Consider the following 116,651-nt stretch of genomic DNA (forward strand, 5'->3'; position numbering starts at 1 on the left):
TGGTGGCAGCGGGCCATGTGGAGGAGACGAGCGGAGCAGCCGCCCAGACCTGACCTGAGGGAGCCCACTGCACTGCACGCAGCAGTGAGCAGTGTAGGAGCGCTAGCGCGCCGCGCCGAGGCTGGCAGCTCTGACTCTGACCCACACACGCCCGATAAAGGCCTCGTTTACTTCCCAAAAAATTTTGCAAAATTTTTCAGATTTTTCGTCACATTGAATCTTTAGACGTATGCATAAAGTATTAAATATAGATAAAAATAAAAACTAATTGTACAGTTTGGTCGAAATTGACGAGACGAATCTTTTCAGCCTAGTTAGTCCATAATTAGATAACATTTGTCAAATACAAACGAAAGTGTTACTATTTCAATTTTACGATTTTTTTTAAGTAAACAAGGCCAAAAGCGAGGAGAAAGTTGGGGTGGGAGTGGGACGTTTCGGTCTCTCACTGCCGTGTTGCCACTCTCCTCGCAGCGCACCTCCACGCCCTGCCACCCGTTTCCATCGCCTGGCGCACTCTCGTACTCCTACGCGTCTGACCGCCCTGACGAGTAGGGTCTTGTTTATGAGTAGTAGTTCAGAATTTTTTTTAGTTTTTCACATTATAATATTTTTATTTTTATTTAACTTAATAATTATTGTAGATTAGCTAAGCTTAGAAAATTCATCTCATAAAACTACAAGACCAGCATCCCGTTACAGTACAGTAGAGCGATCGATCTCTATCGCATCGCCTGAGGCTCTGGCATTGGCATGGGCTACGGGCGTTGGGCCATGGCGTGGGCGTGGATGGCCGTGTACGCATGGGTGCCTGCCTGTACACTCCTGCTATCTGGCGTGGTGACTGTGCGCTGCTTTTGGTGGTTTCCGCACGACGCCCGTTGTTTCATGTTTGTACACTGGCAGGTCCGAGCCGGAGCGGTGGCACGTGGCAGCGACAGCACCATCAACAGCTTGTTCGTTTGACCGTATGGCACTCACAATATTATACAAGACTGTATCAGAGTTTAAGATAAGTAATTACATATTATTTATAATATTTCACTGAAGTGACAACATATTTATTAAAAAAAAAGATAGCAAAAATAAGACTTCAAGTCTTATCTAAACTCTAAGTCTATATTGTTCGATATAATAAATAACTTTAAACTTTAGGATAGAGTCTACATGCTGTGCATGCGGAAGACATAAATATTATTCTCTCAACCAATAATATTTTCTTCTCTCAGTTATCGAGAAGCTGCGCGACCGTAGGGCAGTCGCGTCAATAGTCACATGCTGTGCATGCGGAAGACATAAATATTATTCTCTTTATGTCAAATTATAAGTTATTATAAAAACTTTAGAGAATTAAATTATTTTAAATTTGACTAAATTTATATAATAAAATAATAACATATATGATTTTAACTTAGTATCATTAGGTTATTTATTAATTATATTTTCATCATATAACTATTTGGTGTTATAAATTTTTATTATTTTTTTCTATAATTTTGGTCAAACTTTAGGTACTTGACTTATAATTTGGATGGAAGAAGTACTATAGAAGTACTGCTACTCGTATCTGTTTCACTTCTACCGTTCTAGTACTACTCCTATAATATATACCATAGCTTGTTCGTTTATATTATCAACCGTACTTTGTACTTTTTTCTGTCAGTTAACAATATTTTTTCTCAAACATTAATCAGCCAACAGTAATGACTTTTCAACCCTCACATTTGCACGTTTCAAATAATAGTAGTAACTTTCTATATTTATCTCTCCTCGGAGGATTTCAGGCTCCAACCCTCACATTTGCACGTTTCGCGAACAAGTACTGTACTGCTACCACCACACCTGAAATTCGTGCCAAGCGACGGGCGTGCACGTGATTGTTGATCCACTCATTTTCTACTCCACCATTCCAAATTTGCAGTGAACAGAGTACTGCCTACTTGAATTGAACCGTGTCATCTGTTACGGTTAACATTTATCACATCTTTGGCGAGGGTTGGTGTACCGTGTCGAAACCACTTTTGAGCAACATTGTCACTCTCCCGAATTTTAGAATCTTCATACACAACGGATCTAATTAGTCCCATGTATTCGTTTTTTTACGATTTTGCAATACAGAGTCTATCCGTATTTGGTTATCTGCAATACTGTTCAAAGTAGACCTAATACCAAGTTAGCTACGATGTTTTTTTTCAAAATCGTGCGTGGCACGTTTTTCATTAAGAGATGTTAGGAAAAGTAATCAGTCTTAGCATTCAATGGTGAGATGCCATTGAAACGCTAAGTAACACTACACAATAATCGTCGGCTCAAACGGCACCGCTATTGAATTGGACCTGAAGCTAAAAACGGATTTGCTACACGTATTGCACAGACATTAGCTACGATGTCAGATCTCGTGATATTAGACAATGAAGATTAGCATAAGTTGATCCACACACAAAATGAAATATTCACATTCCTTGTATCCCTACTAGAAACATGAGATATGAACTACTCTCTCCATCCCAAATTGTAAGTCATTCTAAGAATTTTGGAGAGTCAAACTTTTCTAAGTTTGACCAAATTTATAAGATAAAATAATAATTATTATGATACCAACTAAGTATTATTAGATTATTTTTTAATTATATTTTCATAATATACTCACTTTATGTTACAAATCTTAGTATTTTTCTTTATAAATTTGGTCAAATATGAAAATGTTGTGACTCTCCAAAATTTTTGGAATGACTTACAATTTGGGATGGAGGGAGTACAACACACCGGTGACTACACGCTACAAAATGTGAACAACAAAACACTATTTATCAAAATCCAGCTTGTTTGTGTAGAACAACTAAATACTAGGAATCACAGATTGGCCCAATCATACAAGAGGCAAGAGGTTTCACTCGGCTAATGAACGACAGGAAGTTGCCCTGTTTAGATGCAGCCAAATAGCCAAAACTTTTAGAGAAATGAGTATTTTTTAGAAGAATTGATCTAAACAGGGGTTTGTAAAACTTGACTGTAAAGATTTAGAATTTGGGATCTTGGAGTCCCAAAACTGTGTAAATTTGCTTAGGGACCCGTGTCGTGTAAATTAGAAAGCATATAAACACCTATTTGGGTCTTGTTGAGTTCCGAAAACTGAAAAGTTTTCGGAACTGTAGCACTTTCGTTTCTTTGTGGGAAATATTGTCCAATCATATACTAAATAGGGTCAAAAGATTCGTCTCGTGATTTACAGTCAAACTGTGTGATTAGTTTTTATTTTCGTTTATATTTAATGCTTCATGCATGTGCCACAAGATTCGATGTGAGAGGAAATCTTGAAAACTTTTTGGATTTCGGGGTGAACTAAACAAGGCCTTGAATGTAAAGTTTACAGCTAAAAGTTTTGAGATGTAAATATTTGGCATCTAAACAAGCCCTTAGTTTGGAGAGATTGCAATTAAGTAGCAAATGCTTTAGCTTTATTAGCTAGATGTAGTAAACACTTTGCGGTGTGCGCTTCGCCCTTTCTAAATGTTGATTGTAATTTGCCTATAGCTAGCTAATAAAGTCTCTCTTTGCTTGAAAGAAAACTAAACACCGGTATACGTTTATGTTAGCTTCAATTGTGTTGAGTAGGGTCTAAAAATATTTTTAATTGAAGAAATGTCAACAAGTGTACTTTTAAATTTTAAATTGGTAAACTAAATTATAGAAATCAGAAATACAAAACTTATAGGTATATAATCTGTAATTTATAAAATTTAATTCGATCAGAACTTTGATACTATAATCCCGTGCCGTGCGGTGTAAAACGATACTGTGTAGGATATCGATTCTCCAAACCCTGCATGGCGGTAGTAAGGCCTTGTTTGGTTAGCCGAAAAATTTGCAAATTTTTTTAGATTCTCCGTAACATCAAATCTTTAAACGCATGCATGAAGTATTAAATATATAGGAAAATAAAAACCAATTGTGCAGTTTAGTCGGAATCGACGAGACGAATCTTTTAAGCATAGTTAGTACATGTTTAGATAATATTTGTCAAATACAAACGAAAGTGATACTATTTCTGTTTTGCAAAAATTTTTGGAACTAAACAAGGTCTAATGCAAATCAATAAGGTTAGTTTCGGATACTGTAACCGACATATTCATTCATCAATCGTACTTATTTTGCGAATAGAAAACTTTATTAATTATCAAATAGTATCTTTAGAAGCAAGCGACACGACAATCTCTAAAAAAAAGAAAAAAAAGACCTGACTACTACTCTACCTAGGCCTTGTTTAGTTCACTCCGAAAACTAAAAACTTTTCAAAATTCTCCGTCACATTAAATTTTAGAGCACATGCATGAAACATTAGATATAGACGAAAATAAAAACTAATTGCACAGATTGCCTGTAAATTACAAGATGAATCTTTTGAGTCTAGTTAGTCTATAATTGAATAATATTTGTCAAATAAAAACGAAAATGCTACAATGCCGAAATCCGAAATTTTTTTGCAACTAAACGAGGCCCTAATATAGATACCAGGAATTTGAGGTTTCGATGATTTAGGTTTAGCCGAGGCCGAAACAAGCATACATCTACAGCAATGTCAACCGGATTTTACTTCGGACTGGACGGGTAGTACGGAGTAAAAGTTCACTATCGCTGTGTAAACTTACATGATGGTGTCTTTGGATCCTTAACTCTTGATTTTTGATATTTTAGTCCATAAACTTATATCGTGGCTTTGCTCGTGTCACTAACTCTCGAATTTTGATATTTTATTCTCATAGTCGAAACAAGCAAACTAATTGTTTGTTGATCCGCGAGTTGAGATGATGCTATTCTACTTTGTTTTAGGATAGTATAAATATAAAAAATCAAGAGTTAAAGACAAGTGTGTGAAGGTTTACGGACTCAAATATATCAAAAATCAAGAGTTATAAACCCAGGTTAAGTCACCGCGCAAGTTTAGGTACTGGTGTAAATTTTAGTCGGCATCAAGAATGAATGGTGGTGCGGTCGTACTAAAAACGCGACAAATTGGATCGTCGCCTCTACAACGATTACACCAGATGCGGTGCGCGGAGGCGTGTGGACCCCCTCGGCGAGGCGACACCATCAATAATGGTGAGGTGTCGTGTTGGCGCAGACATTAACCTCGCCGTCAACCGCAACCAGAGGCTGGCTGGCGATTTTGTTTGAGCAAAAAAGGAGTCCTGAACTGAGGCCTTGTTTAGTTTCTATCAAAATTTAAAAAGTTTTTAAGATTTTTTATCCCATCGAATTTTACGCCACATGCATTGAGCACTGAATATAGATGAAAAAATAACTAATCGCACAATTTTTCTGTAAATCGCGAGACAAATTTTTAAGCCTAGTCAGTACGTAATTGAACAATATTTATCAAATACAAACAAAAATATTAAAATAGTAAAATTCAAAAAGTTTTTCACAACTAAACAAGGCCTGAAAACGCAAAAAAAGGACGGAATGCAAGTACAAAGGGCATCCTTTAACCGTACAAACCAGGATGGATAGCAAAAAAATGATGTGGCCATAGAACAAGGCCTTGTTTACTTCTACCAAAAAATCCAAAATTTTTAAAGATTTTATATCATATCGAATCTTTAAACGCATGCATGAAGTATTAAATATAGACGAAAATAAAAACTAATTGCACAGTTTGGTCGGAATTGACGATACACATCTTTTGAGCCTAGTTAGTTCATAGTTAGACAATAATTATTACAAACAAACGAAAGTGCTACAGTATCCTAAAAATTTTTTTCTTCAGGAACAAGGCCCAAAGAAAGAGAGAAATGTAAAGTTTTTCATATAAAATATTTCTACATGAGAATCCGGTTCGAAGGAGATGTGAGTAGATGATAAGAGAGACAAGAGGTGTGGTTGCATAAATTCTACTTTTAAGAAACATTCTATTAGTAAAAAGAAATGCTTTCATCATGTAGTGTCTATATATGCCTTTGATAAACATGGAAACTCTGTATGACTTTCTTAATATAGAAACTATCTCATGATTTCACGGTCGTGACTGCCCCTATAGGTTGTCTTGTTTCTTATCATCTAGGAGTACCTATGTGGCTTTATATCTTAGTGACCGGTGACCGTGTAGACATAGCTTGTTGTGTGAAAACATTTCCTTCTCTTTTTCTTTAATTACAATACCACATTATTATCTAGTTGATATTGTGAGTGTAAAAATTATCATGGTTTTTTAGTTGGGACTACAGTAAGCTGACACATCAATTCTATAATGAGACAGATAAAGAAACAAAATAAATATAGGTCTTGTTTAGATGCGAAAAGATATTGGATTACGTTACTGCATCACTTTCGTTTGTTTATGGCAAATATTGTCCTATCATGGACTGAACTGGATTAAAAGATTTGTCTCGCCATTTACAGTTAAACTGTGTAATTAGTTTTTATTTTTGTCTATATTTAGTGTTTCATGCAAATGTCGAAAGATTCGATGTGACTAGAAATCTTAAAAACTTTTTAATTTTTAGAGTGAACTAAACAAGGCCATACCATAAATTTATAGCCAGCTGAGGCATGGGCGAAAAGAACAATTCATCACATAGCTTCTCGTACCTAACAGGCGGTGTTTAGTTGACTCAAAAAACTCAAAACTTTTCAAGATTTATTGTCGTATCAAATTTTACGACATATGCATGGAACACTAAATATAGACGAAAATAAAAATTAATGGTACATTTTATCTATAAATCGCAAGTTGAATCTTTTAAGACTAGTTATACATAATTGGACAATGTTTATCAAATAAAAACGAAAGTGTTATCATTTTGAAATTCAAAAAGTTTTCGAAATTAAACAAGGACTAAACTAAGACTATTATTATGTGGATGAATTAAAATTGAGACTATTATTGCGTGGGTGAACTACTTGTTTAGATGCACCCAAAAATCCAAAACTTTACAAGATTCATCATCACATCGAATCTTGCGGCACATGCATGGAGTATTAAATATAGATAAAAATAAAAACTAATTACACAGTTTGTCTGTAAATCGCGAGACGAATCTTTTAAGCCTAGTTACTCCATAATTGGACAATATTTGTCAAATAAAAACAAAAGTGCTACGGTAGCACTTTCGTTTGTATTTGACAAATGTTGTCCAATTATAGACTAACTAGGCTCAAAAGATTTGTCTCGTCAATTTCGACCAAACTGTGTAATTAGTTTTTATTTTCGTCTATATTTAATACTCCATGCATGTGTTTAAAGATTCGATGTGACGGGGAATGTGAAAAATTTTGCAAAATTTTCTGAGAACTAAACAAGGCCAAAGGCGAAATAACAGAGTAGTGTCCGGAAATAACACCCAGCGCGGCCGGAAATAACAGAGTAGTACAATGCTTGTCTGTGTATAATTGTACATGGACTACTATTACAGTAATAGTGTACTACTACTGCTGCTACTACTACTACCGTACGTCTATGAATGAATGCATGCATGAATAATGGATGAACTGACGGAGTATTAAACTTGAGCACGGTACATGTGTTGATGTCACATTTTTATCTCGGAGCCTAGGGCCTTGTTTAGTTCATCCAAAAAGCAAAAAGTTTTCAAGATTCTCCGTCACATCGAATCTTGTGGCACATGCATGAAGCATTAAATATAGACGAAAGCAAAAACTAATTATACAGTTTAGCTGGAAATCGCGAGACGAATCTTTTGATCCTAATTAGCCTATAATTGGATAATATTTTAGTGGATGAGGCCGGGTCTGGTTTATTTCTTTTTTTTTTTTGCAAAATGGACCTGCTAACATTTTCGTTTGTATTTGATAAATATTGTTTAATTATAAACTAATTAGGCTCAAAAAATTCGTCTCTCATAAATACAGGCAAACTATACAATTAGTTAGTTTTTTATCTATATTTAATGTTATATGTATGTTTTTTATATATATATTTAATGTTATATGTATATGCCGTAAGATTCGTTATGACGATAAACTGAAAAAATTTACAAAATTTCCTACGAACTAAACAAGGATAGTTTACTCCAAAATCCAAAAACTTTTTAAAGTTTTCTATCACATAGATAAAGAAAATAATTAATTGCACAATTTGTCTATTGTTTGCGAGACGGACATTTTGAGCCTAAGTAATCCATGGTTGGATAATAATTACCAAATAAAAATAAAAGTGCTACAGTACCCAAAAACTTTTCACCTCTTCAACTAAGGCCTTGTTTAGTTCCGAAAAGATTTCGGATTTTTGGTACTGTAGCATTTTCGTTTGTTTGTGGCAAATATTGTCTAATCATAAACTAATTAGGCTCAAAAGATTCGTCTCGTAAATTACAGATAAACTGTGTAATTAGTTTTTGTTTTCTTCTATATTTAGTGTTTAATGTATGTGCCATAAGATTTGATGTGACGGGGAATCTTGAAAAGTTTTTGAATTTCGGGGTGAACTAAACAAGGCCTAAAACAATGTTTAGTTGCGTCCAAAATCTAAAAACTTTCAAGATTTACTATTAAATAGAATCCTGTGACACATGCATAGAGTATTAATATAAATAAAAAATAACTAATTATATAGTTTGCGTGTAATTTGCAAGATATTTTTTTTGAAGTTAGTTAATCTATGATTAGATAATAATTACTAAATACAAACAAAAGTTCTATTCTATGCAGATCCAAAAAGTTCTTGGATCTAAACAAGACCGAAATGCTCGCATCGGCGGTATGGTGTTTTAGTTTTGAAAAGTTTTTGTCAAGAATTTCGTTTGTATTTTATAATTATTATCTAATTTTTAATTAATTAGGCTTAAAAGATTCATTTTGTAAATTACAGTAAAAAAATGTACAACTACTTATTTTTTATTTATATTTAATGTATTATGCACGTGCCCCAAGATTGATATAATAAAAAATCTTAAAATATTTTTAAATTTTGGTTGCAACTAAACAAGGTTCAGTTAACATAACCAATATGACTATTGCCCACTTAGGCCATGTTTAGTTCTTTTTTTTCAAATTGGACACTGTAGCACTTTTGCTTGTATTTAACAATTATTGTCCAATTATAGACTAACTAGCCTCAAAAGATTTGTCTCGCAAATTATAGGTAAACTGTGTAATTAGTTATTTTTTTATCTATATTTAGCACATTATGCTTGGCCGCAAGATTTAATATGACTAGAAATCTGAAAAATTTTGTAAATTTTTTGAACCAAGGCCTTGTTTAGATCTGATTTTTTTGGATTTGACACTGTAGCACTTTTATTTTTATTTAACAAATATTATTCAATTATAGAGTAACTAGGCTTAAAAGATTCGTCTCGCGATTTACAGCCAAACTGTGCAATTAGTTTTTGTTTTCATATATATATTTAGTGCTCTATGAATATGCCGCAAGATTCGATGTGACGGGAATCTTCAAAAATTTTTCGTTTTTTCGTTTTTGGGTGAACTAAACATTGCCTAAACAAGGTCTATTGTACCCATACTACTGCTCTACAATACGGAGTATACTCCGTAGGTACAGTACCGTATGGTGATGCGCAGAGCACGCTACACTCTCTGTCCGCATCCATCCATCCATCCATCCACGTCTCTCTCCTCTGCCGCCCGCCTGCATGCCTGCGCTGCGCCAGCCATCACTGTTCGCGTCTCCCGCATCGTCCGCTCTCTTTTTTCACCTGCAGCGGCAGGCCGGCAGCTGACCGGTGACCACCGCTCCGGCGCTCTCCCCATTTTTTTACTACTGTACACGTACTACTACTCCACGATCGCCAAAGGCAAGAATGCAGCGCGCAAGTGTTACTGGCACGGGCACGGGCGCACAGGCGTCCCCCTCACGCACGCACCCTTCTTTTGCGTTCGCTGCCCCTGCTGGCTGGCTGGCTCACACAGCTACAGTGACAGCCACGGAACCCCCGCCCTCTCTGTCCTCGTCTCCCTCTCCTAGCTCTAGCTGGATAGGTGGGCTGGGCTGTGGGTAGGGAGGAGGAGTAGGAGGGTAGCTGCCTATAGCCTCGGCCTCCATAACCCCCCATTCATGGCCATTACCACGATGTGTCACCCCACCACACCGCCCTCTCCGATGCTGCCTCCCTGCTAACCATCTCCTCTCCCTGGTGGCCTGGTGGTTCTTTCTTTCTTGGCCTTCTTGCCCTGCAGCCTCCTCCACCCCCACCCTCCTCATTAATCACTTGCTAGCTCCCTGCCTCCTTCCCGCTCCCCGCCTGCCGCTCCCCTTCTCGTGCTCCGCGCCCGTGCCTCGCCCGGCGCCGCCCGCCCGCCCGCCCGCCCGCAGTAGCCATGGCGGGGATCGACCTCAACGACACCGTGGAGGAGGACGAGGAGGAGGCGGAGCCCGGCAACCCCGCCTGCTCCCAGCAAAGCCGGACCAGCTCCGCGGCCACGCCCCCACCCCCGCCGCTGACCCCGCTGCTCCAGCCGAGGCCGGGCGCCGCGGTGTGCCTCGAGCTCTGGCACGCCTGCGCCGGCCCCGTCGCGCCGCTGCCGCGGAAAGGGACCGTCGTCGTCTACCTCCCGCAGGGACACCTGGAGCACCTCGGTGACGCCGCCGCGGCCGCAGCCGGAGGCGCGCCGGCGCCCGCCGCCCTGCCGCCCCACGTCTTCTGCCGCGTCGTCGACGTCACTCTCCATGTGCGTGCGCCGGTTCTTGCTCCCGCGAGCTCCTCAATGTGTGTGTTTGTGTGTCCGCGTGCGTGGGTGGGTTGCCCCGTGCGGGTGTGCGGCTTCCATTGACTTGTCGTCCTCTTGCGCTCGTTGCAGGCGGACGCGTCCACGGACGAGGTGTACGCCCAGCTCGCCCTCGTCGCCGAGAACGAGGTTCGCGGAAGCTACAGTGCTCCACCGGAATTGGATTCGGTTTGGTTTCTCCGTTGCGTCCATTAAGATGACATTTTTGGGCTGATTTGCGTTTCTTGTGGCGCTTGCTTCCGACGCGTCGTGCAGGATGTCGCGAGGCGGCTGCGCGGAGGGTCCGAGGACGGGAGCGCTGGGGACGGCGACGACGGGGAGGCCGTGAAGCAGCGGTTCTCGCGGATGCCGCACATGTTCTGCAAGACGCTCACGGCCTCCGACACCAGCACGCACGGCGGCTTCTCCGTGCCGCGCCGCGCCGCCGAGGACTGCTTCCCGCCTCTGGTTCGCTTGCGCTGGGCTTTCATCTTTTGGGTGCCCGGTTGGTGCTCTCAGCTGCGATTCTGAATCATGTGGTCTTGGGGCGTGCAGGACTACAGCCAGCAGCGGCCGTCGCAGGAGCTTGTCGCCAAGGATTTGCACGGAACCGAGTGGAGGTTCCGCCACATTTATCGAGGTACATGAACAGATACTGAGATATGAGCTGTGCACATATACCTATTTTTCAGCAGGCTTCTGTGCCTGTTCACCCTGAATCATTCATCAGTATCGGTGAATGATGTTGAATGGTTGCACTTCATTCGGTGACTAGTGTTTTACAGGACTTGCATTTCTTATTTGGATTGAGCACTTGGGAATGTTCATCTTTGCTCACTTAAGTCCTGGATTTGCAGTCATGATTCTTCAGTCATCCTTTTGCTATATATGTCACCATTATATGATCACAACTAATAATGATTACATGTGGGGGTTGTACAAACTATGCCAATGTTTCCTGCTCTCTGCATTGCTATCTTGTGTGCTATTCTCAGCATTTCTCATGTCATTGGTTAGTTATTGCGGTTGTACTTAAAATTTACCGTTTTGCTCATGAAAATCATCTGTTTTTTTTGTTTGGAAAGTTATGGTCCCGTTTTAAGGAATGTAAAGGACAAACACGAGAAGTTATGTCATGTGTGTGGTCCTTGATTTCTCATGAATCTGCATCTGAATGGGATGCAGGCCAGCCCCGCAGGCACCTTTTAACCACTGGATGGAGTGCATTTGTCAACAAGAAGAAGCTTGTCTCAGGGGACGCTGTACTATTTTTGAGGTAGGCCACCGCTAACATGGAGATAATTATCACATATTGGTGTTGGTCCTTTCTGAAGATTCCTCATAATTTTCAGAGGTGATGATGGGGAGCTAAGACTTGGAGTGCGCCGTGCAGCTCAGCTTAAAAATGGATCTGCTTTTCCAGCTCTTTATAATCAGTGTTCTAATCTTGGTTCACTAGCTAACGTAGCACATGCTGTGGCCACAAAAAGCGTGTTCCACATCTACTACAACCCCAGGTGATGATGAATATAGCTGTTTCTCTTTAATGATTTGCACATTCATGTTGATGCTGATCTTTAAGATGATATGAACTAAAATGTGCTTTTTAGCTACAATGCAATTACAATTTACTGGTTGATGAGGATTTGAAATCTTGTGTGATCATTTCTTAAGCTGTTTCATGTAACACAGCAAGTCCTATTACATTAGTTTCAAGAGCTACCCATTTACCATGACATAATTTATCTAGTAATTCAGGACTCTTAGTGGAATCCAACATTAAGTGATATTATTAATCTTTGAATTGATGTATGTTGCCACTTGCATTTGGACCTTTTCAATCAAAAATCTAGTTCGACATCTCTTTTTTTAGATATCATGATCATGACAAGTACACAAGTAGCGAGTGACCTTTGGTTCTTATGTATGTCGTGTCCATTTTTACCTTCTTGGACCCTGACGTGGTAAATTAGAAAGTTTTGTTAATAAATATTCTCTAAAAAATGGAACTATAAATGAGTTTTGCTGCAAGCCTTACCTTTTTATCTACCAACAACTATGACCCTGATGGCAATTACTGCTTTCCAAAAACCTTACAGATTAAGCCAATCTGAATTCATTATACCGTATTCAAAGTTTATGAAGAGCTTCAGTCAACAATTTTCTGCTGGTTTGAGGTTCAAAATGAGATATGAGAGTGATGATGCTTCTGAAAGAAGGTTGGTGTTCTCCAAAACGTTGTTCTTATCTTACATGGATTTATTAAGGTTGACACATGAGAGTATTATGCAGATGCACTGGGGTAATAGCAGGAATTGGTGATGCTGACCCCATGTGGCGTGGTTCGAAGTGGAAATGTTTGATGGTATGTTGCCTTTAAGTTTTAGTGCTTCACTTTCTGTATAACTTTTCAGGTGGTAAATTTTAGATACATAAGAAAATAACCTATGTAAGATACATATAGAATATAACCTGTATCTGTTCATACAGGACACTACACATTTGCGTCATATAGTTGCCTCTGCTACCTAGCACTATTTGCTTGCTAATAAGCCAATAAGCAATCTTGCACATCTATCCACTAATACAATGCACAATGAATGTTGAGGATTGCAACTGACAGCCTACTATGCATCCTGTGCTCCCTCAGCTGTTTGATGTATTAGGTTGATCGTGACATGTCTTTATCTAAAAAAGAGGCTTGCCTTGTGCCAGCCTGGTTTCCTTAACCGGGTCACTACTAAGTAAATTGTTGAATTATGAAATGTAAATGGAATAATAGAATTGGTAGATGTTGTGATTTGCATTGATCTGATCATGGAAATATATACATGGTGAAGTAGTTTGGTGAAACGGTGTCTTGGCCTGATAGGATAGGGCAACCTTTTCCACTCTCTGTGCCAAAGGACATGCCCCTTTGGTGGTTATGGTAACCACCTAATAATACAATTACTGGTGCCTACTCTCATCTCGATGAAATTGATGAGATCGTTTTTCACAAAATAAATCGGTTTATTTCACTTTGGTTTCTTATTACCCTGAGTGCACATTGTGGAGGCACATAATACTCTCTTGACTTAGTAAGCCAGGTCTAAATTGCTGCAATCTTAATCCTCTTGATGATCTTACATAATTTTTATATTAACCAATGATTCATTTTTGCAGGTCCGATGGGATGATGATGTAGATTTTCGTCGACCGAACAGGATTTCTCCTTGGGAGATTGAGCTGACTAGTTCAGTTTCAGGATCCCATCTGTCTGCACCAAATGCAAAGAGACTCAAACCATGTCTTCCCCCGGACTACCTAGTTCCAAGTATGTTCTCACCCCCCTCACCCCCCAAAAAATAATAATAAAACTGCCCACTTAATGATTATGTTGTTATCTTCCATCATGAGTAATATTTTCATTTTTGTAGATGGAAGTGGTTGTCCTGATTTTGCGGAATCTGCCCAATTCCACAAGGTCTTGCAAGGTCAAGAATTATTGGGTTATAGAACTCGTGACAATGCTGCTGTTGCAACTTCTCAGCCATGTGAAGCAAGGAACATGCAGTACATTGATGAGCGAAGTTGCTCCAATAATGTGAGTAACAGTATCCCAGGGGTTCCTAGAATTGGTGTCAGAACACCACTAGGAAACCCTAGGTTTTCCTACCATTGCTCAGGCTTTGGGGAGTCTCCAAGATTCCAAAAGGTCTTGCAAGGTCAAGAAGTATTTCAACCCTACCGAGGAACTCTAGTCGATCCAAGTTTGAGAAATAGTGGCTTTCATCAGCAAGATGGTTCTCATGTGCCTACTCAAGCGAATAAGTGGCATCCACAGCTTCATGGGTGTGCTTTTCGTGGGACACAAGCACCAGCTATTCCATCTCAATCCTCATCGCCACCATCTGTCCTAATGTTTCAACGAGATAATCCAAAGATGTCCCCTTTTGAATTTGGGCATTGTCACATGGATAAGAATGAGGATATGCGTGCAATGTTTGGCCATGCTGGAGGTATTGGAAGAACTGAGCAAACAATGATGCTCCAGGCTCATAATGTTTCTGGAGGAATGGGAAATAGAGATGTGACCGTTGAGAAATTTCAGCCCACTGTTGCTGTTGGAAGGGATGGATCAGACAACAGGGAAGTTACCAAAAATAGTTGCAAAATATTTGGCATATCTTTGACTGAGAAGGTTCCAGCAATCAAAGAAAAGGACTGTGGTGATACCAACTATCCATCCCCCTTCCTGTCTTTGAAGCAACACGTGCCAAAATCGCTGGGCAACAGTTGTGCCACTGTGAGTGTTCTACACCCTGTAACCTTGATGTCATTCTAGAGTAAACTTCCTTTTGACTATATAATCCTGCAGATTCATGAGCAGAGGCCTGTTGTTGGTAGGGTGATTGATGTTTCAACAGTGGATATGATGATCTGATCTGTTGGAAAAGTTGTCCTGAAGGTGAAGACATGCTAGCACCGCTTTCGTCTTCATGTTTGTTACATTCGCAGCATCAAAGCATATAGGTTGGTTGTTCTTGAGCTCATGCTTTTATTGTTGTGATGTATTTTTGCAGGCTGTATTGTGTAGTGTGGATAGTCAGGTGGTTGATGATCCGGTATGATGAAGGTGGATGGATCAACGACGCTGATCAAACATGTATCCTAGTTGTAGCTGTTAGAGCACTTTGTATGACAACCGTGAGTGCTCCATGTTATCAGCATTTGTTGCTGCTTACAACTTGCCTCTATGTTTATAAGCCGTATGCTATGACAAACCCATTTATAGAGTGTTTATTTGCATTGGCATAGTTCTAGTAGACTATGAATGTGTGAGAACAAATTTGCTTGGGGCCGCTTAAGATCCACGGCTTTGCCTTATAAGAACGTAACAAAAAAAAAGCAAAGATGGAAAAAAGAGCGTAAAAATGCAGAAGGATAAACATTGGTTGTAAAAATTGGAATAGGTTGGACAGGGTGCACCTCAGGTCCCACCCCCGTGAGGAAGGCGTTCAGGTTGGTTATGTGTTGTCCGCAGCGAGCGAGTGCTTGCACTTGCAAGCTGTGAACTTCCTCGACGGTCGAGGCATCGTTCTCGACGAGAAGCCCGGACAGATCGTGCTGATTCTGCATTCCTTGCATAGTTGCCTGCGTCCGTGCCAACTTCTTGGACTTTGGTCGTACGCTCGTGACCGTGCGCCCGAGGTCCGCCAACTTCTTGGAAAGCATGTCGCCAACACCTCTTTCTCACGAGAGTTGCCGTCGCGACACCGCCCCCATACGATCCTTGACCCAGTGCGTCCAGTCTCCGTCGCTTTCTGAAAAATAATTTTGATTAAATATATATTAAAAATATTAATATTTATGTTATATAATTAGTATTATTAGAAAAATCTTTAAATCTAGTTTTTAAATAAATTTATTTAGAGATATAAATACTGTACATATTTCCTATAAATCAAATTAAATTAAAGAAACGCAAATAAAAAACGACATTTAATTTAGGACAGAGCGAGTAGGCGTGTTGCTGCGATCCTTGACCTCCGTGGTATTTCTGTTTCTGTTTCTTTCCTCCGAATACCTGAAATTTGGAGCAAGGTGTCACCACGTAACGTAATCATGGGCTAAAAAACTAATGAAGACTGAATAAACATGTTTTTAACGAAAAATATGGTACACGGTTTCCCGACGCAATGGGTCTTCCCTGATCGCTGATCATGTCAACCATCACATCCGGAAGGCAACATTCGCATTCGCATTTCCTGGGGGCAGTCAATCCAAATAGGGCAAAAACAGTTTGACAGAGGAGAATATATTGACATAAAGTGCGTAATTAGTCTGTCAGCAACCAGCATGACTCCATTACTACTCCAATAGTCCAATGTTAGCTTACTTCACCCAAACACTAAAGTCACATTTGCCATGGAATATATCAAAGTCATCAGATGCATAACCCAACAAGACAAAAGAGTGCATCCTGATTCCTGAGCATACTAAAACTCATTCTCCTACAGAATCACACAAGACAGTGTATCCTCATTCCTGAACATACTAAACCCTATCCTCCTAAACATTAATAAGTCTGCCACCAGCCCACCACACCTTTACCAGGCCTTCTCCTCACTCCTCGTCATCGTCAAGTAGATCGGTCAAGTCGTCTATATTTGTAGCATTTGGAGCACCGGTCTCTGATGAACGCAGCTCTTCAATTTCAATACGGAGGAGGGGATCGCAGATAACCTTCCCTCTTTCTAGGACTCTAGGACAGCCTGATTGATGAAGAAAAAACAAAGTGAGGGTCTCATGAAAAGGAAGCACCAAGGAATGGCCAGGGAGTAATGATATACCTGCAATAGGGCACTGTGGTGGTTTTTTGGTCCTTATATATTGCATTACTGGGTCCTTTTCATATATGTGCTTGCAATCCACACTACATAGGAAATTATCATCAGTTCAATGAATTATATATCTACATGTATACTGAACAGATAACATCCAAATGCCTAAGTACTACCACCGTTTCAAATTATAGTTCTATAACTGACTCAATTTTTAGAAAAGTGTAGTATATCATTTACAAATTCAAATAAATGCATTATCAAAACAAATTACAAGGAGAATTTAATGACGAAAAAATGACGTTGTGGATGTTAATGCTTTTTTAAGACTTGGTCAAAGTTAGATACGTTTGATTAAGGACAAAGCTAAAGTGAACTATAATTTGTAATAGAGAAAGTAGTTAACTAGCAATCCCCTTAATTCAGTAGAACAAATGTTATTCCGTCTGTCCATTTGTACAAGGCATATTTCTTTTCATTAAGGCTATGACCCCCCCCCCCCCCCCAAAAAAAAACCCATTATTAATGCATAACTTTTGTGACACCGAATTCATCCTATTATATTCATATAACAATTTTTATGATTTTGTATCACATAAATAAAAAACCAATGGATTAATTGTCACTCAAATCCTTATACAATCATCCTATTATATTCATATAACAATTTTTATGATGTTGTATCACATAAATAAAAAACAAATGGATTAATTGTCACTCAAATCCATATACTAAAGAAACAAAGCATGTTATGGAGTAATAACCAATTGGGGATTTATCAGCCAAGATGGCACAGTGTTGTATCAAAGTATACCATGGTGACAGAAAGGAAATTATTACTTTTGGGCTGTCTCAAAGTAAGTCAGGTTGCTAGAAAGGGTTGTATAAGTAGCACCAGATATCTGGTGTAAAGACTGTTACACTATTGACAAGGGCAAACTAGTAGCTCCCTCAGGGAGACAGAGAGCTGAGAAGAAATCATTCTACTGACATGAATACCATATCAAATGAGGCCAGGAAAATCCAGATTTCATTAAATCACCGAAAGGATACAGACCAAATATAGTACTCAACAAACATAATTCAAAGTGCTGTTGAAACATGTTGTTTGTGCCTACAACTTTCGCTCCATCTTTATCAGTTGTGAATGATCATTCTCTTTTTAGCATGACAGGACTTAAAAAATTCTGTAAATTTCACCAGGTTGAACAATTTCCGCACAACCATCACTTATTGAGTTAGAAAACCCCACTAAGAATATTCAAAGAGATACAGAAGTACAGAACAGAATTATAATCATACCAGCGAACTGGATCTATCAGTTCAATCACAGGCTTTCCAGTTAATGGGCATGTGACATTTAAGATGCTCATCTGAGTGCTAGTCATGACAATGTCCTCCTGTTCCTCACCAGGCATAGGCTGACCAGCATGGTGAACATTCTGCAGAAAAAAAAACACAAGACATCAGAAGATAAGACATTTTGCGAAATTACACAAACATATCCTTTCTGTTTCCAAATTCACATTCTAGCTATTGTAATCACATGCGAGCAACTAGCTAATGCAGGGAGCACGGGTACAATGCATAATCCTGAAAGATCATCAAATGACCATTAGCATGCTACTCTGTAACACATACCCAGACAGACTCCCTGAACTGCCGTAGGAGTGGGTGGTTCTGTTGTGATGCTGATGACGCTCCTTTAATCTTGCTAACCTCCACCTCGATCAATGTTTTGAAATCCGTTGGCTTTGAGTGGAGACCGAACCAAAACAACAAGACTAAGAAGACTTAGACATAATTATTCCAAATCCGCCCTAAATTGCTTCAATTCGGACTGCAGGCAGCACCCCTACCTGATCAGATGGCTGATACACCACAGGCACCGCCTTAATCGCCTGGGCCATGGCCGCGCAGTCCTCGTACGAAGCCACCATCTCCTGAACCATCTCCTCAAGCTTGTTCACCTGAAATGAAAAAAAAAAAGCCCGTGCCATTGGAGGTGTGAGAGGGAGGGGGTTAGAGGCGATGTCAGATAGAGATTAAACAGTCGCGTTCGCTTGCCTTGTCGGACTTGCCGTTCCTCTCGAAGTCTACGGCGAGGGACTTCATGGTGTTGATTGCCTTCCGCATGTCCTGCGGGGAATCATTGACGGAGGGTTAGGGTTTTGCGGGCGGCGGAGGTGCGGAAGGGGAGGAAGAGAGGTGGGCGGCGGAGGGGGTTTACCGCGACTAGGGTTTGCGCCTCCGATGAGGCGACCTCGGCGGTGTTCACGAGCTTCGTGGCCATCGACGTCATCTCCGGCGATGTCTTTCGAACTTCCGTTCAACGAGAGCGCGGGTCAGAAGAAGCTACAGAAACTTTTAGACCGAGCTGGAAGACAGAGGACAAGGGTGACTCGCGTTGGGCCGCACAGGCGTGAGTTGGGCTGTGGCCCGTTGTGCTGTATCGCCCGCTGTGGCCCTATCCCTATCCCAATCTTCATCTGTTATCTGTAACTAGCCAATGCCCGTACGTTGCTACGGACAACAAAAGTATGTTAATCTAATTTGTTGCTCTCATAAGAAGAATTTTTGAAATAATATTGGCGCCAATAATGAAGTTAATGAAACACATAATGTATTGATTTGCATCACTGGTATAAGTGGAAATGAAATGTTAAATGCACCTTGTCGAAATCCACCAAAATGAACATCTGCCAAACTCTATTACGGTTCGCTGCACCGCTTTGCTGCAACAACAAGCCAACAATGACACCAATCAACATTCCAAGAAATGCGGCCTTCTCAAGCTCCTAAACCCTGGCTATGGTAGTCCCTGTAGGTGAAGTGATCTAAAACTTTCAGTTTCAGGATATGATTGGTTAGGTGGATCAGCATGGGCCTAGCTGAGGAGAAGAACCAGGCCGAGCATGACTAGCTTGTCCACGTGTGTTTGGTTTGCAGCCAGGCTACACTGTGCTACTAATTGGTTGGCTGACTTGTTGGTTGGATTGCTATGAGTGCACGGTGAGGTTATGACTGCCGTGAGCATTTTTTTCACGCGTCTGAATAACAGAGAATACAATCAAAACAACGAAGAATTGAGCTACCATTACTGCATACTTTCATGTCCCAAAACGGCAAAATCATTGTCCCCACACAACATAATTTCATTGGCTAAAACAAAGATTAGTGTCTATGTGCCTAAACAATAGTTATAACATAGTATTGCATACATCCAGTTGAAAGCACACTTTCTTCATGTAGTGTCAGCGCATCCTCTCGATCTTAGCCATTTTTAGATGAGCTTATCCATCTTAACCATAGTATGCTTCCCTAGCTTTATTTGTTGTTATGTGCTATAACAAGCTCATATTTGGACCCCTTATAAAAATACACCCTGTGCACAGCAACCACTCAACTCCTATTGTAAATTTTCTTACCTAAATTTAGAGAACTGCCGGTGCTCGCGATGAATAGGCGCCTTTTATTAGACTTTTTCCCCAATCGAAGATGCAAAGAAATCATGCCCCTTCGAAGTAGGTTTCTCCAACTTAACCTGTAAAAAGACGGCAAAATCATGAGGAAAAATATCTCAGGCATACTGTAAATATATGTTTAATGTAATTGTGAAGAAAAATATCTCTAGATGAGTAGAAAATTCCAACTCTCATACTACCACTATTAGTATCAAGGACTAAACTCGCTTGTGGTAATTGTTAATTCTTTTAGCTACTACCAAAAATAGAAAATACACCGATGCTTGAATGTCAGCTAAGGCCTTGTTTAGTTGATCCCAAGATTCCTTGTCACATCGAATCTTGCGGCATATGCATGAAGCATTAAATATAAATAAAAACAAAAACTAATTGCATAACGAGACGAATCTTTTAAGCCTAGTTACTTTATGTTAGACAATGTTTGTCAAATAAAAATAAAAGTGTTGCAGTGTCAAAATCCAAAAACTTTTCAAAACTAAACAAGGCTTAAGAACTACATTCTAAATCGAACGATTCATGAATGTCATCTACGAACTGCACATGAACACATCTTGGTACAAGCAACGCAGCGCCACCAAACACATCGTTGGGCGCAATGTCCGCGCGCTGAATTAAAGATCCCATTGTGAATCCGTTGGTTTTCACACGGAGAGTGTTGCCGATCTGTATCTTGGACCATACTCCCTCCTTATCCTAATTAGATGGCGTTAAGGACATGAATATAATTACAACAATCAATTGTAGCTTAGCTGGCCAAGACTCTGCAACCCTGAGCCCAGAGGGTGACGTTTCAAATCCTGGCAGCAGCAGCCCAAGGATACTTGCATCCAAAACAGGCCTCACAAACATAAACGGTGTTCGCTCCAGAATGTGGCGGCAACCCAAGGATACTTGCGTCCAAAACAGGTCTCACAAACATAAATGGTGTTTGCTCTAGAACATCTTCTATTTAGGATACGAAGGGAGTATATAGCTTGATATCAATTCTATTCTATGCTCGAGGGGAGTGGGACCAAGTTGCTTATGGAATACTTCCTTCGTCTCAAAATAAGTGTTGTTTGTGCTTTCCGAGAAATAACTTTAACTAAACATATAGTAAAAATATTAATATTTATAGTACATAATTAGTATCATTAGAAAGATCTTTAAGTCTAGTTTTTTAACAAATTTATTTTGAGACACAAATATTATATGTATTTTTTATAAATCTAGTCAAACTTGTGATACAAAAACCTAAAACAACACTCTCTTGGACGGAGGGAGTACACTGCTACGCCATCACATCGTTTCACCAACCTAAGGCCTTATTTAATTCCTAATTTTTTTTAAGATTCTCTGTCAAATCGAATCTTTAGACGCATGCATAGAGCATTAAATATAGATAAAAAAAATAAATAATTACATAGTTTGTCGATGAATCTTTTGAGCCTACATAGTCCATGATTGGATAATAATTACCAAATACAAACAAAAATGTTACAGTAGCCAAAACCAAAAAAATTTTCCCTAGAAGTTGTACTATCTTCTGTGCACAGCACACCATGTTGAGTTTTCTCCTAGAAAAAGGAAAAATAGAAGTAAAATACAAATCATGAAATAAAATATCATGAAAAGAATAATAAAAATACATGAAATAAAAATAAATAAATAAAACTAAAAGATATATTGAAGGTAAGAAATAAAAAATAATAAGTAATAAGAAAAGAAAACTAAAAAACTAAAAGAAACAAAAAATGAAAAGAATAATAAAAAATAACAGAAAAAGGAGAAAAATGAAATATAGAAATAAAATGAAGCACATAAAAGAAAAAGAGAAAAAGAAAAGAAAATTAAAAGAAAAAGAATAAAGAATAAAAACTAACGTATCTAGCTCCCGTGCGCATGAAGCACATAAAGGGAAAAAAAGAAAAACAGAAAAAGAGAAGGTGCTGTCGTTCACTCGCGGACCAGGTGGCGGGAACCCGAGCCTGAGCCGGCCGGGCGCGCTGGCGCCCCGCTCTCCGCTCACACGCGACACACACGGCTCGTCCTCGTAGCGAGCGAAAACGTCGTGCACTCGTGCTCGACGTGCGGTTCGTCACTTTGTACTTAGCCTCGGCCCGCGGCAGGCAATTCGCCAACTTCGCAGTCCATGCGCTGCGGTGGGGTGGTGACGGGCGCCGCGTGTCGGCTTGCGCGGCGCGCCAGTCGCCACGACGGAGACATGGGGGCGGGGCGAGGCGTCCACGTCGACTTCGCTTGCGGACTCGGCGTGAACGTGAAGCTGCCAAGGGCGCCAGAGCATCATGCGTCGTCCGCTGCCGACGTCACTACGCTCGCGCCCCGGTGGGAACGGTGCGCCGTGGAGCCCGTGGGTCGCCGTCGGGTACCGGTAGAAAGCCGAGCGCGGAGCGGAAACTCCAAACCGCTTCGGCTTGCGGCCGCAGCCTTTATCTTTCACCGTTCAACTTGCTTTAAGATTTGTGCGCCGGCTAATACACCCAAAAACCCAAAACTTTACAAGATTTCCCATCACATCATATCTTGCGGCACATGCATGAAACATTAAATAGAAATAAAAAAGATAACTAATTGCACAGTTTACCTGTAAATCACGAGACGAATCTTTTAAGTCTAGTTACTCCATAATTGGACAATGTTTGTGAAATAAAAACGAAAATGCTACGGTGTCAAAATCCAAAAAGTTTTTAGATCTAAACAAGGCCTAACTCCCGCTTCACACTCTTCCCATTCTCATGCTGTATGTTTCTGATTTCCCATTCCCATGTTGTACTCCTTCCTTCTCACTCATCCCAAGCTGGTCGCCGCTCCCATCCAATGAAAAGACGACAGCACCTGCCACCTGCCTGCGTGTGCGTCCAGATCGTAAAATTTCTGGGGAGTCAGAGGCACGTTGAAGAAGTTGACGTCCCCACTTCCATCTTTTTATGTGTAGAGATTGTAACTGAGAATTTGTATACCTATCTAAGGCCTTTTATATTCGGAAAAAAAATCCTTTTTTGAGTCCCTCGCTTGTAAAAGGGGTGGCAGGGCTCCCTTATTTCTTCAACTCATGAGGGCTACTTTGGCAGCAGCCGATCTCGAAGGGTTCCCCGCGCCTTCCCCGGGCCGAGAAAGCACGTGCCAATTTTTCCCGAGCCAATCTGCGGCGCTCTTTGGAAGCCGATTCACGCCGCGACACAGACCCGCTTTCCTTCGTTTTCCACGCGAAAGAAATCCACGAGCCAGGACGCCGGGAGCATTTCCCCGATCAGCCACGCTCGCGCAACTGCACTGCTGCTGCAGTTGAGACGCGCCGACAGCAGTTAGGAACTCCCCTGACAGCAATCTGCCAAGTAACAGCAGAGAAATTCTCCCATACGTGGACACCTCCCCCGAAGTGTATGCGGGAATTAGAAATCCAAAAAAATCCACGTCGGGGGCAAACTTACCGGGGCTAATTTGCTGCTGCTGCCAAAGTAACCCTGAGTGGTGAGATGTAGGTCAGTCACCCGAACAATTCACTAGTTGACACTACAAATGGTCGACACATTGCATACAACATACTCCCTCCCTCCCGTCTTAAATGTCGTTCGCTGAAGTATATCGTCTACATTCACAGCTCCTGGTATGCACCTGGACACAGCTGCATGACGCATTCAAAGATTCCTTGTTGCACCTTGTTAAAAGCTAAAACGTCAGACAAACTGGGACAGAGGGAGTATATAAGAGTGAAATAGTTATATGTATGGTAGGGACTAAAGCAATCCGTACAACTCTTTGTATAACAATGCCAAACCAAGCAGCAAGCAAAGCTACCCAGTCTTTTGGAGCCTTTACCAATTCTAGATCAAGCTTGGAAGATCAAACAGGCATCTCGGTAGTGATAGACAAAATCTTTAAGTATGGGCAATTTCATTGCTATCGCACACCTTTTTCTGTATTCCAGATTGCATAGTTATACCTCAACAATGTGTACAAGTTACATTGCCTGCCAAAAGCAATAATCTGTGACAGAATTTGGAAGGAATTATTCAAACTATTAGACACAAAACTACTAATGACTCATGAGCTCTTCTTACCATCCCCACACTCAGAAAAACTGAATCAATTCCTAGAAGGCCTTCTTAGATGCATTGTTCACTACTGCCCAAGAAAATGGAGCAAGTGGATTTCAATATGGTACAACACATGAGGTTTGTGAAAGTTTCCTTTTGGTGTTGTGTGGTCACAAACCAAGAGAAACTGTGCACTGTTCCTATATGGAACAATGGTTTAAAGAACGCGAACGGTTGTCTCAGGTGTTTGAAATGGGAGAATTTGTCACTTAAAAGTTGCACCAATAGTATAAGTCACCAACTAATAAATCAGAAGCAGGCCTTCAGATAATATGTACCCTACAAGCTTGACCGCAGTTGAAAAATAGTCTGACCTTTCGTTGTACATGTCTCGCAGTTGAAGAAACATAGATTACCTTCAACCAGATGCCAAGATCTATCATGTCTCGCAGTTGAGGAAACATGTGGTGCCAGGCATCGATGGAATTTATAACACTGCACAAGTTACTGAATTTAGACCGAACTGTTAGGACAGTGTGCTGTCAAAATTTATCTCACATACCATACCAGCGTATATCAGGAACCACACGGAAAACTTTCCACGAAAACATTGTCCAAACATCTTTCATCAACTACATAATAGGTAAATACAAAAAGATCTGCGTCGGAGGCGACACAATGCCACGCACTACTCTTCCATAGCATTATCTTCTGTCTGCTGCTGAACAACTTTGACCTTGATCTTTGGTTTCTCGACTGCGAGCTCATTGCTAATAAGCTTCTTCGGAAGCAAGCCGATGTCCTGATCCAGCTCCTTAGAATCTTTCTCCATCTCCTTGCGTTTACCAGGTTTATGTCTGTCAAAAGATGTACTCCATGTTAGACAGGAAAATCCTTGCAAAAATCAAACAGATTACAAAATGGAGTACAAGAACAAACCTGTTTGAAATGTGCTTCTCCAGGCGGTCATGCCTAATCTTTGTAATAAGTGGGATGGCCTTCAGAGTTTGCTCCGTCAAATTGCGGTCATAGCGCTCAGGCCTGTTCCTCTTCCTCTCAAACTCAAAGGTAGCATCCTGGTAAATTTCAAAAAATATCAGTCATGGTTTGAATAGGAAGAAATATGACCTCCTCGATTATTACATGATATCAGAAACAACAAAGTGGTTACTAACCTTTGTCATGTCCTTGCCATGCAATTGCCTGTATGCTTTTGTCCACTTAACCTTACGAGGATTTCTCTTCATCTTAAAATTTTTATGACACTTTGACCGGCAAAAGCGGAAGATCTGGCAAGAAGAAATATCCAATCACTCTTACAAGGTACCAACAAGATACAAAATAGAAACTACAAAATTTACTTTAAAGGTAAGAAAAGCATATGCATTGCCTTATTTTGCTCTGAAGTATTCATGCAAAACAATTTTCAAAATAATCACTTAAACAGACTAGAAAGAAGATAAATTTAAACATTAAACTAAAAATCATAATTCATGAGGGCAGACATAACATATCAGTCAAAAGAAAAATACAACAGCATATTTTACCTTTCAATTTTAATCCAGAAGAAAAATAGAAACCCTAACATCAATAATCATCAATCAACAAAAGAATGTAAAACTGAAAGGTCATATTTAAACACGGTTAATGAAGAATATTTGTGAAGTACATAAACAAAGCAGTTTCATTTACATATAGCCAGAATACAAAAGATCCATTTTTACATTCTAGGCCCATAAAATTTTCAAAGGTGTTGTTGTCGCAACTCGCAAGTACCAAAATACCATATTGTTCCTTAAAGAACAGTGGACACTACAAACAGATACACATTACATAGATCTAACAAGCAAGCCTACATGTTCTTCCATTGCAGACCAAGCAATGCGGTATTTTATATTTTCCTTGAATTCATCAAGGAGGCCACCGTCAACAGAATACAATAAATAACATTTATGAGAATCAGAAGCAGTACGTATAATCTTCGTTGTATTTCCGTTATCTTGGTAATCGAAATGGGGTTAACCCTCGGTTCGAAAAAAAAAGAAGCAGTACGTATAAGCATTACTGAATAACCAGGAATCCAGGATAACACAAACGAATTAGAAATTACATGCAAAATGATATAGAAAACAGAATTATGCATGCTGGAACAGTACAGAACATACAAACGAATTTAGTTAGATCTTAGTTTTCTTTAAAGTAAAGTTAAATAGTCTAAGTCTACAAAACATTGAGTTATTGTAAGAATTATGCCACAATTGCATATCTTCTAGTAGATTCTGAATCTGAAATTGAACAGATAAAAATACAGTCTAGTGCTCTGTTTGTCACTATACAGTATTAAACTCACTGACTACATCCACCAAGAAACAACAACAGTAGTAGGGAAAACCCCATTGGACAAGGAGCAAATAACTCTTATGCCAAACTATCTCACAAATAAAGCAGGTAACTAAGGAGTTATAGCTGGTAGTCCCTACATTGCAAAACTTAAGGCATTGATAGACTTTGAGGCATGGTCTCAAAAACTAGATACTTAATTTCTTATAATGCAGTCCTTGCAGAAACAAAATTATAACCATTAGAAAATGCAGTCAAACATGAATCCAAATCCAATTATATCATTTTCACACCAACGAAATGAAAATCTGTTGAGTTCGGCTTAATGCACACAAGCCTGAGTTTAATGTGCACGAGGGCTTTATAAAATGAAGTGGAGACAATAGCTAAAACCACAAATCAATGCTGCAGTTACCATGCATGTAAGCTGCAGCCTGTAAGCCAAATAATTAGGTCAAGTTCCTCAAGTGAAGACCATATTTTGGTTCTAACATCTTTTATGCCAGGTTCAGTCCTTACAACAAGGCAATTCTATGCACTAAGCAATGCCATGCAATGTGATTTACATTTACATCTATTTTTTTCGACGCGAGGTCAAACCCCATTTCCATTTCAGATAAAACGGAAATACAAGAGTCCAACTGAGCTGAAAGAACAGATAGCGACAGCTAGAATCATAGACAACTAGAGGACCTATACTCTAACTCAGAGAAAAAGGACCATTAGATGAAGAAGATTACAGACGACTAGGAAAACAGATCCAACAACGTAGACGAAGCAAATGCAATACAGTTTTTCGTTCCAGCTGCTCTTAACAGACAAACACAAAAGAGACCGTCATCCAGAACAGGTTTCATGCAAAGATCTTGGCGATTCACTTACATCTAATTAGCACCATTAACCTTTTTTTTCCTACTAACATATCTAACTGGGTGACAGTATCAATTCTCTGAAGAGGGACACAGGCACCATTTGCCTAATTTCCTGTTTGACTCCCGCACAAACAAGATGATCACATTATCAGCTCATCCCTAAACTTCCTTTGCAGTAGAAGGTTCATTTCATAATAAATGAACTCGAAAAACAAAAAGGGGAAAAGGTTCTCTAACTTGCTTAGCAGTTCTACAGAAGATAAGGAAATGCTAAGGAGCCAGTTCTTGACAGGAAGACAGGACAATCCATTATTTATATCTTTATACATTAGTAAGTAATAGCTTATAGCTCAAACCAGCTGACCAGTCAAAGACAAACCGTAAGATTTTTATAGGAAACATATTTCCATTAACCTGTAGTGCTGCATATGTCCCCAGACAACACCAGATACAAAGTCAGAGGCATGGCCCATCCAACGTTGTGAACCAGAAACTAAAATATGCGATTGGGCACCAGAATCTAACACGGTCTCCAAATATAACCCAGGCAAGAAATTCATTCAACACAAGCAACTAACAGTTTGGATTCAGTAATGGCTCCATGACACGACCAAACAAATCAAATATAGCATATAAGAAGTTGTACAAAGTAATTGAATTCCAGGATAATGAAACCCAGGGCGCGCTCCTTGTGCTAATCAATCAAGGAAACCTACGAGGAAACAAGAAGAAGAGAAGTACCTTGGCGTCGTTGCGGACGAACTGGATTCCATGGCCGGGGTAGATGGTGGAGGAGCAGAACCAGCACTTCTCCAACCTCATGATGCCGCCTTCCTTGGTAACGTCTTACGGGTCTCCCGATTGGCAGCAAAAATAAGAGGTTGGGTGATACGCGACTGCGGGCGGGCGGCCGACGAGCGGCGTTGGGTGAGCCGGCGGCTGGGGTGAGCGGCGGAGAGCACGCGCAACTGGCCGACTGCGGCCGCTAGGGTTTGGGCGAAGGAGGTGGAGAGCGAAGCTTATGTTGCTCTCTTGGTGGGCCGTAACTTTGGGCTGCCCCTTTGGGCCAGGCCGATACCGCAACGTGAAGGCCAGGAGGAACGCGGCTGGCTGGTATTCCCTTGACCACTTTTTGTTGAAACGTATAGAAAAGGCGAAAACCGACCACCGAACAGTTTGCCAGTTTTGTGACAGTTAAATTAAGAATGAATTTATAGAAAAAAATACCAATGTTTGCTACACAAGTTAGATATATGAAACTATATTACATGGTAAATTGAACTGTATTGATTCGATATCATAAATGTCGGTACGTTTTCTATGAATTTAATCAATTTTGCAGTAGTTTGAGTCTAACTGAATTATATGTCTTATTTTCTATGACGGAGGGAGTATAAATTTAAATGGACATATGACTGATTTACATAACTTTTTATTAAATAAGTTTGGTTTGGTTAATTATTTAGGTATAACTTTAACCTTAGTCCTACTTCCATCCCTAGGTAAGGACGGGAATATAGGGTGAACCCTAGGTAAGGAGCCACAAAACTTGGGTTGCATGAGCTTGGAGCATCTCTAATAGTTCCTTTTAAAAAATATCAATTGATAAATTAATGAGTTTCTCTCAACTGACTAAAAAGAGCTGGGAGCACATTTGTTGAGTTTCTCCAACAAATTTTAAAATCTCGCTCCTTAATGTAGAATGCAATTTTAAATAAAAATTCCAAACTATTTCTAAATCACTCTAATCACTTTTATACTTTCATTCTTTCTTAGACATTTGTATTGGAAACTCTATCCTATTCTTTAATCTTCTTCATGTTCTTCCACCTCTAGATTGACCGATCGATAAGCGCGTGTATATTTTTGCGTGATCAATCGATTTTCCTAACAAGTACAAAAAGATCGAGAGATGATATATGGAGTTGTTGGAGACATTTTTTTTATAAATCTTGCGAAAAAACAACAAGATTGGAAGTGGGTTTGACAACTCTTGGAGACGTTCTTACACTGAAAAAGCAACACCACATGACTATGGGAAGAAATTACATACAAAGGTCACTCTAGCTTTCTCATATGTTCGTTTCCTCGAGACTCATATCACAAGTAGACTTTTTTTTGAAACCATACGGCAAAACTTTATTCATTTAAGATAGTGTTGGGTACCATCAGTAAGGATATCCAAATTAGAGCAATAAAAAACGCAAAGGACAAAGCAAATTAACCACAATCACCCGGGCATGGGCCCCAGCTCGTCTGACTCCTGGGCCTCAGGTCCAAACCCCGACTCGCCCGACCCCTCAGGGCCTCGGACGCAAGTTCCGACTCGCCCGACCCCTCAGGGCCTCAGGTCCAAACCCCGACTCGCCCGACCCTTCAGGGCCTCGGACGCAAGTTCCGACTCACCCGACCCCTCAGGGTCTCGGACGCAAGTTCCGTCTCGCCCGACCCCTCAGGGCCTCGGACGCTGACACCGCCTCGCCCGATCCCCTCGGCCTCGGGCGTAAATCCCGCCTCGCCCGACCCCTTCAGGGCTCGGGCGCCGGACGCCGCTCCACCGGATCATCAAGACTTCCAACGCACGGCGCCCGTACCCACGACATGACAGGCGCGGTGACTCCCATACCGCAGCAGGGCAGGGTGACGACTGTTCCAACCACCCTGGGCACTGCAACCTTACCTCTTTCACTGTGCGACCTTACCACTTTCACTGTGGTGTACTGCCTCACAGTAAAAGAGGAATGGGGAGATTAATCAGCATCACTATTTGCTGTCTTCTCCCACTGTAAACAAGACAAGCAGCAGTATCGTCGACCCGACCCCCACGACTCCTACAGGGTTCGGTAACCCTCCACAGGAGCAGCCATGCTGTCAGCCATGCTACAAGGACGGGGTGGACAGGCTCCTACAGGGTCGGGACTGTAACTCGTCCACTCGGCGGAAGAAGATCTGCTCTTGTAAATCTCTGTCTCCCCTTGAGGCTATAAAAGGGGAGCCAGGGTTCACAAATAGGCTCAGGTTCACACATGCACAACCACTCTACTCATTCACAGAGCAGCGACCAGCACTCTGTCCACCACAAAGTCGAGACCTGGGACTTAGCCCTCTCTCGCAACCTACTTGTATCCCCCTACTACAAGCACCTTTGGGTGCAAGGCTATACAGACCCCGATCTCACTGGACGTAGGGCATTCCAGGCCCGAACCAGTATAAACCCTCTGTGTCTCACTTGCATCACCATTCAGACCTGGGTAGTCACGCAAACTTATACTTGTTTGTGTCTAGACCACGAGTCTAGACGCCGACAGATAGTTACATTGTTCATCAAAGAATTTAGAATAAAGCTAGGGGGCTCATCGACCTATGTACAATTTTGCTTATACTGTCGAGTTCTTTTAGCTAAATTATGAGCCCACCTGATTCTACCAAACCTCGCCCGCTCCGCTCACCTTATTAGACAGAACCTCGACAGAGGTTTTGCTGTTACGGTAAAAGTTTAACCTAAAACATTGTCTTTTTAGGAGAACATTAATTTTATTCTCGGCCGAAATATATTGGCCCGGACCTGCCCGGTTGGCCTTTTTGTAGGCTCGGCCCAAACACGTCGTGGGCTGACTTTTGCTCAGGTCTAACTAATCACAACTTCACGAGGCTGTAACTGGTCACAGGATGGCTGGATAACTTGGGTAGACAACTAGACATGGCAACGTGCTCCCCAGATATGCTGAGCACTGGATCTGAAACGTCCAGAGCTGACGTGTCGTTCATGTGACCGACCACCTGATCCTGCCCGGCGCAAGCCTGGACGTACATGGCTTGAATTGAAGGCATATGGATCAAGCTGCACTGCACAGCTAGGACAGTGGGGTCTTCTCCTACTGCGGAACATGCCATGGGATCTCCATGCCTCCAGACATCGCACAAGCTGCCTGAGCCCTGCGGATGAACCACCATGCATGCAATTCGCGCCACAGCCTCATGTCTGCATTTCTCCAGAATCTGCAATTCGCTGTTCGCTTAAACTTATCTGCCGAATTAGTTATTTATTTAATAATGTTTTTTTCTCACAATAAATTAAAGAATAATATTTTCAGTCATAACTTTTAAGGCAAACGAACAAGCTCACGTCTTGAAGAGTGAAACCCATCCAAAGCTAGCAGCCATCGATTGATCGCCGTACAGCACAGATGAACTAGCTGCCGCTTCACGCATACGAAAGGCACACACCCCACACACCAGTGAGAGACACCCTGAGTCCCTGACTGAGCCTTTCATCAGCAGGGTTCCAAGAAAAGGTCATAACAGTACAAGCTGCCTGCTCATTTTTAAAGTTTCAGACAAAGAGATGATGATCACTAATCTGGAGCTCTTCACTCCCTGTACTACAGCTGTGATTCTGCACACAGCATGGTACACCTCAGTTAACAAGTGACGAGCAAAGTTGCTCTGAAGACAGAATCATGACACATTTCAAGTCTAGCGCAACTTGGCACATGGATATATGCCGGCCAACAAGGCGTCCGTCCGACCCTGCTTTTGCCGTGGGGTCAACAACAACTAGCTTGCAACTTGCTGGCACAGCAAGTGCTGCTACACTACACTGATGCCGCTAGCTCTAGCTACCTCCAGCACCAGCTTTGAATAAATCAAGGACTAATAATATACTCCCAAATACAGGCCGTTGTAAGGTTGTATTGTACTATGCATATGGCGATCCAAAATTCCAAATGATCTAGTACTTCGTATTTTATCCATAGAGTTCAGTTAAGTGATCGTTACGTTGGAGTACTAACCGCACAATCAATTGCTTCGACCGATTACCCATGCATAAACTATCGCCGGGAACGGCTACCTTCATCCCTGCACTGCCAAGGCAACGGCTACTACTTTCTGCCGTTGTCGTATGCTCTCGTACGTATTCAGAAGAACACAGATCACTGATGCTGCTTTCTCTATGCTCGCTACTGCTACTAGTATAATAGTAAGTAGTTTACGCGAGTCAATGAGAGATCTCGCAAGAGGCGGCCAAGTCCACATGTTGCGCTCTTCTTAATCTCAAGCCGTGGACGCGATCAGACCTGACTAACTAAACAATGCGGCAGTTCATGGTCCCGAAAATCCGAAATCGCGTCGCACCAATAGAATTAAACCTTATTTAGTTCGTGAAAAGAAAAATATTTTAGGCACTGTAGCACATTTGTAACTATAGCAACTAATATCTAATGCTTAAAGAATTTTTCTTGTAAAATACATATAAACTGTACAATTAGTTATTTTTTAATCTTCCGTACATTTATCCAAATATTCGACTGCTGGGGAGATGAGATTAACTAGCTGTATAGGAACCCAAAAAAGATTAACACTAAAAGTCAACACATATTTGCTTTTTTTTTTCTGGCTGCCCTTCTTCTTCCCACGGTCCCATTTGTGTTAAAAACGCAGAAGCCTATGGACTATGGTGGTCTATATTTCTGTTTCCTGGGGTTATGTATGTAAATAAGTATGTCAGTATGTGCTCAAATCATGGCCCACCCCAACGGCATACTGACGAGCACACATTTGTCGGTGGAACGACAACGAGTGGCATACGTTGGTGGCCAAGCACGAAACGGATTTCTCCGACAGCTATCTGAGCTGAACTTTTGGCGTGCTCTTTCTTGATGCCAGAGTTTGGAGTCGTGCAAACACGAATGCCTTTTTCTTCTCAAGCAAACCAAGTCTGGGTTCAGGTGACCGTTGTTCAGACCTCGCAGAAAATAGTACAGTATTACGATAATCTCCCGTACTTATTATCCCACTGCGCAGCAATTTGTGCTTTGTTTTTTTTTCTTCCCTGACGGGTCATGCGGTTGCCATTCTTCAGTGTTCTGCAGAGAACAGAGAGCTGTTCGTTCGTCCATGTGATTGCATTGATTTCAGTAATAACCTGTAAAAAACTGGAATCCATGTAACAAGACTTGGAAAACCGATCTTGCCAGCACCGCAAGCAAATCCATTCTGCATCTCGATCAATGCTGCGACCTAGAGCAGGAGGAACTAAACAAATTGAGTTCGTACTCGCAATTTGCTGTTAGTACTTAACTATGCGCGCCTCCACTACGAGATCTCCGAATCATCCGGTCAATGCCTCCCTCCTGCCAGACTGTTCCCTCTCACGTGCTGACAACTCCAAAGCCGATCCATCCACGGCCGGTGGTATATATCGCCATCAGAGCCATCATCCCGACGGATCCCTGCGCTCCGTGCTCAGCTGACACTAACAGCAGTGACCGTGAGCACCGCCACCGCCACCACCCACCACCTCATCAATGGCGGCGTTGGCGTTGGCGTTCCTAGCGCTGACGGCGGTGCCGGCGGTGCTGTGCCAGGCGCCGGGGCCGGCGGCGCCCAAGGGCCCGCCGAACGTGACGGCGATCCTGGAGAAAGGCGGTCAGTACACCACCTTCATCCGGCTGATGAAGTCGACGCAGCAGGACACGCAGCTCAACAGCCAGCTGAACAACTCGTTCGGGAGCGGGTACACGGTGTTCGCGCCCACCGACAACGCCTTCGCCAGCCTGAAGCCGGGGACGCTGAACAAGCTGTCGCAGCAGGAGCAGGTGTCGCTGGTGCAGTTCCACGTCCTGCCGCAGTTCTACTCCCTCGACTCCTTCGAGACCGCCAGCAACCCCGTCCGCACGCAGGCGTCGGGATCCGATGGCCCCTACACGCTCAACATCACCGCCGACAGCAACAGCCAGGTGAACGTGTCCACGGGCGTCGTCGCCACCCGCCTCGGCACCGCGCTGCGCGCCACGCAGCCGCTCGCCGTCTACTCCGTCGACACCGTGCTGCTGCCCAACGACCTGTTCGGCGTCAAGCCCCCCTCGGCGGCGCCGCCCGCACCCGCCAAGAAGAAGCCGGCCAAGGGGGGATCCGTCGCCGAGGCGCCCTCCGCCGGCGACTCGGCCGACGCGCCGCCCTCCGGCGCGGCCGCCGCGCGTGCCGGATGGAGCTCGCTGGCCGCTCTGCTCCTCGGTGCCGCGGCCTGCTCCACCCTGTTGTGATTGTGAGAATGTAAACATGGTTCGAGTCGTGCACAAGAGCCGTGCATGTGCATGAGTAGTTCTTGTTCTTGCAGTTTGCTTCTCTTCTCCTCTTCTAGTAACTTGGATTTGTCCGTTGCTTCACCTGGTTTGGAGAAACCAGGCCATGTGATTCTTTCCGATGCCTGAACGTTGATGATGCGAGCTGTTAATTTCTACGTATTTTTCTCCTCTTGATTCATCGATCTTGGATCTCATTGTTCATGACTAGAATTAGTTTTTTTTAGCAAAATCAGTAGTACTCTGTTTGCTTCAGTGCTCTTTCAGTTCAGTATGCATTTTGAAAAATTTCTCTTGCAGCGGGGCCTGGCGCCCCTCTTACGATCCAGTGATTCTCAAAGTAGAATAGCAGGCCATGTAATTAAAAAAGCATGCTGAGCCCGGCCCCAGAGCCCATACAAGGCCCAGCGAGGGAAGCTACGCAAGCCCAGCCCTGTCCAGACCCAGAGCCCAAAGCTTCCGTTTAACTCGTGTGTGGGATTCGCGTGAGCGAGCGACAAAGCGACGAGGGGTTTGGTGGTGGTGGTGCTGCTGCCGCCGCAGAGCACGCACGGCACGGGCACGGCGTAGCGCATTCTAGAGGTGATGGAGATGGTGGCCGGGAGAGGTGAGAGCGACGGCATGTCTGTCGGCGTGTGGTTGCCCTGCCATCCATTGCCAAGCAGCTCTCGTTGAGCCGTCGGTTTCGCCTCTTCTCCCGGCCTCTGCTCAGCTCTCTCAAGCAAGGAGGCTTGTGCAGGGCAGCTGTGCGGCGCAGCCTTGCGAGCTGGTGGAAGAAAAACTCAAGTGGCGACGGGTGCTCTGCTCACCTGTCGCCGACGCTATTTTATTCTCGCACGCACCGTCCGTCCAGGGTCTCGCATACTGTCACTCATACGCACATGGGTGGGTACATTACATTATATGAGATCTGCAGGAGCGGGCGAAGACCCGGACTTAACCGCCAAGAAACGAGCTTGTTTTGTATAATGTGAGAACCATCACACTACTGAAAGTCTGAAACCTGAGATCTCACATTCACATATGCATATCGTGTCCAGTTGAGATTTCAGGGTTCAGACAAGTTCCGGGTCGTCAGTTCAGAACTTGGCAACTTCAGAATTTCAGAATTATGTTCAGAACTTCAGATCAGGCGTTGCCGTGTGGGTAGGTGGCTCGGCACTTCTGCGAGTGTTCCCGTCTGGTGTGTCGCTGAAGAGTGAAGACGAAGAGACTGTTCGTGCCTTGCCGATCGGCCGTCGGTTTCCCGGTCGCTGCCGTGTCGCCGTCGCCGATATCTCCTCGTCTTCGTCAGCCTACTGCCACCTCCGCTGCTCTCTATGGCTGCCCCTGCAGAAGTGCAGATCCACCCGGGCAAGGCCATACCAGAACGGACGCCATTCACATTTTTCACACCGTTGCAGTTGCACTGCCATAGCCTTTTTTTTTTCTCTCTGAAAAGAATGTTGCACCACTGCCAGCCCACGAATTTTCACAGCAGCACGTTCAGAAAAACAAGCAAATTTCGAGCTTCAGTAAGTTTTTTTTTTGAACGAAAACCTTCAGTAAGATTTCACTGACCGAATACATACAGTTACGACCTTCAGTAAGAATTCACCGCAATTCAGGGGGAGAAAAAAACAATGCTGTGTGGTTTTCACTGCTGCATCGTAGTCTACAGTCTACTGCTGTATTCAGGGGGACCCAAAAAAAAGAAGAGTATGTGTGTACGCTGAACGGGTTTCAGGCTTTCAGCACGCACGTCGTCGCGGCGTTGCGCGGACGCTGTCATTGCATTTACAGCTATGGTCTGAAGTTGACACGCAGCTTGCAGTGTGGTAGAACACTAGACACTACTACAGGAGGCATGGACTGTCGGTGGGATTCGTCTCTGCCCAGTTGCATCAATGCGTGAATGATTAGTTTCATTACCATATTATTCTTTTCTCTCTCTTTGTTTAGCGGAGGCGTGATCAAGAGACAAATCAGCATATGTACGTATGAAAAGCTTATTCGCGTTGTTTTTTTTGAGGGAAATATTCGCATTGTTTATTTGCGATTGCATAATGCATTGGTACATATACTCCGTAATTGGCAGGCACCACTTTGGGGGTTTTTTTTTGCCCCCCACTGAATATACAACACCTAGCCGACACAACTGTTGCGTTGCGGCCACCGTCACCATGTACATTCAGATCTCAGGCCAGGGTGTAATACTAATATAAATAAACACATTAAAAAAACCTATTGTATTGTATCGATACCTACTCATCACAGAGGAAAAAAAAAGAAAAAAAATGGAGATATTCGGAGGTTCCCTTGCATTGCATTGCATTGCAGCAGGTAGAACATCGCTCTCTGGCAAGCTGGCAAGCCTGACTCGCCGCCACATGCGGCAGCCTGGAAGTACGTACTTACATGCACATACGACTAGTACAGTACAAAGTTACAAACATACCTACCTGTCTGGGCGTCTGGCACCACCAACGCGCACGCATACGTGTTTGCAAGCTTCCAAAATCCGCTGTCATCCACGGCAAGGCACGATACACATAGATCTTCCCATTTGTTTCCGCTAGCTGCTACAACTGCAAAACACGCATGAATTTGATTCCTCACAAAATTTGTTCAAAATAAAAGGTTCAAACGTATGCATGCGGTTGTAGATCCACGGCAACGTACTAGATGGCGTGTACACGAGTACTTGTAAGAAGTAGTAGTAGCTTGTTGAGCTCAACCAAGCTCAGGTGGTTCGCGGATCACATCGCGGCGCACGTAAAAAGAGGAAAAGGGACGCGCTGGTTGGGTTGCCGTGACACCTGACTTGCCACGGTCGCAATGGCCTATAAGGGCCTGGCCCGTCCAGCTCAAACGTGCCGGTGCCGGTGCTGGTGCGCCCTCCCCTCCCCCTCCTCCCGCGCCACCACGCACACTCTGGACGCGCGCTGGCTGGCAGTCGTGGCAGCGGCAGGGCGTCGCCACCAACCGCTGCTATAATAAGTCTATTAAACACACACACACCGCAGGCTCCATCAGATCCACCACTCTAGCAGCAAGCAGCTAGCATCATGGCACGCCTCGCCATCCTGTTGGTGCTCCTGGCGTCGTCGTCGGCGCTGTCCGCGGCGCAGAAAGCCGCGACGACCAAGGCGCCGGCGACGGCGAAGGCCGCGCCAGGTCCAGCAGCGTCGTCGTCGGGCGGCGGCGCGGCGGACGCGGCGCCACCGACGGACATCAACAAGGCGCTCAAGGACGAGCAGTTCAGCGAGTTCAAGCAGCTGCTCCACGACACGCGCGTGGACACGCAGATCAACGCGCAGCTGACGGACAGCTACAACGGGCTGACCATCATGGCGCCCACCAACACGGCGTTCGACAAGATGAAGGCCGGCGTGCTCAACGGGCTGTCGCCGCAGGAGCAGATCCAGATGGTGCTCTACTGCGTGCTGCCGCGCTTCTACAGCCTCTCCATGCTCGGCACCCTCGACGGCAAGGTCAACACGCAGGGCTCCGGCCACGACGGGCCTTACAAGTACGACATCAAGCGGTCGGGCAACAACGTCAACATGTCCACGGGCGTCAACTGGATGCTGCTGGGCAGCCCCGTCAGCAAGGAATTCCCGCTCGCCATCTACCCCGTCGACAAGGTGCCGCTCCCCTACGAGCTGTTCGGCCCCAAGCCGCCCACGCCGGCGCCCGCGCCCGCACCCGCGCCGGCCAAGTCCAAGACCAAGAAGAAGAAGAAGTCCGCGGGCATCGCCGAGCCGCCCACCGCCGACGACGACACCTCTACCTCCGACGACCAGAAGGCGGCGGCCGCGCCCGGCGTTGGCGCGCCCACCAGGTGGGTCACTGCCGCGCTCTCCGTGCTCGGCGCCGCTGTCCTCGGCGGCGGCCTCTTCTAATGGGAAGAGGAGGAGGAGGATAGAATCAATGCATCATCAGATCACACGGCGGCGCGCGGTACGGCGGTGGCGGTGGCGCGGTGGTGGCGTGTGATCCATGGCGATCTCACCTGCGCCGTGCATTGCCATGCATCTTGCACGCACGGTCGATATGATCATAGAGTTGGTGTGCCCGGCCGTACAATCTCAGCCCATTCATCCATCCATTATTGATCCCTGTACCCCATCCATGCATTTGTGCTGCTGCGTGTGCGTGCGTTTGTCCACCATCGGCTTTATTCTTTCTCCTCTCTTTTTCTTTTCTTCTGGGGGATTTTTCTTGGTGATTTGTATTTGTAACTTAATGTGATATACACTAGTAGTGCTTCTTCTTTCATTTCATTGGATTGGATCTTGCATTAGCCTCCGTGATCTGGATCTGCTTTTGTTTGGACGTAAGTACGTGTAGTTGCTGGTTGTCTGTAGTAGCTGCGGTCACTGTCGCTTGAGTTTTAAGCATTTTCTGGCAGTGAAAAGAAAACAAGGATATGCAGACAATGCAAGGGCGAGGTTCACAAACATCGAAGGCATCAGATCAGACTTGGGTGGTAGCAGTGCGTTGGACACTCCACAAGAACACATCTTGCACTGCTGTCTCCTGTTCTGAACAAAAAAAAAAAAGCCCCTTGACACTGACAGCACTGAATCATATTCCCAAACCTGCATGTCTTTGCCTGAAACACACACAAAGTTCCCTCCTTTGAGATCAGGGCTGGGTCTGACAGCCAGCGAGGTAATTGTATTTTGTGTTTAAGTTCGCATCACCATCAGCATCAGGGGGAACGCATTATACTATTGGTGGGTGCGCCGTTGGGTTTAAAGTATTTTTAGGGTACGCACCGGGAGGCGGGAGGGAGAGGGGGAGGGCGGCATCGTGATCCCCTTTTGCGCTGCCTCATCACAATCACGTGCAGCCTACCTACTCTGGATCTGGTGGCCTCCCGGTGTTCTTGCGGTGGATTCAAACCGGCCGGTGGTGAGCAGGGGCATGTGATCCTAGTCATGGAGCAGATTATTATTCTCTAAGTTTTAAGACGGCAGATCTCGACCGGTGTTTTTTTTTTCTTGAGAAAGAAATATAGTAACTGTAGCTTGTTCATCCACTGTTCTTGTGGACCCGTATTGCTTTGTCAGTTAGTCACCGTATTGAGCGACCAAATTTGTGTGATCGAGGTCGTGTTCCGGATTCCTTGTGCATTTTCTTAGAAGAGACTCTACTTGTGTATTACTTGTACTTGTTGAATAACATATGTTTTGGGTGGCGCTAATGGCTTCTCTGGAAACTCAAATTCCCTTAGAATCTATAACTTTTTTCACAGTGAGAAATTTGTGGAGATATAATTTTAATCACCTATTTAGTTATTGATTTATGGAGGGTTTTATTCTAGGTGTGCCTTCCCCTTGCTTCCAAGTTAGGTCTAAGTTTTTTTATAACAAGTTCGATTTGTTTGGTCATCTAAACTCCCATGACCCCACTTAAAAACTATATGTTTTTACCCCGTTGAACTATGTTCGTAGTCTATTTTTTCTTCCTACAAACACTTAAATCCATTCAAATTACCTCACTGGCCAATTTGGAGTGGCTTTGAAGATGGTTTGTCCTCTTATCTTAGTTATAAAAATGATAAATACTTGGTATGGTTTTTAAACCACAAAAGAATTCTCCAAGCTTTTAAAAATTCTAACAAATAGAGATAGACTAAGATATGACAAATCTAAATAACGCATTTATGGTTCAACAAAATATATCTTTTTTTGAACCTAACAAAATATATCTACATGCATAACAAAAACAAATTTATCTCTTGGAAATAGAAAAATATCTAAAAATTTTCCAAAGCATTCCAATCAATATGCAAACATCTTTTGTAAACTTCAAGAAAAATATAATATGCAACCGACATGAATGCAAGATTAATGTGCATTGCATTCAAGTTGGTCGCATCTCATATTTCGCCCATGGTTTTTTAAAACATATTTATGCTGCAATTAGGATATTTTAGGGATTTTCTAGATCTTTTCTCATTTTTCTAGGGATAAACCAATTTTTAAAAGTTTCTATAGAAGTTTTCATGAGTTATTGATATTTTATTTAAAATTGTTGTATCTCAATCTATCTCTAGCTTTTTTTATATAAAAGGTAAAAATCTTAGAGACATTTTAATAGTTTAAAAACCATATCAAGTTTTTTTGAATTTTTCATTACAAAGGAATAAACTATTAAGAGTTAATCTTTAGCTCTGGGCTAAAGATTAGCTTAGAGGATCAAATAGCGCCTAAGCCTCAAGTATGGATCCAACCAAAAATCGGCCCAATCAATGACAGTGGATCAACTCGGGCTTCGCTTCTATCCCCTACAAAATAAAATAGGTGGGCTCGAGCACCCAATTTTACCCTTTTTGTTTATTTATATACTAAAGCCTCAAGATGCTAGGCCATGGCCCAAGGAAATGCAAGTCAGCACCCCTCTCCGAGAGTTCGAGGTCACTGCGGTTCTTAATGAGACAACGATGGACAGTAGATGGGCTGAAACTGAGACAACAACCGCAATACCACACGGACAAATGGCCCGAAATGGAGACAATAACAATGACGGGTAGCAAATTGGCCCAAGAACAACGTTCTAATCAGGGTTCTTGTGCACATGCACGTTTCTCGCAATGAATCCTGATCCTGACCATCCAAACCCAACTGAAATGGTTATAAAAAAAGCAACTGAAATCAGAGCAATCCTTAGTCGACTGCTATTTAGGAATTTCGTTTCTATTTTGACCCATTTTCTTAATTGATTATGGTCATGAGGCCCGTAACTAAATAGTGATAGCAAGTGCAAAGTTACTAGTCTTAAAAATGACTATGCCGCGTATGATTTTTGACTAGCAAAGTAGCAATGGTGATAGCCGCTCGAATGTTAATATGCATGAGTATTTTAGTTGGACCAAAAGAAATGTATATTTTTTTTTTAAAAAAAAAGGTGCAGAGATAGGGATAGCGTTTTGTATGAAGGGATAGCGTTTTTGTTTTTCTTTTTCGTTGCCCATATATATATATATCAGAAGAGAAGATAAACGAACAGAAGAAAGGCGAGACGTGCATGCGTGGCGTGACCACCCATCCAAGCCCAACACACAAACGAAAAAATCGTGCCGGCGCCGTGGCCGACGCGGACCTCACAAGACGGGTTTGGCCGGACGCGCTCAGCTCCCGCACGCGTACGGCCGATTGCCCAGTTGGTTGCCTCGGTCTCGCCGCCGCGCGTGTGGCGGCCGAGCGGGCACGCGACCGACTCCCGAGCAAATGCCGGCGCGCGTCGGGTCGTCGCTGCCCGAGCCCGAGCCCGAGCCCGAGCCCGAGCGAGCCGTGCCGTGCCGACCTGCCGCCTCGCGCCCGCAGGCCGCAGCTAGTGGATCAGATATTTTTCTCGCCTGCGGCTATAGCAGCCAAGCATGACGTGATCATGAGTGGCCATTGCGAGGACGTGACTCGAGGCTCTCTGGCCTCTGGTCGTTGGTATCTCCGCCGACGGCGTCCTATGCAGTAGTCACGGCCGCGAAAGTGACTACTGTAGGTCTAATTTATTTGGCTGATAAATTTAAAAAATATTATTAATTGATTTATTGTTAAAAAATACTGTTAGATAATTAATAGATTTGATTGATAAGCTAAACCGAATAAGGTCATAATCCCTCGCCCATCGATCGATCGAGTTGGCAGTCGTAGGATGTAGATGTATGTATATCCATCCACCATCCTCCAACGTGAGACTTTTCTCCGGTGTTTAAACCGGAAATCTAACTTGTAAGCCGGATGACAAAGATTAGATATTTTCTAAAATGCTGCACGTTAAAAGTGAGAGATTACGACTGAGTAGAGCAGCTCATTTAATCTCTTCTACTACGTACTCTTTGTACACACGCTAGCTGCAAATTTTGATTTGATCAACAATTACTTAAACTAACTACATGCTCAGAACATAAAAGTTGCATAAATATATTCACGTTTTTCGTGCATCTTTTATTAACAAGCTGACTGATTTTGAAGCAATTGATGATACCCTGCGGTATAAGCATCGTTTACTGTACAGTACTAGTAGTTAGTTATAGCTAGTGTTCAATATATATACACTGTTTTTGTCTTTATAATGACATGTCTACTCGTGTCTCCGTCATCACGTCCGTCTGATGCAGGCGGTTGAGACACGACACCCAATTTGCCGGACCGTGACGTGGCAGTTGTGCGTCGTGCATGCACGTAGTACTCCACACTGCACGCTTCGGTGACGTACATGTTAATATGGACGCTTACGCTTTCGTGTACATGTCCAATTTCTAAACGGCGTGTTTGGTCGTCCGCGCAGGTTCAGTGATTCTGAAGGAAACGCAGAGGCGAATTAATGATTTGTTGGAAATTCTTTTCTAAAAATATTGAAGCTAGCTAGGAGCTGTGCTAACGTGAAACCCGTTGTTTCTAGAAGGCAGAAGCTACCGCGCGCACGTCCGCACCGCACCTACTGCTTGTACTCCTATGCCGGTACGAAATTAGCCGATCGATCGGTCGATGACGTCACGGTGTCAGGCTGTCAGCAAGCACATTAAAGAGAAGGTTATGCAAAGAAGAAAAGCTTAATCTACTATTAATCTCGAAATTACGAAATTTTGGCCCCAAGACATGCAGCAGTTTTCACGGGAACCAAATCCTTCCAAATTCATACACGTAATATGCACCTGTGCATGCAGCGCCGAACGCAATGACTACATCTTTTTTGCTTGGTTTTGCTAGTTATAAGGATGAATGCCCCTGGCCGAGTCGTAATCACACACAGTCTTATCCGCTGGACGAGAGAAACCGGCCAACCGATCCAACGCACGCAACGGGCGCGACGACGTCACGCGTGATCGCCGCACGTATGCATGATATGCTGCCATGCACACAGCGTCAGCGATCTGCTAATAAATTAGTAGTTGATCTGGTCCATTTCCATCGTAATCGAGGCCTTGTTTAGTTTGAGAAAAATTTTAGATTTCGCTACTGTAGCAATTTCGTTTGTTTGTGAGTTGTGACAAATATTATCCAACAATAGACTAACTAGGATCAAAAGATTCGTCTCGCGATTTACAGGTAAACTGCGGAATTAGTTTTTGTTTTCGTCTATATTTAATGCTTCATGCATGTGCCGCAAGATTCGATGTGACGGGAAATCTTGAAAAATTTTGTAAACTAAACAAGGCCCGAGTCGAGGTGGAGTAGTCCACAGCTACCTCAAATTCTGACTTCAGAAACACGTATACTGTACATGTACGTACTCCCTCCATCTTTTTTTAATAATAAATAAAATAGTCATATCATTTTCCAAAAAACAACTTACAAAAGTTAGCTAAATATATAAAAAAATACCAATATTTATGATACTAAACAACTGCAATTTTTATTCACTGCGAAGTTATTTGGAGCTATAAATGCTTCTATACAGATCTAGTCTAACTTAGAATTGATTAACTCCTAAAAGTAATATATATACTCTCCCTGATTCTAAAATAACTGTATACCGTATCTTGTTTAGAACGTAGGAATATACTCTTTTTTTTAAAAAAAAAACGGATGGAATACAGAAGAAGCGAGAGACCGCGAAGAGAGCGCTCGGTCAGCAGTGAAGAATTTGGAAATGTCCAGCCAGCAAATCACGCGCGGCCGGCCGGCGACCAACGGGGGAGACGTGGGCGCCGCTTTCTGATCTGATCTGCCGACGCCATCACTTTTGTGCGAGGAAAAAGTCTGGTGCCCCCCCCCCCCCCCCCCCCCCCCCCCCCCCGCGCTGATCTCACCGCCAGGTCATCTTTGCCTGGACCAAATTTAAAATTTTCATATGCATGCATTTCCAGGTGATTCGTCCTTTTCTTCGAGTTGTTAGTTCCTCCAAAAAAGCCAACAATTTTTAAAATTTTTCGTCACGTCGAATTTTGCGACATATGCACATAACATTTAATATAGATAAAAATAACTAATTGCACAATTTGTCTGTAATTTAGAAGACGGATTTTTTGAGGCTAGTTAGTCCATGGTTGGACAATAATTGCCAAATACAAACGAAAGTGTTATTGCAAAGTTAACTATGCATTCAATAAAATAAGAAGTATAATGAAACATACTAAGTATTTTAATAAACCAAAACTTTAATAGATATATTCAAATATGGTAGACAAACAAATTTATATAAATCAAAATATATTATTCTAATTATTATGTGTGATTTTATTATCTAAAATATATCAATAAACATTAGAACAATTTTTTCTTTATTGTAATCTTTTAATATAAATAAAAACTATTTACTACTCATATTTTTAATAAAATTTTTGTATTGTTAGGGCCATGCCCTCCCCTACCCTCACCCAACACCTCTTGGCTCTACGAGTTGGCCTATTTGATTGGTTGTATGATCTAAATATGGCTATGAGCAAAGCTAGGTTGGATGTATACGAGGATGTATCTTGTAGTATTTATGGTCTATCTAAAAAATACTCTGGTTGGTTGCTGGTACAGAGGCATAACATGTAAGATAAAATGTCCTAAGCGAGCATCACTATTACATTTATTTTTGTGAATGATTATTTTAATATCTCTTAGTTTACTCTTGGACTTTAATCAAATTTAAAGCAACTATCAAACCAATATTATCGTTATAGTTATAAACAACGAGCTAGAACTACAGAGTTAGAAATAATTCCCCTATTCTAGGGTGCTATACTAAGATGGATTTTCTGGGTCTTGTCAGACAACCAAAATAGACTATGGAGGTTTTGGTTTTCAAGACTAAGGGCATATTCGGTTTAAAGCATCCAACAACGGTCGTGTGAAAATAGATTAAACATAGGCTAATAAGAGTTATGAGCTCTAACCATCAAATAATCCTTATTGGCTACTATTGGCCCATAATGATACTACTCAATGTTATCTTTGCTTGAGGAAACTTTAAGTTATGACAATTAGCTCCCAGACACTTTACCTACTAAATGAATAGTTTTTAGAAACAATTATTCTACCCAACACCTGGCTATTCTACCTAATCCATACCAGTCGTTGTGGTTAAAAAATCATAACTTATATATGCACATGGAATTGGATGAGGATGGTACTCACATCGAATTCTAGATCACGTTAAGATCTACAACTTTTATAGTTGACATGCTTTTCTTTTAAAATCATTTAGAATAACATCATTTTAGTTCTCATATTTTGAAATTTTAAATTTTTAATTTTTGAATGAACTCAAAAGTTATCATGATTTATACAAAAGTTATAGTTATCATGTGATTCTATAATAGTAGTTGATAAATATTGTACTCCTATATGAATTCATTTAGAGCCCTGAACATTAGTTTTATTTTCTTAGATACCAAAATTCAAGATTTTCAAATGGCGAATATCAATTTTAAAATGTCCTTGCAGCGGAGTCAGAGCACTGTATTTGTATACTTGTCCTTATCCTGACGAGTCACAGTAGACAGCACTGCTGACATACAACTCCAAAGCACCATTCGTCCATTCCAAAGCTTCCACGACTCCCCTGTTACCAGTTGCCGGCGGCCGCCGTCACGGTGGGCCCACGTCATGGCCGCAGTATCGTCACCAACCACGTCACCTCCCACGCGCTGCGCGTTTGGCCGCGCCCCCGTCAGACTCCCGCTCACCCACGTGCTGCCGTCACGGACCGGCCGTCCCGACCAGGGGACCCGGGGCGCGTGATGGGCCCACCGAACCACCTCAACCGCGGCTGACGCCCCGCCACGCCACCCACGGCCCGCGCGCCGCGGTTGGCGCGAACCCCGCGGTCGCCGTCGTCCTCTCCGGCGCCCCCCTCCCCCCCCACCAGATGACGCCATCCTCTCCACCCGCTGACCTCATCGCCCTTTATATATCCGGCTACTCCTCCTGCCCGCCCAGCCCATCACAACGACGACGCCCACAAGTCTCAGCTACTACTCCTAGCTCCCAACCGAACCGAGGAGAAGGACGCCGTGCAGGTGCAGCTCGGGCGCGCGCGCGGCGAGCGCCAGGAAGGAGAAGAAGAATGTACCAGGCCATCCCGTACAGCGCCGGCCGGCCGTGGCCGCAGCCCGCGCCGGCGATGGGCGTCGAGGCGACGACGGCAGCAGCGGAGGAGAGGCTGCTGGCGGCTGTGCGGCAGCAGCAGCCGGCGCCGGAGGCGGAGGCGGCGGCGAGGGAGGAGGAGGTGCGGCGTGCGGTGGCGGAGTGCCCCGTGCTCGTGGTGGGCAGGCGCGGGTGCTGCCTGAGCCACGTGGTGAAGCGGCTGCTGCAGGGGCTCGGGGTCAACCCCGCCGTGCACGAGGTCGCCGACGCCGAGGCGGAGCTCGCCGGGGTCGTTGACGGCGGCGACGTCGCGCTTCCGGCGGTGTTCGTCGGGGGCAGGCTCCTCGGCGGCCTCGACCGGCTCATGGCCGTGCACATCTCCGGCGACCTCGTGCCCATACTCAAGGACGCCGGCGCGCTGTGGCTCTGATGTGAAGACCAAGCCGTTGTTGTTGCCTCTCCATCGTCAGCACTTCTTTCTTTTTTGGTTTCCCTGTCCTTGCTTGGAATTAAACGATGATGTGTTGTTAACTTATTTTTATTTACTCCTAGATCGACTAGATAGACAGGCATGCACATAGGACTTTAATTCTTTTAGTTGAAAAAAAAAGGTTATTACTAGGAGAAATGGAGTGCGCATGTAAGCGATTTCCTATAATATAGTATATATATTTGTATTTTCCGCATCATGTGAATATGAAAGAGTGTTAAAATAGCTGAGCTTCTATTCTGACGTGTCATATATGCACAGTAAGTCAGTACAGTTCATGAACGGTACAGGTCGTCGGCAGCCGGCTGTTGGATATTGATGAGATTTTCCTCCATACAAACATTTTTTTTTTTAAAAAAGAAAAAAATATAACATAGGTGTTCGACAAGGACGTGCGTGTGAATGTGTGATCATCATATTTGCAGTGCACAGTACACGGCAGCTCAACATGAGTACAGATGAATTTCGTGTGAATTCCCTAATCCAGACATCATTTGCCGACAACACCTGAGACCATATACTGTCTGTCGTCGTCGCTTGTTCTAAAAATCCACATCAAGTCTAAATTCTAGCCACACAGTACAGGGAATAATATATGGTATTATTATCAGCTGGCATGCAGTCCAAATTTCAGTAATGTGCAGAGGACAAGTAATCTTTGCACGTTAGCGCACGTCGCACGCACCAACAGCGCAGCAGCATTTGCATCAGCGACAGGAGATACTACACGAACCTCTCCAAAACTAACCGGACATGAAGCACCAAGTCCAACGGCTGCTCCGTGGCCTTGTTTAGTTCTAAATTTTTTTTTATAAAATTTATCAGTAAATCTTGCGGTATATGTATGGAGTCTTAAATATACATAAAAAATAACTAATTTGTCTGTAATTTGCGAGGTGAATCTTTTGAGTCTAGTCATCCATAATTAGATAATATTTGTCAAATATAAACGAAAATGCTACAATGTCTATTTTGCCAAAAATTTTAGAACTAAACAAGACGTAATCATGCATCACTAGAGAACAAAGGCTAGTGTTCACGCACAGTAGTACAATGCAAGCACGCTATAGTCAGTAAAAGTTAAAATCATATATAAATAAACTTATTAGTTTCGTGATGAGTAACCTAGCGATAAAGATAACCGGTAAAACTAATAGTCTTGTTCGTTTAAGTTTATCAGCTGAATCTACCCGTCATTCAGTAATGTTTTTTTCTCTCATAATAAATCAGCTGATAGTACTTTCGGCCATGAAAAAGACGCTGTTTCGTTTGGAACAAAAGAATTTTTTTTCTGTAAAAGGTTTCTATACTGTAAAATTCTTGGGTTCCAAACATAGAGCAGGAACAAATTGGTAGTACCCGGAACTGGAAAGGAACATGCATGCATTTCTCTTTGCTGGTGCGAAAATAGCAGCGCGGATGAGTTGTCACGGGACAAAACTTTCACGAAATGAACACCTGGCCTGTGTACCGGCCGGGGCCGTTTACGTTCCAATGGGCTGTCAGACGATCCTATAGATGCATGCAGTACCAAACAGATCGTGCGTCACGCTGTCCAGAATGCTACTCGCCAACTACCTAGTAGCATGTGTGTAGTGTCCCTTTACTCGATCCGAATGAAATGGTACGCTCGCTTTCATTTTTCCCATTAGGCCTTGTTTAGTTCCCTATAAATTTTACAAAATTTTTTAGATTTTCCGTCACATCGAATCTTTAGACGTATGCATAAAGTATTAAATATAGATGAAAATAAAAAATAATTACACAATTTGATCGAAATTGACGAGACGAATTTTTTGAGCCTAGTTAGCCCATGATTGGACAATATTTGTCAAATACAAACGAAAGTGGTACTGTTCACATTTTGCAAATTTTTTTGAAACTAAACAAGACCTTAGTTGGTGTTAAAAAACCAGTTTTTTTATTTTTGCTCGAATTATAAACCAAAGTACTGAAAGGAACTGAACTACTGAAGGATAACCTGTAGCTGTTGAATAAAACAGTTGAGATATACTGGACGGGACACGATTGCACAAATCAAATGGAAGCATGCTGATATGACTTCGCTTCGAAACGGTGGGAAATTACTAGTAAAAAAGAAAAAGAGTTAAAGTGTCAGGCTCACCGCAGTGAGGTCAGCATGAACACATCGCACATCGGCAGAGCAAGCAACTCCCAACAAACCGAGAAGCACGTGGCCCGGAAGAAACTGAGAAAACGACTCGAGGCTGAAAAGTGAGGAATTTCACACAACCAATCCGAGTATCAATGAAGCACCAGTCCGGTCCATAGTCTAGATTCTAGAAGCTGAAATGAGCTCATCGCGCAGTTCTTCGATAACCGGCAGAGGTGGAGACGAACCGATAACAATTATGCATGATATAAAATACTATACATAACAATCAAAAAAATATTTTTGCAATATAATGATAAAAAACTAGTAACTACTAAAAATAGCAATATTATAAAGAAAAAGAGAACAAAATTAACTAGTAGGTCTCAAACCTTCACCCAATCAGTCTAATTCTTAGGCTAGAACAAAGATAATGGTAATAATAGAAACAAATGAGATAAGCAAGATCACAAGAAGGTTAATCCAAAATAATATTGATATATTATTTGGGATCAATTTGAAGAGAGCAAACAAGAAAAACACTAATTTATGATTTAACTAGGTGTATTGTGCGTTACATATTTAATAAAAGGCACAAAAAGCATCATTAACTAGGAAATTGTATAAGATGCTAATAGAGATTATAATAGGAAGGGACAAACAGAATGAGAAAAAAGTAGAATATATATATATATATATATATATATATATATATATATATATATATATATATATATATATATATATATAAAAGATGTTATTATTAATATGGGGGAAGAACACGGAACCAAAACACAAATAATATTTTTAGCTAGTTGATGAAACTATTAATGAGCTGATTAATAAGTGGTTACATTATTGGATGCATAAAATTGGTAGGGGTGCTTGTGCCCCCTCTGCCACCGACTTCTAGCTAACACTGCATCGATTCTACTCCCTCTTCCCTTAGTCCCTAGATAATATAATTTTACATATGAAATCATAGAAACATTTGTCTTAACTATAACAAGAATTGCATGCTTTTGGAATAAAAAAAGTTATTGTGCGGTCATCGACTCATCGCACTCCAACATGATGGTGCGACCATAGTCCCTCTCCCTCCCGAGCCCGCACACCATCGGAGACCGAGCCCACGCCTACTCTGACGACACACCACTAGTTAGGGTTCTAGCGACGGGAGGAGGGGGGTTAGGGAGCGGCATCCGCGACACACCGGTGGTGGCGGGTTGAAGGGCGCCGAGCGAGGTGGCGGGGCGCCGCCAAGCAGGCGGTGGTGGACAACCGATTGGGTATGGTAGGTGAAAGGGGGAGGCGTGGGAGGAGGAGGGTTGGGGATTTGTTCCCCACGAGCTTCTAGAACAGCTAACACTGTATCAATTCTACTCCTTGTGCCCGTAGTCCTAGTACTTAGGGGATATTTGGTTGGGGTGTTAAAATTTAATAGATATTATAGTATTTTTGTTTTATCTGACAATTAATGTCCAATCATTGACTAATTAGACTCAAAAGATTGGTCTCGTAAATTATTCTATAGCCGTCTTTTTAATTTTGTAAATAATATATTTTTAGTATTCTATGTATATGTCCAAACATTCGATATGATGATAATTTAATAAAATCACCCGAAACCAAACATGGTCTTAGGAAATACTACGAATTTGCAGAAACATCTATCTGAACTAGATTTACGTAGAATTCCAGGCTTTTGTGAATGAGCGCAAGTCCCACCAAACTTGGTGGCAGTTCACGTCCAGAACATCCGGGCAAGAGACGCGCGGACACTCCAGCCGGTGGCAGTGCCAAGGGAGGGCGTCAAGATGAGACGAGCAGTTTACGTAGCAGGGGATTCCGGGATTGAAAAAAAAAAAAACACGCACGCCCATGGCCGGCCATGTGAGCATCCCCAACCGTTTTGTAAATAAGCTTTGTATTTATGTATTTGCGAAAAAGTCTTAAAAACACTTATCCAACGGTTTGGCATTTATATTTTGTAATTTTGTTAACTTGGCAAAAAGAGAGGAAGGATTGGCATATATGCCAAACCTGTTCACACTTGGCATTGGAAAATTGGCGCGAAGTGATTAATGCCAAACCATTGGAGATTGCCTCTTTTCACCTTTGCCAGATTTTTTTGAGACTTGGCAAACTCCCTCATTTGCCAAACCAATTATACAAAACGGTTGAGATGCTCTAAGGCCCTGTTTAGTTCCCTACCTAAAAATTTTTCATCCATCCCATCGAATCTTTGAACACATGCATTAAACATTAAATGTAGATAAAAAAATAAACTAATTACGCAGTTTGTTTGAAAATCGCGAGACGAATCTTTTAAACCTAGTTACTCCATGATTAGCCTTAAGTGCTACAGTAACCCACATGTACTAACGATGGATTAATTATGCTTAATAGATTTGTCTTGCAGTTTCCTGACGAGATATGTAATTTGTTTTTTTATTAGTTTCTAAAAACCCCTCCCGACATCCTCTTCCGACACATCTGATGTGACACCCAGAAAATTTTCATCCCCAGTCCAAGGGCTTTGCAAATAGACTTTGTATTGACATATTTGCAAAAAAGACTAGAAAATACCCCTCCAACGGTTTTGCAATTGAGGTTTGCAATTTGGTAAACTTGGCAAATAGAGGTTGAGGCTTTGTATATATGGCTACCTCATCCTCGCTTTGCATCCAGGAATCGCGTCGGTCCATGTTGGACTCCTGGCGCGCGCGCGATCTCCCCTTCCCTCCTGGCGCGCGCGATCTCTCCTTTTGCCTGGCGCGCGCGAAGCCCATCCTATCTGTGTTGTCCCTGGATGATCTTGTAACGAAGACACAAGGAACTGGCAGCGAATTGTGACCACGCGAGTGGCTTCCAGCAATTTCTACGAATTCCAAGCGAGTGGCTTCCAGCGATTACCTTCCAGCGAGTGGCAAACAGCCACATACGAACTGGTGGCGGCAACCTGTTCGCGACGACGCGGGCACGAAGATATGGCGGCAACGAAGGAATGGCGCGCGAAAACAGAAATATTTACGAAAAATGGGACTTGGCAAAATGCAAAACGGTTGGAAATCACATCTTTTACGACTTTGCAATTTTATTTGGGACTTTACAAATTCTCTTAAATGCAAAACTGAAAATGCATAACCCTTGGAGATGAAACAGAGCCTAAATAATCTGGTGACGTGACGACGCCCGCCTGCGTGGCGCGGCCACGGCCACGGTCCGACGTCGCAGATCCGCGGAGATCGCGCTCCGACGTCAACAGCTTTGACAAGTACTCGTTGCAGTGCTACCAACAAGTGGTGGATTGGATGCATGGCCCGCGACGGGATGACATCACGCTGCCGGCTGCCGCTAGCCCTGTTTACATGGAGGATGAAAATTTTTTTAATGTCACATCGGATGTGTCAGAAGAATACATATCGGGAGGGGTTTTTAGAAACTAATAAAAAAACAAATTATATAGCTCGTCAGGAAACTGTAAGACAAATCTATTAACTATAATTAATCTGTCATTAGCACATGTTGGTTACTGTAGCACTTAAAGCTAATCATAGAGTAACTAGGTTTAAAAGATTGGTCTCGCGATTCTCAACTAAACTGTGTAATTAGTTTATTTTTTATCTATATTTAATGTTTCATATATGTGTCTAAAGATTCGATAGGATGTATGAAAAATTTTTGAGTGGAGAACTATACAGGGCCTAAACGCTTTCTCACTCAACCCAAGCGCTCTTGCCTGACGTCACATAAGTACGTCAGTTCATTTGTGCGTGAGCGTGACCAACGAACTAACCGCCGCCGCCGCCGCCTGAGGTTTTTACGTATTTCCAGCGCGACGCACCATGAATGAATTCATGATGATGGTGGAGGATGACTTTGGGTGCGATTAGGACCGGGTCTTTTGTTCACTCAGCGTTGGTTGTTGTTGTCAGCAACTGTTGGCGACGGGCAGAAAAAAAAAATCTTGCAGCGTTCCATCTCTCGTTGTTTCTGGACTAGACACGAGGAAACAGTGTTCTCGAAGTGCAGCTGGCAGCCTGGCACAAGAGAGGTTGATGCAAGAATACCTGAAAGCTGAAACGAAGATCGATCGAGTAGAAATTAGACGCTGACGATTGACGCTGTCAAGCATATATCTAGCGTCATGGTCGTGGTGCCATCGTTCCACTTTTACCGCGCGTAACTAGTTGCTATCCGTAGTTTGGACCGAGTTCCGGTGCAATCGCACTCGTGGGAAGAGGAGATCGAGGAGAGGCGCGGTTCATCGTTGTACGTTATACTCGTGTACTTATCACTGTAGCAACAAATCTGAACCACTCATTATGAAAATGGACGGCCGATGTTCTTGTCCATGATTTTGGGTGGGTTACAGATTTCGTAGCAGGTGACAATGCAAATAAGTTGGGTTCTATGTACTTGTAAGCAGCCCGTTCGCTTGGCTCGCTAAAAGTATTATTGACTGATTTGGTATATGAGAGAAACATTGTTGAATGACTGATAGATTCGACGAATAAACTTAAAGCTGGCTGGCCCATGAAAGTAACTAGTTTTTGGCTCTAAGTCTAGCCCACGTAACCCCTGGGATGATGCAAGAGCCACATCGTTCCCAGCCACTTGATAATAATATACTAGTATATTATTACGACAATACTACCACCAGGATTTTTTCCGACGTGGGCAGCACATCAATATATACGCTCAGGTGATCAAACAATGATCTTGAGCTACGAAATCAAACACCCCGGCCGCACACCGGAAACGATAAAAGCCATTAAGCCTGCAGTCTAATCGAATCTTTGTAGTAGTACCAATAATTGCATTTTTTTACCCTTTCCAAAAACAAAATCAACATATCAAAAGCAACCTTCCATCGAACTCTTTTTCTTTTCATGATGATCAGTTTCGCGGTGACAACCGGGCAAAGGACAATAGATCACGGTTCAGTTCAGGTGTCGTACGTACCTTTTCCACAATGATTTAGTTTTTTTTTCCTTTTTTTTCCAGACGCCTTTGGTCCACAAAGATTAAGCATGAGTGACGCTTCTCAAGCGGTGGTGTTCAACAAAACCAGTGGCTACCTACGAAGCAGCAGCACACAGGATAAACATCTGAATCAGGGAGCAGGGCTAGTAGTAAGGGCAGCAGCAACGCAGGCTGCTAGGGGCGTTAGCCACGTAGGTGTAGCAGTGTCTAGCTATCGATTTTTCTAACGCTAAGAGGTGTACAAGTGCTCTAGCTTCGGACCTGTGATCCCATGAAAAATCATTGTGAGGTTGTGCTGCTCGAGTCCATTCGCTTGTCTTATTGTACTTTTTTCAGCCAGCCAATAGTATTTTTCTTTTACAATAAATTAGTCAATAATAATTTCAGTTATAGTTTTTCAGACCAGCGAACATGCTGTGGAGAAGTTTCTGACCAAGCATACTGGTTTTGACCCTGCCAGGCACTTGAAGAATATGAGATGGACAACAAATATATACATAGAGGTTAGGGCTAACATCCATCGTGTAGCGTCAGGGAAGCTCTAAGAATCATGCACACCACACATGTGTTAAAGTTGGGCGATTTGAGTCCCATATGGCTCCTATGAGTTATCTTGTTTGTTTCCGCGTATACTGTTTTATCTACCGAATAAATCACTCATTTAATATTTTTTTTCTCTAACAACAAATCAACATCCAACTATGGTTTTTCAGACAGATGAAACATTGTATTGCATGGACTTTTTTGTCTCTTGATTTTGTTGGCTCAAAAAAGTTCGGTGGGACCGTGGGATTTCTCGCGTCGTTCACTGAAAATTTGATTACATGAGAGGAAAATAAACAGGGCCTTAAAGTTGGCTCAACATCTAAAATTCTGAATTGGGAAACAGATGTAGCCAAGAAGCAAGAAAAGTCACTTTTCATAAAGAGTTAGGAACTGTCACTGGAAAAGAACATTTGCCCCGAGCGAGTGCGTCGAATCTCGCCAACGCCAAAGGAACTCCCGGCGCCGTGAACGACGACGGGTGGCAGTCCGGCGGGCGCCCGCCACTACGTCGTGCTCGCGCCAACGTCGTTTCACCATCACACACGGACGCGGCTATGAGCAGAGCAAAGGGGACGCCGCGCCGCGCGCGCGCACAGGCGCCCAAGCTGCTAACGTCGGCCCGTCGGGCCCAAACACACGGGAGTTCTTGCCACTTCGGCCCGCGACGCGGCGCCGTGGCACAGCCGCTCCACGGCTGCAGCTGCTGGAGGACTGCGTGCCAGTTGCCACAGCTTGAGCTTGTTTGGAACATGTCTATTATCTTTAGCATACATTGGCCTTGTTTAGTTCGAATTTTTTTTTGTTTTTTGGGTACTGTAGCATTTCGTTTTAATTTGACAAACATTATCCAATCACGGAGTAACTAGACTCAAAAGATTCATCTCACAAATTACAGGTAAACTGTGTAGTTAGTTTTTATTTTCGTCTATATTTAATACTCCATGCATGCGACCAAAGATTCGATGTGACGGAGAATCTTGAAAATTTTTGCGAACTAAACAAGGCCATAAAAAATTGTAAGACACATGTCTATTATCTTTAGCATACATGAAATTTAGAACTTGTTTTGAATGTTCTTAAATTTAATTTCAAAACAGAGCCTAGTTCTGAGCATGCACTTTGTTGAGAAAATTTGAATTTTACTTGCACATGTATGCTAAGAAATTACGTGAAAAGGGGGTCGTGCTTGATTTGTCCTTTTTGCATCTATTAAAAAAAAAGATACAAGATTCTTGAAGGTCCCTAGGTCTTTTGTTTTAGATCGATAAAAAAAACATTCAAAAAAGACTGTATAATGACTTATACAATGGGGTACATCGAGAAGGAATTGGGGGGAGAAGTTGAACGACAGAGCTCTTGTCATCTCTTGATAAAAAGAGAGAGAGATTGTTCTCGTAATGTTACAAAGTTTAATTCAGTAATGGAGTACATAAAGGCCCAAGATTCCCTGAAGACAGCCATCACTTTCTCGCCTAACCAACCTTTTCTGTCCTATAGAGAATCAAACCATGAATCAAAATCATCCGACGCAGATGTATTTAAGGGACCAGGATGAAGGGGTGCACTATCAAGTGGGGTGCTGTTCGATACTTGTGCAGTTGTAATTTGCTTTGGCTCATTTAAGGATGATGAAGTGTCTTCAAGCAAATCATCCACTGAATCATCAATTGATGGCGTCACATCCATTTTCTTAGCATATCTGAAGCCAATGTTCTGACCATAATTAGCAGTAGGCTGAGAAGTTGTACTTCGCATAGCGAAACCTTCACTCTGTACATCAAGGGAACTCTCTGAAAGCAAGTCATCTAGAGCATCGTCGAGAGGTGCAAGCAAAGGCGGTTTGGAAGACAAGCTAGGTTCAACCTTCTCATTCGACAAACTGACCTCCTGCAAAGTTGAAGCGTGTTCAAATGGTTCGTCCAAATTGGCGCTGGAAAGGTGAGTTCCGCTAAATGAATTGAGGAGCATGTCAAGTTCTTCTTCTGCAGCACCCACCTCAAACTTCAACCCTTTGCCATGGCTCGTACCAGGATCAGTATCCATGATTCGCTTGCAGCTCTTATCTTCTTCACTATCTGAATTCACTGAATGAGTACTAATCTTCAGAGATGTTGTAGTTTCTTGTGCAAAACATTGCGACTGGCTTTGTGTTTGCATTTGATCATCAGAACAGATGTTGCTGCCATACTCATGATGACTTGTATCTTTCCTGGGTTCAAAGTTCAAGTTATGTCCAACTGAACTGCCTTTAGCATCAATTTCCACAGAGGTGTCAGGTTCAATCGCTATTTCACTGTCTTCTGGTGCATCAGCCTAGAAATAATAAGACAGATCAAAGGATACAAAGTCAAGCTGAATGGAAGCTTTGAGTATGCTAAGCATGTTAAACTGATAAAATTAATACAGTGTTACTTTAAGCCTGTAAACTGCAACGAGAAACTTAATAAAAGGGAGGGCGACACCTTGGTTCTTAAGGTACCTCCTAATTGCCTAGGTGACACCTGGTGCTAAGGTGACACCCTAACAATATGAGAAACAGCAAGGCAGCAGCATAGAGGATGAAGAAAAAGAAAAAAAATGGAGAAGGGGGGAGGAGACGTAAGGGGCTGGTCCAGGCCACCAGCCAACCTGTATAACCACCCCTGACTTGCATATAGGTTTCCCCGAACTCCTCTCATCCCGATTCATCCGCGCCACCTCTCACTTCCCCTCCTACCTCTCTCCTTGTGCAGTTGCACCACTGAGGTTAGGAAGCATCAGAATTCTTGTGTTTGAAGGTTCTCTGCCAAATGTCCATGGGTTGCTACATACCATTAAGGATGAGTGTAGCCTCTAGTTCATGGCAGGGGCATCTTTAAGCTTGGAGTTTTTCTCTCTTATTAGTCACTGACTCTAGCAACTTAGGCGCTGGGCCCTTTGGTGTTTGATCGTTTTGTGCCCTTTTGGTACTTTTTTTACAGGTGTGTTTGTAGCTGAGCTGGGTTTCTTTTCCCCAGCCCATTGTACTCCATTTTTATCCTAACTTAAAGAAATGACAATACAGCTCTCCTGCATTGTTTGAGAAAAAAAGAACTCCTCCAGTCCAACTTCCAAGTTCCTATCGCTTCTATGCTCCTCATTGAGCTGCGCCCTCTCAGATCGACAGCACTGCTGCTCCCTTCCAGATCTATCGCAACTCAGGCCTTGTTTAGTTCCCAAAAATTTTCAAGATTCCCCATCACATTGAATCTTTGTATGCATGCATGAAGTATTAAATATAGATGAAAATAAAAACTAATTGCACAGTTTGCCTGTAATATACGAGACGAATCTTTTGAGCCTAATTACTCCGTAATTGGACAGTAATCGTCACATACAAACGAAAGTGCTACAGTAGCCAAAACCAAAATTTTTCGCGAACTGAACAAGGCCTCAGCTGAACAGAACAAGTTCCGCGCAGGCCACGGGCGCTGGAGTTAGAGGAAATGGCAATAACGACAGCTGCTGGATTTTTTATAACATGGATGCCTAGGTGCTGCCTTAAAAACCATGATACTTACCATGCACAAAACAAGCTAAACATAGAGATTTAATAAAAAAAACGAAATGAGCCAGATAGTGTAACACTGTTGTGATATAACAGCAAAAAGAAGCCGAACAGAAGTTCTTGGAAGTTAGAATAAGCTTTGCTTGAGTGTGCAGGCAATTGCCCTGTTAGCTAGTGTTGCTGAAAGAATTGCGCTGTGGCCAAAATGGCAAGAAATGCATCTGTAGATGCATAAGAGGCAGAGCATCAAAGCACCCTGTCACTACTGAATAGTGAAGAAGGTAGTGACGGGTTTAAGGACTGATTGAGACAGAAAGCCGACGCAAATCAGTAACACAAGTAACGAGATTCCTCGTTCAGGCACTCATAACATTTTCAAAATAAGGCTCCCAAGGAAATGTGAATGGATGATTATACCTTTACTAGAAAAAATGAAGACAATAATAGTGTTATTTTCAATGTTTAGAAACCTGACAAATGTAAACAGATATAATGAAGAACATACCATATCCTCAGGAAATAGATCTTCTTCTATAAAAAGTCTCCGAGAAAGCTTAATCTTTGAAAGGTGATTGGCCAATGCATTCAAATCCATGGAGAGAAAAGGCACCTGAAAGTTGGGGAGAAGAACTGTTGTTATGTGAATATGCATTGTAAGACCACAATCAAAAGAAGCTCTAAAAGTGAAGAATTTCTACATGCAGAGTAATAAGCCCACACCAATCAAATCAAAAGCCTTAATTGCTTCACATATCCTATTCCCACTGATATTCAAATAGGATACCATTGTCTAGTTAACCCCAACAGATTCCACAAAATGCACAGCAAGAAGCACAAAGTATGGTCACCACCATGATCAATTCATTTTTTTCCCAACAATCTAACATCTATTAGTACATTATATATGATAACATTTAAGATAAGACTGAATCTTATAGTAGGTCTGTGTTGCCCAACACAAAACAATTTACAAAGTTGATACATCGTACCTCAAAATCTGGTGCTAGGTCATCCTCTAAAATAAAGTTATCATCAGCACACCAGGACAATATTCCTTCACTTTTAGCTTCGAACATAGAGGTAGAAGCCTGCATAAAATCTAGAAAACCACAAATCAACAGTCTTAAAAGCGACAACAGAAATAAAGGGCAATCCTCAATTAACACATCCCAAACACGTCTATCATGAAGTTTCCAGATTATGCATATCATTTGTGGGACTATTCAACAAAGGAATATGCAGTTACAATGAGCTAACTCAGCTCGCTACGAATTACCAACAATATATCAATTCATCCAGTCTAGGAGATTTGAGCTGAGCAACACAAATGTTCATATGAGGACAACACCAAATAACTAAAAGAATACCCTAGGGTGTTTGGAGAACTTAAATTTGTTCAGAATCAGTATGACTAGAATTTGCCTAGGTACCAGTATCTAATGCCATTTCTTTTTGCGAGGTATCTAATGCAAATTTATGGGATGATAGCATCGCAACTTCTGCTTAAACGAAAATGTCAATGAGCTACTCAATGTACAACTCAATGAGCTTACTCAATGTACTGATAGTGGCAGAGCAGGAGGAAAGTGGCAGCCGAAACGAAAGACAGCGGCACTCACTCACCAAATGGCAAGTCCTGGGAGGGGAGACACGGCGCGCTGAGGTCCCGGGCCCCGGGGGGCTGCGCTCGGGCCTGCTCTAGCAGGAATCCGAAGTCGGCACCCTTGCTGCGCGGAGCCACCTCGCCTGTCCATTCCCCGACGGCCGCGGACTCCTCCGCCTCGCCCTCGTCGTCGTAGCGATCCCAGTTCGAGGGGAGGTTGCGGCTGCGGGGGCCGGACGAGGTGTTGGCGGCGGCGGCACGCTTCTGCCTGTGCGCTGCCGCGGCGGCGGGGGTCTGGTGGACGCGGCGGCCGTGCACCGTGTGCGAGCGCTTCGACTTCGCCGCCGCCTTGGGATCCATCAGGGAGGACCGGAAGAGGGGCGACCGTGCGGGGAGAGACAAGGCGGAGCCGCGGAGGGGAGGTCTCGGCGGTGCGCTGTTGATTCTTTTGCACTTATGCCCTGTATGTGTTTCGTAATTACATTTGTGTCCCTAAGGTACTTTGCTCCTGTGCTCCATGAAGTTTAAGGGGATTATATTCAAATATTTAAATTTGACAAGGGTCTCGCGCCTAAGATTCTCTCCACTGTCGCCTCCACCGGGGGAGGATCGGCCTGGCACGGAATCGCAGCCGTCCAAAACCCTTCCCTTCCCTTCGCAGTGGCTTGACGGGCCGGCGCCGGCGGCGGCGGCGGCGGCGGAGAGGCGGAGATGCGGTTCACTGCGTCTCCGGTGGTGGAGCTTCCGGTGGGCGGCGCGGTGCTGACGTTCGAGCAGGACAACGACTCATTCGAGGTGGGCACCTCTGTGTGGCCCTCGTCCCTGGTCCTCGTCAAGTTCGTCGAGCGCTGCCTCCGCGACCCGGCCCTCCCGTTCGCCGACGTGCTCCGCTTCCCCGGAACCCGGGCCGTGGAGCTCGGCGCCGGGTGCGGCCCGGCAGGGCTCGGCCTCTCCCGCCTCGGCCTCACCGACCTCGTCCTCACCGACATCGCCGCCGTGCTCCCGGCGCTCCGTCGCAACCTGCGCCGCAACCGAGTCCACCTCCCCCGCGCGCCTCGCCTCGCCCAGCTCCACTGGAACTGCCCCGCGCATCTCGCCACGCTAGCCACCCCGCGCCGCTTCGACCTCGTCGTCGCCGCAGACGTGGTCTACGTCCAGGAGTCCGTGCCGCACCTCATTGCGGCCATGGATGCGCTCGCCGACGCTGATCGCGGCGTGGTGCTGCTCGGCTACCAGATCCGGTCGCCCGAGGCGCACCAGGCGTTCTGGGACTCTGTTCCGGCTGCCTTCCCGGTGATCGAGAAGGTGGCACGGGAGCACCTCGACCCTGAGTACGCCTACGAGGAATCCGATGTATACATACTTCGAAGGAGCCCGCGTCAGTGAGGTCAGGTGGTGAACAATTGCTGACAATTTACTCGCCAAAGTTGTGTTTATTCAGCTCAGAAGTTATGAGCTTCTAGTCATGGTGACTAGTGAGGATATGTAATAGAAATTCTGTAGTTGTTTCTTGATGAATCGATGCATCGTGTGGGTTAGTAGACAACTCTAATAATGAGATTATCAGTTAAAGTCGATCGGCTTTTTTCCTCCACAAAAAATTCGATCGGCTTGCCAATATACTAAGTTATGAAGAACAGAAGAAGTCCTTGCTTTATGTGTTGGGTTGCAGTATCAGCATACCACTATTAATATGCTAGGCACTTAGGCAGAAGTTCATGTTTTATTGTTTGTTTTGTTCAGATAAGAGTTATGTGGTTATAAGGATTTTTTTCTTTTCTTTTTCTTTAGAAGCTGAGAGTTTACTGCCAGTCTATGTATTGATATACATAGAAGGTTTAAGGGTGTTTGTTTGCTAGCATTCTCAGCTTCGCATATTTGTGATCAACTTCTCTTCATTACACTGTGATTGACAAGTAAGAACTAAGTTGTACACTTAAGGTCCCTAGTCATCTTAATGATGATAACCTTGTGGCAGAACTGAGCATTTTCTGTGAGTAACAACCATCCTTGTGTAGTTTTATGCTTTTCTGGTTGTTTGATGGGCTAGTGGAGATCTACAAATGCTTCACTTCCTGGCTAGCATAAATGTGACTCCAGCTTTAACCTGCCTCAATTACGCAAATCGAAACTGAACATGTTAGTAGCATTATGTCTTCCATTGTTTCAGGTAAACAAGGCCTGAATCTTGGATGAGACCTGGACTGATCGGATTCAACTGAGGCCTTGTTTAGTTCCCACAAAATTTTGTAAAATTTTTCAGATTCTCCGTCACATCGAATCTTTAGACACATGCATGAAGTATTAAATATAGACAAAAATAAAAACTAATTGCACAGTTTGGTCGAAATTGACGAGACGAATCTTTTGAGCCTAGTTAGTCCATGATTGGACAATATTTGTCAAATACAAACGAAAAAGCTACAGTGTCGATTTTGCAAAATATTTTGGAACTAAACAAGGCCTGAATTTGTAATACAACTGACTATATAGCCACCCATATTTCTGGTAGGTAGTTGAACCTTTGAATCAAACGCACATTGGACTTGCTCTATGATTCATAGCCTGCAGTCTTAACGTATCTCTTTGCGTAGGGAGTTGAATTGCTCGGGCGCATAATGCTCGACACTTTTGCTTCTGAGGAATTGTGCTTAGCATGCCTATCATACTTTGCTCTCAGGTTGTTAGGACAGCATGGTATTTTAACATCGCGTATTATGCCTTATGATGATACATGTCCCGTAATCTCCAAAGGTGGTTGTTTTTATTAGTCATGTGTTCCATCCTGAGAATCAACCAGGGGTTCTCGCCCTGGGGGTTTATTCCTCGTCTTTGTCTGCAGCCTCTCTCATGCGGAGTCACATCATTGAAAGTGGTATGGATAATTTTCCGCTCCGATTCACTCCGAATTTGAATTTTAAATACATGGATAAATGTTTTTAATATCCATGCGGATATGGATAATCTGATTATAGGCGGATGCAGTGTAGGATATGGGATTGGTGAAATCCGATAATTGAACGCGGATGATCCGACGCTTATAATAGGATAATCCGGATATTTTAAGAAGTCGAAGTGAAAAGAATATAAGTTAGTCTAGCCCATGACACAAACATAATTATATTGTAGCTCACAATAAAGCTCGTCTGATGAAAGAATTCTACCAAAGTGAAGAACTAGTACAAGGCAAAGAGTGAAAGCAAAGTTTTGCCTAATTAAGAATATTTACTTATTCTACACACTTTTTATACTCTTAAATGCAAACCGCTAACATGTATTAAATTTTTGAGATCTTAAATCGAAGTGGTGGATCGATGGTGATTATTTTTAGTTGCATAACCGCTTTATGACTTTGGTTAACGAATTGTTTCTCATCATAAAAAATTACACGTAAGCACATATTATCCGACTTTAAAAAGTCCGCTTCCGATCCGATACCGGCCCGAATCCGTACTATTTCCGATATCTAAAAAATCTGTATTCGTATCCGAATCCGCATGATATCTGATTCGCTCCGAATCTGATAAAAAAAGAATTAGGATGTGGAGAAGCTATTATCCGCTCTGATCCGATCCATTTTTATCCCTACTCCCATCATCTATGGTGTCTTGATGGTCCGATAATTTCAAAAATGACATGGTCTTCTGATCTGTGTACGTGTGGTGCGTGTGGATAGTGTGGGTATACTTCGTGTATGAACATGATACTACAACTGTACTTTCTTTTTTTGAATCTGGGTACCTCTTTCATTACTCATTGGTTAACAAATCGTTAGCAACAATAACAACAATGTTTTCGGGCAAAGAGTTGGAGATCACCTCTTCACCCTCATTACACAAATTACCCAACGCGACTAACTCATGAGCGGCCCTATTACATTTTCTACCAATGAACACACACTTCCAGAAAAGGAAATTTGAAGCCAGCGATAACTTGATCTCATCTATCAAGTGTCCGACAACTGATTCATCATATGTGCAGGACTTGAAGGCCTTCACCACCTCTTGAGCGTTAGTCTCAACAATAATTCGCCCAATTCCCAAATCTACCACCAACTGAATCGCTTGCAGGCAAGCTATCATTTCAGCATGGAAGTGACTGAGGAGATGATTAACTTTACCTCTTCCTGGGACCAACTGTACTTAATTTTGAGAGACTTAAAAGAAAACATCGCTAGTTGGCTTCTGCAAGGAGAGAGCAGTTGGAGAAGGATCTCCGTCCACTTGCGATCGCACGTCCGTGCGCTTTGGCTCCCTGTTCCGACCCTGCCTCTCCGGTTCCCGGCCCAATACGCGTGACGCGGCCCAATCCATCACAGGGCAATATATACACAGAAACATCGCTAGTGGACGGAGATCCTTCTCCAACGCGCGGCGTCCGACCTCTGCAGCCCCGGGTGTCCCCGCGACCGCCGCTGCTGCCCTACTTCGCCGCTTGCCACCTTGGCCGGCGACGAGCACCACCAGGACGCCAGGTATTCCCTCCCCTTGGTCCTCCCTTCCTGCTGTGCGAAGCCATGCGCCCAAACCCTAACGTAATTTGTAGGTAAAATCGTGCGCCCGCCCAAACCCTAACATATCATTCGTAATCAGATCTGAATATAATTACAGGCGTATATGCATGTATCATGACTACTAACTTCGATTGCTTTGCAAAAATTATTGGGTGTACATGCTTACACCCATGTCCTTTACTAGGTCCGCCCCTGCTACTGGGTCCGCATATATGCAGGAATTTTAGTTCCTCTTTTATCCGATTGAATCAGCTTTTAGAATCTAGGTCGGTAGCATCTGGAATTGTGTGATCTGGTAACATATTTTGCCAGATTACTGGTTATATTAACAGATATAGTAGTCTGTTAATGGATTTTGCTTTTATCGGTGGTAGCTTTAACTGTGATTTCGGTTGTTTGTTTCGTTTCCATCAGATATTAATAATAATCTAAAATGGTGTGCAGCTTAGGTTAAAATCAAAAAATATTTTGTCGGGCGAATAATACAAGGCCTACACCAGAAGGAATACCCTTGTGCGGCAGGCGAACAGCTGTCTCTATCTCTCTGCAGTGTTATTTGGTTTACTATATGCAGTTGCAGGGGAGAAAACTAAAGGGTCTGTTCACTGCAGTTAGAAGCCGCAGCTGCTGTACCTGCAGCAGGCTTCTTCTACAGTATTTACAGTTTAGAAATTGCATGCAGCTGCAGAGAACACTCCTAAACATTATAGTGGAGAGAGACTTTCGTGTTGTTTTCATTTAGTTGATCTATGGGCACTAACCTGCAGATATATATTATAGGTCAAGAATGTATTATCAGGGGCAAGAACTTGCCCTGATGACAACTATTTTTTTGTCTTTTTATTCACTTCTCCTAATATTTAACTTTTTTGAGTAAGTGTGCAGATTAGGTCTTAAAAAGGGATTGGGATTAAGATTTTATTGCCAGAGCTCGAGCTGTATAATTATCCATTTACACAGTGGGCTGTACAGGGGGTAAATTCACAGGAATATTACTTGATGATCGTATAAGATACATATGCTGTGAACTCTCTGGTTTGTTTTAGCTGCTTGTGTTTGTTTTTGTCTACTTAATCTTGCACACTGAGGACCTTATTGAGGTATTCCTTGATCCCCATGGTTCTAGATAACAGACAATGAGTTTATACCCCCTCTAATTCATCTTACATTGAAGATGGTTTCTGATACTATTCTTGCTTATGTTTGAAGGTTGTCAGTCTGCGAGTTGAAGCATGGCGGAGCACTTGGCTTCAATCTTCGGCACTGAGAAGGACAGGGTCAACTGCCCTTTTTACTTCAAGATTGGGGCTTGTCGTCATGGGGATCGCTGCTCTCGTCTGCACAACAGGCCAACTATATCGCCAACTCTTGTGCTTGCTAACATGTATCAGCGCCCTGATATGATAACCCCTGGAGTTGATGCTCAAGGCCAACCAATTGATCCTGAGAAGATGCAGGAGCATTTTGAGGACTTCTATGAGGACATTTATGAGGAGTTGGGAAAGTTTGGTGAGATTGAGAATCTGAATGTCTGTGATAACCTTGCTGACCACATGATTGGGAATGTCTATGTCCAATTCAGGGAGGAAGAACAGGCAGCTGCAGCTTACAATGCTCTTCAGGGTCGCTTTTACTCTGGGCGCCCTATAATTGTTGAGTATTCTCCTGTGACCGACTTCCGTGAAGCAACCTGTAGGCAGTTTGAGGAGAACAGCTGCAACCGTGGTGGCTACTGTAATTTCATGCATGTGAAGCAAATTGGCAGGGATCTCAGGAGGAAGCTGTATGGGCGTTCTGCTTCCAGGAGGTACCATGGGAGAAGCCGAAGCCGAAGCCCCCCACCACAAAGGAGGGGTCATCGTGACCGTGATGACTACCATCACCGTGACCGTGATGATTACCGTGGCGGCGGTGGCGGTGGACGGGGAAGAGGTAGCAGGCATGACAGGTATGATGATGGAGCAGGCAGAGGCGGCAGGCATGACAGGTATGATGATGGAGCAGGCAGAGGTGGCAGGCATGAGAGGTATGATGATGGAGGAAGGCGCAGGCATGGTAGCCCCCCAAGGCGTGCAAGGAGCCCAGTCAGGGAAAGCAGTGAGGAGCGAAGGGCCAAGATTGAGCAGTGGAACCGCGAACGGGAGGCAAAACAGTGAGCTCTCTGTGGCAACTGTTCTGGGACGAGTGTTATGCTATGGACTTGTTGCTTAGCTCGTCTTTCACCGCCATATTCTAAGTATGCTCGTGTGGCTGATATTCTGCCTGTCTAAGTAAACCTCAGTTTGTTTTATGGTTAAATGAGACATGTAAACTCGATTTATTTCCATCTGTACTGTTTTGGATCATTTGGCATTATGTTATGTTGACAATTGGTATCGAAACTTTTGTGGTGTGCTATTAGCTTATGATAATGTCAGTTGTGGTTTGTCATTAGAATTCCATCTGGCTTACACACATGTGGTATGATGTCCTTGGTGGATTCTCTTCTGATTTCTGAATGCTCCTAGACGTGCTGAGCTGCGGCATTTGGCATTTAACTCTGTGCCGTAGCATGCAGCAGGTTTGTTTAGTTTCAGATGTCCTCTTTTGTGCAGTAGATTGCAGCAAATTTGCTTCTTTTGTCTTGGGCTCATGGCCGCCCCTGGTTTCGAGTTGCCCTTGTGAGCCTGTCAACTCGAGTTGCCCTCCTCCAGTAGTTCTGTTTTTTTTTTTGACAATTGCAAAGAAATTTATTATCCGCAGCAAGAAGCTGCTAAAATGGATACAGAGTCCTCCAGTAGTTCTGTTGTGAACCTGTTAACTCCTCCAGTAGTTCTGTTGTGAACCTGTTAAGGACTGTAGCTTAGCAGTGACGGTAGCCTTTTCTTGTTTCAATTTCAATATTTCTGCATGTTGTCGGTGTCAATCCTGTGAGATTAGATCTGCGCTTTAAACAAACTTCGTTTGACACTCGCGTGCCGTTGACTTTGTACGGTGTAGCCCGACTCGCTGAAAAAATTCATCTCAGTGGTAAATGACTGTTTGGATTTTCTATATACGTGTATATATTGTTTTTTACTTAGATAAATATTGTTTCTACACAGAAAAGTAATGTTCAAAGAAATAGAAAACGTATTGTACTAATTTGGAGAGGGTACTTTTCCACAATACACATGGCATCTTCCTCGAGAAATGTCCTGCTCGAGGGATATCCTCCTAATATTGTTCCCGTGAACTCGATCGGCCGCCGCCCCGCCTTGTTCGTTTCAACCTCTATTTAGTAGTATTTTTCTTTTACAACAAATCAGCCAATAGTATTTTTTGTCTGACGTTGTTCATTTAGCTGATAAGTCATGACAGAAGTACTGTTGGTTAATTTATTTTAAAAAAAATACTGCTAAATGTCTGGTAGATTCGACTAATAAAATCAAACAGCGTAGGCACATGGCATCTTCCTCGGAAAATATCCTGCTCTCATGTTCGATTTTGCTCTACGGTTCTACTCTCTCAACAAATCCATCACGTAACACCAAGTAAAAAAAAAAAGAGCAGCTCGCGTCGCGCCAGGCAGAGCGCGGCGGTGACGGAGGGCATAACAGAACCTGAACACAAACAAATCGAGAGCGAGCACGTGAAAGGCGACGCGCTGTGGCGCCCGCGCAGCCCCGTGTTCCACTTCCACCACCTACCTTGATCCTCCTCGGTGGTCGGTTCCTCGCAGAGTCGCAGCCGCGGGGACGCGGGGAAACCAGGCGCTAGCGTCGAGACCACACACACACCCGCGCTGCGGTTTCGCCGTCCACCCCTTTTGACTTTTGACGGACGGGCTGCGGCCTGCGGGGCGGGCGAAGTCGCGTGACCAGAGAAAGGAAACCATCGGCAGAAGTAGAACCACGTGCCGCACGAGGCCGTTGGGTCTCGCGGCGACGGGAGCGTTTCTCGTGCCGTTGCGTTGCGTGGCCACGGCGCCGGACTCTACCGGCCCTGGCTCCTGGTGCACGTACGAGGCGTCGAGGCCCCAAACAAGACGGACGTGCGCACCGTCGCGCTTATCCGGAAGGGAGAGGAGAGGTCGGGGGCCAACCTTCTCTTGTCGTCATTCGCTGGAGCATCATGCTACGGGTCTAAAGCGACATGACCGTAGACGACGATATGTGTGGCCCGGCATGTCTAGGCCATACCCATACGCAATGACGCAACGATCTCATGTTCATCTTCCGTTTTTTTTTTTTAAAAAAATGTTCATCTTCCTCCCCATAATCTGACGTCGTTACTGGCTTCTGGCGAGTGGCGACGGACAAGCCAAGCGGTGCGTGTGTGACTAGGACAGAATAGAACGAACGAACGAACGAACGACCGGCCAATGTGGTAAAGCGTATTTGCACAGGAGCCACTTGCAAAGGACAGCCAAGAAGAGCCTTGTAGAGGAACGAAGAGCGAGTGGCGTCCATATCTAGAGCTCGTCGCCATCAGAGAATGCCCTTTTCTGTGAGGTGGAGGATGCGACATAACATACTACGTAGTACGTACTGGATACTTATGCCAGGGCAGGGATGATTCGAGCTGGTGGAATCATGATTTGCCGTGCAAGCAAGCAAAAACGATTTACCGTCTCGTTTGGATCCTGCGAGAGGACGACTCTTGCCCTGCAGGCACACGAGAATGAGACCTAGGCCAAAAAGTGGTAGCACCGTGCCACCTTAGCTCGGAATATATAGGAACTAACGTGGCACGACACGATCATCACAAACCATTTGAGTTTTGACACAGGAATAGAGACGAACAGATAAGCACAGCGCTAAAAAAAGATGGCCGCCGCGCTGTCCGAGCCCCGATTCAAAAGCGGCCGAGACAGAAAACGTGACCACGGGATTGAAATCACCGCATCCTTTTTGTCCAAAAAAACCATTCAAAAAGCGAGGAGACAACAGCCCCCCCTCGGTCTATTTTTTCTTCTTCTCTATAATGCCCCGTTCCGTCCCTGAAAAGCGAAAAGCTCCTCGTCGTGCTTATAAATACGCAACCCGCCCGTACCGTCGCCCCCTTCCGCCGATCGATCCTCCCCCCCCCCCCCGGCCCCCCCCCCCCCCCCCACACACACCGGATACGACCGCCTCCACCAACCGATTCCGTCCAACTCCCCACCTCGTCACCACCACCGGCCTCGCTCGAGCGCGAGGCTTCTCTCCCCGCGCGGATTCCGCCAGCTCCCGCGCCCGATCGCGGACCCGTCCTGCTGAGGTGATGCTTCCTGAATCCTCGCGCGGCTCGTTTCCCCCCCTTCCTCGTCGAATTGTCTGGGCGGCGGGTCAGCTCGCTGTGCTCCCGCCCGTGGTCCGTGTGACTGTATCTGTGTGCGCGCGGTGGGCCGGGGAAGGAATCGGATCCCCGAGCGCCGCGATTCGGGCCGCGATTGGGCGTTTGGTTAGCTGCTCGGAGCTGTCTGTGAGGGGTATCGTTCGAACGCCCTCAGGCGCGTTTGGTTGGGGGCTGGGGAGCATTCCTGCTGCAAAACCGCGCCGGTCGCGGGAAGCTACTGGTGACGAGATTTTGGCTGTCCCGTTCGTGCGTGGGTTATTTATTTATTTTTTCAGACGGAGGATTCTGTGCTGTAGCTGTGTGCTTCGCTCGATTTTTAGTGCATCGAAGCTCATCTCAGAATTCGGAATGTGGACTATCGAGCTTAGAGTCAACATTGCCGGTGATGGAGCAGCAGACTTGGACTTCTGGTGGATCGTGGACCTATATGGTTTGAAATTTGTGCTGCGTAGTGTGTTTATTTTTTTTTTTCATTTGGGGTGGCTGTGCAGATTGAGACTGTACTAACCACGGTCAGAATAAGCGTTAGGTAGACGCGGAGAATTTTGCTTGGGAATGAGAAACTCTTAGACTCTTAGTTGAATGTGGTCAGGAGATAGCTGTGCTGATTCATTGTCATGCTCATTTCTGATTAGCAATGATACTTGGTTCTAAAGGTCAGGAAATGACTTGGACTTTAAACTGTTTTATCTGTGGTTTGGAGAATTTAGTTACTGTACGGTACTACGTTCTTTGTTTTGGTTTGAAAACTCAGTAGTTTTCAGTTATTCGGTACTTGGGCATAGAATTTTTCAGCTGCTAGCATGTGGATCTTGGTAGTTTTTGGCGGGCTTTTTTAGGGTCAACAGAAGGGAAAGGCTTTTCCTACCTGCTATATTGCACTGGAGGACAATGCAAATTGCTGCACAAGCACAGCTGAGCTTACAACACTAGCCGCCAAGAGTTTTTGTCAGGGTTGTCGTGCTTCCAATCATATATCCATATAGCCTCTTGTTGAAGTTAGTGTCATTAATATATCCTTTTGTCGTTGCTTTAGATTTATGAGACTCGACAACTTAACTTTTCAATGTAAGTTCTGTAACAAGGGCACGGGTGGGCAGAGAGGAACAGAAACGGCAAGCTCCAAGAAAGTCGCAAACTCGCTAACGGACGAGTAAATAAATGTGCTACATTGCTAAATTTGTCGAGCCCATCTCACATAAAAGCCTCTAATCTTCTTAAATAAGGAAAGCGACAGCTAAATCTTTTAGATAAGACAAGTTATTGGCGTTACCAATCAATTTATTCCCAACCATGGGATCTCAATGGTCGTAATTGTTATGAGTTGTCATAACTTTTTCTGCAGCTTACATTTTGCCGTTTCATTATTTGGACCTATGCCAATAATTACTCCTCACCTGAGTCAAACAACTCATCCTTGAGTTTGCGATGGACATGGTTGATGTGAGGTTATGATGTCCGCACAACACAACACGAGGGAAACCAAAAAATAATTTATTTGTTGCTTTTATAGTACTCTTCCACCCTCTTTCCACTATCTCCTCCTTTGGCAATTTCGTTCATGATGGGCCAAACTTAGATCGGCCTTTGCATTGTGTCATGTCGTTTGTTTGTAGGTGCATGGAGCAATGAGTGAACACACCCAGCTTACTTGAAACTCTGATTGCTAAGTTCTTTTCTCCTTTTCCCCATTCTACCCCTGCAATGTAGTTCCGATTTATTTTCATTCTTCCCATGCTACCTTCGCTAACTGCATGAATTTCTCTTTAGCAACTGTTTAAGTTTTTATGTACTGGAGTGCATACTCTCTTAGTATGTGTTTGAAGCTTGGGATTTGTTCAGACCAAGCATTTCTTATCCAGTGGTCCATATTGTAATTGTAGGATTTACACGTCACAAACTAGATACATTGCATCATAGCCAGCTTAGTAATTAACATCACTAGAGAGGACTTTAACTATGTGGAAGTGTAGTAATCACAAACTAGACACATTGCATCATAGCCAGCTTAGTAAATTTTTTTTTTTTTGCGAGCAAGCCAGCTTAGTAATGAACATCACTAAGAGGACTTTAACTATGTGGAAGCATAGTAATTGACTACAGGAAGATTTTTTTTGAAACAAGACTACAGGAAGATTGAAAACAATAGAAACTAGTTCACCAGGTAACTGTAAAATAGGCTTTAGAATATCACCCCAATTGCATGTTGCAAGGTTGCGACTAGTCGTCACTTATTTATCAACTAGTTGTACACTGTAGTTACCATTCTACCAAGTGATCCAGACCGTGGTTGCATCTAGAATTTCAGATTTGCGGCTCGTTGGTCGGGTTTGGATTGAAGCTTTATATTATTTTTTCTTGCCTCATTGTACCATAATAGCACTGGATTTGGAATCCTGCATTCATGTCAAATTAATATTGCCATTTAAATCAAATCACGCCGATGCTACATAGTTGGATCAAAAGATATTTTTAAAGAGGAAAATGTGTGTAATTGCACAGATAGATGGGACATGAGAGCTCAACAATTATTGTGAGGCTCTCTAGGGTTATGATGAGTAAGAGAAGTGGACAAACTGGTGCACCGCTATACTATGGCTCAATCTCAACCACATGGTTTTCACTTGCGCACACATGGTCATTAGGCAGAACATGGCCCAAATTCCAATTAGGCTTAGACTATGGTGCCTCTTTTCCCAGCATAAGTTCTCACTGCCTCTGCTGCTCCTGACTCCAATGTTATTCCAAATTGCAGCAGTGGGAATAATGCTTAGGCACCCTATCTGCACCCCTGGACCCTGGTAGATCCACTCTTGCTCAGTGCAGAGGCCTAGATTAATGCAAAATTTTCATGTGACATAAACCTCACAGCTTGTTTTGCTGAGTCTTCTATTCCTGCCTTCCTTGTTGACATTTAAATACTTCACTCAATATTCAATGTTATTCGCCTTTTAGGCGGGAAGTTGTATCGTTTCTTTTCTAACATAAATTAATCCCACCCAGTCACCTGTGAGAGTAATGCATAGCTGTACCTTGGTTGTATTATGTCATAAGTGTGGCCCCCCATTGGTGCCAACAATTTCTCATCAATTACCATACTCGCAAGTAATTATGCATAGCTTGTTATAGTGCTGATTCGACATGTCACTTAAGATGCAAACTCCATCTGCCGCATTCCAACTTGAACCAGCTATACTGTGGAGATCTAACAAACTGAAATCCGATACAGAATAATGCATATGAAGCTATGAGCTAATCTGACAAGCTGGTGTCTTGCATGGAAACCGCGTTGTAGCTACAACAGTACTACAGTATCGTGCTATAATACTTACCGTCTGGCTGCTGCTGATCAGTCTTGCGCGCATGACTGTTACTGGACAAATAAATGTGCATACAAATCATAAACTAAGAGACAGCCTTGTTCTTCTTCTTCTTCTTCTTCTTCTTCTTATTATTATTATTATGAGGAGACGGCCTTGTTCTGACAAACAAATAGAAGATCCGTCATTTTTGAGGTGCAAGATATAATGGCGCATAGTGTAGGGCCAATGGTACTGAAACTTGAATCACAGATTATATATATATTTTGCAAAATGTTGTTTGAGACAAAGTGTTAGTGCCTTCAGTAAACACAGTCCTCTTCTTCATATAACTGATGAATATTCTGTAAGGTTGTGGATCAAGTTATCAAGGCCTCTGCATATCAACAGGAATTAAACTATTTTACGTTTATCTTATATATGGACTATTCAATATCTTCTGCTACCTAGGCCCAGTCACGTGCAAGTTTCTTTTGTCAATATTTTGCTCCCACTTGCAAGCTTCAGCATGTACTGGGAATTATCTTGTCTGCTATCATCATTTACTTAAACGAGACATGCTTTACATTTTTCATCTGTACTTATCCATATTAGATTGAATGCTGACCATGTTTGGTCAATCTCGTTTGCAGGGAGAGGTGATGATAAAGGATATTTGCTGACCAAACGTGCAGTAGTTCTTCTTAAGGAAATAGAAATTGGCCTCATGTCACATAGAAATATGCTCTGGACACATCAGTCCGTTAATCCTGAATGGGAGCAAGGACATGTCCAAGTTCAACCAGGAAGTTCCTATTATGCAGGCACAAGTGATTCATCCAACCTGGGCATGCAAGTTGCTGTTGGAATTCCAGGAAATACAGCTAATGTTGGTATATGTGATCTGCGGAATCATGAGCGCCCGCATGTTCATAATTCATACCCACATGCCAGTGTTACATCGAGATTTGTCTTCCCAACTACTATGTACAACCCTAGCATGTCAGCAGCAGCTGTCAACATATATATTCCTCAGACTCAAAGCTTTGGACTGGGCAATGTGCTATCACCATCTTTACATAATCATGTTTCCACAGGAACTATTGATGAAAGTAGCAGCAGTGTCAATTTTGGTGATAGTGCTATTGGATTCATGAAAAGGAAAAATGCAGTAGTTGCTGGAAATCATCATTTTCTTCATGGATTTGCTGGCTCAAGTTCATCTGTTCATGCGCCTCAGAATCCTGTGCGCGGACCATGGAATGCTTCATCTCAATCAAATTGTTTACCCGGTTATGCTGCTTCAAACCTACCAGAATACCACAATAGCAATGGGTGGCCATTCTTAGAAGAATCTTCTGCAGATGCTTCAAATTGTTTCAGTTCTGTGGCTGCTCGCCCAGAGTTGGTACCTCATGGTAACTATTTATATCCATCTCACATAAGCCAGTGCAATACATGGGTTCCACAGGCTGCAAGTCATGGAGTGCCACAGTGGGGATATAGTAATGCCATGGTCAATCCTCCAGGTTAGTTCTGAATAAAGATATATTCATCTGATGTTTTGCTGAATGATGAATTAAGGAATCATCTCACAGTTTCCAATTTATTTGCATTGACAAAATAGATGACTATTTTTATCAGCTTTGCTGATAAGATTAGCAGTAAATTTCTGCTGTCATGTATTTGACTGGCCATTGAATGTAAATCTTTGTGTGTGAGATTTAGTTTTGTACTTGGTAACTCTTGCTTTGAACTTGTCTTGTTTGTTCATCAGGAACCGCAGACATGCCGAATGGAAATATTCAGGATTACCAAACTGGTCATTCTTCTATTCATGGGCCACTACCTCTTTTCTGCCAGAATCCTTTGCATAGTATGCAAGCACAAGCACCTCAAATACAAGTACCCCATCAACAGTTCGTCGGTAACAATGTGGTGCATGGTTTAAATCCTTCTGCCGTTGGCCATCCTTTAGATCCAAGAATTCTGGCTCTCCCATTTAATGCTGAGCACACTTTTGGGCATCCAATGCATCCACCTCTGATAAACCAAGCTAACAATGGGTCTTTAAGAATTCTGCCATATCAGGTGGCTTCATATTTCTAAATTTTTACCCGTAAAGTTCTTGCATAGTTGCATGTATCTACTAATAACAATACTGGATGCTGAAAAATATGTCTCCATGAATATTTTTCATGCGTCCACTGGAGTCTTTCTTGGTAATCACGTAAAACATATATTAGACTTTGAATTTACCATTTTGGGTGCATCATTGATCGTGCAGAGATGTCAGTGTTTCATACTCATTCTTGAAGAACAACTCATGTCATTTCGATATATAAAACTGGATGCGCTACATTTATACTCCTAGTTATGTTGGAATTTAGATACAAATGTCCACTTCACAGTCATGGGAAGCCTTGTAGCCCTTCTTCATTGAAATACTATATAATATGCATTGATCATCAAGTTCTAGAAATTCATGTCCCCTGACTTCAATTCGGCACAACTATCTGACACGCAGCAGTTGTATTATAATATGCAACTTTTCACTGCAGTCATGGTCTGCATCCATCATTGTCTGAATATATCTCGTTCTTGTTGCCAAGATGTACGAGCCATTTTATTTTATTGCCATGATATGTGAATTTCATAGCCCAACTAGGCAACTGCCTGCTGTCTTTGAGCTATACAAAGATGTGAGACAAATGTTATCACTGGCTCAGTAGTACAGCCTGTCAGCAGTGTCTGCATGAATCTGCCTCCGTGAACATTTCCTATTTCATGCAGCTACCTCAAGTAATTGATGTATCTGTGCAGAACGCTACAGTGATGGATCATTCAAGGATTTATGAAGCAGGACATGTTATTGATGAACATAGAGATATGCGTTTAGATGTGGATAACATGACTTATGAGGCATGTATCTCATTTGGATGCTTGTGAATTCTTTGTGCACCTTTTCTGGGTGTGTATATATCTGATTAAATTCATTTTCTTTGCATGTTCTGCAGGAGCTTGTAGCATTGCAAGAGCAGATAGGTGATGTCAATACTGGTTTGACAGAAAGCTATATCCAAGAAAACTTGAGGTCCACTTTTTATGTTCCAGGAGCAGCTAGCATCCCTGATCAGTTTTCTGAGCTTTCTTTGGAGAATGATGCGTGCATAATATGCCAGGTCAACCTCTTGCCATGTCTAGTACTTTCTCCGTCCCAAAATAACTGTCGTTTTGGGTTTTCGTGTCGCAAGTTTAACTGGATTTATAGAAAATACATGCAACATTTGTATCTCCAAATAATTTTGTTAAAAAAATAGATTTGAAGATCTTTCCAATGATACTAATTGTGTACCATAAATATTAATATTTTTTAATATATATTTAGTCAAAGTTGTTTCTCGGGAAGCGAGAACGATAGTTATTTTGGGATGGAGGGAGTACTGAATTATAATCTATTATTTGTACATCATTAGCCCGCTACCAGTTACGGAGTATATGGTAGATTCTGGTCACATTAGCCTAGTAAAGATAATTTGTACCCCACTGGTACTAGAAGTACTACCTTACTGAAAACAGTGAAACCATCATCGTTATCATTTGCTTGAAAGCGAGATATATGCTTCTTGTCCTTAAGGATTACTTGGTCCATGCCTTGCAGGAGGAGTATGAAGCTAAAGAACTTATAGGAACCCTTGGATGCGGTCACAAGTACCATGTGAATTGCATAAAGCAATGGTTGATGATAAAAAATTTGTGCCCCATATGCAAGACAACAGCTTTGTCATCAGATAGAAGGAATGGATGATCGTCCCCGATAACATTATTACCGCGTGGCAAATCAGCGCGATTTTGTATATAGACATGGTTGCCTTTATTTGCCGTCCCCTTTGCTGTGGACATAAACTGAGCTTCGAAAAACTGTACAGATATTTTGTAGGATATTTTAGATGTTAAATGGCACCATGGTGTGTAAAGCTCCCATGATTGCCTTGGTAGATGCCCCCTTCATTTACATTGTACATTGTATTTATCTTTACTCTTCAAAAAAAAGAAACCCGAAAACAGTAAGTTCTGTACATTTTGCAATTGAAAGAACCGAAAATTGTCCTCACTTTTGGAGCATTTTGCTAGAGCTGCATAAGATTTAGCGGTGGATCTTCCTATCGAAGGCATGCATATATGTGTATTCATTTCAATTCACATATGTTGGAGTGGATTGAAATGAAATTTAGTTTAAATTCACTCTAATCTACTTCAACATGTGGATTAAGATAAATACATGCGCATCTAAACAAGGTCTTAGGGCATGTTTGGATATACATGGTTAGTTACTACTAGTTGGGACTAAAAATTAGTCCAAATTAGTTATGGTTGGCTAAAATCTAGTTGAAGACAAGTCCAAAAAATCAGTTTATCTATTAGCCGTCTTGTCTGGATGTACTAGAACTAATTAGGTTAATTTTTAGCTAGCTAGCTATTAGCTCTCGTACCCAAACCGACCCTAGAGTCCCGTGGAATTTGCTGCAGAGGTAGGACTTAGCTTATATTTTTTTTCCCCTTCTACCTATATTCACACCGATAGTCGTGTTTGCAGTACACATACTATATACGTTCTATTTAGTTTATTAAATTAGACTAGAGAAAGAAAAACCACGGATACTAAGCACCATCCCATCCTTAATTCCGTGGTGTTCACGAGGTCTGTAAAGCGTCAGCCACGGCAGCTGGTGGCAAGCGAAGGCTGTTAAGTTACATGCCGTGCTACATCTGTTAAGTTACATGCCGTGCTACATGGGGCATCAGCATCAGTTCATACAGGGCACGTACTGACAAGAACATCTAATTACTTCACGCCTTAGCGTGCCAACTGCCAAGCATATTGATACAATTCCAACGAGTTACTCTAGTGACCAATAGGATTGCAATTAGCAGTCTAGCAAAGCAAATAGTTTGTTGAAGCAATGCACCTAGGTTGATATAAGAGAAGCGACAGTATACAGATACAAGAAATGAAAGCAACAAAATAGATAAGGCCTATATGAAAAAATAAATATGATAGCCGCACACTTCCATCCCTAAACTATACCGGCAGCTTAAGTCCTGAATGAATTAATGTATCAAATGGCAAAATCAACGACACCTGGTAACACATGAATACAGGTCGAGGACCATGACTGCAATAACGTCCTGCGCCCTCTACTGCAAAAGTATCAACCAACCCAAGTACATGTTCTATCCTTCCAAGCTAAGACGAACAGCAGGCAGACTTCTTCACCGCAGACACATCATCCTTGCCGCCAACATTGATGGTCTGGCCCTTGGGAGGCGCTGCGGGGTCGTCGCCAATGTCGAGGGCCTTCTTGCTCACGACACGGTAGATCTGGGTGAGCACCTCGGTGAAGGCGTCCTCCACGTTCATTGCCTCCAGGGCCGATGTCTCCATGAAGAAAGCATTCTCTCTCTCGGCGAAGGCCTTGGCGTCCTCGGTCGGGACGGCCCTGAGGTGGCGCAGATCCGCCTTGTTGCCGACAAGCATGATCACGATGTTGGCGTCCGTGTGGTCTTTGAGCTCCCTCATCCACCTCTCCACGTTCTCGAAGGTGACATGCCGTGTAACGTCATAGACGACGAGTGCTCCTACTGCTCCACGGTAATAGGCACTTGTGATAGCACGGTACCTGCAGAAGCATCGACCAAATGATATAAGTAATCTGCAGTGCAGCAAGTAGTTGAACGGCAAAAGCCACAAGAATAATGGCACTCCTATATCAAACACAGTAGACGTCGCCTGCATCAATCAAACAGTTCAGCACAGGGCTAGAGATATGGATTTCTATCCACAATTTCAACGTCCACAACTTCACATCTGGCAAAACAGGGCTGCCTGGCCCTGCACCTGCACAAACTGCATATTCCGATAGCTCGAAATGTGATAGATTGAAAATGGTACGTGCAGGTGCAATCACGGAAGATGTGCATTGAATGAGTGCAGATTCTTTCCGTTTTCTTTCAATGATGATCGAAGCAGTTCATTTGCGTCCATGTGTAACAGCCAATTAGGGGGTCACGGACCAAACCAAGCTACAGAGATCCATACGATACGACGCAGGCATAGCAATCGCTAACGAACGGACCAATCGGAGATCAGATACGAGGAAAGGGGTCGACGCGGCTCGCGGAGCACAGCTGGATCTGGGGATTGTATGTACCTTTCCTGGCCGGCGGTGTCCCAGATCTGGGCCTTGACGACCTTGTCGTCGACGTGGATGCTGCGGGTGGCGAACTCGACGCCGATGGTGGACTTGGACTCGAGGCTGAACTCGTTGCGCGTGAAGCGCGAGAGCAGGTTCGACTTGCCGACGCCGGAGTCCCCGATGAGCACCACCTTGAAGAGGTAGTCGTAGTCGTCGTCCGCCCGGTACGCCATCGCCACCACCACGGGCACACACGCACACAAAGGCTGGCCGGCTGGCTAGCGGGCCTTGGGCCGGCGGCGGCGGGACGGGCGGTGGATGAGGAGGGGAGCGCGGATGGGAGGGGGCGGCGAGAGAGAGAGAGAGAGAGCACCCGGACGCGGGTGCGGGTTTTTTCTCAGTTCCTAATCTCACCTCGTTTTTTTGCTCGGTTTGCCGGATTCGTGCGGTGCGGGGTCGGTGCCGTGCGGACGCGTGCGCGCGTCGTGGTCGGTTGGGTTAGTCGGGCGCACGCCGAGCCCCCAGCGGGCGGTGCCGGGGAGGTGGTGGAGGGCTGGAAAGTGGGGAAAACGAGCGAGAAAACGAGCGAAAGGGCCGTGTTTCGGCGTGGTTTGTTTTCTCGGCAGATCGGCGGTGCAGGCTCGCGTGCTGGGACTGGGAGGCGGGAGCCAGAGGGATCAGATCTGCTGGTCGTGTGGGTGGAGGCGGGCGGCTGGCGCACGTCAGGTCGTCAAGTGATATGGACAAGGCTACCTAACAAATCAAGGTTTCCGTGCCGCAGATTAAACGGTGGTTGTGACATGGACACACGCGACGCGGGTAAACTCGCTGCGTGCGTGTAGTCTCGTGCTAGAGGCTGTACGTGTGCAGTGCAGGTTCCAGGTTTTGCACTGCACGTGTGCAGGAATATGTTGCCTGTCTGCTGTCTCTTTTTCTCCCCTCGTCTCCGGTATGGCTCCATGTGAGTCCGTACAATAAGATTTCATAAGGTATGCACATTGAGTGATGCTGTGATGGCACGAGCTGGATCGGTCGGTGCTTGTCTCGTGCTAATTTAGGCCTTGTTTAGTTCTGGAAAATTTTGGGAAATGGACACTGTAGCACTTTTGTTTGTATTTGACAAATATTATCCAATCATGGACTAACTAGACTCAAAAGATTCGTCTTGTCAATTCCGACCAAACTGTGCAATTAGTTTTTATTTTCGTCTATATTTAATACTCCATGCATGCGTCTAAAGATTCGATGTGACGGAGAATGTGAAAAATTTTGCAAAATTTTCAGGGAACTAAACAAGGCCTTAGGCCGCAGCAGCTCCCAGCTGAAAAACTTATATGGCCATGTTTCCCGGAAGTATTTACTTTGGGAACAATGTGGTGGTTACTGGTTAGCAGTTGCATTGCTGCTTGTGTAGTTCTGTGGACGACTTCATGTCGATGCTTCGGTTCACAAAATCTGCCATGAAGCTAGACCGGATTCCATCTGCACATAGGAGTATTTTCATCACTTGATGAATTGCCTCTCGGCTCGATCATCATTGACAAAATGAAAGGTAGCATTGCAAATTGGATTAGCATTGCCGCCTCGGCCTGGTTCATTTATGCATGGGCCTTGTTTAGTTCCGAAAAGTGAAAAGTTTTCGGCACTGTAGCACTTTCGTTTGTTTGTGACAAATATTATCTAATTATAGACTAACTAGAATCAAAAGATCCGTCTCATGATTTACAATTAAACTGTGTAATTAGTTTTTATTTTCGTCTATATTTAATGTTTCATGCATGTGCCACAAGATTTGATGTGACGGAGAATCTTAAAAAATTTTTGGTTTTCAGGGTAAACTAAACAAGACCCATGCTCCCCAAACGTGCAACACCCTCGTTTGAGCTTTGCGCTCGTGCCTCTTGCCTGTACGTCCGTGTCTCCCCCCATAAATATTGTCGCGTTTGACACGGCAACGGCATGTAGATTCCCGAAGCGGGGAATGGCTTGAATGGCAGGGTGGCCCGCGCCGGTCATTCGCTCCGACGTCTCCGGCCGGCCTAATCCCCATGCATCTATTCAAGCACCGCCATGGCCCATGGCTGTGCTGTGGTCCTGGTCTGGTTCCCCAGAAGCCAGGAAGAAGCTCTCCCGATTCGTGCTTCACCGGCAGGGGGCAGCCACACGCTGGGAAGCCTGGCACGGGCATGACTATTGTCATTTCTGAGGAAAGCTGCCTCGCATGATCGGATCAGCTCCGTGATTACTGATTACTGAACTTTACTTACCGCTGACCGGTGATGACGGGGAAGAACGAGAGGGGTGCGTGTCGCCGTCTGGGTCGCGCGGACCATGGCATCGGGCAGGAGCGGAGGAGCGGAGGGGATCGGTGGCGTCGACGACCGCGCAATTCCAGCTGCGGCGCCGGCCGTACTACGCTCCTCTCGCGTCCTGCTCCTCTGTCTCTGCCATTACTGCGCGGTCGTTGCCGTGATCCGTGCGCGCATCAGTCGCGGCCTGCCATGCATGCATGTTTCTACGCCAGGGTGCCAGAACCCGCCGGGACCCCCCACGGGTGGAGCCGCGCCGTGGAGCACACGAATCGATCGCCCGTACGTGCACCGTGCACCACAAAGACCCACACGTACGGCCAAGCACTGCCCACTGCGCCGTGCCAATTGCATGCCAACGTAGCGCGCGTCATCGTCGCGGTCATATGTGTTTTGCCCGTGCGCGCGCGCGGCCGATCGAGACACGGGACCGGACGTCCGCCGCGTACGCGCGTCTTCACCTCTAGTGAGAGCGAGATGAGAACAGGCACGGCATGATATGAGCTACTCCACCGGCGCCGACAACACACATGCATGGGTCTGCAGAAATACCGGGGCCATGGATGCATGGGCCATTTCTTTTTTATGGGGCGTACGTGCGGCCAGCTAGCCCCCGCGGGCGCGGACTTCGGCGCACGCGGCACCATCGCCGGCCGGCACCTCCTTCCCCGCGAACGAACAACGATCGAGTCAATCCACTCGCAGTCGCAGCCACGCGCACGTACGCCGCCCGTCGGTGCCTACCGCCCGCCCGTTTTCGCTCAACTCCTAGCCTTGTTTAGCCCTAAGAACTAAAAAGTTTTCAAGATTTCCCGTCACATCGAATCTTATGGCACATGCATGAAATATTAAATATAGACGAAAACAAAAACTAATTACACGGTTTAGCTGGAAATCACGAGACGAATCTTTTGATCCTAGTTAGTCCATGATTGGATAATATTTGTCACAAACAAACGAAAGTGCTACAGTACCGAAAACTTTTCACTTTTCGGAAGACCCTAGCCAAGCTCCGCGTCATTTACTCGGCACAGTCTGCATGCGCACCGACTGTGCTGCGTTGCTCACGAGGACACACGAGCTAGAACAGAACAGTGCGAGTTCTGCTGCGATCCTCCTCGCTTGGAGCCCGGCACTTCTCCCGCCTCGTCTCCGTCGCCATTCGCCATTGAATGCCCTAGCTAGGAACAAACCGAGCAAGCGTGCGCCCGCGCGCTCGTGCGTGCATTATACGTGCTGTCACCCGTGCGTACGTGACATAGATCGGGAAAGTAGGTGATGAGTATATAGCTGGAGAAGGACGTCGATCGGTCGGTGTGTCTCGCCGTCGCGACGCTGAATTGGTTGAGTGTGCAGCCAGATCCCCTGTTATACCGAGATCATTCTTAGTGAAGAGTTGGTTGTAATTTCATACTACCGTTATCTTTAAACGTGACTCGTTACATAGAATGCAATATAAAAACATAGACCTTAATCATGCTTTTAGATAACGTGCTATAGTACCACTACGACATTTTTGGAGGACTTACCATTATAATATTACCAGTCAGGGGCGGATCCGGACTAAATAATCATTAATATTACTTGTGTTAAGAACATGATCATTAGCTTTATTTTTCCACGCTTCCTATAGTTGCGCCTAAAAACGCAAAACCAAATGCACCTGACAACTGAAGGAAACAATCGAAGAAAGAAGAAGCTCCAAAGTCATCTGATTTAGATCCAATGAATGAGAATCATTGCTCGATCAGATGCAAAATTTCAGGCACCTGATAAATAGCAGGACCCTAGATATTCATTCTATGTTCCGGATGACTAGAATCCATGCCTCTCTATTGTTCTTTACTTTTGTGGATGAACATTTGAATAACTAGTTCTGGTTGAGTGTTGAGTGAATACAAACGATGAGTATAGAAGTGAGTATGTTGATTGAATACAAACATTAATAATTGTGAAGTTATGGATCTAGTCTGTTCTAGAACCAGAAGTAACATGGTCTGGGAACAAGAGAAGAAGAAGAAGAAATGGGGCACCCTTGAGCTATCCACATGTTTTTCCATGTCCGTGTGTTGCTTCTAAGTTTCAAACAACTACGGGCTTGTTTAGATCCAAAAACTTTTTTGATTTTGACACTGTAGCGCTTTCGTTTTTATTTGACAAACATTGTCCAATCATAGAGTAACTAGGCTTAAAAGATTCATCTCGTGATTTACAGACAAACTGTGCAATTAGTTTTTATTTTTACCTATATTTAATACTCCATGCATGTGCCGCAAGATTCGATGTGATGGGGAATCTTGTAAAGTTTTGGGTTTTTAGGTGCATCTAAACAAGGCTTACATCTTATTCTCTCATGCGATCTATCCTATCACGATTCCACATACACTGCATATATTGTTGTTGAAGAAACATGGAGGTTTATCATATTTGACCCTTCTTGTCTAAAGCTTTGGTTGATTATTACTTGGGTATCCAAATTGGGATTTAGGGACCTACCAAGCATCCGGTGGGTCCATGCTAAGCGACATCAACTTGAAAGGATTAATAGGGCCTATAGGGAGTGAATAATCCTAAACTGAAAAATTAAATGAATAACTTGTAGTAGAATTAGTACATAGGACCAGATGTTAGGTTTCAATCAGATACACAATACCGGATATTGGTGGAAATGGGATGGCTGACGAATTAGCTACAAGAAGTACAAATTTGACCAACAAAATTTGAATCTACATTTTAGCAAGACCCCTAGTAGATGTGTGAAGATGTCCTCACTAGTTCTCTACACTTAAAGTTACTCAAGCAAGTAGTTCTTGTTGTTTTGTGGAGAATATTTTTGAACTAGTGAGCAAACACATCTAGTTGCTCAAGAAACATGAGAACACACAACCACAAAAGACACAAGATTTGACTAGATGTTCTGCCTATCTTCAAAGGAGTGATATGCCCTCGTTGTCGAGGAAACCGCCAAGGCTTTGGGTCTCTTTAAATGCTATCCTATTCTCCAAGCGAATCACCGAGATCAAAGATTGAGTAGATTTCACCAAGCTTATACAATCTTCCTAGAACACTCCACAAGAAGATGATGGGTGCTTCATGGGCAACTCATGGCCAGCTACGATTCCACCGAACCAAGAGTTACAAACTCATATTCATGCTTTGAAGGAGACTCCAAATGTTGAAAAGGATGAAAAACTGAACTTTGAGCACTCAGAATCTCTCAACCCAAGCAAGTCCCTTTGAAACCACACACACACACACACACACACACACACACACACACACACACACACACACACACACACACACACACACACATCAAATCCTCCAAGAATCATAGCTCTAAAGTAGGAGAGGAAGTGAGTAAATGTGCCGGTCGGTTTTGGCTCAAAGTCGATGAAAAGCATCGTTAGACCCATTATTCATATATGTTCGGAGGTTTTATGAAATAGATGTCAATATTCTTCTTTGTAAATTCAATCAAATTTAAAAGATGATTTGAGTTGGCAATCCCAAATTCCCATCACTATTTCCCCGTTGTGCTACGGATGCAGTAAACAAAAGGCCAGCAGAATGGCACCTGCCACTGCCAGCCCATGTCATCCTTGCTTGACAAACTGGAAGAAGGATCAAATCACAGTGTACTTTTCATCTACTGCAGAGTAGGAGCTACCAGCACTGTAGCTCGGCATGTCCATGTCCGGGATGTCCCCATCCATAGGCCATAGCCCTCTTCAATTTCCCCCCTTTAGGCTGTCTCCAAGGAGACCTATTTGGGAACCCAAAACTAAAATAGGTCTCAAACACAATATCTATAGCCTCCAACAGAATACATATACAGAAAACCCATTTTAGGTATCAGGAGATGCATAACCCAAATTTGGGTATTCTCTCTCCTCGAGACCCATTTGCAGAGAGTGTTTTCTTTTAGGTCTCGTTGCTGGAGAAGACTAAATATAGGTATGGAACATTTTACCTGTAGCGTTACCCAAAGAATAAATAGGTCTTGTATTTTAGGTGATGATTGTTGGAGATAGTCTTACCATGCAAGATTCAGCCCTGCTCCCCTTCCCCCCTATCTCACCAGTCACCAGTCATCACCCCTCCATTTTTACGCTCGCACAATTCCAAGCGATCTAGCAAAACAAAAGGAGGGAAGGAGGAGGAGATAGAGTGGTGGCATTAACTGTGTTATAACTCTGCTGCTCTGCACAATACTACGGTAGTAGGTGAGAAAGCTAGCCATTTATATAAGCATGCAGGGAAGAACAGGAGAAAAGCCATAGCCAAATCCATAGGGTTCTTCGTTCGTCCTCCCTCCGATCCCCACACTGTTCCTCTACAGGCTACAGGAGCAGCAACAGCTGGAGACATACAACACACACCCCTTTGCCCCTAGCCAGCCGATCGATCTGCTCTTCCTGTTCCCGACCACACCATCTCACCAGTCACCAGCAGTTCAGCACCCATCATCATCGATCGAGACGACGACGACGACCACAGCTGTCTTGCCGAAGGCAACAAAGGGAAGAAGGACCACCACCGGCCGGCCAGCAATCCGTCGATAAAAGCGCACGTCGGAGCAGCATATGGCGTCCTCGAACAGGCACTGGCCGAGCATGTACAGGTCCAGCCTCGCCTGCAACTTCCAGCAGCCGCAGCCTGACATGAACAACGGCGGCAAGTCCTCACTTATGTCCTCAAGTATGCTTGTCTCTTTAGTCTTATCTATAAGCATGTTGCACCCCCTTTACCTGCATGTTACTGTTTCTTGCTGCATGCTCGATCACCGGCAGCTTATACGTAGCTAGGGTTTCGTTTCTTGAAAAGTGGTGAGCGCTGAATCCGCCGGATCGAGGGGCTTTGCTTGAATCCGTTGAGATGTGTTGCGCTTGCTTCCCAGGGTGCGAGGAGAACGGCGGAAGGAATCCGGAGCCGAGGCCGCGGTGGAACCCGCGGCCGGAGCAGATCAGGATCCTGGAAGGGATCTTCAACTCCGGCATGGTGAACCCGTCGCGCGACGAGATCCGCCGCATCCGCCTCCAGCTGCAGGAGTACGGCCCCGTCGGTGACGCCAACGTCTTCTACTGGTTCCAGAACCGCAAGTCCCGCACCAAGCACAAGCTGCGCGCCGCGGGGCAGCTGCAGCCGTCCGCCCGCGCCGCCCTGGCGCGCGCGTGCGCGCCCCCGGCGCCCGTGACGCCACCGAGGCACCTTCAGCTCGCGGCGGCTGCTCCTCCTCCCGTGGCGCCCACGTCCTCGTCCTCGTCGTCCTCCGACCGGTCCTCGGGGTCGTCGAGCAAGTCGGTGACACCGACGACCGCCGTCGCGCTTGCGTCACCGGTTGTCGTCCAGGGCGTGATTCCGACGACGGCCATGGACCTGCTTACGCCGCTGCCGCCGTCGGCGGCGGCTCTGGCCGCACGCCAACTCTACTACCAGTACCAAAGCCAGATCATGGCGCCTGCTAACGCGCCGCCGATGCCCGATCTGATGATCGCATCCCCCGAGCCACTCCTTCCGCAGTGGCAGCAAGGCGAACAGCATTACCTGCCGGCCACCGAGCTCGGCGGCGTCCTCGGCGGCCACACCCACACGCCCCACGAGCCGCCGGCCATGCACCGGGCCGTCTCGCTCTCACCCAGCGCCCTCTTTGGCATGTGCAACGAAGCTCTAGGGCAAGACTACGCCGACATCAGCATCGTCTCCAAAGGACTCGGCCATGGCCAGTTCTGGAATAACGACACCACCTGCGGTTCTGATCTGAGCAATACCAAGACCGACGCCGTGAGCGCCGTGATCAGGGACGACGAGAAGGCCAGGCTGGGGTTATTCCACTACTACGGCTTGGCGGGCGCGACGAACGCTGCTGCGGCTGTCGCTTCGGCCCCTCTTGCCGCCGCCGCTGCTGCAGATGCCAGTACGGCCGCCATGCTGCTTCCAAGCTCTGCGCCGAGCAACGCCGCCGCGGCCACGAGCGCCGCCGTACTCACCGATCAGTTGCAAGGTGCGTGATAGTAACTTAGAATCTTAGATCATATGCAAGGCCTTGTTTACTTCCACACAAAAACTTAAAATTTTTTAAGATTTTCCATCACATCAAATCTTTAGACGCATGTATGGAGTATTAAATATAAACAAAAATAAAAACTAATTACATAGTTTGGTAAAAATTTACGAGACGAATCTTTTGAGCCTAGTTAATCCATGGTCAAACAAACGGAAGTGCTACAGTGTCGCGAAATTTTTTCCTCGGGAAAGTAAACACGGCCCAAGTTCGTTTCATGCTTGTCTCTTTTTCCCTCTTTTCTGTCCGGCTTTCACACACAAATTATTTGTTCTTGTTCGTGCAAAAGCTTGTAGTAATAGCATGCATGCGCATAGCATAGAAGGCCGGGTCTCTCCTCGTCCTGCCGTGCCTGCGCTGCACGCATCGTCCTGAGACGTCCTCGTGCCTGGCCTGCCCTGTCACGATCTACTTGCAAGCTTGGATGTAGCGAGCTTGGCAAAGGGGGAAGACATGCCACTTCGATGATAGAAATGCATGGCTCCAATTTCTTGCGATCACATCGGATGCCAATGTACGCATGCATGGTGTTGGTGTGTCGCAGGCAATGAGACAAGGTTAGGCATGCATGCATGTAAAATCGATCTACTGGTGCATGCACCGATCTTGTCACGCTGTATGTTGCACCCTGTTGATGCATAGCTAGCTAGAGATCGACATTTCCATGACAAGGTTACACTTGCACTGGGGGAACTTGTCAGCTTTTAAGCATCATATGCATACATAGGTGTAGAGGTAGAGGAAGAACCAAAAGTTGTGAGGTGTTTCCCATTTCATGCTTGGGAAAGCACTACCGTGCAATGTCGTACAGTAGAGGTACATTACACTTACACGCAGTAGAGGACTGGTGGGGAATCTATATATATGTATGCACGTTCAGGAAGAAGATTAGCTAGCAATAGCATTGTTACTCGCAGTACTATCTAGGCCTCCTTTAGACCCGAAAATTTTTTAGATCCCGACACTATAGCACTTTCGTTTGTATTTGTCAAATATGAACTAACTAGGCTTAAAAGATTTCTCTCACGATTTTCAATTTTACTGTGTATGTGCCGTAAGATTCGATGTGACAAGAAATTTCGAAATGTTTTTGAATTTTGAAGGAAAACCAAGGCCCTAGTAGGAAGATTTGAAGCATAAGATTCCAAGAGAAAACTTTATGGCATTACTAACTGCAAACATGCATGTTGATTGTTTGATTGCTATATGCATGAAGGTAGGAGTACAAGCTATTCCGTACCTGATTTAGCATGTGTGAAAAGACTTGGACTGGAAAGATTGAAATGAACCATGACACATCAGTAGACACAGTAGCAACGTGGTCATAAATGGCGCCCTTGTATAGTCTTGTCGGGGTGCTTTCTTCAAGGGGTGAAACATCTACTCCTATGTGAGTCTAGACTATGGCTTTATTTATTTCACCTTAAAATCAAAAAGTTTTCAAAGTTTCCTATTACTTCGAATCTTTCGGCACATGCATAAAGCATTAAATATAGATAAAAATAAAAAATAATTGTATAGTTTAACTGTAAATTATGAAACGAATCTTTTGATCCTATTTATTCCATGATTAGACAATATTTGTCACAAACAAACGAAAAGTGCTACATTAGCGAAATTCAAAATCTTTTCACATCTAAACTGGATTTCCATGCGTGATGGTTGTCCAATCATCTTCTGAGATCCTGATCGATCAGTCGATCTCCAAGAAAACCCTTGAAATCTCGCTCTTGATTTCACACGGCAGCTAGCTAGGTAGTAGTAGCTAGGGCATTGCATTCGTATAGTTTCTGCCAAGCTTGGAAAGGTTGCATGCAAGTTTGGCAATGATTCGTCCACCACTCGATCGATCGCTAGCTGCTAATATATCTGTCATCAGGGCTGTTGGATGCTGGGCTACTGATCGGGGAGACGACGCCGCCGCCGACGGCGACGGTGGTGGCCGTGGCGCGGGACGCCGTGACGTGCGCGGCCACGGCCACCGCGCAGTTCAGCGTGCCGGCGATGCGCTTGGACGTGAAGCTGGCGTTCGGCGAGGCCGCCGTGCTGGCGCGCCAAACCGGCGAGGCGGTCCCCGTCGACGAGTCCGGCGTCACCGTCGAGCCGCTCCAGCAGGACGCTCTCTACTACGTGCTCATGGTATGTGTGGTAATGATAACCTATATATATAGCTGGCGATCATGAACTGAGATAATCCTGCTCAGTGTTCAGTACCGGAAAAAGTAGAAAAACCTCATATAAGCAAGCATTTCTGTAGTACTGCTAATAATACTGTTCCCCATTTAATTTGTTTTGTATTTCACAGGCGACTAATTAACTGAATGATATAAGTTCTGCACGTCTCCTGAGTCGATCAAAAAGTATCAAAGGGAGCGCGAAGAGTGACAGCACGACTGATCCACGCACGGCAATATATTTCGGAGTCTAGCTAATTAAGTTTAGCTAGCTGCTGTCATCTGGATCTGTATCATTTTCCTTCAGTACGAACCAAACCTAGGTAGTATATTTCGCCATGCATGCATGCGTGCATGTACTCCCAATGCAAGTGTTTTAAGTCAGGACCAAACATCACTGTGTGTGTTTTGCTTTATTTTCATCTGATGAAATGGAATAAGCCTCTCTCCAATGCAAGTTCTGGAGTAGTAGCATTGAACTAGGACTTGTTTAGGCCTTGTTTAGTTTCCAAAAAATTTCAAGATTCTCCGTCACATCGAATCTTGTGACACATGCATGGAGTATTAAATGTAGACAAAACCAAATACTAATTACACAGTTTACCTGTAATTCGCGAGCTGAATCTTTTGAGTCTAGTTAGTCTATGATTGGACAATATTTATCACAAACAAACGAAAGTGCTACAGTAGCCAAAACCAAAAATTTTCCTCAACTGAACAAGGCCTTAGTTCCAAAATATTTTGCAAAATCGACACTGTAGCTCTTTCGTTTGTACTTGACAAATATTGTCCAATCATAGACTAACTAGGCTCAAAAGATTCGTCTCGTCAATTTCGACCAAACTGTACAATTAGTTTTTATTTTTGTCTATATTTAATATTTCATGCATGTGTTTAAAGATTCGATGTGATGGAGAATCTGAAAAATTTTGTAAAATTTTTTGGAACTAAACAAGGCCCTAGTACAATGGACGTTCCCTCAAAAAAAAAAAACTAGCACAATGGACTCTCTGACTGATCTAGAGAGGCAGAAACGTATGGTCTGCAGGGTGGATGGGGGAGGTCTGGTCTAGATTCTGATGATAAAAGGTTTCAGAAGTGCAGAGGCCTTTTGGCGGACTCTGGCCTTCTGTTCACCTACGTGGATGTGGGAACATACGTTACGTGTGGGCAAGCCTCTACCGTGCGCAACCGCACTCCCTCCTGGCTGGTAGCTGCCCGGCAGACCAGTCCACGGTCCGGCGGGGCGCGCGTCGGCAGACCAACCGGACGGTTCTGCACCATGCTCTGGCACTTGTCTCGTCGTCTCAGGGGGAACCGAATTCCAACGTGTGCATTGCTCTTGCTCCCTCGTCTCTGTACGTCTCCTGCCGGCCGCTCTCTCTCTCGTGCACGGTGCACCGTCCTCGATCGTCTCTCTCACACGCACTGATCCGGCCGATGCACACACGCAGGGTACCGGGTTTGTTTGTCGTCGCGACAGAGTGGCAGACCGCACAAGTGCCCGCGTCAGGCACAGAACGCAGCGGTTTTGACCTCGCTGATCTTTAACGGTCATGTCTCATGCTTCATGGCGTCCGGCACAGAACGCAACGGTAGCCTATTCATTTGTTTTATACGTCGTATTTCTTTCTAGTCAACATTATTATTTTCTCATAATAAATCAGCGAACAATATATTTTCAATCGTGACTTTTCGAACAAGCATGCGGCTTTCTTTTTTAATTGAGGTGTGCACGCAACTGTTTTGATACAGCTCCGATCCGCTGCACTGGTAAATCAGTTTTTCGTAGTTTTGGATGGAAAAACATTTCTTAATGAAGCCGAATTTGTTTTTTTGAACCATTTAGCAAAATAGTTTCTCTTGTGGATAAAAAGCACGAAATGACCATATCGCTCTCTCCTTTTTCATTTTTCTTTTTACTTCTTCTCTGTTCCGGCTTATCCGCTTAGCCACATCGACTCTTCTCTTTTCTCTCTCTAGCGGCCAGCGCCTCTTCCTTCTTCCCTGAGCCGCCTCCGCTATCGCTCATGTCGCACCCACCCCACGCACACCACTAGCCCCACGCGCACCATGCACTGCCGTCAGTGCTCGCACGCCATCAAACCCTCGCACACCACCAGCCCCACGTGCCACACTCATCGTCACTAGCGCTCGAGCACCACCCGCCCCACCATGCGTTGCCCCCTTTCCTCCCACCTCTCCACTGCCGAGAGCCTGCATCTGAGGGCAAATGCAGCCATGGCCATGCTCGGCCCTGATCCTATACACGGGCTGGACTGATAAATTTATGGACCAACCCATTTAGGGCACGGGCCCAACAATTCCTTATTTTGTCTCGGGCCTAATATGCCTACCCAGCACGTCTCTAAATTATATCTAGTCATTTCCTGAAATCATGCATAAAAAATGAAACCTTCATATTTTCCATAGTTACTAAAACAAAATTTCTATAAATTTTATAAAAATAAATCAGATTTTAATATTTTAAAATATATTTTTTGAAAAGATTTTCTACATTATTTATAAATAAAGTCTAGCTGATCTTACCTATTATGATATTCTGATTTATCTCCCTCGTGGCTAACGTGGCGTAATGTAAGACTGCTGATGTGGTGTCACGTCTGCCAAAACTCTAGGAAGGTAAATCAGATTGTTTCGTCCTAAAAAAAAGAGTTGGAGAAGTCTAAAAGTCATGTTTCCTAGCCGTGGAAGGTAAGTAGTTGAGAGAGGTCAGATATGGATTCTGGCACGAATAGTTAAGTAATGACTTTCAATTATACTGCTATAAGGCAATGTGCTTAACTGGGTGGGTCATTTATGGGTCATGGCTAACGTTTTTTTTTGGACCGGGCTCTTTGTGCCTAGCTAGGTCTATGAAACCTCATGTTAATTTTGTTTCATCATGTGTCACCAAGAATCCTATCGATCTAATGATCAACCATTGTGATCCTTCATCGTATTTGTAGTTTCGATTCCAACTTGTGTTGTTTATCTATCCTAATTTTGCCGGACAACGCGCGGAGGGCAATCAAGAGCCATCAACATCTGTCAGAGATTACTTGAACTCCTCATCTTCTCTCTCATTATTTCCTTTCATTATTTTGATGACCGCTGCAGCATTAAGCCATTAACGGTGTAGTATAGTATTAGGCGTACGTGCGGGTGCATGTGTGCACGACGACCGGTTGACCTATTCGTGCGCTAGCTCGCCATTGGTTCCTTCACTTGTGCGCCCACGCCCATGTGCCTTCGTGCTTCCAGCCTACACTTCGTGCATCATGCACACGCCCAAGTACGTAACAGCAGTGCAGTTCAGTTCAGTTCATTCAGGCAAGGGTTCTATACTTCTATATAGTAGTACGTGTGTCTTTTTCATTATGTATTCTCAACGGTTATACACGTACTGCTATAAAGCAACCCGCTAATTTTGCATCTAAATTATCCACTTTTAGCACTGTGCAAGATACTAAAATAACATATAAATTCTTGCAGTATGATTTTCAATTATCCACATCTACTATAATTGAAATATAATATAGTAAATACTTTAATTTTATATCTAAATTACTCACGCTTGTTGTCATATTATCATGAATCGTTAAACTAATTAATCACCTAAAATAAAAATTTACAAGTATATATATCATCTCAAGTGATCAGCTAATTAATCACCAAATAGTGTTTGGCTACATCTACATACTTACACACGGTCTCAAGAACAGTCGAACTTGATCTATACAGTTACTGCTAGCCTTCGCTTTCTTTCCATGAATGGACAACCTGCCTATCTAGGATTCTAGTTGTACCTTTCTTTGTCGGAAAAATCTTAGGTGAACAAGTAGTCCCAGTACTCGCCGCCGATGTCCTCAAACTCGATCACCGCTCCTGGATCGCTGATCGAGCGTTCTTGCACTATCGACGGCGGCGTCCCCTGATCTTTCTTGGCACAGGCGAACGACACCATGGTCGGATCACGGCCAGTTCCCGCCGCCACACTCCCATGGCTTCTTGTACCATCAGCAGTAGCAGCATCGTGATTGCTTCTCCTCCTCTTCCGGCGCAGCACGCGGGTCGTCCCGGCGCAGCCGTCCCCGGCCGCCGCCGCCTGCATCTCGCGCTGCACGACGTCGAGCGGGAAGTTGAGGTGCGCGCGCGGGCCGCGCATGCGCAGCGCCGCCTTGTCGTAGGCCAGCGCGGCCTCGTCGGCGGTCGCGAACGTGCCGAGCCACACCCGCGCGCCTTTCCTCCGCGTGTCCCTGATCTCCGCCGCGAACTTGCCCCACGGCCGTCGCCTCACGCCCCTGTAGCTCTTGCACGCAGCCGCCGCCGCTTTGGAGCTGCTGGTGGCCCGATTACCGTGCTGCCGGTCTGCTTCTTGGTTCGCCGGCGAGGCGGCGAGCAGCTCACCGGAGGCGGCGGCGCCCGACGCGAGCGCCGCTGTGCCACTGAGCAGGAGCTCGTCCCACTCCTCGGCTCCCATGGAAATCCACCTCCCCAGGCTGGGAAGCCTCTCCAAGATCGCCTCCGGCGGCCTCTCTTCGCCCACCTCCGACGACGCGGCCGTCGACGACGACGCCGGGGTAGCGGAGCCTGCTATGATGGTAGCCCACACATTCTCGAGGATGTTTGCAGCCTGGTCAGCAGCAGGCCGCTGCCGGGAATCATCCGGCGGTGCTCCAATCGCCATTGCTGCCTGCTCGTGGAATCAATCGATCAATTCGATCAAATTCCCTCTTCTGAAGATTGTAGCTGTGGACTTCACTGGGGTTTATATATCTGCCATCAACTGGCTGTGTGTCATGGCTGACACGGGCTGGCAGTTGGCGATTTCTGCCAAATGAAGTCACTGTGGCTCATTCGTCAAGGTACCTATAGCGAAATCGGAGGGAAACTTAGCTGGCCTGCAATCAAACTTGAACGAGTGAGCGATTGAATTTTGTGCAAGATCTCTGCAGAAATTCAGGGACGCGCGTTCCTGTGCATGTATGGTATCTTGCGCTTGCGGCGGTTGATATTTTGTGTTCGGGGCATGCATTTGTTTATTCTCTTGCGCGGTTGACTAAAAGCATGGATTTTGTTTAGTTCCCTATAAATTTTGCAAAATTTTTCAGATTTTCCGTCACATCGAATCTTTAGACATATGCATGAAGTATTAAATATAGGTGAAAATAAAAACTAATTACACAGTTTGATCGAAATTGACGAGACGAATCTTTTGAGCCTAGTTAGTCCATGATTGGACAATATTTGTTAAATACAAACGAAATTGGTATTGTTCACATTTTGCAAAATTTTTTGGAACTAAACAAGGCCCATGTTATGCGTATGTCAGCTAGCTGCAGTATCTCCGAGTTCAGACTTTCGGTGAATAGCGTCCATGGTTTTCTTTTCGTACTGCCTTCACTCTTTCAGAATTCAGACAGCATTTTTTTTGTTGGGTTTCAGTATTCATAATGTGTATGAATACAAGTAGTCGTAAGCATGTGTGAGAATTTTCTCCAAATTAAGCTTCTGGATGATCAGTTGATCACTGCGCTTGGGTGGTCTGAACTCTGAAGTGAATTTAGCTCAAATATACGCATGGCAACGCCAGTATTTTATTGGTTTCGCTGACTGTTGGCACACAACATCCCCATCGATTCTCCAAAAGAATAAGATCAGCTCGGTCATCGAGGCCCGCCGGAGCACACAACACCTCCAGTCCTTTCAGACCAGCAACTCTCTTGGTGAGCAAGAAAATCTGCTCATGATTGGGTCATCTTCTTCCTCCCTGACCTCAGTCGCTCGCTTCACAAGCCATGCAGATGCAGGTGCATGTTCTGGTCTATCATTGCACACGGTTCATTCGGATTCAGCATCCACTTGTTTCTATCATTGCGTCGCACCAATCTGTGGGTCTTATCTTTGAACGCGCCCTGCAGAGTTTCTACATGAATATATAATAAATATACAAATCCTTATTGGACAAGTCAATTGAAGTGACGAAATCATCACTCAACCTGAACAGTTTGATATGGAGCACACATTTATATATTTCAGGTCGCTTGGTTCTGACGATCATCGTTGCCAGCTGATGTATATGGAAGTTTATCCTTGATCTTCATCTGCAAGCTAGGCTAAGAGACTAGTAACGGTTTCATCGGGTCTCGAGTTGGACGCACTTCATCGAAGCCGGAAGCCAGCAGTGCGGATGCTTGGATTCCGTGGAAGCCCTGGCTTTCCGGAGGAGATCGCGTGTGGCGTCCCGCTCCCGTTGCGCTGCTCCTACGCCGGAGCTGAGCCGAAATGTCAAGACGCGTACGTCCGGGTGCAGGGACTGATGACCGCCATGACGACTTCATATGAATTCCGGTCATGGCCTTTGCACGGTGGCAGAGGGAAGATCGCTTTGCGAGGTGGCTGTAGAATGTTTGTGATCTCTGTCCCTGAATGTGTGCTCGCATGGCGCACGTCTGAATCTCTTGCCGACGTTGCTGATCATCTCTCCACTTGCCGACTTGGTGATCTTGGATGACCCATTTGTGTGTGTTGATTGGGTTGCCTCTTAGTGTCCAGGCTGTCCAAATGGATCAGGATTATGAGATAAGTCATTATCATAAGATAGATGATCGTGAGATGAGATGCACGGCGAAGATATAATGCCAAGGTGTAATTACTACAAAGTAGTCTGAAACCCTTTATTCCATCCATTTGGAATTAGTAGGGGTATTTTTGGCTCGTGGTTTCGATCGCCATTATTCTATTAGTATCTTAGTTACGTGATGCTGAATCGTAATCATAATAGTTTTCAGTACCAGAAAATCTTGTAACACCAATTTCGTACTACATAACCCTTATTCTATTTGCTCATCAAAGGCTTGTAACAAAACAAAACAAGCTTACAAATGTCAAGACTGAGGGAGCACTGTAATCTGGGCTGAGTCTATGTTTAATGCACATCTTTAACTTTCAAACAAGCATGCCACCGATATCTCGACTTACAATTTTACATGATCTTAGATTTCTTTTGTGAGTACAAATTTTACAGATCTAATAAAGTATTTTGTGCTAATTTTCACAAATTGTCATATTTTGTCTGCATTTCCCAAAACAAATCTCTATATACTAGATTTTTACTAGGCGTACTTTGCCGCATTGAAGACCTATTGATCAAGGTTAATTGTTTGTCAGTAGTAACAAAGCTAGTCCAACATTGAAATTTGAAACAAACACAACATTATCCATCAATACCAGTTGAAAGAACTTGAGAATGACAATAAAATATATGAATAAAAACTTGAACAATTTCACCTAAAGCAGTCCGCACCAATTTGCTGAAGCACTTTCCCAAGTCTTAGCGGCCTAGCGATTTCTTCAAGCGGCACTGTGTTCATAAGTTCAGAACCCAAGTTTGCAGGATAAGCTACAAGATACTTGAAGTGGAGCCATTGTATCCTGGACACTAATGAAAGTAGATACAGCTCGGCTCGCTGAAATTTGACTAATGTTAATTTGTTGTTAAAGAAAAACACTATTTCTTTACTGAAAAATACTGCAAAATCTAACTCACTCTCTTTAGAACATCTCTCTTCCTTTTTAGCCTATCTATGCTGCTAGAATTTTCAGCAAGAGTTTTGGGTGGTGTCTTTTGAAAATCGGATTGAATCCTGATTTTGTATGTCTCTGGTTAGTATGAGTTTAATGCTTTGTATCACCGTGTGGTAAAGCGTTAAATGTCATGAATTTATACAAAATAGTTATGTTCATTCATTCGTGAATGTTTGGAGGTCAGAATATTTATATTCCTTAATTGAAAAAGGAAAATGTCTACATAACCCCCCAAACTATCTAGGGTGGACTACTTTATCCCCCGAACTATGAAACCGAATATTCTACCCTCTGAACTTTCAAAACCGGTCAAATAACCCCCTCGAGTGGTTTTGAAGGGTGGTTTTGTCTTTTTCTTTTTTATTTATTTTTGCTAAATCTTTGAAAAATCATAAAAAATCATAAAATAAAAATTTTAATTTTGTTGGACTCCTGATGAGTTGATCTACATAGTGAATATATAATATGGTATACTTTAGTACAAAATTTTTGCTGTAGCTTTAAATCTATGTTTTTATGTAATTAATTTGAATAATTCATATATGCAGTTCCTATGGTCCAATTGTGGTAAAAGTTTTATAGTGGGCTCATTATTGTATGCTTGAACTGTGGTAAAAATTTGATACTCATTTGATCACGAATAACTTAGTTATAAATAAAACATAGATTTAACAAGAATAAAGCTAAATAAATTGATAACTAAGTTATACGTGATCCACTAGGTATGAAACTTTTACCATAATTCAAGCATACAATAATGAGCCCACCATAAAAATTTCACCATAATTGGATCATAGGAACTACATATATCAATTATTTGATTTAATTACATAAAAATATAGATTTAAAGCTACAACAAAAAAATTATACTAAAGTATACCATATTATATATTCACTGTGTAGATCTACTCATCAGAAGTCCAACAAAATTGAAATTTTCATTTTATAAGTTTTCTATGATTTATTATAATTTTTCAAAGATTTAGCAGAAATAAATAAAAAAAATAAAACCACCATCCAAAACCACTCTAGGGGGTTATTTGACCGGTTTTAAAAGTTTAGGGGTAAAATATCCGGTTTTATAGTTCGGAGAGTAAAGTAGTCCACCTTTGATAGTTTGGAGGTTACGTAGACTTTTTCCAATTGAAAAACAAAATCTTGTCGATGGAACTCATGATCTGTTTCGGTAGTCTACTTATTTCTATAACGCTTCTGAACGATATGATTTACTTCAGCAACTACATTGGTCCATACCATACGTCTCGCATTCTTCAAAAAAAAACTAATTTTAAAATCCAAACTATTATTCGCATATAACAAAGAAATATGTATTGAGTGATTGACATATAAGGTCACAATCGACATGCATGTGCTCACGACACACAGCAGTTTTTTCACTGCTCACAACTCGCAATAACTATTCGAAATCATAGCTCAACCAAACACACTTTAGATAGTTCTCAAAACTATTTTAGGGCTTATTTAGGTGTACATGTATCTATCTCAATCCATAATTCTGAATACATAGAACTAAATTAGGGTAAAAATTAAACTAAGTTCTACCCTAAATCACTCCAACACATATAAAGTGAAATATAATTGAAATAAATACATGTACAACTAAACATGATCTTAATTAGATCCTCACGAAGGATTATCCGAGTAAGCTAATTTCAAGAACAAACTAAGTCAATTCTGCCAGCTAATTCCTGTTACCAACTTAACTGATTTTACTAAGGCTTTAGTTTCTAAAATTTTTCAAGATTTTCCGTCACATCGAATCTTGCGGTACATGCATGAAGCATTAAATATAGACGAAAACAAAAACTAATTACGCAGTTTACCTGTAAATCACGAGACGAATCTTTTGATTCTAGTTAGTCTATGATTGGATAATATTTACCACAAACAAACGAAAGTACTACAGTAGGGAAATCCAAAATTTTTCTAAAACTAAACAAGGCCTAACTTCGTCCCAATTTTTTCGTCAATAGGTACAATGAATCTCCCAAATCCAATGTCACGAGCGTTCACTCGTTTCTTGCACAGCGAACGACGAGTGAGTGAACGACCGTGTGTGCGTACGTGATCGGATCTCCTCATGATGTGCCTTTCTTTTTTTTTTCTTCTCTCTTCTGTCCTTTTTTTTTTTGACAACACTCTTCTGTCCTTGAATCGGCCGATTTTGTGCATGCAGGTCTGGGCCCTTACGTGGCATGCGGACAATGGCCAGATTTTTTTTTCTTGTTCTGTTCTTTTTTACTATTACTATTTTAAATTTTTTACTTCTTCTAGATGTTTCTATCTCCACGAGTTACACAAATGTCCAAATTCTGTATATAAGTTATGTGCACAAGTTATATAGAATAACTTACAGTATATACAAGTTATACAGAATAAGCTGATGAAACATAAAAGAGAAGGTGCAATTAAACACTGCTAAGTTAGTAATGTTAAGTTCCAATTCTATTTTCTAAGTTAAGACTGATGAACCTAAAAGAGAATATGGAAGCACTGCTAAGTTAGCACTATTAAGTTATTAGTCGAAGTTATGTTGTCTAATTCAGTTATCTAAGTTATATGAGGCTAATGAAACATAAAAGAGAATGTACGAGCACTACTAAGTTAGCACTGTTAAATTATTCATCCAAGTTATATTGTCTATTCTATTTTCTAAGTTAAGGCTGATAAACCTAAAAGAGAATGTGGGAGCAGTAATAAGTTAGCACTGTTAAGTTATTCATAACAGTTATTCATCGAAGTTATGCTATCTGATTCAATCTAAGGAGGTGTTTGGTTAGGATGTTAAAGTTTAATAGTTATAATATTTTTTTTATTTTGACAATTACTGTCCAATCATGGACTAATTAGGCTTAAAAGATTTATCTCATAAATTATTTTCTAGTTATGTTTTTAGTTTTATAAATAGTTTATATTTAATACTTCATACATAGTTTACCGTATCCAACCAAACAGGGCCTAAGATATATGCGCATAATGTTGCAACGCGTATGATTCAGCAAACCTATGTTGTCAAAAAGAGAAAGAGATGTAAACTGAAAAGAATGCTTTCCTATTTAAGAAAATTTTATTATCTGAACATTATTCACTTGTTTCTTTTTGGATGAATGTTCGCTGATTAGTGGCGTCGAATAAATCTCCCAGAAATACATGTTTACACAAAAGCTTATCCTCTCAAAATTGATGATAAACATTTTTTGCTCAGAAGGTATACGCTAAAGTTGATGATGATCGACAAACAATACGAAGCAAGGTTCCAATAGAGAATGCGGAAAGAATAAATAATGGAAAGCTAAAACACAAACTCAGTAAACTGGGCATCAGCCAAACAGATCTCCGCACTGCAATAGAAAATATTTGATCTAGGAAAATTGTCATTTTCCCTCAGGTTGCATAGTCATCAGTCTTATTGGGATGTGTAATTACAAAAACGCCATCACTGAGTCTTGCAACAACGGAGAAACTGGCACAACTTTTGTATAGTTACAAAAACACCATCACTGAATTTTGCAACGGAGAATCTGACACAAGTTTGTGTCCCCAATTTTCTAGTGTACAATAAGGACCATGCATAGCAATCCCACTATTTTTCGGCGAGGTGCAGTACGACGGCATAGGGGAAGTCCTGCCACTCTCCTCGATCCTATTATACACGAAGAATAGAATCTTGTTTAGAATATAGCAACTAAGCAGCCAAATAATTGTGCCATGAGACATCAAAGAAACAGAGTTAACAGATGGCTCCTGCATGCTGTGGCCGTTTTATTTGAAACCAAACAAGACCAGACAGGGTGAGTTCCTGTTAAGTTCCACATTCCAAGCAAAGAGTTCCCATGTAAAATGTGAACAACACCGTACCTATGCTGTTTAGCTAGATAAGCAAGATGCACTATAATGGGAGGAAAACCATGTAGAGTTGTAGACAAGTGTCGTTTTGTGTATCTTCCTTTTAAGTTTCAGAAGCACACATGTAATTTCAACTTTGCACTTCGAATGTGGGTCTCTGGCATGAAATAACACTCCACATTAGAAAAAAAGATTGTAGTAAAACTGTCTCAAGATACCTAGTTTGATTCCTCTGCTGACCAGCAAGATCAAAGATTTAGTCTTTCGATATACCAAATTGCCTTAGAGCTGATTTTAGATTGTCTGGACCATATCCCTCAATTGAAGCAATTCCTTGTTTCTCAAGGGATACAACATCTTGGAATGAATAGCTTCTGTTAGCATGGACTTGGTTTGGAGCAGTATTGAACGAGCCTTTGAGTATGATAGTTTTGTGCACGCCTCCAAGTAGTCCTTCATAATCTGTGTCACCACATTCACCGACAACCACAGTGATGTTTGACAGCTCTACCCCCCATCTGATATACAAATACCTGCAAAAATGATCAACGAATGATCAAACACCATCAGAAAATTGTTGTTCGGAATTTTTCTCACCCTGAAAAAACACACAGATACAGGGATAAAGTTTATTCTACAAAAATGTGAATATGTGAAGGTTACATTGCTCAAAAGGCTGTTTCAGACATTCTGGTGGAGAATTACGTCATAAATTAAGAATTGCAAAATGATTATTTTAAATGAGACTAGATAGCAAATATATTGGTACTTTCTACATCTCTTTTGACCTTTGTTTATGTGCGTAACCACCATACATCTCCAGCAGTCCATACACCACATATAGACTAACATGTTCCATAAATCTTACATGCTCCCACTTTAGGCCTTGTTTGGATGTTGTCGGATTCACTTCAATCCATGTGTGTTGGTGTGGATTAAGGTGGAATTTAGTTCAAATTTCACTTCAATCCACCTCAATACATGTGGATTGATGTGAATCCGACTACATCCAAACAAGGCCTTAAGATTTTTTTCACGCGATATGTATCATTGAAAATAACATTATAATGTACAGCACAGATACACCTATTAAAGGATGGAAACAGGAAACGATAACACCAAGTTGAGTTTTCACCAGTCTGCATTCAGTATAGAAGAGTTTATTACACGTAGTCACTGAATGATAAGGCATTTTGGTGTCACGCCAGGGGGTCGCTCAGGACCAAGAACTAGCAATGGGAATCAACAGCGTCTCTGTGCGCGTGTATCAGACTTGTGTGGATGTTTCATTGGTTGTGAGGACCTATGTGCAATGTTGGTGCGAGTGCTTAAAGGCCAGGCGTCCGTAAGGAAGGTGAACAATTTCACAGGTAAAGGAGATGTCACATTCCTCGTATCTCGATCTGGTTGTTCTAGCTCATGTTGCCAGAACATTGGCGGCGGCCAAGGGTGTGATAGCTGGTAATCAAGAGGTGACATATCCTCGGTCATCTTGGTCCTGACGACACGAGTTATGGGGATTTGGCAGTGAAGATGGCGGTGGATTAATTTTGGCTGCACAGGCGACGGTAGACCAGGATTCTGGCAGCGTGGGTGGCAGTATTCTTGGTCTGCTGGGTGGCAGTGTGGGTGTTGGGGATTCTTCTCGGTTCAACGCACTGCGCTGTTTCTCACTCGGTTCCGGGCGCATTTCGTGTCTGGATTCTGAAATCCAGTTGGCCTTGATCTGAGAAATGCAGTTGGTTTGCCCATCTTGATATCCTTCGTACCTTAATGAGGAAATCGACCCTGCAATTCCACTCCACCTCTGGTCAGCTTCCAGTCAGTCCATCATGGCTCCCCCTGAACCTTCAGCACACACGATCTTCATGCTCGACGCAATGTCTGAACAAGAGTGTTCAGAGCGTCATCATGAGGAATGTTGGGAGCACATCCTCGACAGTTTGAATCTTCTCTTTGCTCGAGTCTTCAACATTGGCACAGCACAGCAAGAACTTCAGGACAAAGTAAATCATACTATGAAGACTCTGGAGCAATACGCGGTTGAGCAACAACTCTTGGCAAAGCAGGAGGCAACAGGTCAAGCAGTGGCTCAGCTGACAGTGTGAACCAGTTCTCTGAATGACGATTCTTCAGATAATCAGTCTCGAATGTCCTCAGTACTACATCAGCCTCAGTCTCAGCCGCAGAGACTCTCTATGGAAGGGCCAAGAACTAGCCAATGGAGGTAATTGTCTGATGCCCTGCGAAAGAGTGCAGTGTCCACTGGAATTCGGTGGCCTTGGTATTCATAATCTTGAACTGGTGGGATATGCCTTACACACCCGTTGGGTGTGGGCACAAAAGACATATCCTCTACAGCCATGGGCTAGGTTGTCAGTGTAAGTACCACAGAATGCTCAAACTCTCTTTAATGTGGCATGGAGTGTATAGTTGTTAATGGTGAGCAGATTCGGTTCTAACAATGGCAGAAGTGGCTCCAAACTTGCACAAGAAGACTCCAGAACGGTTGTCAAGAACAGGACTGTTGCTCAAACTCTTGACAATCGTGCCTGGATGGGTGAACGGTTGTCAAGAACAGGACTATACCTGTGTATTCTGAGTTGCTGTAAGCGGTTGATCTTGAAGCCACACCATTGCAACCAGAAGCGATTCTCAACCGGCGCCTCATCAAGATAGGTACTGAAGCAATTCCACAAGTGTAGGTCAAGTGGGCTTCTCTGCCAGAGGTGTCAGCAACCTGGGAAGACCTCTATGTCCTGCAACAGAGGTTTCAGTCCATCCTTGCTCAGGGACAGGCAAGCTCTGCAGGCGGGATAGAGGTCACAACAGAGGGTCGCTCAGGACGCGGGAACTAGCAGTGTGAAGCAATTACGCCTTGTGAGCTTGTATCATGAGTTGTTGATGTTCCATTGGTTGGGGTCTATGTGTAGTGCTGGTGTGAGTACTTAAAGACCAGGCGTCTATAAGGGAAATATGAACAAATTTGCTACCTGAAAAAATATCATGGGTAAAGGAGATCTTCTCCCGTTCCTTACATCTCGATCTGGTTGTTCTAGCTCATGTCACCGGCACATCATCGGTGGGGCCAAATGTGTGACATTTGGACATCAAACACTCTTCGATATTACTTCCAGCACTGATTTCAACTATAATACAATGTTTGTAATCATTAAAACTATATATTATTTTGTTATGGAATAATCGCTCCATTACAAATTATAAGATGTTTGGCTTTTCTAGATACATAGTAGTAAAAGCAATCTAAAAGCCAAACCATTTTATAATTTGGAACAGAGGGAGTATTATATATAATAAATCTACTAATTTCAAATTCACATGATGACCACATTACAAGTTGGTCAAACCTTGGACATTACTGTGGAAGTTCAAGGGCAACCCACAATTTATGCAAATTAAGGAACAAGCTTGTGGAAAGAAAGGGAAGCATTAAAGTAACAATCAGACCTTAAAGCCTGTGAGCGAGAAGCCAAAACAGGAATTACGTTCAGCTTGCTACCATCATGGCTGTACAAAACATGGCAGCGCAGTGCTTGAATTCTCATTGTCCTCCTAATCTCCTTCACAGGAGGTGCCTAAACAAGTGAAACATATTATCTCATCAATAATGTATAGAAGATATTTAAAAAAGTCAGTGGATAACTTGACAGAGCACAACAAGACTAAGAAACATACAGCTGCAGTATTGGACACTTTAAATGAAATGCAGTAAGTGGATGAGCATTCTTCATCCTCAACAAGTATTTTTTGTCCACTTTCATTATTTTTCTCAGACGCCCAACGAATTAGTGTCTTCCTTAAACCTTCTCCTCCCCAGCGATATTCAATTTGGGAGTGATAATCAAGATCAATCATGAATGGGAGCTCAGCAGGGCTAAGCATGTCCTCAGAGTTTGAAGATGGATAACAAAGATCACTGCCACTGTTGCATATGAAGGCGTCAAAGTCACTAGCTTCTATCCCTCCAGATATAAGCAAAGCATGTATCTCTGATATTGCTCTAGCCGTTGACAATACAAAACCAACAGAGCCATTTGATCTCTCATTGCTTGAAGCCTCAAAAATACTTTTAATAACCTGAACAAAGTCTGCATCTTGCACAGAGTCTACAGCAATTACAATGATGTGCTTCCTCCTACGCAATGATGGCCACTTACCATTCTCACCTGGCCCATCCTTTTTGATGTCACTAACACCTGACAACTTTTGCACTGCATCCTCCAAATGCCTTCTCACAGTATTTGAATTCCCTTCTTTGCTGCCTGATTTTTCACTGTCCAAGGAAAGCTTCAAGTTAAGTGATATGTCATGGATATCCCTCAGAGAGTCCTCAGGTGAGTCTGCTTCAGATATTTCAGTTGCAACATCATTCTTTTGCCAGCGGGGATGTCTAGGCTTGAGAGTGACTACACGTGCCAAATAGTTCTTGCAATGTTCAGGCCACGAAAATTGATGGATGTTTTTCAGACCATTCTGGCGACATCGTGTCCACAATTGCTTATCTGACACAAGCTTATAAAGTGCCTCACCTATTTCATTTTGATTGTGGGGGTCAACAAGAATTCCATTATCAAGAACCTGAGCCAAGGAATCAAAACATGGAAAATACATACTACATTAACAACTCAAGCAGGAAATTTGCCCACAGTAACAAAGAAAGCATGTGCATCAATACCCGATGTATGTCCACAGGCCCACCATTTCGGGTGGCAACCATGGGTAGACCATAAGCAGCAGCCTAGAAAGGAAAAAAGAAGTAAAGATCAAATACCAACTAGCAAACATTAACATGGGCATAAGTAAGTAAGCAAAGGAAATATTGCAAAAAGTAACCACCTCAATCAAGGTGAGTCCAAATGGTTCAATGAATGCACAATTGATAAAAACTCCCTGAAAATAATTGAAACTCAACATTAGTTGTGAAAGTCAAGAATCAATCAGTAGATTTCTTAAAGTAAAATTACAAAAAATAAAATTGAATTATACTAGCAAACACCAAAGTTCATCAGATAACACATAAGATTATCAAAAACTAGTCATCAACACTGCCAAGTTAGACATACTATCACCTGCACGGCCTGATAGTGATTTTTGATAAAATAATACTCCATTTTTTTTTAACCAGGAAAACAGCAGGGAAGCGCCCACTGTTAGATTTTGTTAAAACAATAAAATAAACACTGAGCCAAACAAACGGAAAACACTTCAGCTAAGCCCTATCAAGGCTAGAACAAGAAGAAAAACAAAGAACCACTAAACACAAGAATCAACCCAGGAGAGAAAAACAGATCGCTTATTTTCAGAAATCCTAGTTGCTTGAAGTCGAGCTTCATCTTTGAGAGATCTTCTCCATGTCTCGTGTCTAAGGAGCTTGTCCAGCGCCCTATACTATGGCGGTCTTGGAATTGATAACCTAGAAACACTGCCTTTGGGCACAAAAAACAGGTGCATCATGTTCATGGACTGGTCTGCCAATCCAAGTGACACAAAATGCCAGGCCCCTCTTCATTGTGGCTGCAGAAACTCTAGTTGGCAACGTGTTTTCAACTAAATTCTCGACTAATAGATGGTTGCAAGGCAAGACATTATTTGAGCTAGAACCTAATTTGTGTAAACTGATCTCCAAACAAGCAGTGAAACAACGTACTGTGGCTCAAGCCTTAGACAATAGGGGCTGGGTTGCGGATATTACAGGGAAAGTGCTAAGAGAATATAGGATCTGGTCGATGGTTTGGTTTTACAACCAGAGGTCCCCGATCAACATAGGTGGAAGCTAACAAATTCTGGGCTTTACAGCAGCAAGTCGGCTTATGTAAGCTTTCTTCCTGGGAAGTATTAGGTTTGCTGTTTGCACCTTGGAAGCACATCTAGAAAAGCTGGGCACCTTTGAGATTTAAATTCTTCATTTGGTTGGCCATTAAAAATCGGTGGTAGACAGCCAATCATCTTCCTAAGCGCGGGCTTCCTCATCCAGCGGCGTCCGCTTTGTGACCAGGCGGAGGAAAATATCCAGCACATCCTCATTTCTTGTGTGTTCGCTAGGCAAGCTTGGGCTTTAATTTTCCAGAGGCTCGACCTGCTGACTCTTGCTCGTCAAGAGATGAGTGATAGTTTCTCCTGCTGGTGGTGTTGCACTATTAAAAGTGTTCAAAAAAATAAGGGCAAGGGCCTCAATACTCTAATCATCCTAGTTGCTTGGGAATTATGGAAGCATCAGAATGCTTGTGTGTTTGAGGGTGCTAGACCTAACATTGAAGTGCTACTGCAATCAGTTGCCAATGAGAGTACCATGTGGTGCTTGGCAGGGTCCTCCAAGTTGCATGAGCACCTTGCTAGGTCACTCGTTCTAGATCACTAATGGAGTGAGTCTGTTTCTGTGCTCAGGGTGGTGGTGTATTTTTCTTTCCCATTGTGTATGGGGTGTTTTTTTGGAGGGAGTAATCCCCCTCCTTTGTGCACTATTTCTTCTTCTTCATGAAATGACACGCAGCTCTCCTGCGTTGTTCGAGAAAAAAATATAATATTCTATAAATTTGGTCAAAGTTCAACAAGTTTGACTTTGGACAAAACTAAAACAACTTGCAATTTGAGATAGAGGGTAACTAATCTCAAAGAAGATAAGATGGAATCCACTAGCACTCCCATCACATTGAAACATCTTAATGCATTAAAAAATAGAAGGCTCAGTTACTTTTGTTCTTGCAGCTAAACGATAAATATCAGGAACTTCAAATTGCTTGTGGTGCTTGGGGTATGCCACTTGTCCATATAGATCGTATTTATCAATTAACTTGAGTACTGAAGTCAAAACAGCTGCATTTGTGCTTGACATTTCATCAATGACATCACGATTGCCCATGATCAGTGTCTGCAGGAAAAACAATTACCATTACTGAGCACATACATCAGTAATGTGCACAAAATAAGCCAAACAACAAAGAATTGTATACATACAAGATTTGCTAAATTTCTCAGTTCACGATGTTCACCAAATGCTTTGACTAGAGTAGTGATATTCTTCTTCGGGTCCGGACGAGCAAGAGCAAGAATCATGGGCTTACGGGGGTTTGAGAAGAACCGCATTATCTGGAATTGTTCCAAATAGAAGTCAGTAAATAAAGAAAGTGGTCTCAGTGTCACATCTGCATATTCACTCTGGCTATCTTATGAGAGAAAATAAAAGAAAGAAACATACATCAGCCCAAATAGGTGGATCCGGTGAACCTGAGCCATCTTCATTTCCTTCCTCACTGTCCTGATCAACATCATGTGGTGCTATATGACTAAACTCCATGCCAGGAGGTATTGCCTGATAATTCAACATGAAACACATCAATGAAGTAAATAAACAAAAATTGAAGTGCTTTGAATGTTGATCCAGGAGGGTGTGCGTGATAATATAACAAAAAGAAAGAATAAAGTTAATTTAGAAAAATTGAAGTGCTCTGACAGTGGATGCAGATATACATACAATCATACGGGGCATGTAACGACCAAAGCAGCTCACACCACGTTTTATTCTTGCTCTGAGTTTCCGAGCCATAGTTAGATCAAAACCATCATATAATCCCCATTGTTGTTCTATTTCTTGCCTGGTGCTTGTAATTATGATTTCAGATGCATCAAGGCAAAGTTCCTCAGCCTCAATTCGACGCATTATCTTATAGGTTGCATTTATTTCATCCCTGGTTTGACGCCCTTGCTTCAAAATCTGCTCCAACTTGTCTCTGCCAAGAGAATGACCAGTGAATACCATGGGTACATTGAGTGCCCCAGACAGTAAAGCAGCAGAATCACCAGCATCAGCATAGTGTCCATGTATAACAACTGGCCATACTGGTTGCCCACTACCAATTTGTTCTCCAAGAACCTTGGACATCTGCATGATATGGACAAGTGCGCCATCAACAAATTCCTGGATGTGAGGCCATAGATGCTCTTTAGGGATATATTTGTCTCTTGGTCCAAATGGTATCCGGACAATATAGGCACCACTGCTTTCGCCTAGCTCATGCCCAAAGTTCTCTGAACTTATTGGACTGAGCATCTCAGTAGGTTCCCCATAACTCCAATCAACATCAGGTGCAGAAATTTGCCTTGTTAGTAGATCCACTCTGTATACTCCTGGTGTTGAACCTAAAGCCCTAGCAAGTTCTACAACATATTTCACCTGCAAGTTGTTGAACCAATTAGTTCAATTTAGAACATGATTGTAACATACTGCAAACTATAGGGAGCAAGTAGGAGGAAGGCCAGATACACAGACTCCACTAGCAACAGGCATAAACCACTAGGCATGAAGACATACTGAAACAAGCAGATAGGAAAATGAGATAATAGTAAGCACCTGACCACCTGTATCTGAATCGCGCCCCAGCTCCATATTCTCCCCGCGTATAAGACCATGAATGCTGTGTAAACAAGAAAAGAGTTATATCCATGGGCGACCCATCATCCATGAACTTGTCGCGGTGTACCGCATAGGTCCACAAACTCACAAAATGCATTTCTGGAACTCTAATCTTGTTAAGTGATGCATTGCAGAATGCAGATCCGAAGTGCACATCTCAGAACTAGGCTCATTTACCACTGTGGTTGCAAACCTATCGACCCACGAGACTAGCTGGACCAAACCGTAGCTGCTGGTTTGTACTGGCTTCTATTGGTTTCACTAGAAACCTGGGAAACCATCGTCCTGTTGTGTTGCACTGCTTATTCTTCTGCTTCGACGTGCCTCTCGTGTCCTAGGAGAAGGATGCAGAGCCTCCCGTGGAGCACGTCTTCACCAACTGTCTTGGAGGCCTGGTGAGTGTGGTATACGGACAATATAGGCACTACTGCACGATCTACTACCAGTCTTACTACGGGTTGATTTCGTTTCCATCCTAAAACCGGATAACACCATGGTTGAACAGCCTTACTCAGCATGTTGGTGCGTACATTGCATGCTGACCGTGCGCCATATCTTCTCCCGTCTCTCTCCCTCACGGTTTTTCTCCCGATCTGAGAGATCAGGGATGGAGCCGAAGTCAAAATCGGCAGGAAAGGGAAAGAACGGTTGTTAGGACTCAGATCTAGGAGGCTAACTACATCGGGGTCTTCGTCATCGTCGTCTGTGGTGGTGACAATATGGAGGGGCTGTCAAAGGCAGACTGCACACTCAATGTGGTGTCCTCACAACCAACGCAGAGCTCATTTGCCTCAACATAGCCCATCGTCAGGAATAACGCAATCACGATCTCCCTTTCCAGTTTCCACTGCTCCAGGCATGACAAATCAAGCAGTGCGCCAGCCAGGATGCTCTTCTCGCATTAGTATGGCGGACACGCTGAATAGAGGCAGTGTGACGAGCAGTGGCGGCACTTCATGGTGGAAGCACGTCATCATCAGGTGGTCATGGGTGGGTATGCTACATTTCTTGGACAATATCGCGGGCACGCGCGTGGGTGAGCATGTAAACTGGTACTCTGGTACTCCAGTGGACACCTGTTTCCATGACTGATCATGCGCTGCAAGATCTATCATTCATGAACCATACCTATTGTTGTGATGCTAGAAGTTCGGAGATGGAGGACAGGACATCGTGGCAGCTCAATAGCAGGGATTTCCCACTAAGCCTGTAGGATAGCTATGCCATGCTGGTCTGTGCAAGGGCAACCTCACTGTGCAAGGGAGGGCCTGTGCCCAGCAGCACCCATCCTAGGCACAAGCGCCATGGCCACAGCCACTGATTCCAGTGCGAGCCCCACATGATGACAAGGACCACAAAATAAGCAATTAAGCATGAGGATCAAACTACGAGAAACACTTCCTTCGACACAATGTCCAATATTGAGTATTATGAAAGTATTATCAGTTAAACTTGTCTATGGACACCATTCACTTCGAACAAAAAAAGAACATGTAGATCTAGATCAACTGCAGCCATTAGCTCCAATGTTCCATACCTTATCAATACTATGTACAACTTTTTATCTTTGTGCTGGTTTGCCCATGTCTCAATAGCATCAGTTGAACCAATCCTTGGCATCCGCGTCCTCATGCTCTCATCATGAATAGATGGTTCATTATTTGTTTCTCCTTTTTCGCCTTCAGATAGGTCTTCAGACAAATCAGTAGCAGCATATTGACGAGCTTTCTCAAGTTCCATGCGTCGTTTAGACAAGCGAGAGGCTTCCTCTCCTTCTATCTGTAGTAAAAAAAATCAATTAAGGGAAAATAATTTCTGAAGCCAACTCATGGGGAAAAAATAACAAATATATGTAATGTGGGCATGAAGAATACTGCAATGGCACTACAAATGTATTTCATGTACCTACAGCTACCTTCTGTGGTTAAAGTTCAATGCCAAGACTGGCAAGAAGATACTAGTATAATGATACATGCTACTTTCACATATTTGCATCAGATGTTTTATCATGTATGTTGGCAAATTCATGATAAATATTATGCTTAAACATTTGCATCAGATATTTATCATGTATGTTGGAATGTTTGTGGAAAATATTATGCTTATGCTATTCTCTAATCTAAAAAATGAAAAGAAAAGATCATTTTTATTTGAGCCCAGGAAGGTTGCCATATCAACTACCTGTCCATGACAAAATTAGAAAAAACAGCAAGCTCATACACCATTTATAATTTATCTGATTTATCCTTCTAAAAACAAACAACCACCTATGTGACTCGAAATACTTCCTCTCAGCCAAAGACCCAAGTACAAATCAGACTTCGACGGATTTGCATCCAAACCATAATGTTACATGTGTGCTTTCCAGCATTAGAGCACAATACAAGAAATTTATCTCAGCAAGAGACAGCACATAAGACACTATGACAGTATTGATCAGAGAAGCCAGTTCAAGCACATGCACACGAGTAGGATTTAACTATTCCCCAGGTGCAACAAAAGTTACCCCAAGCCTGACCACCCAGTTAACAACTACATCTTAGTGGTAGTTGTCTACATATTCTGATTGATTGGGTGGTCAGGCAGCTCTCTATCACAGCAGGGGCTTTCCCCTGCTGTTTTCACTCAAAAACGCTACCACTAGTATACTTTTAGTACTAAAATCTGTTGTCTCAATAGTCACCTCAGGAGCACGATCTCCAAAAGGGTAGTTAGTTTTTTGTTTTTTGATAAAGTAGTTGGTGAGCATCTCCAAGTGTCTAGCTAACTGGTTTTATAAAGCTAAAAATATGGCTATTATTAGTAAAAAAACATCTCCAACAGGCTCTGTATGTGCCTCTGTAAATTTAGTGGCTCTCCAACCCAGAAATTTCGCTCGCGAAAGATGAAATCTACGATATGATTTTGGCTATTCTCTTGGACTTGCTGTGCACACAAACTTGGCCGGTAAGATTTTGAAGAAACAAGTAATGCTGTTATCAACTTTTATTCGGCCGTACAAGCGTATACCTGCTTCTTCTTCCTGACGAGGTTCCAGATCCTCCACGACATGTTCTCCAGCCGCGTGTTCCGCTCCTGGGGACTCCTCATAGCCGACGTCTGAAACCAAAATTCATATAAATACAAAGAAAAAAAAAGCAGAAAAAAGAAAGCATCGAGCCAAAAAAAATCGCGCACACTACAATAGACATCAGCTGAAGACTGCAGCAGCGGCGGAAGGACTTACGCGGACCCAGGTCTTGTAGAGGTCGGTCTCGTCGAAGCCGGAGATGACCTCCTCGACGAAGTATCGCGCGGGGCTGAACCGGCCGCGCTCCCGGAGCATCAGCGACGACTTATCCCGCTTCTCCCCGGCCGTCCCGTCGCCACCGCCCCCGCTGCCTGCGGCTGCTGAGATTTCTCCCGCGGCCCCGCCCGCGTCCAGGATGGCCTCCAGGTAGCTGTTGATCCAGTCGTTCCCCGCCATCGCTCCCCACCGAGCTCGGCGACACCGCGATCGCCCCTCTCTCCTTTGGCGATTCGATTGGATATATGCGTGGAGCAGCGGGAGTTGGGCAGGTTCAATTCACAGGAGGGATTGGAAACAGTGCGTGACTGTGTGTGAGGGGGAGTGATGGGGGCGGGGGACACCGATGGCGATGGGATGGAAGGGGATAGGAGGGTCGATTCCAGAAACGAAGTTGTTTGGATGCGAGTCAGAGGGGCAGGATCTCCACAGCACTGGCAACCTCCATGGATGCGGCTCGGGGAGGTGTGCGCTAGCGGCGGCTCGGCGATGCACAGGCGAGGAAGTCGCGGCTCGGCGTGGGGAGGCCGGGGAGGATGAGCAGCGGCACCGGGAGTGGAGCACGGGCCAGGCGGCGGCGAGTTCCGTCGGAGGCGAGCACGGGGCGAGCGAGTGCACGACTTCGCTTTCACTTTTTTTTTTTTTTTTTGGAAGGAACTCACTTTGCTTTCACCTGATTGCCTGCCTGTGAGCTATTGCCTGCCTGTGAGCTGTGCTGTACTAGAAAACTCTATGTCGCTATAATTTCGGGATTAGGCAGGAGTATTAGAAAACGCAACCGTGTGAATATACAAATCTCTGATTGCGGGAGTATTGACGCCCATCCGTGCAGCCTGCCCTCCACATCTGCCGCGTGTCTTGCCGTCCTGACTCCTGAGTATGCATGTGCCGGTGGGTGACGAGTTGCCTCTCTCATGACGCGGTTGGAGAAATAAAAATATTTTTGGGAAATGAATATAAATATATCGTAGAAGCAGAACCCATATGACATGGCTAATAAGGTGTGTTTTTGTTAAAGACGTTAAAGTTTAACGGGTATTATAATATTTTGTTTTATTTGATAATTAATATATAATCTTAGACTAATTATGTTTAAAAAATTTGTCTCGCAAATTATTCTCTAGCTGTGTTTTTAATCTCGTAAATACTATATATTTAGTACTTCATGCATGTGTCTAAACACTTGATGTGATAGGTGTTAAAAAAAATCAAAAGGAACCAAACAAGGCCTAAGACCTCGACCAATAGGCAATAGGGACGCCTTGTGTGACATACCAGAGTTTGTGTTAAGGCGTTTAGCCGATAATGCTAGAAATAGAAACAAGTGGTGTTTTACATCTGCAACCTATAAAAATATTGTTGAGAAGTACTAAAAACAATAGACATATCTTGACCTAGCAAACTGGTACAATAGTTGCTGAGAAGGTATTTGGACTCATGTTCTTAAAATTGAGCACACTTTCTCTAATATACGCAGTGGTTAATGTGAAATGACTTCTTTTATAGGAGAACTCTTGAGTTAAACAAACTAAAGAATGGGGCCCCCAAGTGGTTAGATCAATTTGAAGTGATGTTTGATCAAGTGGTAGTATATGGATCGACCTCTTGTATACATAGTGAATAAATGGATAATGAAAATGAAGAAGGTGGTGAACATGATCAAAATGAAGAGCACAGTTCTGAGGTTGGGACACCAAGAAATCAAAGATGATGCAGGGGGACTTAGGATCGAGTCCCTCAATAAAGCAATGTGTTTGGTGTTGGATGCTAGATTTGTGGAAAGAAAATCTTTGTAAAACCATAACACCGAGATGTCTGTTTTCACTGTAGAAACCAAAGAGAAAGATTGGCGTGGTTAAAGTGGTGGTGCCAGACAAAAAAGATTGCAGTAATTATAAATGTGGGTAGAGTACTTTGGTTATGCACTTCTGTGTGGGCTGCTACATGAATAATAGTGGGTTGTTGCATGAATAATAGCGTTGTTAGCATCTTGTAGATACAAACTTTTTGTATGAGATGCATGCTAGGTTACGACTTGGGTAATGTCGTGTACATATGAATTTGTGTACTGGGTGGCTATCTTTTGGATCAAGTGATGTCGACATTTTATTGCGCTTGCTACTCATTTTTAGATTAAGTAATGATAATTAACTTGTTGCACTTGTTTAATAGTTTTTTAACATGTCATACCTAAACTTGTTGAACATCTTTGATTGATGATGAATATGTGTCTATTTTTTGTAGACGAATTCTTCTTCAAATGATGATGAGGATGAAACACTTCAGGTTGCACAGAATCAGCTAGATGTAACGCAAGAATTTGTGACTATGGCATGCATATTCGATATGTGCCATGATACCACTTTCATGAATAAATCTATGAGAAGGATACCTGAAGTCTCTAGTTATGATTGGGTCATGACAAGCTTTAAAAAATCCAACATCTTGCTTCAATATGTCTAAAACGAGGCCTAAATTTTTTGATAGTTTGTATAACATGGTAGTGTCATCCTATGGCTTACAATCAACGACACAAATGACCTTTGTAGAAGCACTAGCCATGTTTCTATGGATAGTTGGTGCACCACAATCTCCTAGGGCCTATTACTACTGTGTTGTGTCGTTGGTGAGTTGGCGATCGATTTTGCCATCACCATTATAGGTGAAACAAGTCAACCATATTATTTTTTTGGAAGTGTATTTCACGCCTAAAGGTAGTGGAAAAAGTGGTTTAGTATAGTTTGGTGACAAAATGAATTGTCTATTGAACGAAGGATATTATGGTGTTTATTTTTTTAAGTCACCCATGCTTCTAAACCATGGATGTACTGATCAACAACAATGTTCAAAGAATGGAGAGCCCTAGAACGATATGGTAGCAGATGATTCTTTATTTATGAGGAAATTAAATAGCATTGCTACAATTTAAAATGTGGTCAGATAGTAAAACAGTTGAAAAATATAACAGAAAAGCATGGAGTAGTGATGAAACAACAAAAAAAGTTATCTTTATACATCTAAATGCATGGCAGTTACTCAGGTATTGCTAATGCATATGCGCACTAAATGTAACCTTGTTTGGAAAACCAATCATTGAATATATTGTCCTTCCAACAATGTTTATAGCTTGGTTTTAGATGTGGTTAGTGATTTAAATTCAAAATTGCATACAAATAGTCAGCAATTTTAAGTAAAGAGAAAGAACACCTTGAAGTATCTTCTTTACATGAGTTACTACTCCAAGAATGAAACTTATAGTAAATCAATCTAAGTGAGGTTCAATGACATGTGTATACTTTGAAGTTGAAATAACAACCATGATTAGACTACTTTTAGCTTGACCAATAAACTAATAAACTGAACAACAAACACGTGTGTATGGATGGAACAAGTTAATTTTGGGGATAGGATCGTGGGAAGGCACCAATGCGTGCAATGTTCAGCCTTTTTGTTTGCATTTGATTTTCCATTTTTTTGTAAATGTACAAAACTTGGTTCCGGTTATAAACTAATCATC

At 43.4% G+C, this 116,651-nt stretch overlaps 14 protein-coding genes across 18 annotated transcripts; 8 read left to right on the forward strand and 6 right to left on the reverse strand.

The window, feature by feature from the left end:
• Nucleotides 9,947-15,491, forward strand: LOC8074594 (auxin response factor 15). Of its 2 annotated transcripts, none has more exons than XR_002447822.1 (12): nt 9,947-10,647; nt 10,777-10,833; nt 10,960-11,151; nt 11,239-11,323; nt 11,869-11,959; nt 12,036-12,200; nt 12,783-12,902; nt 12,976-13,048; nt 13,849-13,999; nt 14,103-14,971; nt 15,073-15,133; nt 15,249-15,491. XR_002447822.1 is itself a non-coding variant. In XM_002440201.2 (12 exons), exons 1-11 carry the CDS (start codon nt 10,297-10,299, stop codon nt 15,107-15,109), a joined length of 2,220 nt encoding a protein of 739 aa, XP_002440246.1. In that variant the 5' UTR covers nt 9,950-10,296; the 3' UTR covers nt 15,110-15,133; nt 15,249-15,491. The 2 variants fall into 2 exon arrangements, 1 of the variants encoding a protein (XP_002440246.1); XM_002440201.2 differs by having other exon boundaries at nt 9,950-10,647; nt 15,044-15,133.
• LOC8063594 (E3 SUMO-protein ligase MMS21) lies at nt 16,468-19,428 on the reverse strand. Its single transcript, XM_002441472.2, has 7 exons — nt 19,240-19,428; nt 19,077-19,148; nt 18,869-18,979; nt 18,651-18,761; nt 18,312-18,451; nt 17,019-17,101; nt 16,468-16,940 (listed from the first exon to the last, which is right to left on the reverse strand). Exons 1-7 carry the CDS (start codon nt 19,309-19,311, stop codon nt 16,792-16,794), a joined length of 738 nt encoding a protein of 245 aa, XP_002441517.1. The 5' UTR covers nt 19,312-19,428; the 3' UTR covers nt 16,468-16,791.
• On the reverse strand, nt 25,022-28,743 carry LOC8074595 (probable ribosome biogenesis protein RLP24). The gene is made up of 4 exons (XM_002441473.2): nt 28,485-28,743; nt 25,707-25,820; nt 25,471-25,607; nt 25,022-25,388 (listed from the first exon to the last, which is right to left on the reverse strand). The coding sequence occupies exons 1-4, from the start codon at nt 28,563-28,565 to the stop codon at nt 25,220-25,222; spliced, it is 501 nt and encodes a 166-aa protein (XP_002441518.1). The 5' UTR covers nt 28,566-28,743; the 3' UTR covers nt 25,022-25,219.
• LOC8074596 (fasciclin-like arabinogalactan protein 13) lies at nt 33,878-35,038 on the forward strand. The gene has a single exon (XM_002440202.2). The coding sequence runs from the start codon at nt 34,052-34,054 to the stop codon at nt 34,787-34,789; it is 738 nt and encodes a 245-aa protein (XP_002440247.1). The 5' UTR covers nt 33,878-34,051; the 3' UTR covers nt 34,790-35,038.
• Nucleotides 37,678-39,093, forward strand: LOC8063595 (fasciclin-like arabinogalactan protein 12). The gene has a single exon (XM_002440203.2). The coding sequence runs from the start codon at nt 37,876-37,878 to the stop codon at nt 38,710-38,712; it is 837 nt and encodes a 278-aa protein (XP_002440248.1). The 5' UTR covers nt 37,678-37,875; the 3' UTR covers nt 38,713-39,093.
• LOC8063596 (monothiol glutaredoxin-S9) lies at nt 46,672-47,566 on the forward strand. The gene has a single exon (XM_002440204.2). It carries the CDS (start codon nt 46,820-46,822, stop codon nt 47,267-47,269), a length of 450 nt encoding a protein of 149 aa, XP_002440249.2. The 5' UTR covers nt 46,672-46,819; the 3' UTR covers nt 47,270-47,566.
• On the reverse strand, nt 56,250-60,579 carry LOC8063597. The gene is made up of 4 exons (XM_002441474.2): nt 60,127-60,579; nt 59,493-59,602; nt 59,009-59,113; nt 56,250-57,290 (listed from the first exon to the last, which is right to left on the reverse strand). The coding sequence occupies exons 1-4, from the start codon at nt 60,464-60,466 to the stop codon at nt 56,469-56,471; spliced, it is 1,377 nt and encodes a 458-aa protein (XP_002441519.1). The 5' UTR covers nt 60,467-60,579; the 3' UTR covers nt 56,250-56,468.
• LOC8074597 (protein N-lysine methyltransferase METTL21A) lies at nt 60,694-61,798 on the forward strand. Its single transcript, XM_002440205.2, has one exon. The coding sequence runs from the start codon at nt 60,818-60,820 to the stop codon at nt 61,490-61,492; it is 675 nt and encodes a 224-aa protein (XP_002440250.1). The 5' UTR covers nt 60,694-60,817; the 3' UTR covers nt 61,493-61,798.
• Nucleotides 64,436-67,055, forward strand: LOC8063598 (splicing factor U2af small subunit B). 3 transcript variants are annotated; one of them, XM_021448407.1, is made up of 3 exons: nt 64,453-64,580; nt 65,064-65,719; nt 65,829-67,055. In XM_021448407.1, the coding sequence occupies exon 3, from the start codon at nt 65,852-65,854 to the stop codon at nt 66,773-66,775; it is 924 nt and encodes a 307-aa protein (XP_021304082.1). In that variant the 5' UTR covers nt 64,453-64,580; nt 65,064-65,719; nt 65,829-65,851; the 3' UTR covers nt 66,776-67,055. The 3 variants fall into 3 exon arrangements, with proteins under 3 accessions (XP_002440251.1, XP_021304082.1, XP_021304081.1); XM_002440206.2 differs by lacking the exon at nt 65,064-65,719 and having other exon boundaries at nt 64,436-64,580; XM_021448406.1 differs by having other exon boundaries at nt 65,064-67,055.
• On the forward strand, nt 69,689-77,330 carry LOC8063600. Its single transcript, XM_002440208.2, has 6 exons — nt 69,689-69,839; nt 73,870-74,745; nt 74,994-75,307; nt 76,040-76,138; nt 76,234-76,398; nt 76,878-77,330. Exons 2-6 carry the CDS (start codon nt 73,944-73,946, stop codon nt 77,022-77,024), a joined length of 1,527 nt encoding a protein of 508 aa, XP_002440253.2. The 5' UTR covers nt 69,689-69,839; nt 73,870-73,943; the 3' UTR covers nt 77,025-77,330.
• LOC8063601 (ras-related protein RABA1f) lies at nt 78,169-80,117 on the reverse strand. The gene is made up of 2 exons (XM_002441475.2): nt 79,429-80,117; nt 78,169-78,897 (listed from the first exon to the last, which is right to left on the reverse strand). The coding sequence occupies exons 1-2, from the start codon at nt 79,644-79,646 to the stop codon at nt 78,465-78,467; spliced, it is 651 nt and encodes a 216-aa protein (XP_002441520.1). The 5' UTR covers nt 79,647-80,117; the 3' UTR covers nt 78,169-78,464.
• LOC8074598 (WUSCHEL-related homeobox 12) lies at nt 86,087-90,103 on the forward strand. The gene is made up of 4 exons (XM_002440209.2): nt 86,087-86,423; nt 86,623-87,726; nt 89,666-89,925; nt 90,092-90,103. Exons 1-4 carry the CDS (start codon nt 86,309-86,311, stop codon nt 90,101-90,103), a joined length of 1,491 nt encoding a protein of 496 aa, XP_002440254.2. The 5' UTR covers nt 86,087-86,308.
• LOC8063603 (ethylene-responsive transcription factor 15) lies at nt 93,549-94,770 on the reverse strand. Its single transcript, XM_021448430.1, has one exon. It carries the CDS (start codon nt 94,648-94,650, stop codon nt 93,790-93,792), a length of 861 nt encoding a protein of 286 aa, XP_021304105.1. The 5' UTR covers nt 94,651-94,770; the 3' UTR covers nt 93,549-93,789.
• LOC8074599 (probable sucrose-phosphate synthase 4) lies at nt 100,881-113,800 on the reverse strand. 2 transcript variants are annotated; one of them, XR_002447161.1, is made up of 14 exons: nt 113,075-113,314; nt 112,858-112,947; nt 111,386-111,627; nt 109,786-109,849; nt 108,910-109,608; nt 108,634-108,747; nt 108,393-108,524; nt 108,130-108,306; nt 106,275-106,328; nt 106,114-106,176; nt 105,114-106,016; nt 104,886-105,013; nt 101,430-101,950; nt 100,881-101,214 (listed from the first exon to the last, which is right to left on the reverse strand). XR_002447161.1 is itself a non-coding variant. In XM_002441477.2 (14 exons), exons 1-13 carry the CDS (start codon nt 113,312-113,314, stop codon nt 101,674-101,676), a joined length of 3,183 nt encoding a protein of 1,060 aa, XP_002441522.1. In that variant the 5' UTR covers nt 113,315-113,800; the 3' UTR covers nt 100,881-101,214; nt 101,636-101,673. The 2 variants fall into 2 exon arrangements, 1 of the variants encoding a protein (XP_002441522.1); XM_002441477.2 differs by having other exon boundaries at nt 101,636-101,950; nt 113,075-113,800.

This window comes from Sorghum bicolor, chromosome 9 (genome assembly GCF_000003195.3).
Source record: "Sorghum bicolor cultivar BTx623 chromosome 9, Sorghum_bicolor_NCBIv3, whole genome shotgun sequence".
Lineage (NCBI taxonomy): Eukaryota > Viridiplantae > Streptophyta > Magnoliopsida > Poales > Poaceae > Sorghum > Sorghum bicolor.

Bases quoted from the DNA above. Each gene is read 5' to 3' on its own strand.
- LOC8074594 (XM_002440201.2), top strand. From the start codon at position 10,297: ATGGCGGGGATCGACCTCAACGACACCGTGGAGGAGGACGAGGAGGAG. The intron at 10,648-10,776 runs GTGCGTGCGCCG...CGCTCGTTGCAG, and splicing joins TCGTCGACGTCACTCTCCAT to GCGGACGCGTCCACGGACGA. The intron at 12,201-12,782 runs GTGATGATGAAT...AAAACCTTACAG, and splicing joins CACATCTACTACAACCCCAG to ATTAAGCCAATCTGAATTCA.
- LOC8063594 (XM_002441472.2), bottom strand. From the start codon at position 19,311: ATGACGTCGATGGCCACGAAGCTCGTGAACACCGCCGAGGTCGCCTCA. The intron at 18,980-19,076 runs GCAAGCGAACGC...TTTTCATTTCAG, and splicing joins GGAACGGCAAGTCCGACAAG to GTGAACAAGCTTGAGGAGAT. The intron at 18,762-18,868 runs GTAGGGGTGCTG...CTCCACTCAAAG, and splicing joins TGTATCAGCCATCTGATCAG to CCAACGGATTTCAAAACATT.
- LOC8074595 (XM_002441473.2), bottom strand. From the start codon at position 28,565: ATGAGGTTGGAGAAGTGCTGGTTCTGCTCCTCCACCATCTACCCCGGC. The intron at 25,608-25,706 runs GTTAGTAACCAC...GAAATTTACCAG, and splicing joins ATGGCAAGGACATGACAAAG to GATGCTACCTTTGAGTTTGA. The intron at 25,389-25,470 runs GTTTGTTCTTGT...ATCTTTTGACAG, and splicing joins GAGAAGCACATTTCAAACAG to ACATAAACCTGGTAAACGCA.
- LOC8074596 (XM_002440202.2), top strand. From the start codon at position 34,052: ATGGCGGCGTTGGCGTTGGCGTTCCTAGCGCTGACGGCGGTGCCGGCG.
- LOC8063595 (XM_002440203.2), top strand. From the start codon at position 37,876: ATGGCACGCCTCGCCATCCTGTTGGTGCTCCTGGCGTCGTCGTCGGCG.
- LOC8063596 (XM_002440204.2), top strand. From the start codon at position 46,820: ATGTACCAGGCCATCCCGTACAGCGCCGGCCGGCCGTGGCCGCAGCCC.
- LOC8063597 (XM_002441474.2), bottom strand. From the start codon at position 60,466: ATGGATCCCAAGGCGGCGGCGAAGTCGAAGCGCTCGCACACGGTGCAC. The intron at 59,603-60,126 runs GTGAGTGAGTGC...GTGGTTTTCTAG, and splicing joins CTCCCAGGACTTGCCATTTG to ATTTTATGCAGGCTTCTACC. The intron at 59,114-59,492 runs GTACGATGTATC...CCCAACTTTCAG, and splicing joins ACCTAGCACCAGATTTTGAG to GTGCCTTTTCTCTCCATGGA.
- LOC8074597 (XM_002440205.2), top strand. From the start codon at position 60,818: ATGCGGTTCACTGCGTCTCCGGTGGTGGAGCTTCCGGTGGGCGGCGCG.
- LOC8063598 (XM_002440206.2), top strand. From the start codon at position 65,852: ATGGCGGAGCACTTGGCTTCAATCTTCGGCACTGAGAAGGACAGGGTC.
- LOC8063600 (XM_002440208.2), top strand. From the start codon at position 73,944: ATGTCACATAGAAATATGCTCTGGACACATCAGTCCGTTAATCCTGAA. The intron at 75,308-76,039 runs GTGGCTTCATAT...GTATCTGTGCAG, and splicing joins TAAGAATTCTGCCATATCAG to AACGCTACAGTGATGGATCA. The intron at 76,399-76,877 runs GTCAACCTCTTG...CATGCCTTGCAG, and splicing joins ATGCGTGCATAATATGCCAG to GAGGAGTATGAAGCTAAAGA.
- LOC8063601 (XM_002441475.2), bottom strand. From the start codon at position 79,646: ATGGCGTACCGGGCGGACGACGACTACGACTACCTCTTCAAGGTGGTG. The intron at 78,898-79,428 runs GTACATACAATC...ATGCTTCTGCAG, and splicing joins GACACCGCCGGCCAGGAAAG to GTACCGTGCTATCACAAGTG.
- LOC8074598 (XM_002440209.2), top strand. From the start codon at position 86,309: ATGGCGTCCTCGAACAGGCACTGGCCGAGCATGTACAGGTCCAGCCTC. The intron at 86,424-86,622 runs GTATGCTTGTCT...CTTGCTTCCCAG, and splicing joins GTCCTCACTTATGTCCTCAA to GGTGCGAGGAGAACGGCGGA. The intron at 87,727-89,665 runs GTGCGTGATAGT...ATCTGTCATCAG, and splicing joins ACTCACCGATCAGTTGCAAG to GGCTGTTGGATGCTGGGCTA.
- LOC8063603 (XM_021448430.1), bottom strand. From the start codon at position 94,650: ATGGCGATTGGAGCACCGCCGGATGATTCCCGGCAGCGGCCTGCTGCT.
- LOC8074599 (XM_002441477.2), bottom strand. From the start codon at position 113,314: ATGGCGGGGAACGACTGGATCAACAGCTACCTGGAGGCCATCCTGGAC. The intron at 109,850-111,385 runs GTATGGAACATT...TTGTTTACACAG, and splicing joins TTGTACATAGTATTGATAAG to CATTCATGGTCTTATACGCG. The intron at 106,177-106,274 runs GTGGTTACTTTT...TTTCCTTTCTAG, and splicing joins TTGGACTCACCTTGATTGAG to GCTGCTGCTTATGGTCTACC.